Raw genomic sequence first — 109,706 nt, 5'->3', positions numbered from 1 at the left:
CGTTCTGCCATATGCGGATCGTACCGTCTTCGGAGCCCGTGGCGAACGAGTCGCCCGACGGCGAGTACCGCAGACATCTCACGGGTCCGTGGTGTCCCTTGTGAGTCTCCAGCAGCTCCCCTGTCCCAAAGTCAAAGACGCGCACCCACGTGTCGGATCCGCCCGCGACAAACTTGGGCTCGGTCGGATGCAGGGACGCGCCTCCTTCCTCGGCGAACGAAATGGGCATCGGGAACGCATGCAGCAGGGCAAAGTCCTTGGTCACATCGTAGAAATACACCTGAAAACCCACACAAAAATCAGCACTTCGCCGCAAGAAAACCCTCCCAAAACTCCTCTCACCTGTTTGCCAGCGGCAATTGTCAGCACTTGTCCATCTCTGGACGCCTCCATGTCCATCACATCGGCGTCCACCTTGAACTGCCGCGTCTGCGTGTACGTGTCCAGGTCCCAGACCGTGACGGTGCCGTCTACCTCCCCCGTAGCCGCGAGCTTGTCACTGAGCACGACTACCTTGCGGATCTGCTGCGCCGTGAGCATCTCGGCCGCGGGCGGCGGCGGCATGACCACGATCCCCGTGCGGCCCTCAGTCTTGTAGCTCTGCAGCTGCTCCTTGACGGCCAGCACGTCGAACACGCGCAGCAGTTTCTCGTGGCCTGCCGTGAGCAGCCGCGCGCCGTCCCGCGAGAAGGCCACGCTCTTGACCACGTGCTTGTGCTCGAGCGTGGTGACCACGTCGCCCGTGAGCGCGTCCCAGAGCTTGACGCTGAAGTCGGCGCTGCCCGTGGCCGCCAGCTCGGCCTCTGGGTCCAACTTGGCGCTCCAGACCGCGCCCTTGTGGCCCTCGAACGTGCCGATCCAGTCACCCGATGCGCCGCTGCGCAGCATGGGCAGCTTGTCGTGGCACGCCGAGACCAGCAGATTGCCGCGGCTGTAGTGAAGCTCCGCCAGGGGGCGCGAGTGTCCAGGGCACACGATCGGGATCTGGCGCAGCGCCGCCGGCGAGGGAGGAGACGCCGAGGAGCTCATGAGGAGATATATTGGGGTTGGGGCGGGACGCGGACGTTGGCGTAGTGGGAAGATCACACGACATCTTGGTGTATTTGGGACGGTGTAGATGGATGTAGTTGATCAGGGTATTCTGTTAGGGAGGTAAACTTGATAGTCAAGTTTAAACATATGATATCGGATACGTCAGGTAATTAAGGTTTAGGAATTAATGTAGAATACGGTACACTTGAAGGCTCGACCAATCATGATCAAGCCGAGTTGGCGGTGCGAGTGGTTTTCCTTAGGCTTTCTTCATACATTGAAGGCCTATGGAACGCTCAAGACAGGGTGGGCCATGACATCTTCGATCGTGAAACGAGTCGCAGGATCGATTGTTAGCATTCCGGTCATCAGGTCCACCGTCGCGAGGGACACAAGACCGCCCATGTGCCACGACTCGAGAATCCGACCGACACCGAATTTCATGAGCGCGACAAACGCTTCCTCGTCCTTTGACGCGAGCGGCGTGAGCGGTGAACCCGTCAGCATCACAAACAAGATGATACCAAGCGACCACACGTCGGCGGTCAAAGGATCGTAGGGGACCCCCGCGACGACTTCAGGCGCCATGTAGTAGGCCTTTCCCACGCGCTCGTGGCAGACGCGAGCAGCGTTGGTGCTCAACCCGAAGTCGCAGATCTTGGCGGTGCCAAAAGGACGACCACCAGCGCCGCCGTTACGGCTCAGCAGCACGTTTTCAAGAGATAGGTCCCGATGCGCGATGCCGTTGTCGTGCAGCAGGTGCACGCCTCGAACGATCTGCGAGAAGAGCGGTAGAGCCTGGATCTCGGGCAGGTGGCTGTGTGGTAGGCGCTCCAGTGTCTGCCACAGGTCGCCGCCTTCGCAGTACTCCATGACCACAAACCACGAATCGTCCTGCTGGAAATGCTGGTAGGTTTGCAGCACGTTATCGTGCGGCCCCAGCATGAGAAGCGTATCGAGTGTACGGCGTTCGTCCCATGGGTTGTCGAGCACGAGGCCGTGGGCGAGCGCTTGTCTGGCGAGGTCGAGGCGGACTTGTTTCACCGCGACGAGTTGGTTGTCGTTCTGCAGGTCGCGGCAAATCCAGATGTCGCCGAACAGCGTGGCGTGAAGCTGCGCTTGGATCACAAACTGGCTGCGAATCACGATTTGGGCTGCCATGAGTGCCGCGCAGTGGTTGACTGATTATAGGCGTGCGTGCTGCCTTGAAAATAGAGAAGTGAGTGGCAGGAATGAGGCCTCGTTTGCATGGGTCCGCAATGACACTGGCGTTTCTGCGGAGATTGCAGAGAAGAACTAGACCCGCAGTGCGTGGAAGCTACGCCGACGAGGGCACCGCCTTGGATCGTTGAGGCACGACGCATCGTGCGCAACCATCTCCACCAGTATTGCTGGTTGGTTGTCGTCCTGACTAAAACCCACCCGGGCAAATCGAAGCTCGTCGCCCAGCGCGGCTCAGGGCAATTAGCGTCGCCGTCGACAGACTTGCACGACAATGGTGCCGGCGCAACGCATCGTTCGGCGCTGAGTGATCACTTCAGAACCTGAAGTTCAGGTGCGAGTAAGCTTGATGTGATCCCAGCTCCAGCTGCACACTTGAGCATCGGTATATTCCAGATACCAATCGTGCTCATCACTCCAGCGACAACAGTTCCACCCGCATGTTGGCGGAACAAGCCTGCAGACCCGTGCGAGAGCTGGGGGTGACGCGTACCATTCCACATGTAGAGAATGCGCCGAGCCTTTGAGACTACCCGAACACTAAGGGCCGCAAATCTCCGCGCATCATACAGAGCCCACTGCGCCTGCAGCTGTCGGATCTACGCCAGCGCGGTAATCGTTTTAGCCGGAAGTTTCGTATGACAAAAATCAGAGTATTTTACGTAGAATCGGGCACTTGTGGTGATACGTGGAGCGGCCTCAGATAGCCCTCTCACTACCAGACGTGAACTACGGGCCCCAGCGGACCCACGAGGCGTGTATTGCCAGATGCTCCCGCCGCCTTGTGTTCATCCCGCAGAGGACCCGCGTCGAGCCACCTTTCAATTTTGACCAATAGGAGTACTCTTTTTTGCGGGTACTTCCCGCTGGTTGTGGAAGATCCCCTATATTGTTGGCACTCTTGAGAGTCAGAGTGCTAATATATTACCAGTGCACCTTGACAGCCATCGACAGCGCCAGCGTCCCAGTGAGAAAGATCTTCCGCTTCAACGTCACTATTCATGTCACTATTTCCAGTTCCTCCCAAACACATCCGCAGTATCAGTTCCGCCCAGTATGGAGAAGGACCTGCGCGACGCGTACGCGGCGCTCAAGCTGCTGCGCGCGGACCTGGTGAAGACGCGGCGGGACAAGCGCGCGCTGGAGGCCTCTCTCTCCCACCAGCAGACCGACGGGCCGCCGCCAGACGCCGCGCAGACCCGCGAGATGCAGCAGATGCAGCACGAAGACGCCAATTGTCAATTATGGCGAATGGCGGCGAAATACGAGGCCCGACTAGCGGAAATGGAGGATCAATTATTGCACAATAATTGTCAAAAGAAGGAAGAAGGCCCAGAAGTGGACGATAATCAGCTAGAAGAGCTGGACGACGAAGGGCTGGAGAAGTTGGCGCTGCTCAACAAGCTCCACAGCTTAACAGCCACCGTGGAGCAGCAGACGCAAACCATGTTGGCCCAACAAGCAGCTTTTGCATTGCAGAGAGGGGAGCTGGAGAGGAGGCTGGAAGATGCAGAGCATAAACTGCAAGCGGAGATGACGCAGGTAACCGACGCCGTGCTGGGGCAGCAGGCGGCCAAGGAGAAGTACGAGTTTCTGGAGACCCAAGTGGAGATCTTGAAGGACGAGAAGTATCAGCTGGAGACCAAGTTGGCGACTCATGTACAGACTAGCATCATTTTGAAGCAGCAGTTGCAAGAGAGGGAGGAAGAGAGAGTGGGTCGGGAGAGTGAGCTGGAAGAGCTGGAGCTGAAGTTGCAGCTTGAATATGAGCAGAAGATGGACACGTTGATGGAGGAAGCGAACTTGAGAACGCGGAATGAGAGTGAGATGGAGCAAAAGAGGGCTCGGGAGGAATATCAGCGAAAGGTGGAGGAGTTGCAGCAGAAATGTGAACGTCTGGAGTCGAAATTGAGTAGTGAGAAGAAGATTTTGCTGCGAGATCATGAAGAGGTTCAAGAACAATACGCTACGACGCTGCGTAATCTGGAAAACAATTGCGATGAGTTGCGGGTTCGTCTTGCATGTTCGGAGGCCGAACGAACTGCTGAAGCGAAGAAACACGAAGATAAGCTCATGGAGGTCAGTGAACGATACATTTCAAAGCTGCATGCCCAGGGAAGTGAGCTGGAAGATGTAAAGAACCAGCTTGCCACATCAAAGGCCACCCGATCCACCGAAACTATTGAACTTGAGATGAAGCTTACGGAGGCTCTGAAAGAGATGCAGGAGACTCGAGAACAGTATGCGGTGACTCTGCGTAACCACGAACATAATTTGGCAGAAGCGCAGTCTCTGCTTGCGGCATCCAACGTCAAGCTGGAAACAGAGGCAAGGAATCATGAGGAACAGCTCTCTAGGGCATTGCAAAAACTGCATAATAAGCAGGACGAGCTGAAGCACAAAGCTATGTCACTTTGTGATTTGGAGAATAAATTAGAGAAACTCCAGGAGAAGCTTGCAGATACTGAGGCCAAACGACTATCACAAGTGCAAAAACTTGAAGCAATGTGTGGGGAGGCTTCGCAACTTGCTGAACAAAACGAGAAAACCGCTTGCGCTGTGGCTATGGAGAACAAAGCGCTTCGACAGGAAGTATGTGAGGCTCGACAGACATCGAAACTGACGGCAGAAGAATTTCTCAAGTGCCACTCAGTGATGGAGCAGAAGACCCAGGAGCACCTGCAGTACCTCGCCCAAGCTCAAAAGCAATGTGAGTCGCTTGAGACCCAGCTTCTTGCTGCAGAAGACCACAAGGAGCCGCCCCGCGGGACCAAATCTGTTGGTAAACCATTCGCTTTGAAAGCCTTCCATGGCCTCAGCGATAACGAAATTGCAGCTCTGCCTTCGTCTAAATCTTGGGCACTGCTGCGCTCGGGGATCACTGAAGTGGATGGCTTCTTACCGCAGCTTCAGACACTGCTAAGCGTGATACATGATTCGCTTGCACTGTGCGGGGGTCACGCCGACATCCTTCCAACACTGTGGGAGCGTCTTCAAGGCAAAGGCATTAACGAGAAGGGTCAGCTGCCAGTATTAGCGACCGCATTGAATTTGCTGCATTTTACGGTGATACTGAAGGCTCGGATCGCGCAAGAGGAAAGCCCAGTGACTCAAAACGTTGCGCGCACTTTCCGTAGACGCGTTCTGGATGCTCTAGCGCAATGGTGCGAGTGCGACGTTGGTGCGAGTGCCCATGGAGGCAATGAAGAAATGCCCACACCGACATTTACTATCACGTCACGAGAAACAGAACTGATCCTGCAGAATTGGACTCAGAACCGGACAAAGCAGCTCGGAGTGCGGCGGTGGCTTGCCCGAATGGAAGCCTATCCAGGCGTCCCACCATTACGAGGAGCGTCATCCAACAGGGTGCTGGAGTTGCCGCCTGAGGGCTGCACGCTTGAACTGGAAGACATGACACCCGAGGTGAAGGATGCTTTCCGGCTGCTTCTGATTCCTATCCTGAAGCAAAACCGAGCGCTGTATGTACGCGTTTTCACTCGCTACGCCGGTGGTCGTGAAAGCCAAAACAAACAGAGGCATCGTGAACCGAACGGTGACGAAGAGAGCGACGACGGTGCTGAAAAGGTGTGGGCGATGCGGATTCACGTGCAAAGTGCGATTACTGTACGAGCCCGGTCAAATGGAAGCATTCGGCCTGCTCCACTTAGCTTGACGCCGAGCCCCCGTGGCTTCGCGAGTCCACTGGCACCTGCATCACCGGCCTCATCGGTGTCATCATCAGCATCCAGCACTGCAAGCTCGAGGCTGCAGATTATCCAAGAGCGCCTGCAATACTTGCACAACAACGCGTGAACACCAGAATCATCTTCACACGCCTCCAAATAACGCATACATACAGACAAATGGTCATTTTCTTTGACTTTCGTTGCCATTGTGTCAGGTCAGCGACTGCTCTGCCCACGCCAGTTGTGAGATTTTCCATGCTTACTCGGCCTTCTTCTTGGCCTCCGCGAACATGAAGTCGTAGTCCTGGATCTGGGTCTTGAGGGAATCACGTTCCTCCGTGAGCTTGGCAATCTGCTCACGCTGGCGGTTGAGCTGCTCGTCCTGAGCCTTGGACGTCTCCAGCTGTTTGTCCGATTCGTTCTTCTCATCCATAAGCTTCATGAACGCAGAGCTCTGTCCTTCCGCCTGCTTCTTCACAGTAGCCACCTCGTTCTCGGCCTTCAGGAGCTTCTCGGCCGAGCTCTTGACCTTGTTCTCCAGATCAGCATTCTCCTGCACCAGCCTGGCCAGAACGTCCACCTTCTTCTTCTTGTCCGCGTCGTCTTCACCCTGCAGCAGCTCGTGCAGCTTCTCCACCTGCTGCTTGAACGTCTCGTTCTCCGCCAGCAGCGACTTGTAGCCGGCCGCAGCGCCCTCCGCCTGCTTCTTCATCGCCCCAAGACTCTTCTCCAGCCGGAGGTTGGTCGCCAACGCGAGGTACACGAGGCGCAGCAGCAGGAAGAGGAAGAGGCAGAAGCCCGTGATGTACATGTCCCGCTGGGCAGTGAGCAGCCGGATGCGCATGCCATCGCTCAGCACCTCGTCCGACGAGTGGTGCTTGTAAACTGTCGTCACGTCCGCTAGAAATAAGAAATCATTACGAAGAAAAAACAGTTAGAGAGAGTTGGTCTTCCTCATCGGATAGAGAGCCGGTGCCGCCACGGAAAGAAAGCTGCAGAGTTGTAGCGTACACAGGAAGAGCAGCGAGACCACGGCGAGCACCACCGTAGCCACCATGTTGGCCGGCGAGTCCTTGCCGCCCAGGTTCTTCATCAAAAACGAGATGACGGCGTGCGACAGCCACTGGCCGAACGGGAGGCTCAGCACGAGGCAGATGGCGGCCTCCGTCACCATCATCCAGAACATCAAGTGGTTGAGCAGCATCTTGCGCGCCACGAGAGCGAAATAAGCTGCGGTTCTTCTTGTTTCGCTGGAAGCGATAATGATACCTTGGGGGGATTCACACTTGCGATTTGTATGGAAGGAATGTGTTTGACACACAATGTATGTGACGTGTTAGAATATCATGGCATTCTCACACGTCGCATTGATGCTACCATCATCACTGGCGTGGACCTGGCAGGTTGGCATTCTGCGGGGGCAAGCAAAGTAGGATTTCAACCCCACTGGCATGCCTTTACTCGTTTAACAAGAGACCAACGCTCGAACCTTGACGGGGAAGCGCTCGTACAGCGGATGCTCCTGCAAAAGCCACTGCACCGTCTCCAAAATTTCTGCGCCATCAACTCCAATGTCCCCCGCTTCGCCGCGTGAAAAGGACAGTAGCGCTCCACACACATCACCTTTCACTATGTGTGCGATTTGCAAAGATTGGCTTAGTTGGTCAGGAGTTCCACTCACTACCAGCGTGGAGTACACAAATGATACGGGTCCGCTACGGTCCCGTAGCATCCCCAAAATGTTGGCTATTTCTTACACCAAAGCATATGAGGTTCACTATCTATTCACCTATTTTAATAGTGGGGACCTAATTCACGGCTGGTATAATAATGAAAGCGTTAGCCCCACGACCATTTACGACTACCTCGTCCACATCGGACTCTCCCCATTCAACCGTGTTTCCTCGGTTTTCTAATGTGGAGGTCCTGTGGGGTCAAAGCTCAGCAGCAACGTCGTCGTTCCGCTGCAAGATGCGAGAGTGCGCAGCCTTCAAATATGAACAAACATCCACCGAATACCGTCAACATGGCCGCAACGTGCTGCAGGCGTCGCTGCATCCTGGATCTGTGCCGCGTATTTCGCAGCCGGACCGCAGCGAGTCGAACTCGACCATGCTGCAGTATGCACGCCTGTGCTAACGTCATTTCTGTGGAAAACGACCGAAAACATTTCAGTACAATCAATGCAGCAATGCGAGCGAGCGAGCGCGCAAAGAGCAGCGCGAGCTTGAGAATCGGTCACAAAATGAGATCGATCGATTGTTTTGTTTTTGTTTGTTTTTTTTTTTGTTTTTTGGGGGGGGGGGGGGGGGGGGGGGGGGGGGGGGGGGGGGGGGGGGGGGGGGGGGGGGGGGGGGGGGGGGGGGGGGGGGGGGGGGGGGGGGGGGGGGGGGGGGGGGGGGGGGGGGGGGGGGGGGGGGGGGGGGGGGGGGGGGGGGGGGGGGTGGGGGGGGGGGGGGGGGGGGGGGGGGGGGGGGGGGGGGGGGGGGGGGGGGGGGGGGGGGGGGGGGGGGGGGGGGGGTGGGGGGGGGGGGGGGGGGGGGGGGGGGGGGGGGGGGGGGGGGGGGGGGGTGGGGGGGGGGGGGGGGGGGGGGGGGGGGGGGGGGGGGGGGGGGGGGGGGGGGGGGGGGGGGGGGGGGGGGGGGGGGGGGGGGGGGGGGGGGGGGGAGGGGGGGGGGGGGGGGGGGGGGGGGGGGGGGGGGGGGGGGGGGGGGGGGGGGGGGGGGGCGGGGGGGGGGGGGGGGTATGTTGAGTAGTTAGCTCACAGCCAGTAAGGTTGTTTTCAGCGTTTACCCAGCTCGAGTCGCGTGGTTTGTCTTTCACAAGCGGCAGTCAGCATACGTGAGGCCTGTACCTGTGACGACACCCTTGCGCAGCGTGCCGATTTCTGACGCACGCAGCTTGCGTGCGCCAGCAATTGGCAAGTGATACCGCACCGGGTAGGATGAGCAGTACCGTAGGTGAACCTTGCGGGGACAGTTCTATGCGTGCAAGCACTATTTTCACAGCGAGAGTGGCTGCATCAACGACGGGTCGTCACGAAGCGAGACCAAAGCAGCATTGGGAGACTGCCTCGTCGAGCAATACGGAATGTGGCCCAGAAATGCGCCCCAAAGCGACCCAGCGCGAGCGCTACATGTGTCCTCGCGCGCAGCAGCTGCATTGCTGCACTGCTCGAACATTCGATACTGCATAATGTTCGAGCCTCAACGATCCAAGGTCATGCGAACCGCGCGCGGTGCTCAGCAGTGCATGAGTCGCGCACTGCCTCTGCGCCATCTACGCGGAACTCCGGCTGGGGCTCAGCGTCGTTGCGGACACGGTTGTCTCACTCACTTCGACATTTCCGAGGTTGGACTCAAGCGAATAACACAAACACAGATCATGTTCCGCGGCCGGTTTGCGCTTCAAGCGCGGCTTCAGACCACATTGTTCGGCGACATCTGGGTTTGCCGTGATCTACAGGACGATAACCGCCGCGTCGTTGTGAAACAGATCCACTCAGCATCGCCAGACAAGCGCTCGCCCGGCCTCGTGCTCGACAACCCATGGGACGAAAGCCGTACACTCGATACGCTTCTCATGCTGGGACCGCACGATAACGTGCTGCAAACCTACCAGCATTTCCAGCAGGACGACTCGTGGTTTGTGGTCATGGAGTACTGCGAAGGCGGCGACCTGTGGCAGACACTGGAGCGCCTACCACACAGCCGCCTGCCCGAGATCCAGGCTCTACCGCTCTTCTCGCAGATCGTTCGAGGCGTGTACCTGCTGCACGACAACGGCATCGCGCATCGGGACCTATCTCTCGAAAACGTGCTGCTGAGCCGTAATGGCGGCGCTGGTGGTCGTCCTTTTGGCACCGCCAAGATCTGCGACTTCGGGTTGAGCACCAACGCTGCTCGCGTCTGCCACGAGCGCGTGGGAAAGGCCTACTACATGGCGCCTGAAGTCGTCGCGGGGGTCCCCTACGATCCTTTGGCCGCCGACGTGTGGTCGCTTGGTATCATCTTGTTTGTGATGCTGACGGGTTCACCGCTCACGCCGCTCGCGTCAAAGGACGAGGAAGCGTTTGTCGCGCTCATGAAATTCGGTGTCGGTCGGATTCTCGAGTCGTGGCACATGGGCGGTCTTGTGTCCCTCGCGACGGTGCACCTGCTCGTCAGGATGCTAACGGTCAACCCTGCGACTCGTTTCACGATCGAAGAAGTCATGGTCCACCTGTTGAACCTTCCATTCAGCACTGCTGAAGGACTCTGAGCTTGGGAGAGGTGATGTCGTGGGTCTTCGGTGGCTACGCGAGTGTGACTCGAAGACTACTGAAGGGGTGCCGAGGGATCAACACTTCGTTTGACCGAATGTGTAGTAGTTTTATTTGTTGCTGGGCCGTGGAGGCAGTAATGCAATACTTATTGTTTGTCAAAGTTGTATTCACGTCTACCTACGGTAGTCGCTGCTTTTAGTGAATGTTGATTCCTCATGTGTGAACTCTGCCAGTACGAACGGACTCGGATATCACTTGAGTGGTTCGACGCCATCCCACTCTTGATGGTCAATTCGCCACATCCTGGACAACATTTGCTATTGGAAAACTTTTTCGCGAGCTGAAAATGCGATGACCAGGAGATTTAGTTGCCGTATGGACCCGTCAATGGGTTGGATGGACTTCGTGGCATGGCGCTCAAAGTGCTGGACGCGCGAGTGCTCCAGGAGGATGTCCACACGCCGCTTTTTCATTACAGATTGCCCGGCAGGCTTCACCGACAGCGGCTACAGCGACACGACACCTTATCGGGACGGTCTTGAACGAACAAAACGAAGCATTCTTAGCGGTGTTTATATTTGAGTGCGGCGGGAAGAGCGACAATGGATCATGCGCTTCGTCCCAGCGTGGCCTTCGGACTATTCTAGGCGCGTTAATCATAGGTAATGATTCACTGACTCACTTCTCCATCTTGGTGAAGCTTCAGCTACGGAGGCTGGATCTCTCGTGATTTGTGCATATCGTATCGGTAGGCGATGCCCGAAAGTCGTTCAGTGGCGTCAAGTCGACTGGGGTCCTCGATCGCTGAAATCGCTCGAGCAAAATCTACACTTTCGCTGTGGCGCCGATCCGTTCAAGACCTTCTTCAGCGTGGAACTTGGGTACAAGCTATGAGAGTGCAGCGTATGGTCATTCGAAATGCTATTGGCAGTACCGCGTGTGCGTGGGCTGCAAATGCCTGCTATTCGACCGGAAATGCCTTTTCGCTCAAATCTGCGCGCTGTCAAACCAGAGCCGAGCTCATTGTTGCGAATGTGCTTTGGTGCGGGATATTGTACGCAGTGACTATCGTCTTCGCTCACGTCCAGCGATGCTGACACAACGGTTTATCTATCTGCCGAGGCATCGCCCGAGTGTCTTCTACTGCGTCAGAAAACTTCTTCGAGGTTCAGGTCCACGCCTAATTGCCACACTGATGATAATGTTGGGAGTGGGCGTAGCCGTTGCTCGGCTCTCTCGCACCGAAGGCGTCACCAAGTTCAAACTCGAGTTTTACTGCATTATCATCTGCAGTCACATCATGAACACGCGTTACTAACAGCTCGACGGATCTACTTCCAGGAAACACACGAGGGTAAAACTCGCCTTGATCGACGGCGACAAAAGCGAAAAACTCCCGTGATAGCAGCCGGGTTTCTCATGACCTCCAGAGTCTCTCCTATGCCGTCAGATATCGTCCCCATGTACATTTCTCCAAGTTTTTGGCGTGGGTACATCGGTAGTTGTTTTCGTGCTTGCCCGTGTTTTGGCCGGAGGCTACGTGCAGCTCTTGAGTCAGCTAAGAATTGCTGAGCAGAGTTCCATCGTCATCGTGTGCTTCGTGACTCTCAGCACATTAGCCAAGCTGTTGGTGCAGGAAGGGGCGAAGCATTTGGTCGTGAAAAGAAGAATCCGTAGTATCCGCGTCATGTGCATCTTGGTTGGCGTTCCCACCGTTTTGATCGATACACAAGCGCGAATCATCCTTCTGGGGTTGCGAAATACTGGGATGGCAGCTGCTGGAACCTTTGGGATGGCGATTCTCGAGATATGCATTCGTGTTTGTAAGGCCTTCCTCGTCACGAATAAAATTCGTCGTCGACAAGGCTACGTGCAAGACTTGCCAAAGTTACCAGTTCAAGTACGGCCTCAAGGTCATGATGCTAACGATTTGAGAAACTCCGTTCGGAAGTCAGTGGCAGGCGATCGAACAGCTTCGGTCGCAACCAAACAAGTGGGTTTTGAACTCTGGAAGCACCAACGCCAGGCCTACCACACAGCGGAGCTCAATGCAGACATGTACGCCGAGTATATCGCCATCGGTTGCTCAGCATCCATCCTGTCTTCTACAGCAACAACCCACACTATTCATTGCTCAGGCCGCTGGATGCATCCATGACTGACTCGGAGGCGGCAGCTCGGAAAGCAAACCAGCTGAACATGCTTGTGCTGCAGTCGTGGTCGAAATAATCGTGGATTACACGTCCATCGTGCTGGAGATCAGTGCTGGCATCGAATTCGATCACATCAAAGGACTTGGCTCCTTCCTCGCCGCGCTGTTCGGGACGACTGCAGTCATCAACATTATCATTTCGGCGATTATGTTTCTGGATTGACCACTTCTCAAAGAAAATGTACCTGAAGTTGGCTGCAACACAGTTATGATAAATACTGACTACAGTAGAAATGCCACAATATCCAAGATAAAGGCGTCTGAATTTCTTGGTTAACTCTCTTCTCCTTTGCTCGTGAAAACCAGCTCAGCCGTCACCAGACAGCACCCGTCAAAACAATTCAAAGTGGCAAGGCACGCTTGATACCCGTGGTGAGTCGCTGAGCGAGCACAGAGTCACGCATAACCACAAGCAGCCGTCCCTGGCCGGTCTGCAGCTGGACCTCCAGGCCGACGAGAACGTTTTCGGCACTAGCATCTCCACTACGGAAGCGACCAGCGAACTTGCACTTGCCCACAACACCGTTCATGTTGTTGATTTCGTAGACTTGCGCCACGTTGCAGTCTTTCTGAACGGCCTGAACCACAGCGTTCATCTGGACGGGGACTGGGAGGGTAAACTCGCTGGTGTGCAGAGACGCCGAATCGGTCATTGAGATACGGCGCTCGAAGTCATCAAGACTCATCTGCTGAGGCACAAACAGTTCGCCGACCACAGGAGAGAGGTCCACCTCGTACTTGTCTGCACTTGTGACAATTTCAAGTGGAATGTTGTCAAGACGTCCCACGAAATCCACCTGCAGCTGAGCCATGGAAGTTGAGCCGCCAGGGAACAGCACAGGCAGTTCTGGGAACGAAACAACTTGCTGAGGGTTCTTGCCAACCACTTGGACACGTGAGATGGGCTCGCTCGAGGTTTGCCAGCCACAGCTGGATAACATTCATGCCCGGCGAATGAGTTGACGGCTGGCGTAGGAACGCGTAGTGCACATCCAACCCATTACCCGCCAGTGACGACAACAGTTCATGACGTGGAGGAGGCGTCGTAGAGGACGACACGCTCAGACTCATCAAATCACCCAAAAGGTTAGAGGCGGAGCCTGCCGAGGGGGCCATGGGTGCAAACGCGTGCATTGGAGGGTTGGCCGGAGTTACACCCGACGGTGACCCCAATAGATCGAGCGGGTCAAATGCATTTACCGGCTTCGCCTTCTTCGGCTGCGATCGTTTCTGCGACGGCTTTGTTTCCCTCCTTTTTGCCGTCTCTGCGAGCGACTCTCTCCTCTGATGATTCTTCAGATTCACTTTCTTCAGCAGATGAGGCGTCGCTCTCCGATCCAGAACTTGATGAAGCCGATTCGGAGCCAGAGTCGCTAGCTTCACTACTGCCACTTTCAGAGCTATAGTCCGATCCGCTGCCAGACTCGGACTCGGACTCGGACTCCGATTCTGAATCGGACGATTCTGAACCAGAGCTTTCGTCACTGTAGAATCCCTTCGCTCCACCTTCTTTCTTCTTCGCAGTCTTGGAACTCTGGCGTGACGAGCCGCTACGTTTGTTGTCAATAAACGAGGATTCGTCACGCAGGGAACGGTCCGGCTTGGCCGACCGCCACTCGGGCAGCGAGAGTATCCAGGGACACTGTGACGCACAACATTCGACATCGTTCCGAGCGTGAAACGAGTCTTGGTTTCGTCATCGTATCCGATTAACGGGGCGGGCTTCTTGCTCGCAAACAACTTGTGCGGGTTCACGATGCCTGCGTCTCCGGACAATGCAGCACGAACCAAACGAGCACGATCGCGCACATCATAGTCAATGTCGAACTTGCACAGTTCGATCACATATTGGAGAAGCAGCTGAATCGTGCGCTTCTGGGGCTCACGGAGACCAAGCTTCACCGCAAGATTCAAGAGCTGCAGACGCACTTCCGTCGACTCGTCAGAGAAATCCTTGGCAAGCAGGCGCAACGATTCGGCCGCGCACGTCGTTCCGTTGCCATCGTCGTTAAACTCGCCAAGCATCCAGACAATCGAAGCGCGGGCAGACGGGCTAGTCACGCGGCCAGTAACCATCATTGCGGCCAAAGAGCGCACAACAAGGAGGCGGTCCTTCTTGATAGCTTGCTGCTGAAGCAATTGGCGAATCACCACAACGCTCTCAGCAACGACTTGCTCATTTGAAGAGCGAACCAGACGCATGAGACCACTCAAGCAGCGTTCGGCCACGGGCGGCATGGCGTCTGCCACTCGTCCCAGGGCACGAACCGTCATCGTCACGAAAGACTTGTCAACGTGGCGCACGTACGCCTGGAACTCACGCAGGATGGTACTGACGTTGTCGTTCGTCACCACGGACGTCAAAATCTCGAGCTTGAGCTTCCGCGCATACGCAGGGTCCGTCGCGCGAACAAAGAACTCCTGCAGGAACGGTCGGAACATATCGGGCGCGACGTCGACATCGACGAGATCACCGACAGCACGACGTACTGGATCTCGCGCTGGTTGCGCATAATGCGCACCAGCGACTTGCCGATCAGCGTGGACGTCGCCATACTGTGCGTTCCACAGTAGTAGTGCAGCGTGGCGACTGCAAGCACCACAGCGCTGTTTCTCGACTTCAGCAGCGGGATCGACGAGCGCAGCAGCAGTCGGTGGTCCTCGTCCAGCTCCTCTCCGCCTCCAATTCCGCTCGCAAGAGCGTCGCTGCGGAACACCGACCCGATCGAGGGCAGCGTCTCTCCTCTCACACTGCCCGCTCCCAGCATGAACGGCGACTGACTCGACAACTTGTTCTTGTCTTGTGCGTCCTCCGACCCGCTGCCTTCATCATCGGAATAAAAACCCCTCTTGGTTTTTCTGATGGGGAACATCTTCTTTTTTCCTGCTTCATCACTTGAGGAGCCTGGAACTGCTCTCGGCAGTACCTGATAAGCACGTTCAGCATCACCGTCTGCCCCCACTCGTCGATATCCGCCAGCAAGTGGCAGAGCTTGCGGAACGGTCGGTGCAGCAGGTCCAGTCGGTCGGGACACACCTCGTTCAGCGCCTGCACCGCGCTGCCCAGCACCATCGTGCTCGAGTCATTGAGCAGCGTGCCGATGATCTCCGCCAGCACGTCCTTCTGCTCGGGGTCCACGGCAAACACCTTGCTGATCGCGTTGGTCGCGCATTTGCGTACATACGCGGAGTCGTCCGCTGCGCATTTGCGAATCGCAATCAACTGAATTTGCAGAATGTCGCGCACCCTAATGCTCGTCATGACCCTCAGGGCGAGGGCCCTAATGAGCTGGTTCTGGTCCGCCAGGTCCTTCTGGAAGCTGTTGATGCTGAGCAGCGCCAGCTCGCGGCACTGCGAGTTGGCGTCCGCGTAGTGCACCAGGTACATGTACACGAGCTTCTTGACTTCGACGCTGGCCACGATCACGTTCTTGACCACGTCCGCGAAGAAGGCCGACACGTCTTCTCCCTTGGAGATGCTGGCCAGCAGCGCCTTCATGGCCTCCAGCTTCTCGGCGTGGCCCGCGACGCCCAGTTTGTTGTCCAGCAGCTTGCGGATGCGGTCCAGGTTCATGCTCTCCTCGAAGAAGTGCGCGTCCCCCGTGATGCTCTTCATGCCGATCGCCATCGCCATCTTGATTTTGGATCCGAAAATGTCAACAAGGGAGGGGAAAATCATGAATGATGTGGCGCACACAAGTTGAAATTTGAAAATGCACCGAAATACATTATTTTTTAACGAAAACATCTGATCTGATTGTAGTGGTAGAACTCGATCGAATTGGCAACAATAGCGATCCATTTGTCATCATAAGTGTTTGCATCTGTAAAACATTTCTCCATTTTATCCAGCTGTGACTCAGGCATCCGACTGCAGCAGTAAATCGTCGGTTTGGCGGGCGTCAAGAATCCAACTAATCTACTACAGGCGGACATGACAGCCATCGTCACGAAGAAATAAAAGATGGTCCCTCGAACAAGTTTTTTTTCTTCAGACAGAGCCACATGCTCGGACGACGATCAGGTGCATCGATAAATCGTAGTGGTAGCATCAGCGGAACTCGGGCAATCAATATGACGAAGCAAAAAGTAATTGTAGGCCAAATCGAGTTTGCGACGATGAGCTCACGCCTCGACAGATCCACAGAAGGTCTTCCTGCAAAAACGTTCCCTTGAGAATAGCAGGCATTGGTGAGCCAAGCCCACATAATTCTCCCAGTGACGTTCCTCACAGCGATCGTCTTCATTTTTAATGCATTCATCCACGTGGCACGTTTGTAGAAACTCGATGGCAATAAACTCCGGCGAGCGGCGGAAGTTGCAGCCGATTGAAGCCATCGCTTCGGTGTACTGGTGTATGGACCCGTTCCCACTTCGAGGTGCTGCATTCTGGTGGACTCCGTTGAGATGACTGTCGATGGTTGACCTGGAGTTGGATCAATGTGAGACAGCGGCGATATCTGAATAATGCGTCCAACCAACCACCTATCAGTAGAGATGAATCTATGTTGTGCTTATAGTACTTTTTGTCTGTAAATACACGTGAACCGAGATGCTGATTTCCATCGTCGCCGCCATTATGAACAACACTGCAAGAAACGAGCCTCCTTCAGGCTGACATTGTCCAGCGTACTGCGGCAGATAGCACTTGCATCATTTCCAACTGGTATCCGTCGCGGTCCTCGGTCGCGACGTGAGGGGAACTTAAATGAAATATGTAAAATAGGGAAGTGCTATCCTCGTTGGACTACATTCTTTGTCCCCAGTACTGTATACTAAACCAACAGCGGAGGGTCGATCGGCACTTAGGCCGTCATAAAATGTATCGTTGGGTACTATAAAATCACTACGCTCTCAGAAACGAATCCGATGCGCCCGTCTCGATATAGTTGGGGAACGTGGCCTGCGTCTCGGAAAGACGAGGCTTTGAATTGGAGTATTTTGTGACGCGGGGGCGTGATTTTACTTGAGGCATCATTATTGCCATCGTCACGCTCGGCAACGTTTAACAAAACATCTCACGCCACTTCCGCATGTTTGATTTTGCTGGGTTGGTTCAGTTTGCAAGCACCCATCCCAATCTATCGAGATTGTGGTATTCATCACCGCTGTCACCATGAAAAGTGCTGCAAGAAACGATCTCAGGTTTTGAATATGATCAAACTCAATGCCAACCATCATTTCCAAGACGATCGAGATGTAGCCTGCCACGAATTCCACAACCACGTTGAATGCCAGCAGATACAGCTGGTTCACGCATCATGCCACCTCGTCAACAGGAGTCGTGTCATTTCTCGTTTGCCGCAGCAAGGTAGCCACACCCTAGCATAGCAAACACAGCTCCAAAAAATAGATTATTGTCTCGTACACTGTAGGGCGCTGATCACGCGAGGTGAGAAATCGGGCCGAGAGCAATAAACGAAAGGAAGACAACACTGCAAGACGCAACAGCGGTTTGCAACAATCATCTCATCTCGTGACTGGTTGAGATAAGTTCTTACGACTTCCCCGAGAAAATGTTCCGAACGCGTAGAAAGCGTTGGGGATACACGCGCACGCTATGCTCTCCATAACGTTTCGCAAAATGACCGCTTGGATTTTCAGCCATGCTGAGGTCTTGTGTGAGCCAGAGAGAAAGCCATTCCAGCTTTGAACAACTGAAGAATACCGTGACCCGAACCATGGCGTCGTAAAGTAGGAGTGTGTTGGGTTTTGCACAGTATTCATCCCACCCGCCAGTTGAATCGTACGGAGATTGTTACCAGGAACTATCCCCGTGCGGTTCATCAGTGGAATGAAGCCAGTGGACACAGTGACGACTTTGAGCAAATATTTCTGCTAGCAATGGTGCTCATCAGCTACATGTTGCGTAGCAGCTTCACTAAATGTAATGACAGGAGCATATTCAGGAGCTTTGAGTCTGTAGGGATGAAAATCCACTTTACTGTATAGTACTTCAAGGTACATATTTACTGTGGAATTGTTGATATTATTGTTTTATTTATGTGTATGAAAGGCCTGAACTTGTCATTTTTTGAATGCGTGCCAGAACTGGGGAATGTGCCGCGAAGAGAAGATTATACTGTGCCCGCACTGCAGCAAACGTAAGCGTACGAGATTTGCTCGGGTAGTACGACAGCCAGCATTGATGGGATCTTTTCAACAGCCAGCAGAGGATCTGGACTCTGCTCTCAGCTTAAATATATACAAACAGAGATGTTGACATTCATCACCGCAGTGATAATAAACATGGCTGCGAGAAATGAACCTAGGTTCTTGACATGGTCGAACTCAATACCAATCAGTATCTCCAATGCAATGGAAATGTAGTCGACCACAACTTCCACGCCCATCTGCAACACGAGCATACCCAGCAGGCTCATTCGCCACGACATCATATCGATTCCAGTCGTCGCGAAGCTTCCAGTTTGCCGTAATAGAGAGAAGTGGGGATGGTTGCCATAGAAGAACAGGATTGATGCCGAGCATCCGATGGAAATGTACTCTGCGTACATATCCGCATTGACCTCAGCGGTGTGAAAGGCCTGGAGCTGACGACGCCATACCTCAAAATCGCTCGATCCTGATGATGAAGATGTACGGGTTTGGATGGAGCTGCAGGGACGACACTTTTGCTGAATCGTTGTCCAAAAACCTTCACGGATACCTGTTTTCGTAAGGTGGCGGTAGGTTTTCGTGCAAGTAGAGCTCTACGATGCCGGATTTCCCACATTACCAGTGCAGCTTTTCCCGCTCTCAAACCGATTTCAACCACCGCCATACCAAGCGCGCCCATGGCTGCAGTGTGTGTACTATTTCTTCCCAGGACGATAATCCTCGTCTGTGTGTCGATTAAGACAGTGGGGACGCCAACAAGCACACATGACACGGGCACTGCGCACTCGCTTCTTGAAAACGTAGTGCTTGGCAAGTTCTTGGACGCCAAGTTTCAAGGCGACGCCTGCGATAACAAAGGCAGTGAGGGTGGTATTTCCGCGATCTACTAAGCGTTGCTGACTCAAAATGTGGACAAACACGCTCGCCAAAAGAGGAACGGAAGCTAGGGGGATATTTCTCATGTATGCCAACCAGAATTTTGGAGTTTCGTAGTGATTTGGCGCTCTCAGGGAACGGCGTCGTACTTTGGTCGCTGCTGTGTCACTAGCTGGCACTATCTTCGACCGCCTTGGTTTTTGTTGTTGCTTCTGGTTATCCCGCCCTTGCACTGTTTCTTCATAGTAAATTTTCTTCACTGCGCGCGTAATACCCGTGAAGTATCCAGCCAACAATAAATTTACTGCATAGCAGTCAAGTTTGTACTTGAGAATGCCAGCCTCGACGTTGATCAAGTAGACATTAAACCAGCTAAATGCAAAGATGGCCATAGTTACTACGACAAAAAAAAGATTGTGGCTCTGCCCAGTCGTGCAGCGCAAAACAATACCGTCGGTCGGCGATCAGGAGTCTTGATAAAGCGAAATGAAAGTATAATGGGAGAAAGAAACGAACACGACCCCACAGTAAGTGACAGAAGCCCACACCGAGTTCGCAATGATCAACTCGCTTCTTGACTGCTCTGTGTACCATTTTCCGGAGAAAATGTTCCCGAGAGAATAGCATGCGTTAGGGATCCACGCGCACGCGATACTTTCGGCAGCGTTTCGCACTACAAGGCCTTGTATCTTCAAGGCAGTCACCCATACGGAGCTAGTAGGAATTTGACGAAAATGCCTACTCCAGGTTTGAATGACGGCTGAAGAACGGCGGCGGGGAGCGATAAACGAGCTGAACCATGATGCGTCTCCGACAAAGCGAGGGCGATTTTCAGACACACGGCAGCTAGCGTCGTTTTGCTGGATTGCCTGCATATTTGCACGATGAGCTACTTTCTTGCGCTTGCTGGCCATTTCAATGCCCGACAACGTAAAGTTGTCTAGCTCCTCTTATCGCCTATCGATAACTACTTACGAACCGCTAAGTGGCGGCTCCAAAATTGGCATCTTGTCAGTTTTGGATGATGCAGCTGCAGGACGACGCATCATGGCACTTTCTCCAATCGATACTAGTTGTGAGTTGCTGAAAGAAGGCCTGCAGCTTTCGTTTCGAGCGACATGTCTGGGTAGTTCTATACGTCTACAACTTCTGGGGGATTCATCGTGATGTCCCTGTAATTGTGAACAGTGCCGCAAGGAAGGAGCCCAACGTGGTCAAACTCGATGCCGATTATCATCCATCACAATAGACATGTAGTGCCCAACAATTTCCACTCCGACTGTAGAATCAATATGCTCAATTGACTCTTCTCCATGCCATCATGCCGACTACCACCGTATCTGTGCTAGCCGACTGAGAGTAGTGAGGATGATTCCCATAGAAGAACAGGATCGAGGCAGAACAGCCGATGGAAATGTATTCTGCTTACATGACAGCATTTACTTCAGTCATGTGGAACGCCAGGACTTGGCATCGCCAAGCCTCAAATTTATTTTGCCGTGTACACGTCGACAAATCCAATCGACTCGAAGATTTAGGGACAACAGAAGAGGTCTGAATTTTAGACACTTCAATGGTAAGTTTGTTTTTGCATTCCAGACGTCCACGTCAATAGCGCAGCTTTTCCAGCTCGTAAGCATATCTCCATTAGTGCCATGGCAATTTCCCCACCGTCGCTGTCGTTGTGCTTGATCCAAGTAAATATTTCTTGTCTGCGTGTCAATCAACACAGTCGGAATGCCAGCAAGTATAAACACGATGCGAGCGCTGGGCACTCGTTTTTTTTAAGTAAAGAGTTTGACGAGTTTTTGAATTTCAAGTTTGAAACCAATGCTTACGAGTACGAAGGTGGTAAGCACGGAGTGGTGTACTATTCACAATTCGAAGTTGACTTGGTACGAACACAGGCGAGGATTGAGATATACTCTCCAACATGTGAGAGGTTGAAACTTTGGCTCGCCCTTGAATGACAAGCGCCGTACTGGGGTTCGTTTTGAGACTGCTGGGTATATCGTTCCCAGAGAAAATATTCACTCGGATGCAGTGCTCCACGTGCAGGCACAGCTGCCACGCGTGTGGTCCACTGTCCATCTCAATGTGCAACTGCAGCAACTCGGATCCCGCCTACAAATGTGCCCGAGTCATGGAAATGGGTTTATCTTCTTAGGGCAAATGACAGGATCTATGGTGATCAGATTTTTATGTGCCAACTGACGATTTTTGTGTCAGAAGGCGTGGTGAACAACTCCATAGTGCCAACAAACGAACTTAATGACAAAAGACGTGGTTGTGTGTCCAGCCGTAGCTCATGTGTTGTATAGGCTATTGGTGTAAGCTTACTCGCTGGCAGCGAGTTGCTGCAAGTAGTAAGACACAGTGAAGTACGACAGCTTACCAATGAGCTGAAAAGAGGCAAAGGCGTTCGAGACTGCGGGCATTTTCTGCAGTGGTGCTCGCCTGCAAACGTCAGAGAGTGCTAACTATTCGGGTAGCGGTCATCAAACCTAGTGGAGGCTTCGGAACGCAATTGGTTACGGGTATTCATTATGCACCTGTTCACCTACTTCGAGAAATGAAATGCAACGTTGTATTATTCAGCACGAGTGCTGTTGTATACTTGCGTGCCCAGAATGCCGTTGAATAGGAGTCGACATTGATCGATACCCGCCGCCACGAAGAGGTCTGAAGGCTCGCATAGGGGCATACGTTTTTCAGCCCACCCCCAACGATGTAGCAGCTTACGTTTGCAGGTGCCGCTTCGCAGAAGATAGAGAACACCTCCATAACAAGGATACAGTATCAGTGACACAGCGTGCACATTTAGCGAATTTGTGTGCCAGGAAACGTGGTGGACAAATCAACCACGCCACGCTTTCTGCATTTAATTTGAAATCACCACGAATTCTGACATTTGCCCTTTTTCTTATTCAATCAAGATTATTAGTTTTCGAAGCCCCAAAATGAAAGGTTAACTATATCCGTTTACAGAGGTTTTCGTCCTCGGCCAATGAATGGCGCCGGAAGAGACGTGGCTCAATCGGATGGTCGTCATTCCCCAAAGTGCTTCTGATGGTGGTGGCGAGCGACGTGTTCCCGCTAGTGCACGCGCTGCTGGCTGGCGCTGGCCTCAAGAAGGCGGCGGCCGCGTTGGCCAAGGAGGCCAAGCTGCAGCCCAAGGCGTTCAAGAGCGAGCACGACCTGCTGGAGGTCTACAGCTTCTACGTGACGCACAACATCAAGGCGCTCAAGAAGGGGAAGGTGCCAGCCACCTCGGTGGTGGACGCAGCCAAGAAGAAAAAAAAGTCACGTCCAGCAGTGAAGTGAAGAAAGAGGAGACTAAGGTTAAGAAAGAGTCGAGCTCGGATTCGGACTCTGACGATGAGTCGGAAGAGAAGACGGTGAAGAAGACGGTGCAGAAGAAGGAGGAGAGCTCTTCTAGTTCCGACGACTCTTCAGACTCATCGGACGAGGAGAAGCCCAAGAAGAAGAAGGCTCCTGCGGCCAAGAAGAGTGACTCGTCCAGCTCGGACGATCGTCCGACTCTTCGGAGGAGGAAAAGTCTGTCAAGACCAACAAGCGAAAAGCAGAGACCCCTACCACTGTTAAGACCAGCAAGAAGGCGAAGACGGAGGAGTCCTCCAGCTCAGATGACAGCTCGTCGTCAGACGACAGCTCCTCGGATTCTTCAGACTCGTCCGATGAGGAGGAGGCTCAAGCGAAGAAGGAGGCGAAGGCCCCCGCTGCTAAGTCCAGCAAGAAGGCGAAGGCAGAGGAGTCTTCCAGCTCAGATGACAGCTCGTCGGATTCTTCGGACTCGTCGGATTCGTCCGATGAGGAGGAGGCTCCAAAACGAAGAAGGCGGGGGCCCTTGCTGCTAAGGCCAGCAAGAAGGCAAAGACGGAGGAGTCCTCCAGCTCGGATGGCAGCTCCTCGGACTCTTCTGATTCTTCTGATTCTTCGGACTCGGACTCTTCGGACGACGAGGAGGCCCAAAAGAAGGAGACTGCGCGCCGTGAACAGGCTGCGAAGGCCGCTCTGGAATGGCAGCCGAAGAAGATTGAGAAGGTGGTTACCAAGACCAAGGCGGCAGGCACCCCCTTCCAGCGCGTGGACGGTGAGTTCTGGTCGCAGAAGATTGTGGACGACACGCTGCGTGACAACAGCTACGAGGGAACGTTCGGCGTGGACGGCGTCGGTGTCAAGGCCAACAACAAACTGCTGAAGACGCGCGGGAAGGACTTTACTAAGGGTAAGAACAAACTCAAGCGCGCGACGTACATGTGCGGCGCCATCAGCATGGGTTCCAACTCGTTCAAGTTCGAGGACTAGATCACCGCTTCCGACTTGAAAACGCAGAGATGTTGTTCACCTCCTGCTTGCGATAGTACAACCTATAGAATATAATTCTCGTTTACCTATTCTTCTCCGCGCAAAACAATATTCATTATCCGTTTAGCTGTGTCACGAGCGTCTGCAGTTCCTTCAGCCCTCGAGTCGAGGGTTGCCAAGTGTCCAAGCACGGAAAGTCGTCACTAGTCGAAGTCGAAGTTGGGTTTGAGCTCTTCAACAAGTTGAGCGACATCGTGTCCGAGGCACGAAGGCCAGGGACGTACCCGCGTTCCGGTGGTTTGACCTTGTCGCCATTGCCGAACATTGCAGCCGACACCTGCTTCGTGCGCAGCTTGTATGCGAGCATTTTGCTTGCAGCAATTTTTTCTCCTGCACCAAGAGCGGGTCAGCCGCTTGATTTTCTTCTGCTGCCTTCGAGATCTCCATAGCACGAGCAACATCCTTTTGCGCGAGGTCGAACTCGTCCTTGAGTCTGAACGCCTGTGCACGACGATAGAGCGCCTTCACATTGTCCGGATCAATTTCCAATGCTTGGTTGGCATGATGCACTGCGTCGTCCAGATGCATCGTCTTGAGTCGACAGGCTGCAAAATTCAGCAGCAGCTTCAGCTTCAACGCATCGGCCTGAGCTTCCTCCTCATCTGTATCTGTGAAAACATATTCAAAGTACACGAGTGCTTTGTGGTAGTGGAACGCAGCTCTCTGGTACTGGCCATGCTTGAAAAAGAGATTGCCCAGCACTCGGAACTCGTCACAAGCTGCTAGTTTCTCGAGCGTCGTCATGTCCATGAGCTTTTGCTCCTGAAAATGTTCAAAAGCCACAAATAAGCATTAACTGCCACAAATAGACGCCACATTTACCCTTCAATATCTACGGCCGAGTGGTCGTGGCTGCAGCCCATCTGAGCCTTAGCCGCGCGTTCGCTGCGCTCTCTTGCCTCCTGTTCCTGTCTCGCGAGATCCTCCGGGTCTTCCCACGCGTCCCATTTCTCGTAGGTCCTAGTCCAGTCGTAGCCCTTTTCGCCATTTTGGTCCGCCGCTTTTGCCACTTTGGATTTGACGCGTGCCACATTTTGCTCGGTCTCCACCAAGTTCTGCTGTGCCTCGGTCGCGTGGCGCTCCTTCTCCACGGCCATTTGCTCCAGCATACGGGCCAGATCCGGCGTGAATCCGCACGACATGACTGCCAAGTAATACAGTGCGGGGCTGATGAGGCGTCCTCTCGACGGCCCCAGTGCGAAATGTGATAAAGGTATTTGGTTTACACAAGTAATTTATCAGTCAAGCAATTTCTGGAAAAATAAATGCGAACCGCTGTATTTGCTGTTCATTACTATGGATACAGGTACAATGCCGAGGAGCTGCCTCGAGTTAAGCCTTAGATCTAGGGCTGGTCAGCTTGGGCGTCCAAGTACGGGATCTCGCCCTGCGTGGTCACTCGAACCGCGTGTCGGTTGCCTGGCAGGTAGTCGAAAGTTGCGTAGTGGGCAGTGACGCGGTTATCCCAGACGGCCACCGCGTTCTTGGTCCAGCGGAAGCGCACCTGGAACTCGTGGCCTTCCGTGATGTGCTTGTACAGCACCTTGAGGATCGCGTCCGATTCGCGAGAAGAGAGCTGCACAATGCGCGTGGTGAACGCAGGGTTCACGAAGAGCGCCTTGCGACCGGTGGCCGGGTGGGTGCGCACCACCGGGTGCTCGAACTCCACCGGCGGCCGACGAATCGTGTGTCCACGACTGTTTGCTCGCTCAGCTTGGCCCTACAAATGTCAATGCGGTTAGTACACAGCGGAGTAACAAGCCTCAACAACTAAACTTTCATACCTTGCTGCTGTGAATCGCGGTGAGACTTTCGATGAATTTCTTGAAAGGAGGAGTAAGACGCTCGTACGCCTCGTACGCAGACGCCCACAAAGTGTCACCGCCAAGTGGCGGGTTGGTCAGCACCTTGAAACTCGTGTAGGACGGCGGCTGGCGCTCGTTCGACACGTCGCTGTGCCAGACATTGTCCGGGTCGTATTGCTGCCGCTTGAGGATGCGGTCGCTGCCCTCCACGGTGTTCTGCACGACCAGAACTTCCGGGTGTCCTTCGGGATGGCCCAAGTTCTGGTGCACGTGGAGAGGACCAAAGTGGCGTCCGAGCTCCAGCTGCTGCTCCACGTCAATCTCCTGGTCACGGAAGAACACGACGCCGCGGTGCGCCACAAGCAGCGCGAGTTCGTCGCGCTGGGCGTCCGAAAGCTCGTGCAGCTGGATGCCACTCAACTCCGTGCCGATTTTCGGTGCTAGGTGGGTCACTGTGGCGTTCTTGAGCAGGTTCTTGAACGTCGGGTCGGCCTTCAACGCACGGTCTTCGTACGGCAGCACTGGGATCGGGTCGTACTTGGTTTCAGGGTAGACACTGAGTAGCTCTGGGTGCTCGAAGGGGAAGTGCTCCACTTGGTCGTTGAGCGCGTTCTTCACGGGTACCGGCTTGGTCTCAGTTGTGTTGGTCTGGGTCGCCACCACCTTTTGCACGATGGTGGGCGCAGCGTTGGTCGAAGCCGCCGCCTGTGTGTCTTGCTGTTGAGGAGCCATTGTTGTCGTCAGCGAAAGAATTGGAAAGTGAGAGAAGAAAACGGAGCAGTGCCAGCGCGCAGCGACATTCCTTCGCTTTTGCATCGCTTCCTCGCGGAAAAGAGCACCATCTAGGGTTGCAGACGGCGACGATGACATTGGGCTGCTTGGCGCTTTTCATTGGTTTCCGTATTGACACCGAAGTGGGTTAGGAATTGCCGAGGCCACGTCACTCGAGTGCAATTGTCGAGACGTTGCCATGTACTATGCACACCCGAACAGAGCCAATCAAGCGCTGGTTCGCCTGCACGTCCTTCTGCTTCACTTCAACATGCTGTCCTCGTGCTGTGTATTAGGCTCCTTCTGTTGCTTACATCACCAGAATACGCGGCGATCAGTGCGCACCTACCAAGACGCTCTGTGCATGTAGTTTCAAGTTGTTGTTCATTAACATTCAGCTGAGGTCGTCAAAGACCTCCCTATTACGAATCCACACGGACGCGGGCACCTACTCAATCGCGTCTTCCCCGCTCAACACACTACGAGATCGACACGCGCTTACTTGGGCTCCGCCTTGGGGTCAAAGTACGGCACCTCGCCGTGTGGCGTCACGCGGACAGCGTGGCGATTGCCCGGCAGGTAGTCGAACGTTGCGTAGTGGAACGTCGCGCGGTTGTCCCAAATGGCCACCGCGTTCTTGGTCCAGCGGAAGCGCACTTGGAACTCGTGGCCCTCGGTGACGTGCTGGTACAGCAGCTTCAGCACGGCGTCTGCAAACGAAATAGACAACCACGACGGTTAGCAAGCTGCAAACACCACTCACACGCACAACATTCAGCTGCAGCGTACCGGACTCCGCAGTCGAGAGCTGCACAATGCGCGTGGTGAAGGCGGGGTTCACGTAGAGAGCCCTACGGCCGGTCACGGGGTGGGTGCGCACCACCGGGTGCTCGAACTCCACCGGCGGACGACGAATGGTTTGTCCCTTAGCAGCGGCAGCAGCAGCTTGCGGCTACCAACCAGCAAAGAAACAACCGATTAGCTATCTAAAAGACACTAGACCAGAGACGTTGTGCTTTACCTTGCCAGTGTGAATCGCGGTGAGGCCCGAGATGAACTCGCGCATCGGCGGGGTGAGACGCTCGTACGCCTCGTAACCCGATGCCCAAAGCGTGTCACCGCCAACCGGAGGGTTGGTCAGCACCTTGAAGCTCGTGTACGATGGCGGTTGACGCTCATTGGACACGTCGCTGTGCCACGCGTTGAACGGGTCGTACATTTGGCGCTTGAGGAATCCCGCGCTCGTCTCGACCGAGTTCTCTACGACCAGCACCTCGTGGTGGTCCTTCGGGTGGCCCAGGTTCTGGTGCACGTGGAGAGGACCGTAGTAGCGACCCAGGTCCAGCTGCTGCTCGACGTCGATCTCCTGGTCGCGGAAGAACACGACGCCGCGATGGGCGATGAGCAGCGCGAGTTCATCGCGCTGTTCGTTGCTGAGCTCGTGCAGCTGAATGCCACTCAACTCCGTGCCGATCTTGGGCGTCAGGTGGGTCACTGTAGCGTCCTTGAGCAGGTTCTTGAACGTCGGGTCGGCCTTGAGCGCGCGGTCCTCCACGGATAGCTCGGGGATCGGGTCGAACTTGGCGTCGGGGTACACGCTGAGCAGCTCCGGGTGCTCGAACTTGGAGTGCGCCACCTCCTGGTTCAGCGCGTTCTTGACGGCCACGGGCTTGATCGCGTTGGTAGTCGCGACCGTCTTGGTTGAGTCGTTCTGGTGTTGGGGGGGCCATGGCTGGGATGTTCAAAATGCAAAGTGAGCTGGACTCGGAGTATCAAAGAGGCTCGGTCTCGACTGGAATTGTGTGCGTGGACGCGCCGGCCACGCACGCGTCGTGGTTGCATTATTTTGCGGCTGTAGATATGGCTGCGCGATCACAAACGCTGAGCAAGACGGTGGGCCGCAGTTACTCTAGCAACAAGTCGCGCCAGGTCAGCTTGTCTTTACTGGCGAGGCGGATGGGCTCTCGGTGGGACTGCGGGAAGCGTGATGTAGGTGCTAGGGGCGCGCTCGATTGGCCTTCAGGCGATGCATACAGCGACCCATACTGGTGGTCTCCGCTGTTTAACGTCAACGTGGTGATTGGTTTTCCGGCGCGATGACACGGATCTTCAGTGGCGAATCAGCGCCGGAGGACCGTCCACTTCAACCTGGACCGCAGCGAGGATGCGCACTGTAATGCCGTGAGCCTTTCACGTATGCACGCCGGCTTACACGCCCGATCGAGGCGCGGACACGCATAGGAAGATCACCGACAGCGCCGGATCCAGAGAGCGCTCTGACACCGGTTGCGTCCGCTTTCCGCTTCGGTGGAGTGGAATCAGGCTGCTTGCCTGCCGCCGCAGATTCGTAGATGCATGGCTTTCTTACCTTTTGGGAGCGCTTGCAGGTTGCAAGTTGCAGCGCTACTATCGGAATGCATTGCGTGCGACTAGCACATCGGACGGTCGTCTAGCAAAATGCACATGAAACCCCGGTCTCTATGGTCGACGGTGCATGACGAACTGCAAGCGTTCCGTTGTTCGGGCTCAACTTCTTGTCCTGAACAAACGAGCCGCCGGCATCCGGCTTGAGCTACCGTAATAAGCTACAACAGCGTTATTCGAGCCGAGTTTCACTGCAACGTGATGGTACGCTCGGTCCATCAAGCGCATGTCCTCCCAGCTGGCGGGGAGACTTTGTTTCGTCCGGGAGGAGAGACCTGCAAAGCAAGTCGTTTCCGAGCGTGAGGGTTCGATTGGCCGTAGTGGAGACCGACCTGGCCAATGGCAAGGACCAAACTGCCCTACACTTCAACGCGGTGAGCTGGGGTGGGTCTCCTCTGATACTAGCCGGAACCTGTCAAGCGTGGGGTCGAAGGACTTCGCGTATGTCGCTCTTTTATCGCTCTACCGATAGTCGAGTGCACCAATATCGCCACAAGCGTTCAATCAAATCTTCATTTCCGGAATCGCCTCCGTCTGCAAAGATGTCCAAGGTGCTGTCGCCTGTGCTCACGCCAACGCTGACGCCGTCCGTCACGGGCTACGTCAGCACGAAACTCTGGGACGAGCGACCCGTGCGGTATGCCGCCAATGTGCTCAAGCACGTGTGCATCTTCCTCCTCATCCTCACGGCGTGCGAGGAGGTCACGAGCTTCGCCATCGGCCAGTCGCTCAAGAACTTTTTCCAGAAGCTGGGCTGGTCCAACAAGGGCTCGACCTCTATGAAGCTCACGTACGACTCGTTCAGCCAGTTCATGTGCATCGTGGCCGGCTACATCGCCGACGAGCGCCTCGGCAAGTTCAAGACGCTGCTGTCGGCCGCCACGCTCGACTCGTTCGGCCTCCTCTTCCTCGTGATCGCCGCGCTGCCGGTCGTCGTCAACAACCACCTCGGAGTGAGCAAGGCCATCTTCAACGTCGGCCTGTTCCTCGGCGTCGCCGTCTCGCAGATCTGCCTTCGGTCGCTCGTGATCTCGTACGGAGGCGACCAGTTCTCGCCCAACGCGCCGTCCTCGGAGAAGGCCCTCTTCTTCAGCATCCAGTACTGGGTCGCCAACATCGGGGCGTTCATCGGCTATGCCGTGTTCCCGTCCGTGTCAATCCACGGCTTCGGCGCCATCCCTGCCGACTACGGCTACGTCAGTGTCTACCTCGTGGGGTTCGCCATGCTGGTGATCTTTGTCGCTCTGCTCTACGCTACGCGCAAGCGCTACGTGAACGTGCCGCCCACCAAGCAGTCGGTCGCGCTCGTGATCAAGATCGTCATCGACCACGCCAAGAAGAATTTCAGTGCTCAGATGGTCGTGCTCGGCACAGTCCTGTACATCGCTGCCTTCCTGCTCAACATCCTGGCCTCGGTGCTGTCGGACCACGGCGAGGTGGGCCACAACATCTCGTACGCGTGCGGCGTGATGATTGTCATCGCGACGATTCTGTGGGTCTACTTCGGCCAAAGCTCCGAGTTCATGGAGACCGCCAAGGACACGGTCGGCGGCCGATTCGACCCCGAGCTCGTGAACGGCGTCAAGCAGGTGATCCGCATCCTGCCTTTCAACGCCTTCAACGTCTTCTGGTGGGTCTGCCAGAACCAGCGAGGCAACAACCAGTCCATCGTGCAGCAGACCGACACGCGCCTTGGCAGCGGCCCGTTCTCCTCGCAGATGCCGGGACCCACCGTCCAAATGTTCAACCCCATCGGCGTGTTGGTCTTTGTGCCTCTCATGGAGAAGGTCGTCTACCCTCTGTACGAGAAGCACGCTGGGAAACCTGCCAGTCGCTACGGAAAGGTGCTTGCCGGCTACTGCACGGCGGTCGTGGCCATGATCTGGACCGGGTGCTACGAGATCATCCGTCGCAACCAACCCCTGCTCACGTACGTGGATTCGAGCGGCGTGACGCAGCACATGATCAATGACGACGGCAACCAGATGATGAACGACATTCCGTGGTGGACGGCCATCCCGCAGTACCTGCTCGTGGCCCTTGCGGGTGTCATGATCGCCATCCCGTCGTACGACATCAACTACTCGGAGGTGCCGCAGAGCATGCGCAGCACGTCCATCGCCCTCGGATTCTTCGTGAACTCCATGGGCAGCTCGCTGCTCTCGATCATCGTGTTGCTCTTCGGCAAGTACATCCCCACGGACCTCAACGACGGCCACATCGAGTACATGTTCTTCACGCTGGCAGCCATCATGGCCGTCAACATCTTTTTCTACGTTGTGGTGATGAACAGGATGCAGTTGGGAATGATCCCTCGCGTGAAGAAGGGAGGAGAGAAGGACGAGGAGGAAGCTCAGCCAGGCGCTGTGTAAGTGTCGTATAAGAACCGTTGGGGTTGTGCACAATGCAATTGTAGTTTTCAACATTTAGTGTGATTTGGATCGATGATGTAGATCAGAGAACACCGCGTTCTCGTGGCAATTGTCTCCGACGTACGGCGGGTTAGCTGAGGAAGGAGGAATGCTTCCACTGGTACAGCCGCACCGATCGTACTAGAGTTGTCGGTCAGGAACTACATGTATGTTATGTTGCGTTTTTCGGTTCGTGAATTTCGAGAATGAATTCGAAGTTGCAAAGGATTTGATCGACAAACAAGTGATGCGCGTTGAATGAAGTGAGCGGAACAAAGAGCTCATTAGGTTGATGGGGTTAACTAAAAGAGTAAAAAACAACGATCAGAATTACTAAATTGGACGAACTGTAAGCACGAACTTCTTACTCGCTTCTCGATAAGGGACAAGTCATAGTCTGAATGGATGAAGCTGTTACTTATCTATTGTGGATGCCACCGTCGAGGAGGATGTCGTTCTGGCGTTTAGTACTTACGCGATAGTGCACGAACATGACTATGCCGGCCACAGCTGCAATGCCCAGGATGAACATGCTGACCATGCCAAGGGTAGTCATGCTATGGGAGGACGCACCTTCCTGCCCAGTACTAGTCGTCAGCGACTCTGTGGTTTGCTTGGTGGTCGAAGAATCGCCTTCAGACTGGGTCGTTTCCTGTGACGACGGTGTTTTGGCCTCGTTCCTAAAAGTCGAGCCGGTAGCTGAGCTTGCCTTCACTGTACCTGGAGCCTGGTTGCTGTCGTCTTGTGTCATCGGTGCCGCGGAGCTGCCACTGCTACTGGAGTCTGCGGAGCTTGACGTTGAAGTGGTAACTTTTGGAGCCTTCGTCGTGGTTCCCTTGGTGGCAGTAGGCGCCGCTGTGGTCGCGTTGGGTGCCGGTGTCGAGGATAAGGAAGTCAAGTTTTGGGCAGTCGGAGGAACGGACCCTTGGGCGATTTCGCGAGCAGATTCAATCAAGATGGAGTGGATGTCGGACACGAAGGACGGGTACACCTGGTACGTGCTCTCGCCTGCAGGAATGTCTGCGATCTGGTTGTTAGCGTCGTTGCCTTCGTAGATGCATAGACCGCCTGACGCGGTAGTTTTGTCGGGACACTTGGATGCCTGAGCAGCGTGGTTGTACCAGGCGGACTTGCCGTCGTTTCCTGCCGGCGAGTACTCGCACACCACCACGTCTCCACCTGAGCAGCTAGCGGTGGCGCACCCGACACTGTAGGTTGCTGCCCAGACGACCTGCGAGTATGAATTGTAGACACCGACACCGACATCCAGACCGTCGGTGCCGGGCTGGGCCATTGTGTTGACAGTCGACACCGCAGTCTCCACCACCCAGCTCTGAATCGCCTCATCGATAATTGACGACGAGTTGCTCGACGACGACTGGTACGCGTTGATACCTGTTGACGTAGTAGCCGAGCACTTGGCAGCCGTGGAAGCAGCCTTAGTAGCGAGAGCGGAGTCCCAACCCATGCGACGCATGTTACCGGCGGACCATGGCAGGCCCGTTGTGCGGAAGTAGTTGTGGCGGTCAACCCAGATGGCCTGGTCCGGTTCGCTGAAGCTTTCGGCGTTGGCCGTCATGACGGCGGCAGCCGAGAATGATAGCACCGCTGATACCTTCATGTTGCCTGTACAGCTACCGAGATCCAAAGCGAGTTTCGGTGCGATCAACAGCACGGGTTGTGCTAAGCACGATGAAATGAAGAGTGAACCTCGTGGATCAAGACTTAACGGCCTGTCCACACAGTTTGCACTTCCTCGTTTGTTTTCCTGTCCGTTCTTAGGCACCTCAAATCCTGCGACTTTGCCCGGCGGCGAACCGAATCAACGATTCCGGCAAAGTGTTTGGGCTGAAAGGACCGCCGCCGTAGCGGCTGCGAGCTTCAGTCCACCAAGCCAGCGTTCCCAAGATCCGCTCGACGTGACGGTCGCATCCCGTGACGGAGAGATGTCCAAACTGTATTCTCGATTCTCGATTGGCTTGGCTTCCGTCACGAATCGTGAATCACGTACAAAGGTGTCCGATACCCAGTGTAAAAGTTCGAGCATGAAAAGATTTTGCTGTTTTGCAGTCGGATACACTCTTGAGACGATTCACACAATCTAGTGGGCACTTGACCATTGCGAAGGCTAAGCAATCCACCAATGCGTTATTCGTTGCCTTTCATGTTACAGTACCTTTACAGTTTCCGAGAGAATCTTCGCGCTCGTGCTTCAAGCAAGGAAAAAGGGTAGCAATGGCCATGTTAAGCACGTCGAACTCATGTGATTCACTTGTGGGCCGCCTTGTTGAGTACTTCACCAACACACTTCAATTGGCAGAGCCTGGCCTACAGCAACGCAGTAGCAATACATGTATTACTTGCTTACAGCAAACATGAACAAAACTGGATTGACTGCACTAGACTGGACTGCACTAAGCAACATCAGTCTCGACTACAGAATGAAAACCCCTCCACTTCCACCGTAAAGTCGCCGTCGAGACTGATGAGTGCTAACTCGAACTCTTTTACGTTTGTCTCCAACGTGGGTGATCCACTTCTAGCTTAAATGATCCGGATGCCTCCGTCGCGCATGATCTCGCGCTGCCGCTGCTGGTTCCTCTTGTAGCTCATGACCACACCGAATGCGGCAACGCCGACAATGGCCAGCACAATCATACCGGCCATGCCGGCAGCAGAGATACCTCCGGAGCCCTCAGTGCTGGTCTTGTTGCTGATGCTGGTCGCAGTGCCCGAGCTGGCCGTGGTGCTCTCGGTGCTGGCTGTGCTGGGGGCACTGGCAGTCGTCGCGCTGCCCGAGCTCTGGGCTGTTGACGATTCCGTTGTCGTCGACGCCTGGTTCGTGAATGCCGATCCGCTGTCCGAGCTCGCCTTAACCGTGCCGGGAGACGACTCATCCGACGTCTGCTTGGTTGCGGAGTGAGAAGAAGAGTCCGTGGAGGATGACGAGGTCGTGGTCTTTCCCTTCTTAGTGGGGGTGGAAGACCCCGAGCTGGAGTCCGACGAGGTGGTCGTCTTTCCCGTTTTGGTAGCAGAGGAAGACTCCGAGCTCGAGCCGGACGACGTGGTCGTCTTGCTGCTCTTCGTACCAGTAGAGTCCGAGCTTGAGCCGGACGACGAAGTAGCGGTCTGCTTCGTCGACGACGTCTTGGTGTCGCTGCTGCCGGACGAGGTCGTTGGGGCAGTCGGAGGGGCCGTGGTAGCCGTCGGCGCAGCGGTCGTCGCGCTCGGGGCCGTGGTGGCCGTCGTCGTCGATCCCGTCGAGTTCGTCGGTGAACCGCTGGCGATGGCACGCGCCGCCTCAATCAGCACAGTCTGCATGTCGGGCACATAGGCCGGGTACACCTCGTAGGTGAGTTTGCCCGCCGGAATGGCCGTGATCTGATCATTGGCCGAGTCCCCTTCCACGATGCACAGTCCCAATGAGGCTGTGGTACCCGACGGACAGTCGGACGCCGTGTTGCCGTGGACGAACCAGGGCGAGGAGCCGTCGTTGCCTGCGGGCGAGTAGTTGCACACCACCAAGTCTCCTCCTGAGCAGCTCGCGGTGGCACAACCGACGCTGGTCGTCGAGTCCCACAGCACCTGAGAGTACGAATTGTACACGCCTGTGCCCACGTCCACCCCCACAGCTCCCGGCTGGGGCAGCGTCTTGAGCGTCGTCATGGACGTCTCCACCACCCAGCTCTGAATAGCCTCGTCAATGACGGACGACGAGTTGCTGGACGTCGACTGGAACACGTTCACACCTGCTGCTGTGGTGGCCGAGCACGCTGCGGCCGTGGAGGCGGCGGTCGTGGCCAGGTCCGAGCTCCATCCGATGCGACGCATGTCCCCGGCCGACCAGGGCAAGCCCGTGGTGCGGAAGTAGTTGTGGCGGTCGATCCAGATCGCCTGGTCCTCTGCGCTGAAGCTGTCAGCGTGGACGGAGGCGACGGCCGCCGCTAGGAATACAAACGGCACCGATACCTTCATGCTGCGAGCTGTTGCCGTACTGCCAAGTCCAACTGGGGCGAATTCGAGTGTGGCGATGGAGAAGCTCGGCCCACACTGACTCCCGTAGTGGAGACCTGGTCTCCCAGACATCTGCTTCTGTGGTGCCAGATGCCCCGGCCTTTACAGTGGCATTGTGCAATTTGCAGACGAGAGATCACATACCCTGTGAAGACGATAGTCAGAAGTCGACTTTGTAGTCGATTTAGGCTTTGTAAATGAATACTATACCCGATGCATGGCTGTAGATTGTGTTGCAGGTTTTTGCTTGTAACTGTCCATGGAACCAGCTTGGCCGTTTTGTTGTGCCGGCGACTATATCGACAGGCCAAGAATCAAACTCCCCACCGATATTCCATGGCGCTGGAAAGCTCCTACGCCTCGCAGCCAAACGCTCGGTTTCGCCGCGAGCCATCGCCCGGCTGAATTGAAGGCCAGTATCGGATTGACATCTCATCCGTCCAGTTTATCGTTGGCGTCGTCTTGGCCTCCGTCTCGCCTCGCCATCGGGACTTGCGTGTTATAATAGCAAGTGCCATGGGTATCCACCCAACTTGCCAATCGAAAGTCTCCGTTGGCGCCGACTTGAACAGCAGCAGGTCGAGAGTGCCACTGATCCATTCCTCGCCATTGCCTGTTGGCGCTGCGCCGCATCTTGCACTGCATCATGAGCGGGGCTCTGCGCTGTGCGAAACCCAGAGGATCAGAAAAACTAAACCGGATTCGATTGACTTTATGCTCACTGCACGTGCACTGGGTGGTGGCCTCGCCGCTATTGTATCTCCCTCTCTCACTCTTCAATTCTCTCCGTTGTGCGTGCGAGGTCACCGCGTACGCTTTCATCACGTTGGGGCTCGGACTTCGTGGACCCGAGTTCTTGAAATTAAATGACTTGGATGCCGCCGTCGCGCATGATGTCGCGCTGCCGCTGCTGGTTCTTGCGGTAGCTCACGAACACGGCTATAGCCGCCACGGCCACGACGCCGAGCACGATGAGGCCGGCGAGAGCTGGAGCGGAGAGCACGGCACTGCTCGGGCTGGCAGAAGCCTCGTTGCTGGCCGAGACTGCAGTCTTCGAGCCCGAGTCGGGGTTGATCACCGGAGTCGTGGGTTTGGTGGTTTCCTGCTCCGTCGAGCCCTGCTTGCTCGAGGAGCTGCCCGAGCTGGTGGTCGTCGCCGATCCCGATGACGGCGACGAAGCCTGATTCGCGAAGGACGAGCCGCTGGCCGAGCTGGGTCTCACCTTTCCGGGGAGCTCGCTGTCTTCTGAGGACGACGAAGCAGTCGACGAGCTCGTCTCGGTGGAGGAACCAGTGCTAGATCCCAGTTCGGACGACAACAAGCTCGTTTCCTGCGAAGACGCAGTTTCGGCGCTCGAGGAGCTCAACGAGGACGTAGCCGACTCCGTAGACGAAGCTGAGGTCGTCGATGAAGAGCTGGTCTCGGCGGACGACCCAGGGGAAGACGCCGCTGCAACCGACGAGCCCGAGGTGGAAGAAACGCCCAAGCCTTCCGTCGACGAAGAACTGGTTTCCGCCGATGATTCCGTTGTCGACCCCGAGGCAGCAGTCGTAGCGGACGACCCAGAAGTCGAGGTAACGTCCCAGCCTCCACCAAGCGCCGAAGAGCTTGTCTCGGCACTCGAGGAAGCCTCAGTCGTAGCGGATGAACCAGAGGTGGAAGCAATATCCAAACTACCGAGCGAAGACGAGCTGGTCTCGGCAGACGACTCGGTGGTGGAGCCCGAGGTGGAAGCCACACCCCAGCTTCCGCCTAGAGAAGATGAACCAGTCTCAGCAGATGAATCGGTCGCTAAGCTTGAGGCCGTCTCTGTTTCGGACGAGCTCGACTCCCCCGAGCTAGTTGGTGATGACTCGAAGTTCGACGATGCAGTCGTGGTCGCGGACTCCTCGCTGCTCTCAGTTGCGGAGGATGCCCCAGCCGCATCTCTCGCCTTTGCTGCCTCCAGGATCGTTGACATGATCTCCGCGACGTACGTCGAGTACACCTGGAACGACCATCGGCCGTCTGGGATCGGAGCGATGAGGTCATTTGCCGGGTCTCCTTCAACTACGCAGAGCCCGAGGCTGGGCGTGGTTCCGGTCGGACACTGAGTGGCTTGCGCAGCGTGGACGTACCACGCAGACTTGCCGTCATTCCCTGCCGGCGAGTACTCACATGCGACCATCGATCCGTCCGAGCAACTGGCCATGGCACATCCGACGCTAGTCGTCGAGGCCCACACCACCTGCGTGTACGAGTCGTACAGACCCGCTCCTACGGCGTCGCCTTCCGTCGCTGGCGGAGTGACTGAGCCAATGTTCTTGAGCGAGGGGTCAACGACCCAGTCCTTAATCGCTTCCTCCATCACCGTCGACGGGTCTGTTGACGTGGACTGGTAGACATTCAGACCGGTAGTTGTGCTGGCGGCGCAACTGGCGGCTGCCGACGCAGCGTCCTTCGCTAGGTCGTCGTCCCAGCCCATTCGCTGCATGTTGCCCGCAGACCAAGGCAGAGCGGCCACACGGAAGTAGTTGTGGCGCTCAATCCAGATCGACTTCTGCTCGTCGGAGAAGCTGCCACCCGAAGTGGTCTGCTCCGTCGTAGAGTCCGACGAACTAGTTCCGGCGGATGACTCGGTGGTCCCAGACCCCGCAGAGGATTCCGTGGTGGAGCCCGAGGGAGTCTCAGTCGTAGCTGACGAACCCGAAGTCGAGGGGACGCCAAGCGAGGACGAGCTGGTCGCGGCTGATGAGTCGGTTGTGGCGCTCGAAGAAGTCTCCGTAGCGGACGAGGTGGAGCTGGCGGGGGCGTCCCAGCTCTCGAAAGAGGACGAACCTGAAGTCTCCGTTGCTGAGCCTGAGGTGGAAGAAGCGTCCCAGCCTTCAAGCGACGAAGAACTCGTTTCTGCGGACGATGCAGTGTATTCCGAACCGGACGAGGACGCGAGCGTCTGCTCCGTGCTGGGGTCGGACGATCCCGACGCCAAACTAGACGAACTCGCCGACTGGGCGTTGACGCCGGCGCCCAACGTGGCCAAAGCTGCCACGATGAGACTTGTTGGTACCTTCATCCTGGTGCTTCCTACCTAGAATTCTTGACAGTGAGGGAGGCAATGCCGAGAATTTTATTCCTCGTTGATGCACGACAACGAACTGTCGAGAGGTTTCGTTTATACGGACAAGCAGATCCTTTGATGTGCCCGCAGGAACGGACACAAGCCGAGTGTTTCCCCTGCAAAAGTGTGAAAGCATGGCCTGTCCGTGGAGCTGCAGCCGGTGAACGGGAAGCTACATGTAATGGTGCGGAAAGGGGACATGTTGACAGAGTCATCGATGGCTCGGCAGCAGGCACATTAGGGGAACGAAAGCAGAGCGCAAGCTGTACAATGGCCAGTAAATTGCCGAACAACCCTGGCTCTTGATGACACTTGGCCTCACTGTGCTGAGTCAGAAGTACAGCACGTACATGTAAACGGGTAAGTATCCTCGATGTCCAGTCGTGTGTGTGGGGGGGGGGGGCTCATTCCGAGACAAGAGTCGGAGTCCATGTGTGGAGTGCGGCTCGGTCGCAGCACAGCAGGCGGACTGGGAAATCCTGTGATGGGGTTTGGCCAGCAACGGTTGCTGCGACGGAGCTTTGGGGTCACAGATGTGACTCAGAGGCTTGAGAAGCGGACACTCGGGTGGTCGGAGCAACGTTCGAACGACCCAAACGATGCATTGTTGTTGACTCTGCTCGCTGGAACGGACAGCACAATCCACCAGCAGCCAAGATGAACAATGCTCCAACATCAACTGTTCTAGGAACCAAAGATCAAGGTGGGTTTCATTCATGTCAAAATAACAACAGCAAGAGCAACGCAACGCGCCGTACTCTCAGGTTGTGTGAGTCTGACTCACTGAGTCAACCTTTTGGCCAAGCATACGGAGCTTGTAGATGCAGTTTCTCGCTGGCGGGTGCTATCCTTGACCACTTTCTCGTCGCTACGCTTCCTGCCACCTTCGGTAAATATGATATCTTGAAATGGCGAGCAGCTTCTAAGTTAGGACGAGATAATCCGCCTTGTCATTTCAATAGTGATCTCATTCCTGTCGTCCTGCACGGCGGAGCATGACGATGCGGCCTCATTTCATCTACCAGCTCCTCCAAAAGACCCCATTTTTCACAGGGTACCCGCTATCATTAGCCACCCGTGGCAGCGTCAGTTGTTCTCCATCGTGTTTCACTATACGCTGTCGATGAAGGTCACAGCCAATCTGTATTCGCATAACGACATACTCAACGTTAATGTTTGCAACCCACACGACAAACTTGGTCATGAAGGAACGCATCCGAAGTATTCGCGCCACGTCTTTAGTGGTTGGAGTGCCAACTGTCATAATCGACACGCAAGGGTATTCAGTCCAGATGCATTACAGCTATTCATCTACACCCGCATGCAAGTCTATTGAAACCAAGAAGCCTGTACGTCAATAAGACAGGAACTCTACAAAACTGGAGACGCCTTAGCCTCCTGTCGAATGGGCCCTGTCTTGATGAACTTGGCGCAAAAGAAGCCCATGGTGTCCAGCTCCGTATTAGCCGGGTCGAAACGCTGGACGAGAGACGCTTCGTGCTCGTTCAGACCTTGGCCAGGCAATCCGCGGTCGCCAAGGTGAGCTTCACCCTGCGCGACCAGCTTCAGCGGGTAGTTCTGCAGCGCATGGTGCACCATCTGCTCGTTCTCCTTCGGATTGATCGTGCATGTGGAGTACACGAGCGTGCCGCCAGGCTTGAGCAAAAATGCTGCAACCCACAGGAAGTTGCGCTGCATGTTGGTGTACTCCGCTAGGTTGTCGGTGTCGCCCGCGTGCAGCAGGCGTGGACGCAGTCCAAGCGCCGAGCAGGGCGGGTCCAGCAGGATACGGTCGAAGGTCTCCGGAAAGAAGCCCTCCACCTGCAGCAGACGTGCCTGGCTCGGTGTGTTTCCCTTCGCTCGTGCCAAAACCTGCGCCACGCTGGTAAAGTCTCTGTCGCTCTGTGCGATTGCCAGCCCTGCATCCACCTGGTCCTTCGGCAACAACGCATGGGTGGAGTCCATCTTAAGCGGCACGACGCATTCGAGCTGCAACTCATCACAAAGTGTACGCAGTTCCAGCGCCTTCCGTTTCGATCGATCGCACGCCACCAGTGTGCCCTTGTTGCGCATCAACGTAGCCACATGGGACGTCTTCCCTCCGGGCGCGGCGCACATGTCCAGAATCACATCTCCTTCCTGCGGATCCAGCGCGTGCGCCACCACCGAGCACGGCAAGTTCTGCACGTAAATCTGTCCACGCAGGACGCCATTCATCGGCGGCGCATCGGGGCAAACTCGCACCAACTGCGTCACTGCGAGGCCTCTCACAGCTCGGAAAATCTCGGTGCGAGCCATTTTGGTCACCCCTCGAGCAATCAGCAGCTTCCGTCCATTGTGTGAGGCAAAGTCACTGCCTCGCGTGTGGTTGTGGTCCAAGTCCACGAACACGTTCACTGGGTCCTCTGCGTTGATGCCGCTGCTGGCACTCATGACCCCTCGAGCGAAAATGTCACTGCCACGTAGCACCGCTTCTCCACAGAGTCGGTCCACCACGATACTCTTGAGTTCCGGATTAAACGCTACTGTAGTGTCTCCATTGGGTGACGACGGGATCATGAGCACGTCGGGCAGCGAAGCGTGGGCGAATGCCTCGATGGGCTGGCGACTGGCATCCAGAGCTGCCAATTGGGCGTTAAACTCGTTCAAATGAGGCTGCAAAGCCTGCAAAGCTTCATCTCGAGAGAGCTTCAATGTGTTCACACGAACAGCAGTGAACGCAGGGCTGTATCATTGCAATTGGACCAGTTCGTACAGATATTAGGCGTTACATAAACACTTTTTGTCTTATTTGAGCACAGCGGGACGTACGGTCGCGCGAGTGCGCGTTTGATATTCGTCCAGTGGGGTTCACCGTACGCGGCCCCGAGTTCCTGCTCCACTTGGTCGGGGAACGTCACGGAGAACGCGTCCAACGTGGTGGCGCTGGGCACAGCGGACGAACCTTCGAGCGGCGCCATGCTATGCTGGACAATGAATGGTGGAGTCTATGTAATAAAACGGAGTGATTGGATTGGTTGAAAATAGTCTTTCAGCTCGAATAGGTGAGTGAGGGTTGCCAAGTTGAAGTTTGGACAGAGTGATGGTTAAGTATCATCGACACAACAAGTAGACCATTTGCGGATTTACCAGAAACGCAGCACTGCCCCCCCCCCCCCTCCCCCCAATCACCCATCATGGCCCCACGCGCTCGTGTATCGTCGTATTCGCCGCAGCGCATTGTCACGCCGCACGCTCGACACGCCAAAAAGTCTGGCAAGGCAGCTTTCGTCAAGACGCAGATGGCTGTGATGAACTGGGAGAATGTGCTCGTGCCCATGGACTGGATGATCCACAACCTGTCGCTCGGTACACCTATTGCGACGATCGAACACGCTGTTGTGCGGTGCCGCAACGTGCCGCAACTGCTTCAAGCCATGGCGGCAATTGAAGATCGAGTCGTGGAGCTGCTGGCGGAGACCGTGCGGTCCGTCGACGGACCTGTATTCATTGTCAGCGAGTATACTACCGCCTACATCGAGCTGGTGAGCGGCCTGTTCTTTCCGCGGCTCACAGCGGCTCTGCGCAATGCCACGACGGGGATCTACGTCGTAGGGACTCCTGACACGCAGCTCTCGGCGCTGGAGATGAAGCAGTGGAAGGCCAATGTGTTGCGCACTGCGATCGTTGAGAAATTGTGTCAAGTGAGTGGGGATACCGCGGAGCAGTTACTCGCGCGCTACACGCTCGGGAGAATCGGTGTGGTGGCCCTTTGCGCCAATGAGACTGACATCGCCGCGACGTCGGCAATTCATTCCCTCGCTCCACACGCCGTAGTTAAGCGTGTCAAGGTTCAAGCGGCCATCTACAGACAAGATTACAACGGGTCTCCACCAACACCACTCGAGCAATTCCACTCGCGGCTCGAAACGTTGACAAAGTTTGTCAAGCACGCTGCAGCAGTAAATCAACCCATCAATGTCGCGTTGTAGACTGGGTACAACTCCGATGACTGTACATGGAGCATGTACACCATTTCAGGTGAACTAGCGAAAAGTTAGGAATAAACCTGTATTCACTTGTTGCTGTGGCTGCCTCCAAAACTTAGTGACGAACCCCGTAGAAGATAACTTGTACGCAAGTTAATGTAGACCTGTCGATAGTAGAAGTGCGTGATGCGAACTCCTGGTCGGAGCTGGCTAAAAAAGGATGTCAACTTGACATGGTCAAGAACGCGCCTTTCGATTAACAAGAGCCATTCTGCAGCTTGAATCTAAGTGAAAGTGCAGGGAGTGATGCATCAAACTGCAATCCTATGGGCTGCAAACGCATTTTATTCTCTTGGATCCGTTCTCGCTCAAATCTTTAGGCGATGAATCTACCGAGCAATTGATCGCGGCAAATGTTGTCCTGCCGATAATACGTGCAGCTTTGAGAATTGCTAAGCAGAACTCCTTCATCCTTCAAGCATTCGGGTCAGCACACACCGTAATGATCGACACGCAATCTCGGATCACCCTGCTTGGTATTACAAGTATTCATGTAGTACTGACGATTCTCGTTTTTGATCGGGTAAGTTGTCCACTGGTGCCAAAGCTTCGGATTCAACAATCGGGGCAACCTGGGCAGGAACAACATCAACGGTGTTGAATGAAATGAGTTTATGCTCTGGCCAGGCCCTTCCCACTGTTGAGATCAACGCAGACATGTACGCAGAGTATCGCCATCGGTTGTGCAGCCTCTATCCTCATCTTCTGCGGCAACCCGAGTTTGTTGTCATTCGAAGGAAAGTCTTGCATTTGCCTTAGCTAGCTGTTTTCTCTGTACCTTTCAACGGTATTTTACTTGGTTTCCTCGTCGGGAGCTTCCAGCGACTTGGCAGCCATCTCGAGGGCGCCTTCGTATGAGCGGTTGCCTCCGATGAAGCCGGCGTTGTGCACGAAAGTGCAGCCGTCGATGCCGGCCACGCGCGAAAGCTCCTCGTTGCGCAGACTGCGCCAAGCAGGGAGAAGTCCCTTGCGCAGCGCGAAGGAGCCGGGCTCGACGTTCAGCGCCTGCACGCGCGTCATGTTGCCCGTGGGGTCGTTGTAAAGCACGAACTTGATCTGGCCGGGGATCAGGAGCTTCTCCTCCAAATCGTGCAGGTGCGACTTCCACGGACAGTACTCGGGGAAGTGCACGATCTCACCGGACTTGTGCGTCTGGAACCGCTTAGCCACAGCTTTCTCCACGATCTCGCGGGCAGGCAGCCACGAGTGCACGAGGTCTTGGATGGCGTCCGTGAACTCGGTGATGGTCATGTACATGGCCTGCTGGAACTGCTGGTTGACGCGTGACTCGCTCTGGTCCTCGTTCCAGCGGGGGTTGAGGTAGCCCACGCGGCTGCTGAGACTGGTAGAGACCTGGTAGTTGTACGTGAGCTTGGCGTCACCTGCACTGGCCACCTCCACGCCGTTGTCAATCCCATCAATGTGTTCGATGAAGTTCTTGTAGGCCTTTTGGTGCAGAATGTCCAGCGTGGCTTCGTCTAGTGTGGCGGGGGCGGCCAGCGCCTGGATGATCTCGCGGCCAAAGTGTTTGTACACGAGGCCGGCGCTCGAGAGCTTCGTGTCGCGCGTGTCGAAGGTGCCGGTGAAGCTGCGCTGGTGATGGTCGAAGTGCAGCGTCTGCGGATCGTAGAGGCCGCCCACATCCACCACCGCCTCGCACTGGGCCAGTTTGGCCTCGTCACGGGTGCGCAACACGTCGTGGGCCGCGAATTTCGGCAGTAGCTTGAGCATCGACACGGCCAGTGCCTCGTCGCAGTGAAACGTGCCGTTGTGCGTGCCGATGTACTTCTTGTCGGCCAGAGAGGACGTTACCTGCGCGCCGCGGAAGGCCGCGAAGCACGGGGACGACGCCACGAAGGCAGCAGCTTTGGTCGGGACGGCCATGACGGTTTGATACTAGGTGGATGGATGGCACCACTGGAATCGGGTCACTTGGAGTTTGTATAGAGGATGACTTCAACAGCCTAGTTGTTTTCACTTGAATGACATTTAAGTATCTCGGAACAGTGACCAATAATAGAGAAAAAGCAGGCATTTTGAGAATTTCGGCGCGAAGAACGTGAACGCGCTGGCAGTGATGGCGGACGAGGAGATCGCGCCGGCCAGCACCGGTACGATTCTATATACCTTACAAATAGAGCGGGGCCATAAGCCAGGTAGGCTGTGTGGGGCTGCGTGTGCGTGGGTGTGATGGCGTCGGGGGTATACACCGTAGCCTCGTTCATTCCTCAAACTTACTGTTCTAGTTATAGAGCGGTCACATGTAAGGTGGATATTTTACTAAATAAGAAATTGACGTATTTATTTATATTTTGCAGAGCGAGTGCAGACGACGACCCAAAAGCCCGCGGTGCGGGGCCGATACGCCAAGTTCAACGGCGCTATGGACGTGCTGCTGCTGGAGGCGCTGCAGGTCAACAACCCGTTCACGGCCAAGCACGGCACGAGGCTACAGATGTGGCACAACGTGGCCGAGTCGGTCGGCGTTTCGGTGTTCAAGAACCCGGCAGCTTACTCTTGGCACACGTGCCGGTGAGAAGATCGGGTCTCGAGTTTTTATTTTTTCATGGTCTCATTTATTTTTTATTATATTTTTCTTAAATCGTAGTGATCGAGTGACGGCCCTCATGAAGATGTATACAGACGGCAAGCACGACAAGTTATTTAAGCACGGGACGATGGAGGAGAATGCTCGGAAGGAGGCCATTTTACGGGAGATCAATGATACTCTGATTCGGAAGAACCACAAGATGGCTGGCCAGACGGAGGTGGACGGGAACGGCAAGGAGAGAGTCGTTGTGACGAAAAGTGAAGATGCAGGCTTCAATCCTCCTGATTCGGCGTCCGTGACGCAGCCGCAGAAGCGACGAAAACTCGAGACGTCGGTGGCTGTGGTGACGGATAAGGCCTCAGACGTCCACGACGCTAGTAGCAGCGAAAACTTCCGTGCGCGGATTCTGGAGCTGATTGAGAGCAAGATCCAGTTCGATATGGACCAGCGGCAGAAGGAGACGGAGCTTCGGGAGCAGGAGTTCGAACTGCAGAAGCGGTTTCTGGAGTATTTACAATCAAAGTAGGTGTGCGTGGTTGCTGCCGTAGCATGCTGGCGATGGATAAAACGGTGGCAGTGTGCAGCCAAGAAGAGTGCCTATCTCGCAGCAGGCCTCCGTACTGGAAGGGAGACACAGAGGAAGAACGATGATAGCTTTGTTCAATGAATAGCCGCTTCATTTGTGTCATCTTCCTTGTCTGCTCGCTCACTCGCAGAAGCTATCGTTGCGCGCTGTCTTCTTGTTACGTCTTGCAGTCTGCCTGGTTGTTCTCAAGCGCCTTGGCCTCCTCTTGCATGCTCTGCAGCAGCTTGGCGATATTCTGCTTGAGCTCGCAGAGCTCCTCCTTCTCTTCCTGGGAGTCCCATTCCTCTTGGTCTCGTCCGCCTTTTGCCTCCGGCCGATCTTCCTCGTCACTATCAAGCTCGTCGTAGTCTTCATCGTCGTCATGCTGCGGCTTGACCAACTTGAATTCGCTCGGTCTCCTCCGCCTACTCCCTTTACGCTTCGGTGACGCCGAGTCCGAGTCCAGTTGGTGTCTGCCATAGCAGCTCGAGCCTCCCTCTTCCTCAAAATCGTCGATGTCTTCCGTGATCTCCTCCTCGTCCTCCTCGTCGTCCGGGGCCTGTCTAAACCGGCCTTGCATATTGGCCTCGAACGTTTTCACGCGCAATGCCAAGTCGTGCAGAGCGCAGGATAATTCCAGCTCAGCGTCTTCATCCACGCTGCCCGTGCTGCTGTTGTAGCCATCTTCCTCCAAGTCCATCGTTGCAACCGACACGTCGAAAGCTCAAGTCCCGCGTCCTTTCATGACGATCACTAATGTGGTGCACATTTGGGGATAATTGGCCGTGCTTTGACAGTTTTGCAGCAATAGAAGACAGACCATGGCGGAGCTGCCGGAGATTGACATGGCGTACGACTGCGACGTGTACGAGCCGGCGGAAGACACGTTCCTGTTCGTGGATGCGTTGCAGGACGAACTGCCGCAGTTGGCGGCTCTGGACCCAGCGATCTGCGTCGAGATCGGGTGCGTCAGGAGCAGAAAATCAATTCGTGGTTGGCATTCAACGTGACGAGGTCTGTGGCAGGTGTGGAAGTGGCGCGGTGTTCGTGTATCTGGCCACGCAGTTGCAGACATTGGGGACGAGAGCCATGTTCCTAGCGACGGACATTAACCCATTGGCGGCAGGAGTGGCGCAGCAGACGGCCAAGAACAATGGAGCCGAAGCGTTCGACATTGTGCGCACAGATTTGCTGCAGTGTTATGAACCGCGGATACAGGTATTATGTAGACTGTAGAGAGCTGGTAGTGGTGATGCAGATCTAACGTTGAGTATTTCTCTATTGCAGGGCCACGTCGATGTGTTGTTGTTCAATCCGCCGTATGTACCGACTCCGTCAGAAGAAGTTGGATCCTCGTACGTGGTTGTGTGACGGATTGGACTGGTTGCGAACATGTACTGACTTCCTGTTGGCTCTACAGAGGCATCGAAGCTGCGTGGGCTGGTGGACTCCATGGACGGGAAGTGATTGATCGATTGCTGCCAAAAATCAAGGATCTTCTGTCACCTCGCGGAGTGTTTTACATGGTCGTGGTCGTTGAGAACAAACCGGAAGAGATTGCGGCTATTCTCGCCGAAGACGGCTTCGAAATGACAGTGCGTTACCAAATCTGCTCAATGAGCGCAAGGATTGTGTTGCTCATAGCTGCCGTTTTGTGCTTCTCAGGTTGTTCGCTCTACTAAAGCTAAGAATGAGCGATTGTCCATTCTCAAGTTCACCAGGAAGTCTCCGTAAATCTGAACGATGAACAACGAAATCAAGATGCCGTTAGATGCCGTCGCTGGCATTTTTGTGATGGTGGAATATTATACCACAGCTCGCGGATGGAATGCCTATCTACACGTGGTTGCTTGGTGGATACTGGCTGGTGGTGCAACATATTTTCGACACTCCGACACACAGCACCTCGGCGACCCTGCAGTGCATTTATGAATCTCGAACGCTTCTTGGTATTTACTTGAAGATGAGAACACCGTCTTCAACACGTCAAAACCTCTACACTCGCGCCGATGGAGTTATTAGAAAATGCGCTTTCAAAATTGGGCTCGGGTGCGAGTGATACGCTGTGCATACCCAGACCAAAGGACGACAATATGTGGAATTATAGCTGTCATTTTCATTACTGCGGCTCGCGCCACGCCAAATGCTAGCACAGGTCACTAACGACTTTGCTTCGATGGCACCAAAGTACGCCAGCCACCTTGTGCATCACACGAAGATACACTCGGCTGAGACTCGGTCTCGAGCAAAACCTCAACTCAAAGGTGGCCGGTTTTCAGATCCAGGTGTCGGTGGATCAAACATCGGAGGTCAAGCAAGACCACAGAACACGACTGCGCTAGGCATAACAATGCAATCCGCTACGAAGCTGACCACTCGCTGGTAGTGCCTGCCATCGCGATTAGATCAGCGTTCACCGAATGAATATTACTACGCTTATCAATGTACTTGAAGCTGATTGCAGCTACACCTGGGTGTTTATGGTCTAGAAACTTCAGTTTCTTACAAGGAATGCATACGAGGATCATAGGCAGGACCTTGGGGGTTGGTAGCTAAAATGGTAACGCCGACCCCGCTTGCGTCGGTGCGTGAAGTTACCAGCGTCGCCTTCGTCCTGCTGCGTTGCTTGCCTTTGCAAACCTTCCCTATGGTCTTGTACCCGACTGATGACAGACTCATCCTAGTCATGACACGCAACAAAACCTGAAAGTAGCGCTGCGCGTGTTATTCATGCTCAGTCCTGAGGACGCCCAACGGATTTCTTAGTCAGGGTGGCGTGTTTTATTGCGAGCTTTCGCTTCAAAGCAATGAGTGGCTTGTTTCAAGCCCTGCGTTGTTCGCTCCGAAGACGTTCATTATCCGATTCGCCGTAGCTGAATTAAGTACCAACGACTGTGTAGTCGACCCGCAAGCTTAACGATGTCGCATGCTACGGCAGTGCTGGTGTTCCGCATCCTCGCGGGATGCTCGTATCTCGTAATGCTGAGCAGTCCGTCGCTCAACATCTACCGAGTGCACAAAGCCCGCAGTGTCGGCATTCAATCCATCTTCCCGCTGGTTGCTTTGCTCGCCAATTCCCACCTATGGTAAGCTTCATGTGCTTGGTGTAGCTGGTTCACGAAAACTGACAGCTCTCTGCTGACGAGCAGGATGATGTACGGTTTCCTAGCCAAGATCTACTTTCCAGTCTTCTCGTGCTTCCTCGTCGGTGACTTCGCTGCCATCATCTACCTCACGATCTACTTTCGCAACTCCGACAACCGCAGATATGTGGTCCGCTCGATCGCCACGGTAGTCGTCATCCTATCCATCCTGACGTTCTACGCCATTCTAGGTGGCGCTGGTGTCACGAACCAAACTCGCCATGGCGTCAGCACAGTGTTGGGTTTCTTCGCTGATATTGCCAGCGTTTGTCTGTACTGCGCGCCCATGGAGAAGCTGTTCATGGTGCTCAAGCACAAATCCGCCGCGTTCATCAATCTACCCATGGTGCTCGCAGGCTACGCGAACAACATGATTTGGCTCACGTTCGGCAGCCTGCTCGGCAACTGGTTCATGATCTCCATCAACATTTTCTTCTTCACTATGAACACCTTCACACTTGTCGTGTACCACATCTACGACCCGAAGACACACCCGCTCAAGGAAGGTTGGGACAGGAAGAACGTGGACGAGAGCGAGAATCCCGAGAAGTTCCCTCTCAAGGAAGGCTTCGACCCGAACGAAGACGAGGACGACGAAGAGTTCGTCGTGATCCAGGTGTCCCACGACCCCCGTTCAGACAAGAAGGTCGTTGTTGCGAGCCCTCAGCGAGAAGATTCCCGCTCGCCCGTTCGTGCGTAGGAAACAACTGTACAACCCCACCGACAACCACAGAACATTCATAATTTATTCGCTACTATGGTACAGATCGTGAAATGGTGACTTGTCTGGTAACAACCGTTTAGGAGAAAGCTTCGTCACGATTACCAAGTTTACCACTAGTGCAACACGTAGCAGTCACGCACGACAGTGGTATCCTACGCACTCGTCGACACTGGTCCGTGCCAGCGAGACTGGAAATTTGTGTTTGTGGACTAGCATCAGCGGCACCTTCCAGAAGGTGGAAGGACGACGATTTCAATTGGGTAAGTCGACCGCTAACGAAGTCGGCAGCAGATCGCAGAATAAAAGGTATTTTCGGTGTCGAGTTGCAGACCTGCAACGTCGAAACAGGCATGTTCAATTGAACACTGTTGAAGTCTCCTTACCCAAATCCAGTCACCATATGGTGAACACACGCTATTGGTCCATTTTCATTCGCGCGCTCCCATTGGCCCTCGCAAAGAATCCACGTTACGTGGATACACTCAAAATTTTGAATACACCCTTTTTCTAAACGTCACATTACATACCCTATCATACAGAATGTACTCTACACAGTTTTTCCGTCGGATACTAATCCTACCAACGTATAACCTGTCCAGAAACATATCCCCACACGCTCTTAATCTTGAAGCGCATACTGTAAAATAAGCACAGAGCGCGTTGTGAGGAAGGGGGATAAGGCACAAAGCGAAAGAAGGAACAAGCTGCGCGGTGTTGCTCGGCCTCGTTCGCGGCTCCCTCGGCTCTCTCGCGGCCGCTTCAGCAGCTTTTCGTGGTCCCCGCGCTCTACGTCGCTCTCCGGCGCATCTTCTGACCCGCCTCTCGTCGCACCATGTCCAGCAGCGGCAACGCGCGCAGCCCCAATGCCATCAGCAAGCGCTTCACCAAGGCGCGTCGCCGCGGCAACAGCCAGGGCGAGGCACTGAGCTCCGGCTCGGGCACGTTCGGGGGCATGAGCCCCGTAGGAAGCTTCGGTACCAACGGCAGGAACACGATCAGCTTCGGCAAGTCGACGGTGTCGACGTCGCCGGCCACGCCTTCGAGCGCGGCGCTTAAGGATGACGCGGCGGGCTTCGTGTCCAGCAAGACGGGCTTCCTGACCAAGCGCGCCATGTCGAGCATGGACGCGTTCGCTAACTGGAAGGAGCGCTTCTTCGTGCTGGCCGAGGGTCACTTGTCGTACTACAAACAGGGCGGAGGCTTCTTTAACACGGGCAAAGAGGACATTGTGCACTTGAAGGGCGAACTGGAGCTCACGCCCGACACGATCGTGAGGAAGAGCAACATTGACGATAAAGCCAACTGCTTCGAGGTGGTGACCCCCACCAAGAAGATGTTCTGCCAGGCCAGCACGGCCAGGGAGATGGAGGACTGGGTCAAGTCTGTGCGCGCGCACATCAACGCGCTCAAGAAGACGCAGATCCGCGGCAGTTTCCACGACGCGCCGCCCGTGAACCTCGCGGCGTCTGGCGGTCCTGGAGTCATGGCAGGTATGGGCGCTTTGCTGGCCCAGGCTGGCGAGACGGACTACTCGCGTCCGAGTATGTTGGAGGACCATGAGATTGTTCGTGGAGCAGACAAGAGCTCGGACCCCAAGGACGTCGTCATCAAGCAGCTGCTGGAGGAGAACAGGTCCCTGCGCGAGCAGCTGACGATGAAGGACCAAGTGATCCACGAGCTCGAGACGAATGGAGGACGCTCGGTGGACGCTCCTTCCGTGGGGGCGGGCAAGTTGCGGTCCACTGCGCCGCAGATGATTCTGGACCTGAGAGACGTGAAGAAGAAACAGTTTCAGCTCTTTGATGCCGCGGAGGTGGGCAATTGGCACCTTATTGCGACACTGCTGCGGGACAATGTCGTGGACGTGAACGGCGTGGGCATTAACCAGACGTCGGCGCTGCACCTGGCGGCGCGCAACAACCACCCGAACGCAGTGAAGGAGTTGCTGGCGCGGGGGGCGGACCCGTCCGCGCGCACGGGCGACAGCTACACGGCGCTGCACATCGCTGTCCAGGTTGGCAACGTTGAGTAAGTATTGGCAACTGCTGTTTATTTTTTTTTGCCTTGATACTGACGATGTATGATCGTGAATTCCAGGTGTGTGAAGGAACTTCTGGATGCAGGTGCTGACCCCAATGTTACGGACTATCAGGGCAATGCTGCCATCCACATGGCAGCCGAAACAGGCGACATCCCCACGGCCAAGATGCTGGTGGCAGGCGGCGCGCGTATCGACGCACCCAATGCCAGCGGCAGTCTTCCTGTGCACTTGTCGCCCATTGGCCACCCGATCCGTGTGTTGCTCGGCAGCGGATCGAACTTAGCAGCTACTAACCCGTCTCAACCGCCGAAGCCTCGCAACGAGATGACTGAACGTGAGGGTAACGCTACCCAGGTTAGTCACTTGGCATTCAAGAACAAGTATCAGAAGGACCTGGCTCTGGGCCCGCGTGATTTCGAATTCGTCAAGGTACTTGGCCGCGGCGCATTCGCCAAGGTGTACTTGGTGCGTGGTAAGGGATCGAACCGCGACAAGTGGTATGCACTGAAGGCGTACAACAAGCAGGCCATCGTACAGAAGAACCAGGCGCAGTACATCCACACAGAGAAGGCAGCGCTGCAGGCATGCTCAGACCATCCGTACATTGTAACTCTGTACTTCGCTTTCCAGTCGCAGGACCGCCTGTTCCTGGTCATGGAGTACTGTGGCGGTGGTGATCTGCTCTCGGCACTCACTCGACGGAAGGCTTTTACCGAGAGCGAAGCCGCTTTCTACATCGGCGAGATTGCGCTTGCTCTGTCACACCTTCACTCCAAGAACATTGTGTTCCGCGATCTGAAGCCTGAGAACGTTGTGATGGACCTGGACGGCCACTGTCTGCTGACTGATTTCGGTATTTCAAAGGAGGGTATCAAGGACCACACGTCGGCCAACACATTCTGCGGTTCCCCCATGTACCTTGCGCCAGAAATGCTTTCGCGTTCAGGCCACGGTTTCGCGCTGGATTGGTACTCGGTGGGCGCCCTGCTGTTTGAGCTGCTCACTGGTCTGCCGCCATTCTACACAAACGATAAGAAGCAGCTTTTCCACAACATTCTTCGTGGCCACCTTGTGATCCCGGAGTACCTGTCGCCGAACGCCCGCGACCTTATTCAGAGATTACTGCACCGTGACCCGAAGCAGCGACTCGGCTCCGGGCCCACGGGCGACCGCGAGATCTTTGACCACCCGTTCTTCGCGGGCATTAGCTGGGAGAAGCTTAGGGCGCGCGAATTGCCGCCTCCGTTCCAGCCTAAGATCAGGAAGGACCCGTCCGGCGTGCCCGACACGTCCAACTTCCCGCAGGCATTCACGGACCAGGAGATTTCAGAGATGGAGCGGGGCTTCGACCTTATGGACCCGAATGCTGCCCAGGTGCAGCGCCTCAACCCGAACGGACACAAGGATGACAAGCGCCTGTTCAAGGACTTCGACTTCACGCCGGAGCTGCAGCTCGACAACGAGGCGAAGCAGTTTGAGCAGCTTGCCCTCCAGCAGAACAGTTTTAAGAATCTGCCGCCGCCAGCGCTGCTCGAGACGGACGAGTACAGCATCTAGACGCCACCAGAATTTGTGACGGTCTGCCCAAGGAAGGCAGCTAGTGGATGAAGCCCCGATACACGGCGGGACGACGACAGCACGGCGATCGAGCAAGGGATGGAGGAGGATTGACGAACGAGGAGCAGGGCAGCCAGACAGCTTGATTGCGTTTGCGTGGATGTAGGAGGAACGAGCTGAGCAGGAATCTTCGTGCGTGCCCTTCAACTGGGCAACCAACCAAATGACAAAACAAAGAAAAAGTCTGTATACCTCACGTTGTTGTCAAAGCTGCCTCTCCAGGTCTCGCAAACGGGTGTTCAAGCTGTCCTAGCCGACAGAATCCCAACAACGAGACAGATAACGGGAGACGAACGTCACGATGGAGCCACAGGTCAGCAACGAATAATCTACGCAATAAAGGTGAAGGATGTATTTCTCTAATCCGCGCGAGCGGGTGCAATGGGGGAGCGCATGGCCTCGTACTGGGGGCTCGGCAAGTTGAAGTTGTTCTTGTCCTTGCTGTCCGCGGGGTCCACAGAGATCTGGAGCTGGACGTCGTCCTCCGAGTTCTCGTTCGTGTTGGTATCCCAGCCGTCCTTGAGCGGGTGCGTCTTTGGGTCGTAGATGTGGTACAACACGAGCGTGAACGTGCTCATGGAGAAGAAGAAGATGTTGATGGAGATCATGAACCAGTTCGTGATCAGACTGCCGTACGTGAGCCAAATCATGTTGTTCGCGTAGCCTGCGAGCACCATCGGCAGGTTGATGAACGCGGCGGATTTGTGCTTGAGCACCTGGAACAGCTTCTCCATGGGCGCGCAGTACAGACACAGGCTGGCAATATCGGCGAAGAAACCGAGCACCGTGCTCACTCCGTGGCGCGACTGGTTCGTGTATCCAAGACCACCGACAATCGCGTAGGCGCTCAAGATGGCGATGATGACGAGCGTCGTAGCAATTGAACGGACCACGTAGCTGCGGTTATTCGAGTAGCGGTAGTAGATTGTCAAATAGATGATGGCAGCAAAATCACCGACGAGGAAGCACGAGAAGACGGGGAAGTAGATCTTGGCCAGGTAGCCGTACATCATCCTGTTGGTCCAGAAGCAATAGACCCGTTAGAGATTGCAGCTGAATGTATTGTATTCCAAGTACGCACCAAATGTGAGAGTTTGCGAGCAGCGACACAAGCGGGAAGATCGACTGAACGCCGACGCTCTTGGCCTTGTTGATCCGGTAGATGTTGAGCGACGGACTGGTGAGCATGACCAGATAGGAGCAACCCGCGAGGATGCGGAACACCAGGACTGCGACTGCGTGGGACATCTTGACTGAGGGTGGTGCAGTTGAAGTGATACCGAGGCTGGCGGTACGCTGCGATTCCGGTTGGCTGTTTGGCCTGTGCCGCAAATTGGATAGTGAACTCCCATCGCTTCCATGGCCTTCGAGGCGCAGGACGAATATGGCGGCTGCATAGCGCAGCGGTGACTGATTGAGAAATCGATCGAGTCAAGCGCGACGTCGCATCCTGGTGCATGTGACGAGCGAGCTGCTTGGGCTAGCTTGGGCGCTGCGGCGCCCCCAAAATGCCGCGAGACACACATAGACAAGCTCTTGGGCGCGCACAGGACGGCCGTTTGGGCGTCAAAGCGTCAAACGGCTTGCGTGTCTGGGCCCCGCTGAAGCAACTACGCACGGCGAAGAACAGGCGAGAAACGCAGTGGCGCTATTTGCGACTGTGGGTGAGCAAGCGAGCGAGCACCACTTGCGCCGTTAGAATATCAGCGATAAAGCCGACAGTGCTGCTGGCCGTGGAGTTTATGCAAGACTCGAGTGAAGATGCCACCGCTGCGTTAATCACAACGATGACCTGCAACGGCGGCAAGCCAGCGATGGCCATGACTCGCTTCGTGCCGCTTCACGCGAGTTAAAAATGACGGGCCTCGTCTTTGATGCGACGCTGCTCGGCACCGTTTCTCACTGAAGCTCTTTGGTGTTTTTGCAACGACTGAACAGTGCTCAGTGCCTGGTGCCAGCCCATCGGTCAAGCACTACAGCATTGGCTCGATGCCTCGTACTGTAAGTCGAACGTCCCCACCACCCAGCGCATTCAGCGAGCGCAGCAAATATTCGTGATCAAGCTGCCGGACTGGCCACTGCAAGCGCAAGAGTGACGCTGGATATTGATCGCCTTCAACCTGTCGACCAATCCTCGGCATCGCAATGCTGCAGCGGTCTCAACTTGGAGTGCATGTCTGTCTCCAAAACTGACTTGGACTTGGGGATGGCTGTCCTCAAACAGCCTCCGTGCCAAGTGAAGCCACTCGCAAGCGACGCGAGCAATCGTCAGTGGCATGGCCAGCCGGGCGATATCCGCCCACCCATCATAATTTTGCAAGTGTTTGAGCGACATTGGGAGGAACGCCGTCGAGCTGAGCCCTACTGGAGCAATCCTCGTTCCGAGCGATGCCCGTCATGGATCTCAACGGCTCGACTAGTAGCGCTTAAAACGGCTCGAACCAAGCAGAAACTGAAGCAGCCCATCTCCTGGGTTGGGGCGCAACACACTGCAAAGTGAGACGCCAGCGATGCAACACTCTACATACAGTTATCTGCATTTTGTTTTACCTACGAGGCTTGGGCTTGATTCAATCCCGCTTTATCGACTCTTTAGCGAAGTAAGGTCCATTGTACCCATAAGACAACACATTATGTTGAAGTGAAGTTCACATTGGTTTGACTTGCAGGTCTACTTCACTCTTTGGTAGCGCTATGCAAATCTTCGAGCGGCGACGACAGACACGAATACTGGGGACTGGGCAGCCTTGTGAGCGACTTCTTAGACGCCCTGGCCTCGAGATGCGGCGGCATGTCAACGGTTATGGAGATCCGCTGCTTGTCATCGACGTCGTCCGCGTCCTGCAACGGATGCGTCTTGGGGTCGTACTTGGCATAGAGGCACATCGTGAACGTGTTGACTGTGATGAAGAGGATATTGATGAACATGATGAACCAGTTGGTGATGAGGATGCCGTACGCGAGCCACACGACGTTGTTCACGATGCCGGCATACACCATGTGCACGTTGATAAAGACGGCCGACTTGTGCTTGAGCACCTGGAACAGCTTCTCCATGGGCGCACCGTACAGACTGATACCTGCGCAGTCAGCGAATATGCCGATGATGGTGCTCACACTCTTGGTTGTCTGTCCCGTATAGCCCAGACCGCCCACGATGGCGTAGGTTGTGATGAGGGTGAGGGTCGTGAGGAACACCGCCAGCGTGCGGCTCACGTAGCACTTATCGGAGCAATAGTAGGTATAAACGGTCAGGAATGCAATGGCACAGCACTCGCCATACAGGAAGCAGGAGAAGACCGGGAACCACATGCCCTCGATGTAGCCGTACATCATCCTAAAGTCATCAAGAAAATACGTTAATGAACTGCATCATGCACTACGGGTAGATCAAGAAGGCAGACTCACCAGACGTGTGAGTTGGCGAGGAGTGCAGCAAGAGGAAAGACAGAGGCGACACCGACGTGCTTCTGTTTGTGGATGCGGCGCATTAGGAGCGCTGGACTGGAGACCATGCAGATTGTGGCGATACCGGAGAGGATGCGGAAGATCAGGATTGCTGTGTCCTTGGACATTGTGTGTAGAAGAGGTTGTAGAGTTTAGGAAGCGTGTGGGAGTACCGCCGGGGCGAAGCGAACGCGATGGATGCCAACGACGTGCGCATACGATTGGTCTTTCACGGAAAAAAGAATAATGAGAGCGGATAATGTAGGCGAGCTTGCCTTTGCCGCGGCGTGGAGGTCCTCGCCGCCAGAGCTTGTTCTCGTACTTCGGACTGTTAAGTGTCACAACGACGGAGCACGATGCGGTGTACGTGGCGAGCACCCTTATCGAGAGCCAATCGCACGCTCGTAGAGATCATCGGAACACGACGTTAGTGCCTTGCTGGGTGGAGAGCGTCGACGGAAGCCGATACCAGCCAAGCATTTATTAGTTTCAGTCCGAGTGATCCTCTTGTCCCGTACTTCGTACATCGTCAAAAATGAATGACGCAAAGATTGAGCAGAGACTGTGCGGCACACTGGATTTGTATCGTGTTGTAGGAAAGCGTGACTGACCTACTGTAGGTTGCAGGCGCTCTACAGTCTGCAGCAGCTCTAGTCAAACAGAGCGCCGCGCCTTCTGCCACGACAACGCGTTTGCACCTAAGTAGAGGTGCAAAGGCGAAAAGCATCGGAAGAACCTTGCCAGCAATGTGAAAGTTGCCAATACAGTGTGCCAGCGTTCGCGTCACGAGGTAGCAAAAGACCGCAGACGTAATCAGTTGAGACAGGGTTAAGTCTTTGCGTCACAGTGCCCAGGGCGATGTACATTGCTGGCGTTTCTCGAAAACTTCCTTTCGTTAAGGGTTTTGCGCAGCCAAACCAAAATCACCAAGAAGTGATTTTGGATCACAATTTCGCGTAATTTACGAGCAAATCATATTTTTTTTATTGCGTATGCAATGGAGTTCACCACCGTGACATTGGCGATGCGCTGCCACGACGGTATCAACTCGCCCACCGATGTACTTGCCTCGGTGTCATCGTTTCTGGAACATCCTCGCAATTTGTCGCTGGCTCAGTGAAACGACTAATCCAGCTTTAGGGGAATTGCTGTACGACGAAAACCGACTGGAAGCCTCAATGGACATTGACGAAATGTATCCGATAGGAGGACCATTACGGTAAGTGGGGCTGCAAGAAAAGGAGATATGGAAGTTATGAGCTGGTTGCTCGAGCATTTCCGGCTTTTAGCTTAATGTAGTGGTGGTGGAAGAGGCAGCGAAAACTGGCCATGTCAGTTCTTGTATAAGCACTGCAGGAGACGAGAGATATGACAAGTGCTGCGTTTTGGAGAAGTGGATGAAGAACGGGCCTATGAAAACTACATTGAGTGGCGAGAAACTGGTATTCGCGTCGAAAAACGGTGACTCGGACACTGCGGTGGTTGATAGAGCGGGATATTATGCTTGATGAGGAAGAATATAAGGAGAGCTCTTTAATCTACAACGCAGCTAGGAATGGAGACGTGAACTTGTTGAAACCCGTATTCAGTGCGAAACTAGTGACCGGTGAGGTGCTGGAATGGAGTTTAGCGAGGAGTATTTGCAGCCGAGTTCTCGCAGAGAATACTTGAGATAGAGTGATGCGTTTGAGGTTGGCCTTGGAACAATCCACCAGAAATAGTATCGTACAATTATCGCACAACTGATAAATGACCATTCGCCGCTGCACAGAACATCGTCTCTGCTGCGTGAATGCTTAGACCACATCGAGTTTGAAGGAGCTTCGCAATTTCGAGGTGCCCATTTGCTGCGGTATCATGCATCAGAGTAGGAGCTGTACTGCCCACTTGAAGCCCAATTCCATGATCGACCATCCGCTGCACCACTTCGAGGTGGCCATTTCGACACGCTGCAACCGGAGCTTCTTCTCAAATTCACTGCAATTCTTCCTTGTAATACGTAGAGAATGGAAAAATGGTGCCCGATGGCCGTTTCAACCAGATCCACGCGTCCAGCCTTCGAAGTATCGATCGCAGGGAAGTTTTGCTGGGAAAAGGGACGTGAATGGCAATTCTTTTGAACGACCTGAATCACTTGTGATAAGACCACCGACGGCAATGGCCGCCGCAGCAATATTTGGCTACTTGAGAGTTCTTAAGATGTTTCCACAGCGAAAGGAACCAAAAAAATCACGAGAAAGGTGAACTGATTAGCGTGCCGTGGGCAACTCGCTGAGCGATGCTGCTTTGGGCCTCTAGAAGTGTTCCAACTGACGCTGGTACCTCAACACAACAAGAAACAAGAGCTGACCGTAGTTTATCATGGGGTTATCAGCAAATAACCAATTAGGACGTTTTATTGCTCCTCGACGTCCGCAGACACCTCAGACCGTGCGAGTCACCTACAGGCAGCTCTCACTCTCCCTAACGGAACTCGCCTAGTTCTTGCGGGCAGCAGCCACGGCCTTTTTGACGAGGGTGCTCTTCTGCTTGCGGGCGATCATGGCCTTGAAGCGGTCGAAGTCGTTGAGCTCGGCGCGCGTCTTCTTGTTCTGCAGCTTCTTAGCCCACGTCGAGTTCTCCCACTTGGCGAGCGTGTCGGCCTTGGTCAGCGCCTTCTTGAGCGTCTTCTCGCGCGCCTGGCGGGGGATTTCCACGGTCAGGTCGGTGAGCGACAGACGCTTGAAGTTGATCACGTGACGGTTCACGCCCGTGACGCTGAAGGGGCCGTCCACGAGGGCCTTGTTCTCGTCCACCACGTCGATGATCGTGGCGATCTTGCCGGCGTCAGGGCCGTAGTTGATGAGCGCCACACGGCCGATGGAAACGAAGCGAGTGAAAGTCTACGATAGAGAAACAAGCAGGTGCCCCCATTTGTGGCAGATAGTTTACCCGTCAGCAACTAGTAAAAGTTGATACACAATTGTGGTATCATATACACGAGAGAGGTGCCAGGCCGAGACGCACCATTGCTGCTGGGGAGGAAAAACGCTAAACGAACTAATGCTTGGGCTTCGGCCGAGACGTTTTGGAGCCCTGCGATTGGGAACCAATCATCCCAACCCTAGACTCGGCAGATCATCTCCACCAATCAGTCGCTGCGATGGTCGAATCGCGTCGTGGGATTGGTGGAAATGGTGCCTTGTGTACACCACATTGAAGATAATACAGGCGAACCTTCCCATCGCGCTGCTGTCCGCATGTTGAGCTTTGTAAGCTGGAGGGCCGCGACGGCGTCCAACCAAAACACGATCCGACGCCTTGAGCCCCACCATGTCCCTGTCAGTTTGGAAACTTTCATCGAGGAAGGATGACGTTTGTCAAGGTGATCAAGAACAAGGCGTACTTCAAGCGCTACCAGGTCAAGTATCGTCGTCGCCGTGAGGGCAAGACGGACTACCGCGCGCGTAAGCGTCTCATCACGCAGGACAAGAACAAGTACAACTCGCCCAAGTACCGCCTCGTGGTGCGCATCACGAACAAGCAGGTCATCTGCCAGATCGCGTACGCCGAGATCGATGGCGACAAGATCCTGTGCCAGGCCACGTCAGCGGAGCTGCCCCGCTACGGCCTGACCGTGGGCCTCAAGAACTACGCCGCTGCGTACGCCACGGGCCTGCTTGTTGGCCGCCGTGTGCTGCAGAAGCTCGGCCTGGACGAGGACTACGAGGGCAACACGGAGGTGGACGGTGAGGTCGTCAAGACGGAGAGCAACGGCCGCACGTACTTTGTGGACGAGGTGGCCGACGAGAAGCGCCCCTTCCGCTGCTACCTGGACTGCGGTCTGCGCTCCACCACCACGGGTAACCGTGTGTTCGGAGCCCTGAAGGGTGCTGCCGACGCTGGTCTGGACATCCCGCACAGCGAGAAGCGCTTCCCCGGCTACAGCCGCGACGACAAGAGCTACGACGCTGAGGTCCACCGTGACCGCATCTTCGCTATCCACGTGTCGGAGCACATGAAGGAGCTCGAGGAGGACGACCCCGAGATGCTGGCGTCGCACTACGCCGAGTACGTCAAGGCGGGCATTGACCCTGATGAGATGGAGGACCTGATCACCAAGGTGCACGAGGCTATCCGTGAGGACCCCTCGGCCGCCCCGAAGAAGGAGCACTCTTTCGACAAGAAGTACAAGAGGACGACCAAGCGCTCGCGCCAGCAGCGCCAGGCGCGTGTGGCCCAGAAGAAGGCCCACGCTGCGTCCAAGCAGTAAATCTTGCTGTAGGGCTAGTTCCGGCTGGATGTTAGCAATAACAACTGGCAATGTTCGCGTGCTGTAGACACCCAAGCGTCTGCACACCAACCACAACACGATGAAAGTTCAAACACCTTCCTTCATTTGTATTCTTGTACCTTTATTGGCCGTTCTAGAGAGTCTAGCATTGTGAGTAAAATTCTCAAGAATTGGAGTCTAAAGTAACCCAATCGTACTTATCGACGACCTATCGTACCCTTTCGGTCCATTTCGAGTCGCGATGGCGTTCTCCATGAAGCTGTCGGGCGGCAAGGGCAAGAAGAAGCCGCTGGCTGCACCCTTCATGTCGGGAACCAAGCAGTACGGACTAATTCTCCCTAAAAAAGACTCGAAGAAGAAGGTTTGCATGCAAGTAGGACCCTCCACTGTCGTCTGTGCGCCTAACAATCTCACCCTGAACGTTGGTCTTCCCACCAGGAACTCTCCACCGGTTTCAATGTGTTTGCAAGCGCCGCAGCGGCCCAATCCGCCGAGAAGAGCGACAAATATGCAACAGAAGACGTCGAGACGGACACCAGGCGGCGCGTGGGCGCTGAAGCCGCGCGCAGTCTGCAGCAGAGCCAAGTGGACAAAGTGCGAGCACAGGCGCTGGCCGACGACCCGTCGGTCTTCGACTATGACGCGGTGTACGACGACATGAAGAACGCGAGGGAGAGTGAGGCCTCCACGCGTGCAGTCAAGAGAGAAGCGGAGAAGAAGACGCCCAAATACATCGGCACGCTGCTGCAGCAGGCTAAGATCCGGGAGGTGGAGAACGAGCGTATCCGAGAGCGGCGCCTGCTCAATGAGCGGAAGGCGGACGACGCAATGTTCGGAGACAAGGAGAAGCTGGTCTCGGCCTCGTACAAGAGAAAGCTACAGGAAATGCAGCGCTGGGACGCCGAGGATGCGCGTCTTGCAGCGATGGAGGAACAGGAAGACGTCACCAAGCAAGGCGCGCATGCTATGGCTGGCTTTTACGCCAACCTCAACAAGAACCTGTCAATGGGCGGCTCCACAGCTAACGCGCGTAGTGCGTACACAGCCAAGGAGGAGCCACAAGAGGAGAAAATTCGCGACGAACCGACCAGACGAGAACACGAGCGTGAAAGTGCGGGCGCGATTCGAGACGAACCTGCGACCAAGAAGTCGCGAAGCGGTGAGCAACTTGACGAACAACAGCGTTCACCTGTTCGTGACGCCCCACTGGAGCGGAAAGAGGTTAACGCCGATGCTTCATCTCCAGAGGAAGAAGAACAACACGAGGAGCCGAAACCCAGCAAGGAAGACGCGATCGCGGCCGCCAGGGCTCGGTTCTTGGCTCGGAAAGCACAGCGAAAGACTCCAGCAAATTAGAGAAATGACAAGCATGGTTGGGGTTGGGATACATGTGAATGGTTGGCATATTGAAGATACTTTTTTTCTAGCTGTACTTCGACTTCAACTGCCTTCATAAGAGTAAATAAATATCACGAAGGAGGTGCTTGGCACTCTCGCGCTCAATGCACCGACTGGGTCTGGTGCTGCAGCCCGAGTAGTGACGTGGCAGCCAGCAGCTCAAGGTCCTGAAGTTGCGGCATCTGCTCCTGACTCCTGTCGTTGGTCTTGGAGCGCTTGCGGCTCACCGAGTTCTTCCTGGGCTTGTTCTCGTCCGGAGAAGTGACCGACGAAGGCGGCGAGTTCACTTGCATGGCTGACCAGGAACGCTTGCGAGGCGAGGTAGACGGACTGGGAACCGGCGACGGCGACACGAGCTGGTGGAGGTTGGCTGGCACGTCGAGCTTGTTGCCTCGCGGACCGCCGCGTCCCGTTGACAGGAAGTTCTTGACCTCGACGCCAGATTGGCGAAGCACAGGCTGCCACAGACGCTTGCGGGCGTTCGTGAACCAGTTGGAGAGCTGCTTGACTTCAATTCCGGCCTCATTGGCCAGCTCCTCCTTCTCCTCTTCACTCGGGTACGGGTGGGCAAAGTGCTCGGGCGAGAACATCCAGGCCTTGAGCACGTTCTTGGCCTCCGGGTGGAGCGTACCGCGGCGCGTGCCCTTCTTGCGGTGCTGTGCAGCAGCCTTGTCGGGGTTCTGTTGGGCCTCTTCTTCTTCGTCTGCGCTGCTGGCGGCCGTGGCGCCGCTCTCCAGCTCGAACGAGGTGCTGGAGAAGGACGGCAGCCGCAGCTCGCGCTGCGCCGAGATGGCGAACTGCAGCCCCGGCAGCGGCGTCTTGGCCGGGTTGGGCGATGTCACGGGCGCCGCCTTGCCCGTGAGCACGGGCGAGGCCAGCGCGGGGTCCTCGCTGGGGTCTGTGGGGGACAGACAGAGCTGCGCCGCCTTCTTGGCCGCGTGGTGTCGCTCGGGCGTGTTGGAGGCGCTCAGCAGGCGCATGGCCACAAGGCGCGCGTGGCTCGGCGGCTCCATGGCTCGGTGGATTGGTACAGTGGGGCGACTTGCGGGTGACGTGGCAGCTTGGGGAATGAACGGGTGCGTCACAAGTTGCCTTTTATTTGTATGGGTTGCAGTATTGACGAGACTCGAGTGCGACGCGGCGTTAAATTGCGGGACAGGGGTATTGATGTCGCCCCGCCTGCGTGTCGTCCGTCTGCTGAACGTGAGTGCTGGGTGGCGCTGGGTTCAAATCGCCGACACGGGAGGGATGACCTGTGCGAATAAGCCAGTCGTGCGGTCGCGGATACTTTTTCGGATAATTTGAAATGGATGCGCTCTCGCTTGATGCGCGTCGGTCTCGGGGCTTGGGGCTCGGAGTTGCGGATTGCAAAGTGACAGCCACCTCATGAGGCCCTCGACTCGTAAAGAGGTGTCGGTTTCTCTCCTGGCGCCAGCTCTGAAAGGCGAAGGCGACCACCTGGGCAGATCTGCACGTCTGTTGGCTCAACGCCGCGACAAGACGTGCCTCTTTGCACTGGCCTTTTTTATTCGCGTAACGGTCGCCTCGAGATCCCCCAATAAGGGGTGCATTCCTCCGATTAGCAGGATGCGAGTCTCTATTGTGGGTGCGAGCCGTGATGGCCATCAAAAATCTGCGGCGAGCCTTTCAACCTGGCGTCGTGTGTTTCTCAGCGAGAGCGGCGCGCGGTGCTTTGCAGAGTCCGAGTCAGCGCACGACACCGCGAAGACGGAATCTTTCTAGACGCATGGCGCCGCAGCGTGGGGCTCGTTGACTAGCAACTCGCCTGTCATTTGCCGGCCGTTACGGCAATGAGACGCCCCTCCAAGCGGAAAACGGACGTGCGGTGAAAGGCCGCAGGCGACTAGCCGACTACCGATCCAGGCCTTCAACGTGAGAACCATATCTTTTTCTCCTGCTGGGTGCGTGAAAGGCAAAGCCATCGAATCGGGAAACGCCCGGACGAAGGCAATCAACCGGAAACCACCGTGACGGATGGAACTAGACCAGCAAGCAAAGCCTGACGGCACACCCGTCGAGTGACATGTCCCGACGGTATCCTGCTCGCCGTTCTCGACGAACGCGCTGCGCCTTCTCCGTCGGCGAACACTGCAACGTGATTCTCCACCTAAACGTGCTGCAGCTCTCGTCGTAGTGTGGCTGGTGGTGAGCCCTACTTGGCAAACGTGCCACGGCCGTTCCGGCTCACTATTTATCCTGCCAAAGGACGGCACCTTTACCATTAGACATGCATCCGTGACAGCAGACTGTGCCTCAACGCACAGCGCATGATCCAGCACCGGCACTTCAACGATCAAATATTGCCAGTCTCGATGAAAGGCGTGCATGGGTCATTATTTGTTGAGATGTTTTGTTGTTGTGAAGACACACTAGTCTATTGGGTGCATGGCTCATTGCCAATCCGGCCAAGTTGTGGCGAGTCATATCTTAACGGATTTTTGTAGGTTCATGTATCACTACTGCCTCGCAGATACAGCGGGAATATTACAACCGTTAACGAGCTCCATGCAACTTGGGTATCTCGGACCGTGCTTTTGTGGCAACAACCCGCAACGCTGCAAGCGAGCGATGGCTGTGGCTATTGAGATTGTGCTCGTCGCATGAGCAGTCGTATCATTGGTGAAGGCTTAGGCTTCATGAATCCGTATGCAATGCATGGTCCAACACGAACCGGAAGAGCTATGGCTTGGCACCGTCGAAGCAGACGGATACGGAAGCTGTCCCAAGCTTTACAAAGTCAAGGCAAATAGTATTGGCATATTATTCCTCTAAATGCTGAAATATCATTAATAAAAGGTGGTTAATATGCGACGACGTCGAACGAAAAGGTGCTTGTACTCGTCTCCTCTTTCGAATGGTGCCTTCAGACTATTGAAAAGTGAAATACTCACCAGGCCTCGGTCCTCTAAAAATGTTGTCTCCCTGTAAATACAATTTTCTAGATTTTTTTATGGCTCCATTAGCATAGTTTTTCCTGCTGAAGCGATTGCAACTATTCCCAGATTCCATTTTGGATTCCTTCAGGTCCAAATTGACGTATTTATGAGTGATCTAGGGGTAATTTTTTATAATTTTGGGTATGAAGGATCCATTTTTGATAATTTGGGTATTGGACGAAAGCATCATTTGATTAACTGCCATCATTCAAGTTGTACTTACCATTCTTGGTACGCTTCCGAGATTGTTTTCTTGTCTTCGGTTGGGCTGAACTGGGCCCCGCTACGTTCATGAGGTCTTTGCTTTCAGTCGCTTGTTCTTTTGTGGACTCCGTGTGTCATGGTTACACACGACCTATCCTACATTCAATATTAAAACCGTCCCTCAACCCTCAACGAGCACGAATCGGATCTGCAATCCACCAGCAGACTCCTACGACAAGGTCAACTACTTACTTTAGGATTTGCGTTTACTCTCAGATTGCAACTGGATTCATTTCAAGTTCAATCAGCCGATCCACGGCCGACGAGTAGCTAGCTGTATTTGCTCGTGTCTAATTCATTCTCAATTTTATTTCCTAGCAACCAATTCGAGTCTCAACAACTCGTGTATCACGTGACACCGTGGGGACATCTTCGGCTCTAGCGGAAGTAGTGGAGGCTGTCTTCTTCTGGGGACTCGCCTTACGACGAGCCTGCTTGGTTTCGTTTGCGAGCCGCTCCTCTTTATCGCTGGGCGTATCGTATATTGGGTCCGAATCGTACTCCCCGGGGACATACTGCCGGACTTTGTTGTGCATCTGCAGCTTCTTCTCGTAATTTGGGGCAGGGGTTTGTAGAGACTCAAGATGGTTCTCGAGGGTGTGGCAGCGTCGGTGTGGATACCATCGAAACACGTCGTAAATCTTGACTAACAATCTCGTCAGCCGGTCCAACACAGCAACACACAACTCATGGTTTGCACTCGCTCATTACAAAAATCTGGTAGCGCTGATGGTTAGCAAGATCCTTGTAGGCCTCTTTGACTACACTCCGAAATGTTTTCATCACCGTGTTGGCTTTGGGAATGTGCACGAGTACCGAGCTCGTTGAAGACGCGTTTATCACCTCCAGCAACCGCTCGGTAGCCTACACGTCCTCTTTCGCAAACTTCTTCCTCGTGTAATCGAAGCCACGGTCGACGGCATTCTTTGTGTGACCCTTCACAAAAGCTTGAATTTAACAATCTCGAGTCGTGTTCATGTTTGCCACAGCAATGATATCTAGCTAAGGAAGGTCGTACTCGTTGGCCTTGTACGTACAATCCATTATCAAACCTTCCGAGTTCCAAACGTAAAACATCTCCATGAGTACCTCAATCTTGAATTGTCACTGTTAAATTCGACTGTGTAGAAAAAGTCGTGTTCTCTCAGTTCTTTTAGAACAGTCGGAGTGTCGCCTGCCAATTCTTGTTGCCACTCAAAATTGTTCCGATTCGATATGTCTTTCGCCTTGATTTACGTGTTAGGATCGGCACGCTTAAGCGTGGTCACCACAATTTCAGGAGATACACCAACCGCGCTTTGCGACACAATCAAATCTGATATGGAAAGATTTCAAGACGTCAATCGTTGTATATCGAAACGCCGGTGACCTAGATGAGTGCTTGCGTCTTGGGGGGGGGGTTGTTGTGGTGAGGCGAGTCATCATCCAAATGGACAACCTTCCACGGGCCAGAACAAACCTCAGGATCTACGGCATCGAGTCCAATTCTCATACCACAGCCGAATTTGCCGGTGGTGCGCTATGAGTGAACACTATTCGCGTCACGCAGGCCGCAGGTTGTTCAGCGTAAGTCCATATTTGTCATACTTGAAATCGCGCTGCCAAATATCCTTAAACTTTTTTTCTTGTTATGAGCCTTTGTCATGTCGATTATCTGCTTGCGGTTCCAGTTGTGTTGGGCTACTCGGCATCTTCGTAGCTGGAATACACTTTTTGCGGCAGCGGTGGTGTTGCGAAGACAGGTACTTGGTACCATTTTGTACAATGGTGCAGAGTAGATGCCCTCGCTACCAGAAATCTCCTCGATTATTTTTAGACAAATTCAGCTTGCAGCAAGTTCTTGGAGTATTTAAAGTAACTTTAACTTTGGAGTTTATATTTACTTGTGCTGAATGAAGCAGAGTGTCTTCACTGTCACAAAGCGCATGTATTATTTTAAGACTCCGTCAGTTGCAGGAAAATCTCGGTCTATTTTAAGTAACTTTAACTTTGTAATCTATATTTATTGATTGCAACGACATGTAGAGTAGTTGGCATTGCTCCCCCTTCAGTCTGCAGCAATTTTCTTAGGTCAAATTCATGTTGTGCAGTAGTAATAAATTTATTTTTAACCGCTAAAACTATATTCTCAAATCGGACTTGGATTTTTTAATACTAGGTTTTATTATGTGTCCTATTTTCTAGTCAACAATGTTTTTGACGTGCATTTCGTACGACAACTCGTCGTACGATAGACCGGTACATTGGCAAGAATCGCTCAGAGCACCTCATATAGTCTTCAGTTCCCAGCCCTCAGCCCACAGCATTTCCCCCTGCCCCCATCCCGTTCTGCGCGACCGTCCTCTCCCGAAGACCCCATCATTATTGCGAGAAGCAACAATGCTACTCCGAGCTCCTCAATGCCACCCACCGAGTCTCTCAATGCGGAGAACGGTCGCCGCGCATGTACAACCTCCAGGACTCAAACGGCTTACTGCAGCTATCGCCGCGGCATTGCTGCATGGATTCATGCGACTGAGACAGATTCTCCGAGGTACTTTGACTCTAACGGTGAAATTGACGTCAATGTATTTACGCCGAAAGATGTTGAGGCCTTTTTGCTAGCTAAGATGAACGACACTGAAAACACTCTCAAGGTTACAACCCTCAGCGGCTATCGAAGTGCTTTTAAAGACATCTTCCGACAGAAGAAACTCCCACTCGCTGTCGCCTACATTGATGGCATGAAAACATTTTTCTCCGGTCTGAAGCGCATCGAAGCTGAGCGCAACCAGGGAGGAGCAGGCACAGATGATCTATCTACGAGGAGGAAGCGGCAAACCTATTCAAAGTGGCGAATTATGATGCAGCACATTTCTGCAGCAATTAAACGCGAGACTGGAGCGCAACCACCTACCTCAATGACTGTACAGCAGGCAGCGATGCTGTGCATTACTGGGGTGAGCGGTCTGCCGATTAGCTCTTCTCGTCGCTCTCGTTGATTAACACAACTCAAGATCACTACAATGCTTCATCTAGTTAGAGAGATAGAACACGAACAGAGCAACAACGCTCGCAATTTAGCATTTAGGCAGAGGAAGAGAAGACGCCAAGCATAAATGCACTTACTTGAACGATCTGGTGCAGTTTTGTCGCGCTTGCCGGATACTTTTAATGATATCACTTAGTTAGCACTGTCGTCAAACTGTCGTACGAATGCTCGACACAAGTGATTGACAATCTTGGCTATCTCACAATCAAGTTTTCCTCCACAGCTTGGAATGCTGTAAACATTCTCTACAGCCATCGCACAACTGGTAATCGTCCGTTGCAAAGCTCCACCGCGTGAACAGTACCAGTAGTCTTCATCCTCCATCGCTCCGACTCCAGCTCGTATGATCGATAGCGCCAAACGATTCGGCGGACTGCCGCCGAGAGCAAAGCCAAACTGAAGTTCCCACGTGAGACGCGTCATGCGTGTTAAACCGTGCGACCAGCTGAAAAGTAGTATCGTGACGTCGAAGTTGCAGCTCGGGCATACTCAGCGCAAGTCACCACACGATGCGCCCGCGTTCATCCAATCCAGCGTTTACCTGCACCTCCAACACCTCCATATACAAAGTCCAAGTGGACTGGTCGTCACCCAAACGTGCACCTCTCAAGCGCATATTTTGTGCGTCCCTCACGTAATTTATGCGCTTAATGGGTTCGCGGTCGACCGCCCCACATCACCCTCCAATTTCCAATCAGAACCGCCGGCAGCAAGACACTTCTTGCACTATGCACGGCTCCGGACGCATCTTACTCCGCGCCGCCACGCGTGCGAACGGTGCCGCGCGACGCTCGATCACGTCACTCAGCAACAGCGCCGGCGTCCTGGCCGTGCGCTCGTCCAAGTCTGGCGCCATGAACCTGCGTGTGGCCTGCGCGGTGCCCGCGCGCGTGAACGCCGTCTCCAGGCTGCAGATCCGCGCCTTCTCGGCCGCCGGAGAGGCCACCGATGTACCTGTGCCATCCATGGGTGACTCCATCTCAGAAGGAACCGTTGTGGAGTGGCTCAAGCAGCCAGGAGACGCCGTGGCTGAGGACGAGGTGGTCGTGGTACTCGAGACCGACAAGGTGAGCGTGGACGTGCGCGCGCCCTTCGCTGGCGCTCTGGGCCAGCAGCTCGCAGCCATCGACGACAACGTTCTGGTGGGCGCGCCGCTGTTCCAGATCGTCAAGGGCGCCGCGGGAGCGGAAACGAAGCAGGAGGTCAAGGAGGTGGCGCCTGCTGCTGCCGCTCCGATCGGAGAGGAGACTACGGTCCCTGTGCCATCCATGGGCGACTCCATCTCGGAGGGAACCGTCGTGGAGTGGCTCAAGAAGGCCGGAGACTACGTGGCTGAGGATGAAGTCGTCGTCGTGCTCGAGACCGACAAGGTAAGCGTCGACGTGCGTGCCCCCAAGGCCGGCACCATTACCGGCACCCTCGCGGACGTGGATCAGACCGTGGAGATTGGCGTGCCGCTCTTCTCGATGGTGCAGGGTGGAGACGCTCCCGCAGCCGCAGCCCCCGCCGCTGCTGCTTCGACGCCCGCTCCCGTGTCGACGCCGGCTCCTGCGGCGGCGGTCCCGACGTCCGTTGCCACCCCGGAGCCTGCCGTCGCGGGTTCCAACCCACTGCTCGCTACACCCGAGCGTGCGTCTCGTCGCGAGAAGATGAGCCGCATGCGCCTGCGCACGGCCGAGCGCCTGAAAGAGTCGCAGAACACGGCGGCCAGCCTCACGACGTTCCAGGAGGTTGACATGTCCAAGCTCATGGGCATGCGCAAGCAGTACAAGGACGCGTTCGAGGCCAAGCACGGTGTCAAGCTCGGCTTCATGTCGGCCTTCGTCAAGGCTAGCGCCTCGGCTCTGCTGGAGGTCCCCGGCGTGAACGCCATGATCGACGACGAGCACCAAGAGATCGTCTACCGTGACTACGTGGACATGAGCGTGGCTGTGTCGACCCCCAAGGGTCTGGTGACGCCCGTGCTGAAGAACACGGAGTCCATGAGCTTTGCTGATGTGGAGAAGGGGCTCGCCGAGCTTGCAGCCCGCGCACGTGACGGTAAGCTGACGCTCGAGGAGATGACCGGCGGTAACTTCACGATTTCGAACGGCGGTGTGTTCGGCTCGCTCATGGGCACGCCTATCATCAACTTGCCGCAGTCGGGTATCCTCGGTATGCACGGCACCAAGATGCGCCCCGTGGTTGTGGACGGCCAGGTGGTTGCGCGTCCTATGATGTACCTGGCGCTCACGTACGACCACCGTCTCATCGATGGTCGTGAGGGTGTCACGTGCCTCAAGGCTATTGCTGACAAGATCGAGAACCCGGAGCGACTGCTTCTGGACATTTAAGTTGTCTCGAGGGCCCGGTCATTCCTTGCAACAAGCGTGGCGGTGTCCTGCGTGATGAATGGGAGTTGAAGTCATCGAAGAGTGAAAACCCAGGCGTACCAATACAGAAAGGAATAACTCTTTTTTTTTCTTGCAACTTAGTGCCAGTATCAGACTGCTCTTAGGCCTCGTCCTGCCTGAAGAAGCGCTCGACGATGTGTGGAATAGACTGGTACCCGCTGCAACTACTCTTGTCACCGAGGGTGTTCTCGATGAAGGCGTTGCAGAACCTCCCTAGCAACTTCTTGCGTGCGTCCACGCTCGTCGCCAGCTTGACGAATAACCGCGGCTGCGACATCGAGTGCACGATGTAGCTCATGAAGTCGCCACAGTACTCGCATCGATTGCCATCCTCGTGTTTTCGTTGGGCGTGGAACCACACGTCGTGGCGTAGGCTAGCAAAGTCGCTGAAGCGCTTATCAAGCTGATAGTCGGGTTGCTCGCCGCATGTGGTAACCTTGACCGTCGGAATGTGCGAATCGTTGTGCTTGAGATACACGCCAAGCTGGTAGTAAACGACGCCAGCGTGCTCTGTGGTGGTGTTGATCTCGACGTGGTGGATCTTCTCCAGAAATGCCAACGGCGCCGAGATGTTTGAGAATCGCGTTGGCATGACCGCCACCTTCGAGAGCTGCTGCAGCGACGGCATGCTGGAGTCACTTGGTATGAGTGTGAGCTTGATCGATTCGCTGACTTACGCGACTCGTTGGTTGCAAATTGGTAAATGATTCGCTCGACGAGATCCTCCGGATGCAACCCCAACTACCTTGGGCTATCTCGGTGGCGCTGGCAGTTCCATTACAGCACGAAGAAATACTTTATGCGAGTTAACCTGCTTCGTTTGCAAGTACCATGCGTCCTATCAAAGCGTTCTTGGTGAGAATCGGTCGTGTTTAACGTGGTCGGTGGTTCAAATCGCGAGGCCTGGCTCACGAAGAGAAGCCTTGTGTGTCCTCCGATGACGAAGACCGCCGAGGTGTGATCGACTCGCTTGGACGACGACGTGTAGAAACCATGGCCTCACCCTGCACTCCACAGGATTGTTCCGATGATCTCGCTGACTCTGTGAGACAAGGACGTACTCTGCGTGGACTTGGGGGAACTCTGCGGCACCTGCAGCTGCCGACTTGTGGGCAAAAAAGGTATGAACTTCACGAGGAGACACAGCTCCCTGTCGTACCGAAGCGAGTTCCCCCCGGTTGTCCACGAAGGAGCTGTCGGTCCATTGTCATTATTCGTTTGGCCGTGAGGGACAAGCGCAACCGTCTACCGTCACCTTGCCTCACCAAGAACCTACAAACAACCATGTCCAGCCCGGCAGTCATGATGTTCCGGGTCCTCGCTGGATTGGCCACGATCTGCATGGTCTCCAGTCCGTCGCTGCTCATGTACCGCATCCACAAGCAGAAGCATGTCGGCGTTGCGTCCGTCTTCCCTCTCGCTGCATTGCTCGCAAATTCGCACGTGTGGTAAGTTAGCGTCTTCAAGGTCCCGCCTTGTCAAGTGACTCGCTAACGCTCTCGTGACCTCAGGATGATGTACGGCTACATTGAGGGCATGTGGTTCCCGGTCTTCGCCTGCTTCCTGTATGGAGAGTGCTGTGCGATTGTTTTCTTGTCCGTCTATACCTACTACAGCTCGGACAAGCGCTACGTGACTCGCACGCTGGCAGTGTTCCTTGCAGTCCTGGTCCTCATCACAGTCTACACTGTCGTGGGCGGTCTGGGCCACACCGGCCAATCGACCAAGAGTGTCGGCACGATCGTCGGCATCCTCGCTGACTGCGCTGGTATCTGCCTGTACGGCGCACCCATGGAGAAGCTGTTCCAGGTTCTCAAGCACAAGTCGGCTGCCTTCATCAACGTGCACATGGTGATCGCCGGGCTTGTGAACAACTCGATATGGCTTGTGTACGGCATCCTCATCACCAATTGGTTCATCATATCCATCAACGTCCTCTTCGTGTCCGCCAACACGTTCACGCTCTGCCTCTATCGCGTGTACGACCCGAGGACGCACCCACTGCAGGACGCGGACGGCGTCGATGACGAGCAGGGCGACATTTCGGTGTGCATCGATATGACCACCCACATGGACAACAAGAAGTCGCTAACGAGTCTGCCCAGCCCCGAGTATTCGTACATGTCGTCGCCCAAGCTCGAGCTCGACAGTAGGCGCGAGTCAATCATTTCCCAAACTGTAAATACCGGTATGGACGCTTAAGCAGCTGTACATAAAATAAACCGTTTTTTCGGTGATCGCACCTCAAGTGATCTGTACTACTAGTATTATACATTATATATTGTGATCGGCGACTGTTTTGTCCTTTCCAAATGTCCTTTTAATTGGACCTTCGAGGGCGAGGGTAACGCATTAATTTAAGGCAATCCGTGATTGCAATCGGGGTATAGCTCGGAGTTGTCAATATTAAATAAGGTCGGTTATGTTGTGTGGTTTTGCGGTAGAGATGGAGCCACCAGTCATTGTTCAGAATCCCCTAGGTGTACTCGGCAGATTTTCGCTAGAGAGCAATAACGCTACACTAAGCTTAATTGCCACCAGCTGTACCTGCTTTGCGTATTCATGAAGAGTTTCATGTCGGGCCAAGTCGTCTTCGTAGAGTACCTATTCAGAGCCGAGATCACCTTCGCCTCAGCTATTGACTAGACCTTCTCAAAGCTATCATGCTCTTCGTTAATCCTAGTTCTGCTAGTCTGTCAAAACTCCCAATCCTTACTTCGACTCTGCGTTTATATATGTTGTGGACGCTCCGAATGCCCAGCCAAGCATGGGCATTCTGAGGGAGTTACTTATAAATCGGCTGGAGAGGACGCTGATAAAACAGACTTCAAATCTAAGAATTAACATCTATTAATAACATTAAGTTGAGCCCCGTTTATATATAGCAAGTCGGGGGTTGCGTTTCTTAATAGCGCTGTAAATCGGTTGATTTGCAAATTTATAGGACATCCTGCATGGCTTTCACAATAGTAACTACCGGTATTATAAATACATGTACAGTCACACCTCCCTAACTACCTGACTACGCGTTCTTTATCTGGTTTGTCGTCTCTGTGTGCAAAAGAGTTTATATGACTTTCACTATAGAAGTTCTCTAACTGACTAACCCCCTCCTTATTCTCTAACTGACAGCCCCGGACGGTGGGGGAACTCCCTAAATGGACGCCAAATGCAGGTAAGCTTTCTGACATATTTGGCTAATGCTTGGTGAACTTACTGATTGACATTATATTTGTAGGCATTATCCGATCGTTTAAGACACGCTACCGTCGTCGATTTGTCCGCTGGTGCCTTGACGCAATGGAAGGCGATATAAAGCGGAAACTGAACCTTCTCGAGGCAATCCAGTTCAGCATCGATAGTTGGGGCGATGTGACGGCCGATTGAATACGCAACTGCTGAGTGAAGTCAAGGATCGTAGACTCCGCCAGGCAGGGGAGTATGCGTTGGCTGCTGAAGAACATGTGGTAAAGATATTGTGCGCATGCTGGAGGGGGTTAGCGCCCACGATAGTGTTGCCCATTACTTGGAGATTGATTCTGACGTTGAAGTTCACGAGCTCCCAGAAGGCGATGCCGAGGACGATGATGCTGAAGAGGTGGATGGTGACGTGGACGACAAGAACGACAAACCCCCTGTGTCAGCATCGACAGCACTCGCCTATTGTATGGAGCTTTCTTCGTTTCTATTACAGATACAAAGCGGGAACAGGAAATAATACAGACCTTGACAATGGTAGCTAGACCAAGTAGTGAAGCGGCGGCGGCAGACATCACTGGAAACCTTTCTTTTACACGAATGTGAATGTAGCCATTTCCATATCTGACACATTCTCTCAATGAAACAACGTCTCGGATCAATATAGAGGTGTGACTGTATAATAATAATACGCTCACATAATCAGCAAAGCCATGGTGGTGTTAGCTGCGTTAACCGAGATGCAAGAACGGCATTGTAATGCATGTAGGCGGCGTCTGTACCAGATCCCGATGGCTATTGATAGGCTGGGAGTATTTTGTTAAGGTTTTCAATAGTGCACGAGAAACGATGTTACGAGTCGATTGCATCTTGCGTCGCCTATTTAAAATTTATTGGTGGTAAGGTGGCCTTCTATTTGATGTTTATGACCTATTTAACATTTATTGGGTGTCTTTTGGCGCGTCGTTCGAATGTTACTGGAGTCGGCTTCACCCGTTGAGCTTCCAGCAACCAGCCGTGACGGTGAGATAATAATCCCGCGAAGGCGTGGGATCTGCAAAAGCACAGAGCGTAGTACTGTGCGAGCTCCACTAAATACCTCACAGTAATATGGACATTTAGCTTGTATTGCATGAAGTAGAAATACTATCATAATAGTATACTGCGTTATACTGTAATATAATATAATATAATATACTAATTATACTAGCTTTTACTATATTATATTATTATATTATATTATAAAGATAGTACTTAGAAGCGGTGTGTTCAAAGTAGGGGCCACGTTTTTGTTATATAAACACAGAGAATATTATTCTCTCTTCCTCCCGCTGTGAGACTTCAACGTCTTTCGTGCCGCAGTCTGCCGGCGGATTCCTAACCACCGACGGGGCACAACGGAGCGGGTATCGCGGAACTGAAGATCAAATTCGGGGTGTCTGACGCTCGAGGCAGCTCAAACACCGAACTCGCCACCGCACTGACTATCAGCGAGCGTCGCGGCCACCACAGATTGTAGCTTCGTAGGTTCGGGCCTCGACGGCTAGGCTATGAGTCACGATGACATCGTGCTTCGAGGGAGGGAACTGTGCCAGGACGCCTCTGCCTTGGCCGCATTGGACTCAAAGCGTCACGCCGTTGCTGAGGGTTCTGTGAATCACGCCGCGCTTGCGCCGCCCTTCGCGCACGCGATGAAGAGCTATCCTTCCAAGGGGAGATCCATAGCCAACTCAAGACCTCTCGCGCAGTAAACGGTGACTGGGGGTTGGCCGACCGATCAGTAAAAGCCTTTGCATCCTTCACACGAGAGGCCTTCTAGGAGCCGCCAGAGGGACTTCGGTGGCCAAGTAGGCCCCCTACCTCCTCGCCCCCGACCTAAATGGCTCCGCGCAGGACCCCGCTCGGAAGGTGGAAGCCAGTTCTTGATCCCAGGTCTTACCTCTAGTGCGAACTGACTCAGGATACTATAGAAGCGGAGTGAATTACAATTCAGATTATGTACATATCCTGCATTACATACATACATGGGTCGTAATCATGAATTGTGCTTGGAGTACCAGTCGGTGAGTGGGAAGCTGTGGAATTTTCAACGTCTCCCAGATGTCAGCCTTGACGTGGCAATGCTACAGCGTATTTGAGAGTTTACACTACCTGTACTGGTATTTGCCCATGAGCAGGGGACACCTCCACGGAGAGTGCTCTTGTCACTAGCCGCGGTTTAAATCTGAACGTAAGCGTGGACTTTTAACACCTGTACCAGACTTGAATGGCGGAGTCGCAAGAGAGATCGCCACTTTGCTGCTGCTGTTGTCACGGCTTGAAGAGCTTTACAGTATCGGTGTGTACTGTATCTTCGAAATTCCCTCAAATATGGCCATAACTGTGAAAGTCATCGCATCCGTAACCATTTGGAAGCCCCGTCACGGCAATTAACCCGGTTCTATACACATATAGACTCAGACAAGTCTCTATACAAAATCTTTGTAAAATACTGTTGTTGAATCGAGCAAATCTGAGGATACACTTTAGGATTGGCTTAGGTAGGCATTCGCAACGCTCATGCGAGAGAAACGGTTATAAACTCGGGGCAAGGCAGTGCTCGCTTTGCTGGAATACTCGTCGCTGCGCTCGCCCCCGCAAATACCGTGCGGTCTTGCTGCTATCTAGCCTCCGGTTCATTGCTCTCCTCACTGAGAAGCCCTCAGTAGGATAATAACACCTACCCCTTCGTATGTTTACTCCTGTGTACAATAAACAACTTGGCGCCGAAGAGCCCTTTGAAGTGCCGGCCACCAGTTGTGGCCTGGAGAACGGATATCATGAGCCTTCGGATCGTCAAATAATTAACATGAAGTCTACTAGTATCGCGCAAGCCATACACACACACACACAAAATCCTCAGGACGTGTTTGGTCCTGGGTTTAAGTCCGCATATTTCGCACACGGATCTTAAGCCCGCTGGTTTGAATTCACCCCCTCCTGACATTTCTACTAGAAAGAGCCACATACCAAACCAAGTAAATTAAGATTGTGGCAATGGTAACTCTCTCAGGACAAGGCTTACAATCGGACGGTACCTTGCACTTGTATATGATGTCTATGTATTGTTGCGCACCCAAGCCACTTCAGTCTCGGGCTTCGTCCTCTGTAGCGGGGCTACCATTCGGTTCACCTCCTACCTAGTGCAACATGCACTAAGGCACACTTCAGGTGACCACCACAGGGTGGTCCACATTCATAGCAAAAGGCATGACTGGTAGAAAGTAACACCTTTCTACCAATGAGAGTCATTCAATAGATAGGGGTTCTGTCAGCCATCCAATGGCAGAACCTCTCATTAGAAATATCAGTTTTAGGAGGAAACCCCATTTACAATCAATACAGTTCTCATTTACCACCAAGCTTTCGTTTGGTTCTTTATCTAGGTTTAAGTATACTCGTGGATACAAGTATCTGAACTTAAGTAATTACTCCTACGCTTCCTCCTACACGTGCGCACACGTGTAAGCTTAAGTAGTGGGTCTAAGCAGACCCATTACACCTGGTAGCACTTTGTAGTCCGTCCAACGACCGACTAACACGTTCGTATGGAATACGAACGCGGGGCTGAGAACCTGCCCTCGGACAGTAACATGTCCGTGGGTAGCCCAAACACTCTGCAACGCATGTTGCGCGTGCAGACTGCCCCCCCTGTCGGAACCAGAGTGGGAGGCCCCAACGACTGTCAACAGTCATTGGGGAAGCGGCGGTAGCAACGATGTTGCGAACGCTATCACCGACAGCAACACGGTGTTGCTCTGGGTTTCATCGTGAAGGAACAGCGTGAAACCGCTGCTCGAACTTCGGTGTCGCCATCGGCCACACCGCGCGTGGAGTCATTGAAACTCCACGTAAGCAGCTACGTTGGAAGAGAGGGAGAACCTCTCCTCCGTTGGCTTGTCGAGGTCGACACTGCCATTACGGCTCGACGTATCGTCGACCCGTTGTCGAAGGTTGCGTTCGCCATGTCATGTCTTGGCGGACGAGCAGGAGTTGGGCGTACGGACGCCGACTCACAGACCCTACGTGCTTTAGCACGTACGAGGATTTCAAGGAGGAGCTCAAACAGCGTTTGAGCCCCCGCAGAACGAGTTCCGATCGAGGGCGGAGTTCCTCGATCTGCAACAGGGCAAGCATGACGTGCTGCTTACGCCCAAAGAGCACGGTACTTGGTCTCGAACATCGTGACCCCCCGATTGACGAGGCGACAAAGGTCGTCACGTTCATGAAGGGCCTTAGAGATGGGCCTGTGAAGACCTATCTCTTCCGAGAGTATCCAAATACTCTCGAGGCTGCAATTGCGCTTGCAATGCAAGAAGAGTTTAGCCTGCGGCAGGCTAAACTGCATGTGAACGCCCCGCGGCTGATGCCACGACCGGTGGCAAGGCCGTCGGGAGGTCCCGAACCAATGGACCTCTCGAGTGCGACGCTGCTGGTTCCCAGCAGCGTCGTGGATCAACGAATGTGCGTTGTTTCCGCTGCGGAAACATCGTCACTATGCCCGCGAGTGCACAGCACCTGTGCACGCGGCGAGGAGCCGTCGTGGCGATACTGGGTATCGTCACGGGCAAACAAAACTAAAGACCAGCAGGCGCGGGGCGCCCTGCTGGTGATGCGATCGAGCGTGTCGACATCGGACACGCTGCAATGAAGATCGCTGCCCCAGTGAGAGTCAATCTCACTGCAAGAAGCAAGATGACAAGCCGAACCTTGTCATCCTGAAGGTAAGCTCGAAGAGAGAGAAGTCTCTTCGTGCTCTAGTGGACTGTGGAGCGTCGAACAACTTTGTTCGACTGCAGAGCCTTCCAAGGCTTGACTTCGAGGAGGTGGAAACACCTCGAAGTCTATTGGAAGTGAGGCTAGCAACGGGTGTCGTTGTTAGAACCGAGAAGCGTATCGTACGCGTACGCTTCTCTATCAAGAGAAGGAGTTCGTCGACGAGCTTATCGTCCTGGAACTGGACATAAGTTCGATATGGTGTTGGGCATGCCGTGGCTTGCACGGCATGATCCGGTGATCGACTGAAGCGCACGATCGTGCGCTTCGGGAGCAGCAGCGCGACAGAGAGCGATGGCCCTGTCGGCGCAGCACATGCACCACGTGGTGCATGCGGCCCTCCACTAGAGACAGCGCGGAATGCGGCTGTCTCCGGTCACCCCAAGCGAACGCCAACGACTGCGAGAGTCGTTGGAGAAGATGTGAACCGAATCAGCAGGGCCTGGTTCAATCCGATTCGAGAGGGTCTCGAAGCGTCCGGCGACGCGGTAGTGTCGACAGGTAATGTCGACACACAATTGGTCGAAAGACACTCCGCCGTTAGGCGTAGAGGTAAAGAAGACGCGTCGGCTCTGGGAGCCGACGCTGCAAGCAGTGCGGACGGTTGCAAACGTCCCGCACCGGAAATGCTTGCGAGCTCGCGTGCAGCCGGCTGCACGACGAAGCGGTGCGCGATCAAGCCGGGCTTGAACGCGTGCGCCCGCGGGTAAAACCCGCCGGCGAATACAAGGAACACTGTCCACGGCCGGGCCTGGACAAGAAGAAACTCGCGGAGCCGGGCTCCGCACGAGAAGTGAACGGCGCAAGCAGAAAAGCTGCGCAAGTCTCGGTCAGGGACCGAGACGCTACAAGCAGTGTCTGCCGGGCAGACACAGGAGTTGGAGACGACCGTCGAGACATTGAATGTCTTGACGCGTACGAGTATTGGTCTCCAATACAAGAAGATGAGGCTGAATAATCCTCCGACGTTAGCGTCGGAGTTGATGTCGCTCCCAGTCACAAGCTGGAAGCGTTTCGCTCGCGAACTGCACGATGGACGCATCGAGCAGATCTGCATCCTCTCGGACGTCGAGAGAGACGTGTGAAGCAGAAGAGCTGAATCAGCTCATCTCTGAGGGCGCGGACGCCCTCAGCGCGAAGTCGAAGAAGGAACGCTTCGACGAGCAAGGCTGGGACTCGCTCAAGGCGAGCCCCTTTTACAAGGTCTTGCGTGAGTACAAGGATGTACTCCCGGACGACATTCCTGCGGAGTTACCGCAGGATAAGGGTGTTCAGCACGAGATTGATCTCGTGCCGGGAACGAAGTACTGCGTCACGCGACAGTGGCCACTGCCGCGTGAGCAAGTCAAGGCAATCGACGACTTCTTTGAAAGTCGTCGCAATGCAGGACAAGTGCGGGAATCGAAGTCCCCGCACAGCGCGCCTACGTTCTGTGTGAAGAACCACAGGGCGGGTGGCGCATCGTTCATGCGTACAACAAGCTGAACGATGCGACGGTACCGGCGCAGACGCCGATACCTCGAAAGATGTGATCATCGATTCGATGACCTCGAGTACTATCTTCAGTACTCTGGATCTGAGAGACGGGTTCTATCAGATCCTCGTGAGAGTGATATCCCTCTCACGGCGGTAAGCACTCCGAGCGGCATGCTCTGGGAGTGGCTCGTGATGCCGCAGGGGCTGAAGAACGCCCCAGCGACGTTCAACAGGTGCGTCACGCACTTGTTGCGCTCGGTGCGCGACTTCGCACCGAGTATTTCGACGACGTGTTCATTCACAGCCGGGCTGTGAACGGGAAATCGGATGTGGAGATGCATACAGAACATCTCCGCAAGTTGCTTGAGCTCATGCGAAAGCACACTCTACGCGAACCTGAAGAAGTGTATCTTCGGGCGACCGAGATACCCGTACTTGGGTGTCTCGTGGGGAGAACGGCGTACGCCCTGACCCAGGAAAGGTCAGAGTGATCAATGAATGGCCTACGCCTTCAAACGTAAAGGAACTGCGGCAGTTCCTTGGACTCGCCACGTACTTGTGCAAGTACGTGAGCAACTACGCGGGCAAGATTCGCCCGCTGTCGCAGCTCTTAAAGAAAGAGGCTGCATGGGAATGGACTGCTGATTGTCAGCAGGCCTTCGAAGCAGTCAAGCAGGGCTTGACTGAGGCGCCGATCTTGGCGGTGGCCGACCAAGATCGCCCATTCCACGTTTGTGCGATGCATCCGATTTCGCGATCGGATGCGCACTGATGCAACTCGATCACGAAGGTCGTGATCGTGTGGTTTACTACCAATCGCGTCAGCTGAAGCCAGCTGAGCGCAATTACCCGGTACATGACAAGGAACTCCTTGCCATGAAGTATGCACTCGCAAAGTTTCGAGTGTATCTACTTGGGAGTAGACCATTCGTGGTCTACACCGACCACGCATCGTTGCGTACGGCGATCAAGTCGCCGCACATATCACAAAGAATGGCACGGTGGCTGTCATTCTTTGCTGAATACAACTTCCAGGTTGAGTACAAACCTGGAAGGTTGAATGTCGTGGCCGACGCGCTTTCGCGTCGACCAGATTATGCGGTGCAAGAGGCCGACGCCAACGCAGTTGGCGTCGTCAGGACGACTACACCCTCGTCGTCCTTGCTGGACGAAGTGAAGGCCGCATACGCACATGATGCGGATGCGAAGCAATTGGTGGAGTACTTCTCCACACCTTCTGACAAGTCTCGTCAGAAGCTGGCCAAACCCTTCGTGCCCGTGTACACCGTTATCGTGTACACAATGGTCTGCTGCTTTACAGCGCAGTCGACGACAACGCAGATCGCATTGTCGTGCCGGATGATCATGACTGAAGCTCAAGATCACGTACGAGTACCACGATGCCCCGACATCGGGACATCCTGGCCGTGAGAAGACATATTTGCTTCTCACGCGTGACTTCTATTGGAGTCACCAGTACAAGTGGGTACGCAAGTACGTTCGTGCTTGCGAGGTATGCCAGCGCGTGAAGCCTGCGCCCAACTCGCAGGCTCCGCTTCAATCACTACCGACCCCGGAGTGCTGGCAGTCCATTTCAATGGACTTTGTTTTTGGTCTTCCGCAAGACAACAAGCGGAGGACTGGTATTGTGGTCTTTGTTGACCGCTTCAGCAAGATGGTGCATCTTGCTGCAGTACCAGCCGAGGTGACAGCCAAACAGACGGCATGTCTGTTTGTCGACATGGTGTTTAGACACCATGGTATGCCACTCGACATCGTGTCGGATCGGGATCCGCGCTTTACAGCGCGATTCTGGCAAGAAGTGTTTACACTTCTTGGGACGCAGTTGTCCATGTCGACTGCGGATCACCCGCAGACCGACGGACAAACAGAGCGTGTCAACCGCGTGCTGGTTGACACCATGAAGAGCTACGCGCACTCGTTCCATCAATGGAGCGACTGCTTGCCGATGGCGGAGTTCGCCATCAACAACTCGGTGCATGTCTCGACAGGACACACACCGTTCTACGTGAATGCCATGAGGCACCCACGCGTACCGAGCGTACTCGGTGCGGTAGCTCCTTCCTTAAGTGGGGGAGGATATCCGGTTAATTCAAAACACCGGATAAGCACGCTGATACAAGCAATGTATCAGCTGTGACGACTCGCGCACGTACTGCGCGCAGTCATGGCGACGACAACAGTGTCTACGACGGGCGTAGACACTTTAAACCAACGACATCACGCGCAGGCCGGGCCTGCTGCGAACAAGGAGCACGAACTGAACCAGGGGTTCAGCTCGGATGCAATGGACTTTGTCCAGCGTCGACAAGCCGTAATTCGGTTTGTCCAAGATGCAATAGCACTTCTGTCGATCGACAGAAGCTGAATGCCGATAACATCGGCAGGGAAACACAAATGAATTCAAAGTTGGTTCATTAGTTCTGTTAGCTACTCAGAACCTAGCTAAACATGCAGTTTCCGATTTCGGAGCAAGCAAGCTTGCTCCGCGCTTCATTGGGCCATTCACCGTGTTGGCGAAGCATGGCAACGCGTACACACTGGACATACCGTCCAGCATGCGCTTGCACCCAACGTTTTACGTTGGCGACTGAAGCCGTACGTGCAGCACGAGTCACCTACGTTGGTGACTCGCCAAAGCGCTCTCGAGCGCGGCGACGCGCTTCGAGACGCCAGAGAGTCTCGTCCCGACCTCGACCTTTACGTTCGAGGTCGTCTGCGCAACCTCCGCGAGCTGAGCCTTTAACAAGCTCAGCTCCTGACGCAGAGCAGCGAACTGCGACGCTTGGAGACGCTCAACAGCCTCCAAGCGAGACTCAAGGTTTGGTTGACCAAACCCGGGGCGTCTACCCGCCCCCCCCCCCCCTTGCGAGACGCACGCGGGGCAACTCGCTGGATCGTCCAGCGAATTGTTGGTCATCGGAACCAGACCCGAGGTCCGGTTCATTTTCGTATTCGTTGGAGAGGATTTCCTCCCCAACACGATACGTGGGAATCACGGAATGTCCTGATGGAGGACATTCCGGAAATGGTGACGGCGTACGAAGGCCGCCACCGCCACCTCCGCCGAAGGGCGTAAAACTTGGGCGAGCGCTGTAGTCGCCTACAGCACTCGGATAAGTGCTGCGATTATCCGCAGCACTAGAAGACGCCTGCGCCTGAAAACTGGCGCGCAGGGTCTTGAGGTCGTCAGGTACACACATGGACGTGTACCCGTTGACGTCCCGCTCGGTGATGCGTACTGCTCCAGGTAGCAGTACTCACAAGCAGTGTCATAAGGCACTGCGCAAGGAAGTCCAATACCGACTGCACCATGGTGCAGTCGTTCAAGTTTACCACGCTTCGAGAACTTCTCGTAGCGCTCCCGCGCCTGGCTAATCCGGTCGCGATAGCCAGCGGGGTTCTTGTTGAAGTTTTCAACAAAGGCACTCCAACTTTGACAAAGTGCCTGCCACTCGGGCACTTTGCTTCTGCGAGAAGTCTTCTTGCTCGCAACCATCGGAGCTCATGGAAGAGCCCGATGTAGTAGTCGCGCCTTTGATTCGTTAACGGATCAAAGTGTACTCGCTTCGCGACGTCATCGTCAACGATGGCGTTGCACGAATACAGCGCGTACAGATTCGGTGGCGCGGTCGCACCGAATCGGCTGCCGATCTCAGACTGAGACGGCATCCACGGCTCACGCACTGGTTCAGTGCGCGAGACCGCAACAGCAGCGGATGGAGTGGAGTCATCTCCATCCCGCGGATCGACAAGGCTCCAGCGGCAGCGAGCGGTGTTCCACTGCCGCTGCGCGAACGCTTCGAGCTCGAAGCGTTCGGGTCGTCCTCGCGTGGACGACGCAGACCCACATTGGGGTCAGTGTGGCCCGGAGACAGATGTCCTTGTCTCCTTCGAGTTCCCCCTCCTCGACTTCGCTTCCGTAGTCGAGGGGAACTCCCTCTCCACCCGGAGATAGATACCCACTCCGGTTTCGACAGCAATGATCTTGCCTGTCTTGTTTCGGATGGCATGTTTCTCATGCCATCTCGAGTGGTACCCAGCAACAGAGAGGCGACTCTCTGTTGCCGCGCTTGTCGGCATCGCCATCGAGGCGATGCCAGTAGCGGTCGTGGCTGAGGCAGTGGCCGTCGTCGCCTTGGAGGCGACGACAGCACTTGCTGTTGCCGAAGCGGCCGGCGTCTTGGACGAAGACGTCGTTGGCGTGCTCATTGGGAATGAGCACGTGTTCTCCCGAAGAAAATACGGATTGACGTGTCGAGACCGGCACGTCAAATCCTAACGGGGGATGGTGTAGCGGGGCTACACATTCGGTTCACCTCCTACCTTAGTGCAACATGCACTAAGGCACACATTCAGTGACCACCACAGGGTGGTCCACATTCATAGCAAAAGGCATATGACTGGTAGAAAGTAACACCTTTCTACCAATGAGAGTCATTCAATAGATAGGGTTCTGTCAGCCATCCAATGGCAGAACCTCTCATTAGAAATATCAGTTTTAGGAGGAAACCCCATTTACAATCAATACAGTTCTCATTTACCACCAAAGCTTTCGTTTGGTTCTTTTATCTAGGTTTAAGTATACTCGTGGATACAAGTATACTGAACTTAAGTAAATTACTCCTACGCTTCCTCCTACACGTGCGCACACGTGTAAGCTTAAGTAGTGGTCTAAGCAGACCCATTACAAAGATCAAGCGCAAAGCGGACGGCTCGATCGAGAAGTACAAGGCGCGCCTCGTCTAAGGCTTCAAGCAAGTACGGCATCGACTACACGGAGACGTTCTCGCCCGTGGTCAAGTACGTGACGCTGCGCATGATCATCGCGATCGCCAAGTACTTCGGCTGGCCCCTCGACCAACTCGACGTCGTGACAGCGTTCCTGTACGGGGTCATGAAGGAGGTGGTGTTCTGCGTGGTTCCCGAAGGCGTCGAACTGGATGGTGGCTTCGACTGCCTGGAACTGGTGAAGGCCATCTACGGTCTCAAGCAAGCTTCGCGCGTGTGGAACGAGACCTTCGACGAGTTCATGTGCTCTATCGGCTTCCAAGTGTCGGCCTTCGATCCGTGCCTCTACATCAAGGTGGTGGACGGTCAGTGCGTGCTCGTGCTGGTGTACGTGGACGACGTGCTGATTACCGGGAGTTCGCCGAGCTGATCGCACGCACGAAGACGGACCTGAAGACGCGCTTCGAGATGACCGACAGCGGCAAGTGCGCGTTTGTTCTTGGGATCGAGCTGGTGGACGGCCCGGACGGCAGCGTGACCATGTGCCAGCGTCGCTACGTGGACGACATCCTGAAACGCTTCGCCATGGACGAGTGCAAGGCTGTGGTGAGTCCGGTGGACATGAGCACTCGACTGGTTCCAAGCGACGCGGCGACCAAGGTGAACGCTCCGTTTCGCGAAGCTGTTGGTGCGCTGATGCACCTGATGACCGCCACGCGCCCGGACATCGCGTACGCCGTTGGCTATGTGTCGCGCTTCATGGAGAACCCCCAAGAGGAACACTGGGTTGCGGTCAAGCGCATCTTTCGCTACCTGCAAGGCACCAAGACGCATGGCATCTGCTTCAAGCCGGGCGACAAGATCGACTTTCGTGGCTACTCGGACGCGGACTGGGCCGGCGACCTCGCGGACCGCAAGTCCACTTCAGGCTACGCGTTCATGCTGATGAGTGCGCCTGTGAGCTGGGGAAGCAAGAAGCAGTCAAGCGTGTCGCTGTCTACGAGCGAAGCGGAGTACATCGCGCTCAGTCTGGCTATCCAAGAGGGCAAGTGGATCCATCGCCTGCTGTGCGAGATTCTGGCGGCTGCCAACGAGACGGGACCCGAGCTCATGATCCGCGAAGACAACCAGTCGTGCATCAAGATGACCAAGAACCCGGTGAACCACGGCCGCGCCAAGCACATCGACATCAAGTACCACCACATCCGCGACGAAGTGAAACGCGGTGAAGTGAAGCTCGAGTATTGCGAGACTTCTGTGATGCTGGCGGACATCATAACGAAGGCGCTTGCGGGACCACGCCACACGGAGCTGACGGCGGCTCTCGGCATTCATGGGACTTCGCATTGAGGGGGCATATTGAGGGTATGGAGGGTTACCGGTTTGGTATCGGTTGTTGACCGTGAACCGTTAACCCGACCGGTCCAATCCGAACCCACGCCGATTACGCCACCCGATTACGCCACTGTCGATTACCCACCTGTGGGTACAAGATTGTAGGTACAAGATGGGCTTCGACGTGGCGCTCTCTCATTGGCTGAAGTAACTCAGTATCCAGTAAAGAATCAAGTAGTGTGATCCAGTAGGTCTAGAGTAGCGAGAAGGCTAGCGAGCTAAACCTCAATCAATCACTTTCGAATCTTCGTTCTACCCCTCAAGTGGTTTCCAGTCTCCGCTCCGGTCTCGCCCAGAGTGCTGCCCTCCCTCCGCTCCGTCAAGCTTCACGGTGTCCAAGATCCATACCTTCCATCATAAACGTAAAAATATTGCGCACGCGTAAAAACTCCCACGAACACCGATGTGACCTCGGTGCAAAACACCATCTTAGATATCGTCCCGGAGCGATAAGGCAAGCACTTTAGATTATTGGTTGTCCTAAAACAAAAACAATACAACAGATTTTTAGAATGATATCCACAGCGCTCATATAAATTCAAGCTAACTGATTCTCTCTATCGAGTGTCGTAGCGAAGTGCATAACAGCAGTCTCAAGTTGAATCTCAGCGCGTGGGATGTAGTTGCATCCGTCACGCTGATGCTGGTGACGGAAGTTGCAAGTAGAAGCACGGGTGACGGGAGACGTACGCGCACACACATTCGCGTTCAGGTTTCGGCCAACGCGAATACCTATTTTTTGTTTTTTCGCTCAATACATTCCCTGTACGCTTAAAATCTAGATGCGAGCGGTTTGCCGAGAAGTGTAGACACGAGATGTCACTGTTATAGGCGTATATTAGAACAATTCTTCTCCATTTGATAACAAAGGAATTCATTTGATAATCTTCGTTTGTCTGATTCCGCTATGACTAGGTTGCCTGTTTTACAGCAAACGTCTGAATGGCAGAGAAATCACCGCTATTTCAGACTTAAGTTCGTCAACATATAGTTTTGCTGCCTGCAAACGCTTCGATTTTAGTGCACGCTCTTCTTTTACACAGCGCATCCTGATTGGTTAGCTCTAGTACTATTCCCTACCATGAGGCGACTGATCCTTCGCAAGTGCAACCTACCCCTCCAATTTAACCATAGATTTTTGGACTATTTAGCCAAATTAACTTTAAAACAAAAAATAGCTACTGTAGCCATATTATTTTCTCGTCCAAGTTTGCCGTTGTTGGGCCATTTGCCAGACAGCCATCAAATCGCCGGACCGATCTGATTAGACAAAATCTTTCGTCGACGTTGCCTCGAGCTCATTCCGCACCCAACCAAGGCAATGTACAAGCGATGTCATCGCCAAGATAGCAGTCTGTGTTCTTATCGTGTCTGCATTGACTGGAACCAGCATAACATAGTTTTTCTAATGATTAGAAAGTGCGGGTATGCGCTGAGAGGAGACACAGTAGCTATTCGTGAGGCTTTTCGGCGCATACCAAGGGTATCAGTATTGGTATTAATTGGCGTGAACGGCGTGCTGGGCTTCTATGAGTCGGACGGCACGTTCGACCGAGTGAACTTTGTAAGTGCTGCAAGGGTTTTGCGTACGCAAACAAGGGAGGTGTTCGTCAATACCCGGGCTCTCATTCCGTTTGGATTTTGGATGGCGCATCGATCCACAGACACCACGAGATCGTGCATTTGTGTTCTGGCAGAGTTGGGGTCATGACTCACCAAGCTCTGCCAGAAGCTGAGTGCCGGTTAGCCTCGATGGCTCGCACCAATTGCTTCAGGGTGCGTGCGTCCATGGCACGGCGCACCTAAGCGGATGCCGTACGTGTCCACGACCACGAACAGCTCGCAGCTGTTCAGGTATGAGAACCCGACAGCAAGGTCTATGAAGACCATTGCCTATGCTCTCCCACAGAGAGTTGGCAATCGCTCCGGCGGCGTACGAAATCATTCGACGCCCCTGAACTAAACGTTTCTAGGGATATGAACATTCCCGTACACTCACGTCAACCTAGCGTTGCCAGCACCGATTCGAGACATAAAGTCTCTGGTAGTGAGGCGGCGGGTGAACGCCTTTATCGTCCAGGGTGTATAGCGCACGCGCGCCAGAAGACTCGGCCGATCAGGAAGCTTAAACTTCGCCTTTCGGAAAGCCCAATGGGGTCAGACTACCTCCAAAAGTACGGGACCTCCGGAAGTAGCTTGGCGTGTGACCTTGTGTAATCCCTATAGGTGTCGTTTGGCTTCGGAAGACCGGACTCCACCGATGAGTTTTCCTACACAATCAAAATGAATACAAGAATCAGAGTGCGTACGTTCACTTCCCGACGCAATTAGTACAGCTGGGGTTAGACCCAGCAAAGCCTTCCCATGACCAAATAATACAGAGTTATACACAATAACAGCTGCTACTTATCTTTTGGACCCTTGAGCAGTGGGTCCGTACACCAGTCTACTTGTGTTTCACCTGGAAGATTGGTCACTTCCAGATGCACCCTTGTTGCGCACCACTCCAGAAGGAGGATTTATAACTCCTTCCAGAAGATAACTTTCAGATATACCAAAAGGAACTACTTCCGGATCACTCAATATACAGTCCTATCACACAGCAGTCTATTCGATCAAATTCCGGGGACTACTAATAACCTCCTGAAACGGCAATTACTATGAAATGGGGGCTAGAGGACACACTCCCAACTGAATATGAATAGGACAGATCACGTACGAATGCGCGGTCACCGCCTAATTTGGTCTTGAGCCTTTCGGAGAGTTCCACGGCAGTCTTCGCGATCACGACGCGTCCAAACGCAGGCTGGGTAACCCGGGTCCCCGGAAACACGGCGGCTTGTCCGGCGTTATCCCAGCGTGCTTCCAGGCCAACTGATAAGGGCCCTGGAAAACACTTGTGCCCTTGGTGGCAAACCGAACTCTCTGTTATTTTTAGTCTCTGCTAGAAGTCTTCTGTCAAAGTCTCTGCTGGAAGTCTTCCACATGCACATTTGTCTTGGTTTCACTATAGGGTTCTTTGGCGTAATCAGCATCCGGGAGGCTGACACATCCTGGTCGCAAGCCGGCTTTCGTGCATAACATATCCGGCTGGTCGTCTTGGTCGCGCTAATATCTTGGGCTTTGTATACTGTAAAATTGGAAAGGTCTTGGTGGGTACAAATCAGGAGCGTCTGGTCGGCCTCCGCACCCAGAACATCTGGGTCATCTGCGAGTCACATCAAAGGAACTTTCGGAAGGCACACGTGACTTCCGGAAGTAACTCGATATTGGGAGGACTTCTGGAAGTCACTTGGTCTCAGTATGCTGTGGGAACTTGTACCAGTTCTCCGTTCATCCTTGTTCTTCCCCTGTCGCGCGCACTTCTGGACCAATCATCACTGCGAGTACTTCCATGGGAAATGGGAAACGACGCTCGGACATTTTACGTCCAGTCGCCACGTGTCAACCGTCCCTCTCGTCATAAGCTTTCATAGAGGAATTTGCTTTCCCCCCGAGCTGACAAGTTGTGATGAGATCACACATGCCCAAATTGACCAGGGTATCCGGTCGGAAATCACATCCGGACGACGGATTGGTCCTTCAACTGGCGGAGGTCGCTTCCTTTCTTCCCTGTCCGGATCGTCCAATCACATCACTTCTTGACAGTCGGAAATCAACGTCGTCGAAGCGCGATCAAATCGCAATCTCCGCCTGGTGAGCAACAGCATGGCTCCCACTGGCACTTCAGGCCTCCTGCAAGCTCCGCGCAGACGCCTTCGGCGTCTGGCGACGGCAGCCCCAGTGGGGGTGATGTCGTTGGCGAGTCTCCAAGCGTCCCTTCCCCAACTCTGCCGCCCGTCGACGACGAGGAGGAGAGGTGGAAGAGGAACTTCCGGAAGAAGAGGAAGCTCTCGATGACGCGGCGGATGAGTCGATGGATGCACCTTCGGGACGATCGTCGGCTCAGACCCCCTCTCGGTTGCTGCTTTTGGATCGAGCACTTGCTCTCCAAGACGAGAGCACACTTCCTTCCGGACGTGACATCCCGCACGACTGTCAGTTGCCGGCACCGGCGCGTTATGAAGTCCCTCCGGAGCCACACTTCCGGTAGGCAGGTCCGTCTCGTTGGAGTTCCGGCGACCGAAACCCACAACGATGGGAAACGTTCACCCAGAACGGCTACGGTGGTCTGGAGGCGCTGATGCAGATGAATGAGTTGACCATCGGTTCTCTGGCGCAGCTATATGATTTCTTCGACGAAAATGTGGACATTCACGATTACGTCTTGACACCCCGCAAGAAACACTTTCGGAAGATGACATGGAGCACCAGTTGAGTCACGTTGGTCTGAAGCGCGAGATCGCGAGCATTCTGACCGAATTTGGTCCGGAAAATTTGGCTCAGCGGGTCTGTGGGGCAGTGGACGTCCTTCAGAAGGTGATGGGTCGTTATCGTCGGATGAGAGAGCAAGTGGACGATTCCAGTTCGGCTGTCCACGACGCCGTCGAAGCTCGTGATGGACTTCTGGTGGTACAGCAGGATTTCCAGTTCCAGACGGACTATTGGAGTCGGAAGGTGGCCGAGGTCTTGGCGGAAAAGGACGAGGTCGTCCGAGATTCCCGTGAAGATATCACCCAGCTCCTGAAAGAGCATGCTGATGACAAGCTTCATCTCAAGGAACAAGTGGCCACGCTCACCCGACGTTTGGACGACTCTTGGAAGCGCATCGCAAGGTGTTGAGCGACCGTCTTCGACAGACGCGTCTGGAAGTTGCTGATGTGATGAACTTCCTGAGTGACCATTCACAGCTCTACCTGAACTGGCCTCGCCTTCGAGATCTCTTGGTTCACTTTCGGAACGGCACGCGTGTTCCATCTGGGTGGAACACCATGATCACGGTTGTCGCAAATGACGACCCAAACTTCGCGCCGACGCCTTACACTCGGATGAACCGTCCTCACGGCGACGATGACGGGGAGTTCAAAGACAGTGGTCCCCCTTCAGAGGCTCTGACCGTCGACCTGACTCAAGACTCGTCTTCAAGTGTGCCAGGTGGCAGTTCATCCAAGCGCAAGCGGTCATCTGGAGGCAAGTCACGTGGTTCGGTTCCGGACGCCATCCAAGATTTCCCGTCCGAATGGGACCGGACCTCCGATGAGCAGTGTCTTCAAGACACTAGCAACATCTCGTCGGAGCAAGATGCCCACAAGATGTTGGCTGACTTCCCGGTGGTCTGGGACCAACTTCGTTTGGACGTCCAGATGTTGATGCGGTCTGGCATCGGATACTCAGGAGCGGTTGAGTTGCTCGACCAAGATCAGCTCCTTCACACCAAGTTCCCTCTCGACCCGCTTCTGGAAATGCTGGTCAGGATGATGTTCTGGAACAAGCTGGATGAGGCACCGTGGACCAAGCACGTCCCGAGACGCTACTTCCGGGCGGCTCGTGCGAAGCTGGACGACCTTCTGGAAGATGACGTTCAGCCTCCCGTCTGGGACACTCTGATGGTGCTGGACCAGGAAGAGGAGGACCTCATCCCGGAAGTCTTCGAGCCGGAGGTCGATGACAAGACCAAGGATTGTGACTTCGTCCCGGGTGAGGAGTTTGAACTTCCGGAAGATGAGGTCATCCCGGTCGACGAGTCTCCTCCCAAGCGTACCCGTCAGAAGTCCAAGCGTCGTCGCACAAGTTCGTCGACATCTGGATCTACTCCTTCCAAGAAGCCCAAGCGTTCCAAGCGCCGGAATGACTTGTCTGCTACTGACTTGGCCCGGAAGGATTTCGAATCTCTGACGTCCTTGGAAAAGACGATCATTGAGACGCCTGGTCCGAGCATTACTTCCTGGATGCACTTGGGCATCCGGGTGAAAAGAGGTGATCCGACCACGCTCTCTGCCCTCCAGACGCCGGGCTTTCCAGACTACGCTCCGAACCGGTTTGACTTGGACCTCCTGAAAGAGCGTTGCGACGGGCAAGAACTGGGTGCCTTTCTGAAAACCATGCCTTGGCGCAAGATGTTCGATGAACGTCCGCGTGAATTGTACTTCCACAAGCGCGAGGATCTGGATGACGAAGTGCTAAATGCTCTTGACGACTGGATGGACTTCGTGTGTGGAAACTTCCGGGCGATCTGGGACATCCTGCATTGGCTCACGCTGGATCGCTCTTCAGATGCGCCGCCGGGTATTCTCAAGATTCAGACCAAGCGCGCTCGTCGTCATGAAGGTTTCCGAAAGAAGGCCTTGGCACTCCAGAAGAAGTTGTCCACCAAGTTGCCGTCTACCATCTGGAACGAGCCTGGTGTGTGGAAGTTCCCGAACAAGATTTGCCACTGGATCCTGATGGACAAGCAGCACTTCAAACCAGGGACTTCCGAATGTTACTCGCTGTAGGAGCAGATGGAACTTCTGGACCGCCGCGAGCCTGCTCGCGCTCAATGGAGCTTCTGTTCCACGGATGCAGAGCGCATCGCCCACCTTCCGGAGGACGTTCGTCGCGGTCTGATTCCTGCTGATGAGCGGGATCCAGTCACTGACATCTTCTCTTAGTCTTCCATTGGCAATCCATCCGGACGTCGTCACACATCTGCACGTTTTTCTCTTCCAGTAGTCTCAAGGTTAATCGTCCGAAATATACTCACTTCACTTTTCAAATGTTTCCAAATCACAACTTCCCATGGTATCCACTTCTCGAAATTCGCCACTTACAATACACACTCGATACTCACTCCAATTTCACAGCAATATAATCACACATTTCCAAAAGTCCGTTCGTCTGATCCATCCAAAAGGATGATATCTCGAAGGCCTAAACTCTTGGATGGTCATCACCTGCTTGCATTGTTTGGAAGCGAGCTCTCGCACGTGCACCTTGGTTGAATTCATAGAGTAAGGCACCACAGCTCAGTTGTGTCACGGGTAACCATCGTAGCCTTTCCACTTGATGAGGTACTCTCGGCGCCGTCTGGAAGTACGAGTACGTTTGGACCAACGTAAGTCCAAAATCTTTTCAACTTCGTACTCTCCCTTCCAGCATCCGGTTCCCAACTGTCTTCTGGAAGTAGTGCAGCATCAAAGTCGTCATCTTCATTCACGTTCACCTCCATATTCGGGCGTTTTGGAAACAGAGCCCGGGGCTTCAGACGACTGATGTGCACCCAAGGGTTGACGCGATATCTGGTGTCCTCAATCTTGAGCTTCACCCTGAAGTCATCATGCACTTCTTCAATCCGGAAGGGGCCATGCCACATGTGGGCCAACTTTCTACTCAATCCAGGTTAGACCTTCGGAATGTACAACCACACCAGGTCACCCACTTCAAATCCAGACTTCAGTCTTTCGGAAAGTTCTTTCCACTTCTGCGTTTGCGCATCCGAACGGTGACGCTTAGCTTTCTTCTGAAGATCTTCTGCACATGCTTTCGCATAGCTGTAGTCTCGTTGAAGCTTTCGTCGCCACTCATAAGCGGTTCTCTCCTGAAGACTTGATGGCTTCGGACCCAACATTGCGGATAACGTCCCTTGGGCGTCCCATCCGTGAACAAGGTAGAATGGCGTGTCCAGACGGGTTGCGTCGAATGACGTATTCAGAGCGAACATGAGTCTTTCTGAATGATCGTCCCAATCGCTCTGATCCGCTTCCAAATGTACGCTCGGATGCTCCTGACCACCGTCTGGACGGATCGCTCCTGTTGGCCATTTGCCTGGGGACGATATGCCAGTGTGGCGCGCTGTCGACTTCCTAAAAGTTCTCGGAAGCGGGTGAACACCTCGCTCATAAACCTTGGGTCTTGATCGTGACGTAACATCGAACTTGCTCCAAACCTTCGGAAGACGCACTCTTCATAAGCTTCCGCTACGTCCTGAGCTGTCGTCGAACTCATGGGTTTGCACATGACGAATCCGGAAAACGTATCTTGGAAAAAAAGTAAAAAGGTGTTCCCACGCTCGGACTTCGGCATGTGCGTCACAAAGTCCATTGATACAACTTCGAAAGGTCTTCTGGGTTCGATGTTTCCAGGCGACGGACCAGCATTCGGAGGTCGTCCCTTGCCGCTGGCACAATCAACACATTCCTTCACATAGCGTTCCACATCCGCATACACCTCAGGCCAATAGAATTCCGAACGCAATTTTTCGTGCGTCCTGGTGATGCCTTGATGTCCGCCCTGATAATCCTCGTGCGCATAGTGCAGCATATCCGGACGGAGTGACTTTGGGACGACCAGCCTTGGCTCATCCATGAAGTCCCTCGGGCGATCTCGGGTAGATCGTGCAAGTCGGTACAGTACATCGCGAGTGTCGAGCGCAAACAAGTCAGCAACCTTGGCAATCTTGCGGAGGCGTCTGGGTGAGAATCTGTCAACTTCACCCTTCAGGAAGTCTTTGATCTCAGACAAGTACTCGTCTTCTTCCTGATGAGCCTTGATGCGACGCCATCTCTCCGCTTGGAATTCCAGAGGTCCCATTGGTGGTCCATCCAGAGATTCGGTGGTTTGAAGGCCCGACCTCGTTATGACTGCCATCACTCTGGCGGCTGCCGACAACGGGGCAGAATCAGCATCAGTAAGCACTGTTCCTTCCTGAGCGTCCCTCGCATCAGAACTTCCGGGTTCCACTGGACTGGAACTCTCATCGTCATTTGGAGTGTCAGTCTTCGTGACCTTTTCAGATATTTTAGACACTACTCCCAGGTGTCGGAGCTCATTTTCATCTTTGACTTCCCATGACTCACCCAGTAGCAACGTTTTGGACGTCAAGTAATCAGCGGCTTGATTGTACTCCCTCTTGAGGTGTGCCAGCCTTACCGTCCGGAACTTGGTCTTCAGAACATTAGCCTCTGCGAGATGCTTTTGCAGGTGGGGCTGATTGTAATTGATCAGTCCTTGCACTTGCTGGATAACAATCCGGGAGTCACCGACCACGAATAGATCTTCGACTTGACGTTCGGAAGCCATCGCCATACCTTCCAGAAGTCCATAGTACTCAGCGTCATTCACAGTAACATCTTTCAGAATATAACCGTGTGCTTCTAGAACGGTCCAACCGGGCACCTTCCAAAGGATGCACCCGCAGCTTCCTTGACGAGTCGATGTCTTGGCAGCTCCATCGAAACTAAGGACGATCCCATCGTAATCCGCATCCAACATCTCAACACTCACCACAGGCGGCTGCCGGATCTCCCCTTTCGCTGGAATCAGTGATTCAGCAACTTTGTCTAAGTGTTCGCGGGGAGTGATCCCAGCGCCCATGATAGCAGCCAGACCGTCCTCGTCCCGTTGAACCTTCCGGATTTCCATGTTCCACCCGGATAACTCAAGTCCCCATGGGACGCATCTTCCGTCGGCGGATTTGGAAGTGATGACCCACTTCAGAACGGAGTACCTTGTGTAGACAATCAGTGGGCAATGTTCAACGATCGTCCGGAACACCTGAAGTACCCTCATGATAGCGATCACTTCTTCCTCAGCGACATAATACCTCACTTCGGAGTCGTTCAGGACGCGGCCGGTATACCTGACTGGGTGTATCTTCCCATCATATTCCTGCCCGAGGACTGCACATGCGGCCCACTGATTGGCATGCGGGATGATGACGAACGGTCGGGAGCGATCCGGATGGCGTAGCAACGGAGTCGAGACAATCTTCCGCTTCAGGATTCAAGGCCTCCTTAGCTCTTGATAGATTACGTCCTGAGCGCACTTGGTCATCCGAGAGTTCGTACAGAACCGCAGCTACCACTGGAAAGTCCTCAATAAACTTGTGATAGTAATTGAGACTTCCGAGGAATGATTGTACCCCTTTCAGTGTGCTTGGAAACGGCAAGTCCTGAACGCCTTTCGCGATCTTAGGTGTCGCCCGGATGCCTTCAGCACTGATCTCATGCGACAGATACGGGATCGACTTCTTTCCGAACTCACTTTTAGGGAGGCTCACGGAAATATTCCAGTACCTCAACCTGAAAAGGAGTGCGTTCAGATCATCTCAAAGTTGGTCCCAGGTTTCAGCTCCATGTGCAATGTCGTCGATATAGGAACTGCGTCCCAAGACAGGATCCATCTGAGATGGCGCAGGGATATTCCTCTTGAACACAGTCATGTACTCAGTCAGCGTCGGGACTTCGGGATTAGTGTCCACATCCAGAAGATTGGCTTCCGGAGGGGGCAACTTCAGGAAATCCAAGACGTCTTGGTCGACTTCAGACTCTTCCTCTGGCGGCAGCCGGACGAATCCTCACAGGCAGTTATTAATTACTGCCTGATACACCAAAGGCGCGTTTTTGAGTCCAAACGGCATTCGCACCCATTGGAAGTACACACAAAAGCCGAAATCAACTTGGCACGCTCTGACATCCGAACCGCCCAGAATCCACTAGCCATATCCAAGCTCATGAACCACAGTGCGTTCTCAAATCCGATCAGTAAGTCGTCAATCAGCGGTAACGGGTAGTTCGAAAGTTCAGTGAACCCATTGACGATCCGGTAATCAATACACATCCGGATGTCCACACCGTTCTTCTTCAGGACGATTACAATCGGAGAGGACCATGGTGATTCGGAAGATTCGATCAATCCGGTTTCCAAGCGTTTCTTGAGTAACTCATAGACCTTGATAGCCAAATGGGGTGCAATGGATCGGGCGCGTTGTGCGACCGGCTTGGCCGTCCCAACGTCCAAATCACAAATCACTCCTCTTGCTGGAGCAGGAGCAGCATTTCCGTCACCCAGAAAAATAGAGCGGTGATACTTCAGGATGGACCGAAGCTTCGGCTCTTCCAGAGGTGATGTCATTTCCGGATCACCCACATCAGCCGCATCAATATCACATGTCGGGCTTAACTCTTGGAGTTCCGGTAGCATTGCCAGCTGATCACGCAATTGGGCTAACAAGTCACTTCCTTCATGGATGTACACAGCGGGTTCCAAATCCAGCTCTTCTGCATTCAGACGCATGCACCTCTCATACTCGACTTCCAACTTTTGGATTGGGGTACAGAGCATGGCTTGGGTTTGCTGATCCCGGAGTTCGTCCAATCCTGACAAGTCATCCAGACAATCGTTCACATCGTCAGCACCTTCATCCGGAAACTCTTCATTCAGGCTAATCGAGTCAAAGAATTCATCTCCGTCCGAATCCACGTCGTCTGCCAGAAGCTCTGCGTCTTCCAAACGTTCTTCAACCCTTGGTATGACTTCCGACTCCCTTGGATGACATCCGTCGCCAGTATCTTCCGGGCGTGGCACTTCCTCAACTTCAGGATCCTTGTTGAGCTTTACCGTGTTTTCTGCGATGACTTCATCTGGAAGCGTTTCCTCCACTTTTGGACGTAAGGCACGAGGCAGCTCCTGAAGTTGCACCATGTGAACTTGGTCGCTTCCAGGAAGTGGTCGAACCAATAGCTTAGTCGGCCATGAGTATTCGGACTTCTGGACGCAAGGTGGTTCAGCGTCCCTCATCATCTGCTCAAATCGTTCAGAACGTAAACGCATCTGATTGGATTCGGTATTCTCGTAGATGAGAGTGATACCTTCGGAGACCCGGGCGGACAAAACGTCCTGCCCTCGGGAAGAAACCAAACTCGATGATTCGAGCGACCGGCGTCCGAGTGTCAATGCTAAGACACCTTCCGGAAATATTCACCACTTTGATGGCCACAGCCCACGATCTGGCAGCATAGATGATCTGGGTTACCCATCGGTCTCCCCGACCAGCCCACACCATGGATTGCTCTGTCCGTAATGTATCCGGACGATAGCATGTTCACCTGGACGCACGAAAAGCTCTTCACGCAGTCTCACCGGAAGGTCCAAACCTCTGTGGTAATGATCCGCACCACGTCCTGATAGCAACACAGTTTCTTCATCCGGAAGTTGCACCAATCCTTCTCGTGCGCACAGTCGCACTCCAGCGGAATACAAGAAATTCATTCCAAGCAACACGTCGACACCTTCACCAATGTTCGCGACCCAGAGCTCCAAGACATACACAATTCTTGGACCCAAAGCGATTTTCACTTCAGCACTCGCGGTGATGATGGTCGGAACGCCACCCAGTCCAGATACCCGGAGCTGTTTGCAGAAGCTTAGTTTGAGTTTGAGTCTACGCGCAAGATCCAAACTCACCCTGCTTACTGACGCTCCTGAATCCAAAAGGATGTCTGTCCGGCAATTGTTTACCGCTCCGTGAACCATCGCAATCCGTTTCGTGTCATCCGAACAGTGATCTTCCCACCAGCCATATCGTTCGCCTGGCCCCAGTCGGAATTCAACAGGTACATCCGGATTTTGTATTTCCGGCCGTACACCTTCCGATTGAACTTCTTCAGGACGAAGTTCATCTGAAAGAGGGTCACCGCTTTCCGGAGTCACGGTCATGCATTGATGTTTATCCTGTTTTTGGCGTCTCAACTCCGGACCAACATACACTAGAAGACACATATTGGGGGGGGGTTCTTCAGCCCGTCGCGTTCTGGATCCCCATCCAGCGGGCTTACTAGTTTAACGGTTGTTCCCCTAGATCCACCTTCCCTTCCAGAAGTTGCTTCCGGATAGGAGACGGTAGATCTTTCAGTGCTCCTTGGCGTGCAAGATTCTTGATCGCTTGGAAAGCTTTCCATTCTTCACACTTGCCTTCGTGAAATTGGTTACAAATCGCACACGGACGAGTCCTGCAGAGGTGTGTCGGATGTCCCACCCGATGGCATCAATCACATTCGATGTCCGACCAACAGTTCTCCGTTAGATGTCCAAACTCCTTGCACTTGTCACAGAACTTGGACGCGTTCGGACTTCCAAAACGTTGCTGCCGGCGATCCGAACGGAAATCAGCAGTCGGTGGCCGCCATCCGGGATTCTCCATCGCACGAAATACTGCTTCGGAAAGGTTATCCATGCTCGAACAGGACACGTTCGTGGCATCCGCAGTTGGAGTAGTCAGCGCACTCGGAACACGTTCTCGACTTGTCTCTTCTTCCACATCTTCCAAAAAATGGACTTGTCTGTCATGCTCGCCATCCCTCCCGGTTATCGTCATCGTGAAGGACGTAGGCTCTTCCAGAACGTTTCGGTCTGAATCGATCACGAGGGACATTGTCCGCTCGGAAGTCTCTCTTCGGAGGTGGAGTATTGTTGTCGTCGTCTTGATTCATTTCTTCATACTGCTTCAGGACATATTCCAGGTCCTTCAGACGACGCAGACGTTGTCCTTGCAAAGTCGTTCGGAGGCGAGAGTCCAGAAGTTTCTTCTTGAATACTTTCAGATGGCGCTCACGTTGCGTCGAAGTCGATCCCAGCTTTGTCGGCCACCTTATTCAGGCGGTAGTAAAATTCCAGTGGGGATTCTGACTTCTTTTGGATCATTGTATAGTAACGTTCCGAGTCCGAGGTCTTGGCCTTGCAATACATATTTCGGAACTCCTTCAGGAACTTCTTCCATTTCCGGCGCACGTTGGGATTCAAGTTCGAACGCCAATTCCGAACGGCAGCAGGTAACTTCAGCTTCATTTCATAGATCTTGACCTTATCCGACCAACCGCCTTGAACAGCAAAGCTCTGGAATCGTTCCAACCACCGGATACGGGTAGCTAGTGACGCCTTCTCATTGAAATCTTCCAACGTGCTGGCATTCACGTACGGTCTGAACGTAAACAGAGATCCGCCTGGGCCCAGTGTCGTATGGACATTCGGAACGACATCTTCGAAAGAGCTGCTGTTTGAACTGTCATAGTCCGAGTCACTCTTACTGGAGTCAGAACTTGGGTCAGAATCCGAAGGATCACTTGACTTTCCAGATGACTTCTTCGTCCTCTTTCCTTTTCCAGATGTCGAACTTTTCTTGGACGAACCAGATTTTTCGGACATGTGCCGTTTGACGGACTTTCCAGGTGCAGTTGACTTGGTTCCAGAGGACAACTCGGCCTTTCCAGTTGCAGATGTTTTACCTCCAGACATGGGTTCCGCTTTCACGTTCACAACCGGCTCAGAAATCTTCACGGCTTTTCCCATCGGGTTCTTCGAAACTCTGTCACCAGCAAATGCCTGCAACGTAGCTTGCAACTGTGCCGCGAAGATCTTATCAGAGCTTCTCACATCTGGCTTCTGATGTGTCGCATCGGCCGCATTTCCGGAAACACTACTGCGGTCGGAACGGGCGGCTGTGCGACCGGAATCTGGGCGTACCATCGGAGCCGAACCAACTTCTTGAGCCAAAACACTTCCAGAAGGCTGCTGGGCAGATGCCGTTCGGAGTTCCCGCACTTGGCCTGCTAGAAACTTCTGCAGGTTCTTCGCAGTTTCTCGCTCTTGCTCCCGGCCAACCCGTAGAGGTTGGAGTTCCTGTTGGAGCGTGGCAACCATGGCTGCAGTCCTCTGTGCTTCATCCGTCTGATATGCTTCCGCTTGAGTCTGGTATTGCATAAACAGTGCTTCTGCACGTTCGCGTTCCAGACGTACTGCTTCCAAATGTGCTGCATCAGGATCACCTTCGACTTCGTGACTTCGACAAGCTTCCACCGGAGGTTGGACCGGTTCCTGTTTCGGAATGACGTCCCTGAACTTCTGTTCGACAATGTGGTCCAATTTGACTTCCAGACCGGCAGACATCTTCTCGTAGAGAGACCCCTGCTGAAGTTCCATTCGCGCCATCGCTTCCTGAACTTGGTTCATTGTGTTAAGCGCGACTTGTGTAGATCCGGAAATTACTGACTGACGCGATCTTCCGGAATGACTCGAACGAGAGGATCTTTCGGAGGGTGACCGACATTTGGATCGTGCTGTTGGAACGTCCACGCCGACGACGGGCATCTGCATCAGAGTCTTCTGACGACGACTCGTCTCGGTATCGGGAGGTCCTTCGGGAGGAAACCTTGGACTTCTGTGTTCGAGAACCCTTTGCTTTGTCTTCTGACATGACAATGTCTTCCTGAATCACTGGTACTGGGTTCCGTGGAATCACTTCGTGAGTGATGTACATACCTACACCAGTCTCCGCCGGAACGGCTCCTCCCAGATTCTGAGCTGTCATTGCCCGTGGTTCAAACTCTGAGAACGGCACATGCATTCCTGCACCTTGGCCAACACTCCATCCAGAAGATCCGGACGAACTATCTCTAGACGTCCGCGAACTGGATGTAGCACTAGCCATCGACTCGCTTGATCCTCCGGAAGTTTCAAACATACTGGGCGTGGAATCTGAGCCAATTCGTTTGGATACATTCGGCGCAGAGGACAAACTGCTTCTCGATGACAACACTTCCAGGTTCTGGACAACCAAAGATGGCACTGACTGGAGCGATGACGGCGACGGGATCGATGAAGGAGGCGGTCGGGCAGCCACACGTTGAACACGTTTAGACGCAGCTTCCTCATTCGCAACCCCTCTTGGACTTCGCACCTTCCGGAAACCGGCAGCTTTCAAATGCCACACATACTCCGATCCCAACAGATTGATCTCGTGATCCGTCGCGACTACTATTCCAGGTGGAAATTGAGCGGCAACTTCCAGACGCAGTCGATCAGCGTCTCCAGGGGCAGCTTGACTCAGCACTTTCAGAAGTTCTTGAGCCTGATTCACCACCTGTCGCCACTCGATCAACTCCACCACAAGTAGTTGCAGCATTTTGCCCACCACTCGTCGGACGAGATCTGGATGCACTTTATAGACTCGCGTCCGGAACCATCCAGGCACCAAATTGACAAACTCGAAACCAGCCTCGAAAAGGATAGCTTGCAAGATAGCAACACAATCCCGGGGTGTGAACATTACGGGAGGAATCAGAGCGACGGTCAGATCTCGGGCCATTCCGAACGTGCGACGTCGTAACTGCATCTCCGCGATCCAGGCGTCCGCTTGAGTCGGCATCGACAACCGTCATCTCAGGTAATCCGAAGTAGTCAGAATAGCAACCATAAACGATTCGGAATCCAAACGCACTTGCGGTCAATCATACTTGACATCCGGAGGGGCATTATTTTCAGATACATCACGTTCCCAACGTCGAACTTGATCTGCCACATACGTTGTTGCCTGGGCCTCCGTCATTTGAACGTCGGCCGTCCCAGTCTCCACTCCTTGAACTTCAGGATGGTAATCCTTTTGCATAGCGGTTGGAGGGGGCTGCATCGACACGACATCTGGAAGCTCCATCTGCAATTGGACATCCGACCGCACAGGCAAAGACATCTCCACATCTTCTAGCACAGCATCTTCTTGAACAGTCGACAATGGCCGCTCTTCTTTGATCGTTTGCGCTCGTTCGGAAGTCTTGATGTCATCCAGAATTTCAACTTCTTCTTCCGGCTGAAGAGAGTCCGAAACTCGATCTTCTGCCGGGGGATCAACCTTCACGACGTCTCCCTCAGACGCCTCATCAGACTCTTGCGAGCTGGAATCATTTTCGTCATCCGAACCGGATTCCGATCCAGACCACTCCGAGTCTTCTCCCCCATCTGAAAACACCTCCACATCGCCGTCCTGATTCGCTTGGTGCGCTTCCTGAACGGCGGATCCAGAAGTGTCTTCTTCTTGGGCCGTCGACTACTTCGCTTCTTGGGCAGTCTTGCGCTTCGCAGCGTTTGCCTTTCGAGCATTCCTGACGACCTCATCCAAAGTCGCCTGCTCCTCCGGAGGCAGCCCTTGTACTCGATGTGATGACCGGGACGCATCGCCTCGTTCAGATCCCTCACGTCCACCTTCGCATGTGCTTTCACTTCCAGCCATAATAACCACGGTTAGAAGATTAGTTAGCACCCAGTCCCTAGAACTCAATCAATAATATAAGAACAACTCGGTGAAATCACTAGACGTCCAAATCCGGGCACGCGCACCAGCTGAGGCGAGGCGGGTGAACGCCTTTATCGTCCAGGGTGTATAGCGCACGCGCGCCAGAAGACTCGGCCGATCAGGAAGCTTAAACTTCGCCTTTCGGAAAGCCCAATGGGGTCAGACTACCTCCAAAAGTACGGGACCTCCGGAAGTAGCTTGGCGTGTGACCTTGTGTAATCCCTATAGGTGTCGTTTGGCTTCGGAAGACCGGACTCCACCTGATGAGTTGTTCCTACACAATCAAAATGAATACAAGAATACAGAGTGCGTACGTTCACTTCCCGACGCAATTAGTACAGCTGGGGTTAGACCACTAGCAAAGCCTTCCCAGATGACCAAATAATACAGAGAGTTATACACAATATACAGCTGCTACTTATTCTTTTGGACCCTTGAGCAGTGGGTCCGTACACCAGTCTACTTGTGTTTCACCTGGAAGATTGGTCACTTCCAGATGCACCCTTGTTGCGCACCACTCCCAGAAGGAGGATTTATAACTCCTTCCAGAAGATAACTTTCAGATATATCCAAAAGGAACTACTTCCGGATCACTCAATATACAGTCCTATCACACAGCAGTCTATTCGATCAAATTCCGGGGGATGACTACTAATAACCTCCTGAAACGGCAATTACTATGAAATGGGGGGTCTAGAGGACACACTCCCAACTGAAATATGAAATAGGACAGATCACGTACGAATGCGCGGTCACCGCCTAATTTGGTCTTGAGCCTTTCGGAGAGTTCCACGGCAGTCTTCGCGATCACGACGCGTCCAAACGCAGGCTGGGTAAACCCGGGTCCCCGGAAAACACGGCGGCTTGTCCGGCGTTATCCCAGCGTGCTTCCAGGCCAACTGATAAGGGCCCTGGAAAACACTTGTGCCCTTGGTGGCAAACCGAACTCTCTGTTATTTTTAGTCTCTGCTAGAAGTCTTCTGTCAAAGTCTCTGCTGGAAGTCTTCCACATGCACATTTGTCTTGGTTTCACTATAGGGTTCTTTGGCGTAATCAGCATCCGGGAGGCTGACACATCCTGGTCGCAAGCCGGCTTTTCGTGCATAACATATCCGGCTGGTCGTCTTGGTCGGTCGCTAATATCTTGGGCTTTGTATACTGTAAAATTGGAAAGGTCTTGGTGGGTACAAATCAGGAGCGTCTGGTCGGCCTCCGCACCCAGAACATCTGGGTCATCTGCGAGTCACATCCGAAAGGAACTTTCGGAAGGCACACGTGACTTCCGGAAGTAACTCGATATTGGGAGGACTTCTGGAAGTCACTTGGTCTCAGTATGCTGTGGGAACTTGTACCAGTTCTCCGTTCATCCTTGTTCTTCCCTGTCGCGCGCACTTCTGGACCAATCATCACTGCGAGTACTTCCATGGGAAATGGGAAACGACGCTCGGACATTTTACGTCCAGTCGCCACGTGTCAGAAGCCTGCGACCGAGTACGAAGCACTAGATAGACACAAACAGCGCGTGAGTTCATTGGTGGCAGTCACGTCATCGCAAAATTCGTACAATTCGCGCAATACTCGAGAACAGCTTGCTCCCCCCGTAAGAAGTCCATTCCTTCAACTCCGTCGGACCTGCACCCGGGCCGAATATACTGATACCGATCGTCCAGGCTGCGGCTTGGTGGGTGCTTGTTTGTCCATCCTTGCGCTTTCAGCTCCCTCCACACTGAACGAAACGACAGGTCTTGCGCCCTGACGTCGCAGTCGCGGACCACCTTTCCTCTCGGCCGCATCATCTTGTTCCAGCTCCAGCTTGTGCGCTTCGCGCGAAAATTCTCGAGTGAGGGGTTTTTACGTTTGTCGGCGAATGCCTGGCAGCGGCTCCCTGCCAAATCTGTTGCCTCAATTTTAGAAAAATCAACAGCCTATCTCTTGCGGATAGACTGATCAGGTTTAGGTACCGCAACAGAAAAAGAGCCAATTCTCAAATTCGTTTCTCTTAATGTTTGTATACCCACCGGCAAGGGAAAATACGCTAAATACAAACTTCAAGTCAAAAAGGGCCTTATGTAGCATAATGCAGTTTAAGAAAAATATTTAAACCGCTTTATGCAGTACGTCGGGCTGGAAGGGTTAAACCACAACGGACGTCACGCACAGGCCGGGCCTGCTGCGAACAAGGAGCACGAACTGACCCAAGGGTTCAGATCGGATGCAATGGACTTTGTCCAGCGTCGACAAGCCGTAATTCGGTTTGTCCAAGATGCAATAGCAACTTCTGTCGATCGACAGAAGCTGAATGCCGATAACACCGGCAAGGGAAACACAAATGAATTCAAAGTTGGTTCGTTAGTTCTGTTAGCTACGCAGAACCTAGCTAAACATGCAGTTTCCGATTTCGGAGCAAGCAAGCTTGCTCCGCGCTTCATTGGGCCATTCACCGTGTTGACGAAGCATGGCAACGCGTACACACTGGACATACCGTCCAGCATGCGCTTGCACCCAACGTTTTACGTTGGGCGACTGAAGCCGTACGTGCAGCACGAGTCACCTACGTCTGGTGACTCGCCAAAGCGCTCTCGAGCGCGGCGACGCGCTTCAAGGCGGCCGAGAGCCTCGTCCCGACCTCGACCTTTACGTTCGAGGTCGTCTGCGCAACCTCCGCGAGCTGAGCCTTCAACAAGCTCAGCTCCTGACGCAGAGCAGCGAACTGCGACGCTTGGAGACGCTCAACAGCCTCCAAGCGAGACTCAAGATTTGGTTGACCAAACCCGGGGCGTCTTTCCGCCCCTCACCCCACCCCACCCCCGTTGCGAGACGCACGCGGGGCAACTCGCTGGATCATCCAGCGAATTGTTGATCATCGGAACCAGACCCGAGGTCCGGTTCATTTTCGTATTCGTTGGAGAGGGTTTCCTCCCCAACACGATACGTGAGACACGGAATGTCCTGATGGAGGACATTCCGGAAATGGTGACGGCGTACGAAGGCCGCCACCTCCGCCGAAGGGCATAAAACTTGGGCGAGCGCTGTAGTCGCCTGCAGCACTCGGATAAGTGCTGCGATTATCCGCAGCACTAGAAGACGCCTGCGCCTGAAATCTGGCGCGCAGGGTCTTCAGGTCGTCAGGTACACACATGGACGTGTACCCGTTGACGTCCCGCTCGATAATGCGTACTGCTCCGGGGTAGCAGTACTCACAAGCAGTGTCATAAGGCACTGCGCAAGGAAGTCCAATACCGACTGCACCATGGTGCAGTCGTTCAAGTTTACCACGCTTCGAGAACTTCTCGTAGCGCTCCCGCGCCTGGCTAATCCGGTCGCGATAGCCAGCGGGGTTCTTGTTGAAGTTTTCAACAAAGGCACTCCAACTTTGACAAAGTGCATGCCACTCGGGCACTTTGCTTCTGCGAGAAGTCTTCTTGCTCGCAAACCATCGGAGCTCATGGAAGAGCCCGATGTAGTAGTCGCGCCTTTGATTCGTTAACGGATCAAAGTGTACTCGCTTCGCGACGTCATCGTCAACGATGGCGTTGCACGAATACAGCGCGTATAGATTCGGTGGCGCGGTCGCACCGAATCGGCTGCCGATCTCAGACTGAGACGGCATCCACGGCTCGCGCACTGGCTCAGTGCGCGAGGCCGCAACAACAGCGGGTGGAGCGGAGTCATCTCCATCCCGCGGAGTCGTCAAGGCTCCAGCGGCAGCGAGCGGTGTTCCACTGCCGCTGCGCGAACGCTTCGAGCTCGAAGCGTTCGAGTCGTCCTCGCGTGGACGACGTAGACCCACATTGGGGTCAGTGTGGCCCAGGGACAAGGTATCCTTGTCCCCTTCGAGTTCCCCCTCCTCGACTTCGCTTCCGTAGTCGAGGGGAACTCCCTCTCCACCCGGAGAGTAAATACCCACTCCGGTTTCGACAGCAATGATCTTGCCTGTCTTGTTTCGGATGGCATGAGAAGCATGCCATCTCGAGTGGTACCCAGCAACAGAGAGGCGACTCTCTGTTGCCGCGCTTGTCGACATCGCCGTCGAGGCGATGTCAGTAGCGGTCGTGGCTGAGGCAGCGGCCGTCGTCGCCTTGGAGGCGACGACAGCACTTGCTGTTGCCGAAGCGGCCGGCGTCTTGGACGAAGACGTCGTTGGCGTGCTCATTGGGAATGAGCACGTGTTCTCCCGAAGAAAATACGGATTGACGTGTCGAGACCGGCACGTCAAATCCTAACGGGGGAATGGTGTAGCGGGGCTACACATTCGGTTCACCTCCTACCTTAGTGCAACATGCACTAAGGCATACATTCAGGTGACCACTCCACAGGGTGGTCCACATTCATAGCAAAAGGCATATGACTGGTAGAAAGTAACAACTTTCTACCAATGAGAGTCATTCAATAGATAGGGGTTCTGCCAGCCATCCAATGGCAGAACCTCTCATTAGAAATATCAGTTTTAGGAGGAAACCCCATTTACAATCAATACAGTTCTCATTTGGCACCAAAGCTATCGTTCGGTTCCTTTATCTAGGTTTCAGTATACTTGCGGATACAAGTATACTGAACTTAAGTTAAATACTCCTACGCTTCCTCCTACACGTGCGCACACGTGTAAGCTTGAGTAGTGGGTCTAAGCAGACCCACTACACCTGGTAGCACTTTGTAGTCCGTCCAACGACCGACTAACACGTTCGTATGGAATACGAACGCGGGGCTGAGAACCTGCCCTCGGACAGTAACATGTCCGTGGGTAGCCCAAACACGTCTGCAACGCATGTTGCGCGTGCAGACTGCCCCCACCTGTCGGAACCAGAGTGGGAGGCCCTCCAACGACTGTCAACAGTCATTGGGGAAGCGGCGGTAGCAACGATGTTGCGAACGCTATCGCCGACGGAGCAACACGGTGTTGCTCTGGGTTTCATCGTGACGGAACAGCGTGAAACCGCTGCTCGAACTTCGGTGTCGCCATCGGCCACACCGCGCGTGGAGTCATTGAAACTCCACGTAAGCAGCTACGTTGGAAGAGAGGGCGAACCTCTCCTCCGTTGGCTTGTCGAGGTCGACACTGCCATTACGGCTCGACGTGTCGTCGACCCGTTGTCGAAGGTTGCGTTCGCCATGTCATGTCTTGGCGGATGAGCAAGGAGTTGGGCGTACGGACGCCGACTCACGGATCCTACGTGCTTCAGCACGTACGAAGAGTTCAAGGAGGAGCTCAAACTTGCGTTTGAGCCCCCGCAGAACGAGTTCCGATCGAGGGCGGAGTTCCTCGATCTGCAACAGGGCAAACATGACGTGCATGCTTACGCCCAAAGGGCTCGGTACTTGGTCTCGAACATCGTGACCAACCCGATTGACGAGGCGACAAAGGTCGTCACGTTCATGAAGGGCCTTAGAGATGGGCCCGTGAAGACCTATCTCTTCCGAGAGTATCCAAATACTCTCGAGGCTGCAATTGCGCTCGCAATGCAAGAAGAGTTTAGCCTGCGGCAGGCTAAACTGCATGTGAACGCCCCGCGGCTGATGCCACGACCGGTGGTGAGGCCGTCGGGAGGTCCCGAACCAATGGACCTCTCGAGTGCGACCGCTGCTGGTTCCCAGCAGCGTCGTGGATCAACGAATGTGCGTTGTTTCCGCTGCGGAAACATCGGTCACTATGCCCGCGAGTGCACAGCACCTGTGCACGCGGCGAGGAGCCGTCGTGGCGATACTGGGTATCGTCACGGGCAAACAAAAAACTAGAAAGACCAGCAGGCGCGGGGCGCCCTGCTGGTGATGCGATCGAGCGTGTCGACATCGGACACGCTGCAATGAAGGTCGCTGCCTCCAGTGAGAGTCAATCTCACTGCAAGAAGCAAGATGACAAGCCGAACCTTGTCATCCTGAAGGTAAGCTCGAAGAGAGAGAAGTCTCTTCGTACTCTAGTGGACTGTAGTGTGTCGAACAACTTTGTTCGACTGCAGAGCCTTCCAAGGCTTGACTTCGAGGAGGTGAAAACACCTCGAAGTCTATTGGAAGTGAGGCTAGCAACGGGTGTCGTTGTTAGAACCGAGAAGCGTATCGTACGCGTACGCTTCTCTTATCAAGAGAAGGAGTTCGTCGACGAGCTTATCGTCCTGGAACTGGACGATAAGTTCGATATGGTGTTGGGCATGCCGTGGCTTGCACGGCATGATCCGGTGGTCGACTGGATGAAGCGCACGATCGTGCGCTTTGGGAGCAGCAGCGCGACAGAGAGCGATGGCCCTGTTGGCGCAGCACATGCACCACGTGGTGCATGCGGCCCTCCATCAGAGACAGCGCGGAATGCGGCTGTCTCCGGTCACCCCAAGCGAACGCCAACGACTGCGAGAGTCGTTGGGAGAAGATGTAAACCGAATCAGCAGGACGTGGTTCAATCCGATTCGAGAGGGTCTCGAAGCGTCCGGAGCGACGCGGTCGTGTCGACAGATAATGTCGACACACAATTTGTCGAAAGACACTCCGCCGTTAGACGTCGAGGTAAAGAAGACGCGGCTCTGGGAGCCGACGCTGTAAGCAGTGCGGGCGGTTGCAAACGTCCCGCA

The 109,706-nt window shown here is 54.3% G+C and overlaps 30 protein-coding genes across 32 annotated transcripts in view; 13 read left to right on the top strand and 17 right to left on the bottom strand.

Annotated features, from left to right (window-relative positions):
* The window catches only part of KRP23_4396 (Serine-threonine kinase receptor-associated protein), a gene marked incomplete at both ends in the record, with an annotated part of 1,085 nt that extends 56 nt beyond the window's left edge, over positions 1 to 1,029 (bottom strand). Inside the window, 2 exons of the mRNA XM_067889349.1 lie at positions 1 to 280; positions 343 to 1,029. The exon at positions 1 to 280 is cut by the window's left edge and continues 56 nt beyond it. Of these exons, the coding sequence (XP_067748516.1) occupies positions 1 to 280; positions 343 to 1,029 (967 nt within the window). The remainder of the gene's footprint in view (positions 281 to 342) is intronic.
* Positions 1,030 to 3,309: 2,280 nt separating this feature from the next.
* Positions 3,310 to 6,069, top strand: KRP23_4395 (uncharacterized protein; the record flags this gene model as incomplete). The annotated part of the gene is made up of 1 exon (XM_067889348.1): positions 3,310 to 6,069. One exon carries the CDS (start codon positions 3,310 to 3,312, stop codon positions 6,067 to 6,069), a length of 2,760 nt encoding a protein of 919 aa, XP_067748515.1.
* Positions 6,070 to 6,201: 132 nt separating this feature from the next.
* On the bottom strand, positions 6,202 to 7,146 carry KRP23_4394 (B-cell receptor-associated protein 29; the record flags this gene model as incomplete). The annotated part of the gene is made up of 2 exons (XM_067889347.1): positions 6,202 to 6,842; positions 6,954 to 7,146. The coding sequence occupies 2 exons, from the start codon at positions 7,144 to 7,146 to the stop codon at positions 6,202 to 6,204; spliced, it is 834 nt and encodes a 277-aa protein (XP_067748514.1).
* Positions 7,147 to 12,759: 5,613 nt separating this feature from the next.
* KRP23_4393 lies at positions 12,760 to 16,052 on the bottom strand (the record flags this gene model as incomplete). 2 transcript variants are annotated; one of them, XM_067889345.1, is made up of 5 exons in its annotated part: positions 12,760 to 13,265; positions 13,619 to 14,060; positions 14,207 to 14,839; positions 14,893 to 15,238; positions 15,346 to 16,052. In XM_067889345.1, 5 exons carry the CDS (start codon positions 16,050 to 16,052, stop codon positions 12,760 to 12,762), a joined length of 2,634 nt encoding a protein of 877 aa, XP_067748512.1. The 2 variants fall into 2 exon arrangements, with proteins under 2 accessions (XP_067748512.1, XP_067748513.1); XM_067889346.1 differs by lacking the exons at positions 13,619 to 14,060; positions 14,207 to 14,839; positions 14,893 to 15,238; positions 15,346 to 16,052 and having other exon boundaries at positions 12,760 to 13,359.
* A 6,428-nt stretch (positions 16,053 to 22,480) lies between these two features.
* KRP23_4392 (uncharacterized protein) lies at positions 22,481 to 23,740 on the top strand (the record flags this gene model as incomplete). Its single annotated transcript, XM_067889344.1, has 4 exons — positions 22,481 to 22,718; positions 22,802 to 22,921; positions 22,999 to 23,236; positions 23,296 to 23,740. 4 exons carry the CDS (start codon positions 22,481 to 22,483, stop codon positions 23,738 to 23,740), a joined length of 1,041 nt encoding a protein of 346 aa, XP_067748511.1.
* A 115-nt stretch (positions 23,741 to 23,855) lies between these two features.
* On the bottom strand, positions 23,856 to 24,942 carry KRP23_4391 (Peptidyl-prolyl cis-trans isomerase FKBP62; the record flags this gene model as incomplete). Its single annotated transcript, XM_067889341.1, has 3 exons — positions 23,856 to 24,077; positions 24,137 to 24,562; positions 24,637 to 24,942. 3 exons carry the CDS (start codon positions 24,940 to 24,942, stop codon positions 23,856 to 23,858), a joined length of 954 nt encoding a protein of 317 aa, XP_067748510.1.
* A 203-nt stretch (positions 24,943 to 25,145) lies between these two features.
* Positions 25,146 to 26,337, bottom strand: KRP23_4390 (putative alpha-ketoglutarate-dependent sulfonate dioxygenase; the record flags this gene model as incomplete). The annotated part of the gene is made up of 2 exons (XM_067889340.1): positions 25,146 to 25,520; positions 25,585 to 26,337. 2 exons carry the CDS (start codon positions 26,335 to 26,337, stop codon positions 25,146 to 25,148), a joined length of 1,128 nt encoding a protein of 375 aa, XP_067748509.1.
* A 537-nt stretch (positions 26,338 to 26,874) lies between these two features.
* Positions 26,875 to 28,218, bottom strand: KRP23_4389 (putative alpha-ketoglutarate-dependent sulfonate dioxygenase; the record flags this gene model as incomplete). The annotated part of the gene is made up of 4 exons (XM_067889339.1): positions 26,875 to 27,086; positions 27,166 to 27,328; positions 27,398 to 28,108; positions 28,204 to 28,218. 4 exons carry the CDS (start codon positions 28,216 to 28,218, stop codon positions 26,875 to 26,877), a joined length of 1,101 nt encoding a protein of 366 aa, XP_067748508.1.
* Positions 28,219 to 29,342: 1,124 nt separating this feature from the next.
* KRP23_4388 (Solute carrier family 15 member 1) lies at positions 29,343 to 31,356 on the top strand (the record flags this gene model as incomplete). Its single annotated transcript, XM_067889338.1, has 2 exons — positions 29,343 to 30,292; positions 31,254 to 31,356. The coding sequence occupies 2 exons, from the start codon at positions 29,343 to 29,345 to the stop codon at positions 31,354 to 31,356; spliced, it is 1,053 nt and encodes a 350-aa protein (XP_067748507.1).
* Positions 31,357 to 31,629: 273 nt separating this feature from the next.
* KRP23_4387 (Cysteine-rich secretory protein 2) lies at positions 31,630 to 32,790 on the bottom strand (the record flags this gene model as incomplete). Its single annotated transcript, XM_067889337.1, has 1 exon — positions 31,630 to 32,790. One exon carries the CDS (start codon positions 32,788 to 32,790, stop codon positions 31,630 to 31,632), a length of 1,161 nt encoding a protein of 386 aa, XP_067748506.1.
* Positions 32,791 to 33,755: 965 nt separating this feature from the next.
* KRP23_4386 (Peptidase inhibitor 16) lies at positions 33,756 to 35,297 on the bottom strand (the record flags this gene model as incomplete). The annotated part of the gene is made up of 1 exon (XM_067889336.1): positions 33,756 to 35,297. The coding sequence occupies one exon, from the start codon at positions 35,295 to 35,297 to the stop codon at positions 33,756 to 33,758; it is 1,542 nt and encodes a 513-aa protein (XP_067748505.1).
* Positions 35,298 to 36,087: 790 nt separating this feature from the next.
* On the bottom strand, positions 36,088 to 38,277 carry KRP23_4385 (Peptidase inhibitor 16; the record flags this gene model as incomplete). The annotated part of the gene is made up of 1 exon (XM_067889335.1): positions 36,088 to 38,277. The coding sequence occupies one exon, from the start codon at positions 38,275 to 38,277 to the stop codon at positions 36,088 to 36,090; it is 2,190 nt and encodes a 729-aa protein (XP_067748504.1).
* KRP23_4384 (uncharacterized protein) lies at positions 37,836 to 38,296 on the top strand (the record flags this gene model as incomplete). Its single annotated transcript, XM_067889334.1, has 2 exons — positions 37,836 to 37,873; positions 37,933 to 38,296. 2 exons carry the CDS (start codon positions 37,836 to 37,838, stop codon positions 38,294 to 38,296), a joined length of 402 nt encoding a protein of 133 aa, XP_067748503.1.
* A 1,397-nt stretch (positions 38,297 to 39,693) lies between these two features.
* Positions 39,694 to 41,282, bottom strand: KRP23_4383 (rRNA (cytosine-C(5))-methyltransferase NOP2C; the record flags this gene model as incomplete). The annotated part of the gene is made up of 2 exons (XM_067889333.1): positions 39,694 to 41,047; positions 41,134 to 41,282. 2 exons carry the CDS (start codon positions 41,280 to 41,282, stop codon positions 39,694 to 39,696), a joined length of 1,503 nt encoding a protein of 500 aa, XP_067748502.1.
* A 216-nt stretch (positions 41,283 to 41,498) lies between these two features.
* On the top strand, positions 41,499 to 42,293 carry KRP23_4382 (uncharacterized protein; the record flags this gene model as incomplete). Its single annotated transcript, XM_067889332.1, has 1 exon — positions 41,499 to 42,293. One exon carries the CDS (start codon positions 41,499 to 41,501, stop codon positions 42,291 to 42,293), a length of 795 nt encoding a protein of 264 aa, XP_067748501.1.
* An 849-nt stretch (positions 42,294 to 43,142) lies between these two features.
* KRP23_4381 (MYG1 protein) lies at positions 43,143 to 44,234 on the bottom strand (the record flags this gene model as incomplete). Its single annotated transcript, XM_067889330.1, has 1 exon — positions 43,143 to 44,234. The coding sequence occupies one exon, from the start codon at positions 44,232 to 44,234 to the stop codon at positions 43,143 to 43,145; it is 1,092 nt and encodes a 363-aa protein (XP_067748500.1).
* A 193-nt stretch (positions 44,235 to 44,427) lies between these two features.
* KRP23_4380 (uncharacterized protein) lies at positions 44,428 to 45,427 on the top strand (the record flags this gene model as incomplete). Of its 2 annotated transcripts, none has more annotated exons than XM_067889329.1 (3): positions 44,428 to 44,461; positions 44,669 to 44,882; positions 44,959 to 45,427. In XM_067889329.1, the coding sequence occupies 3 exons, from the start codon at positions 44,428 to 44,430 to the stop codon at positions 45,425 to 45,427; spliced, it is 717 nt and encodes a 238-aa protein (XP_067748499.1). The 2 variants fall into 2 exon arrangements, with proteins under 2 accessions (XP_067748499.1, XP_067748498.1); XM_067889328.1 differs by having other exon boundaries at positions 44,428 to 44,506.
* Positions 45,428 to 45,644: 217 nt separating this feature from the next.
* On the bottom strand, positions 45,645 to 46,166 carry KRP23_4379 (uncharacterized protein; the record flags this gene model as incomplete). The annotated part of the gene is made up of 1 exon (XM_067889327.1): positions 45,645 to 46,166. One exon carries the CDS (start codon positions 46,164 to 46,166, stop codon positions 45,645 to 45,647), a length of 522 nt encoding a protein of 173 aa, XP_067748497.1.
* A 121-nt stretch (positions 46,167 to 46,287) lies between these two features.
* KRP23_4378 (Methyltransferase N6AMT1) lies at positions 46,288 to 47,200 on the top strand (the record flags this gene model as incomplete). Its single annotated transcript, XM_067889326.1, has 5 exons — positions 46,288 to 46,430; positions 46,492 to 46,684; positions 46,754 to 46,821; positions 46,887 to 47,061; positions 47,132 to 47,200. 5 exons carry the CDS (start codon positions 46,288 to 46,290, stop codon positions 47,198 to 47,200), a joined length of 648 nt encoding a protein of 215 aa, XP_067748496.1.
* Positions 47,201 to 48,385: 1,185 nt separating this feature from the next.
* Positions 48,386 to 49,309, top strand: KRP23_4377 (Bidirectional sugar transporter SWEET3b; the record flags this gene model as incomplete). The annotated part of the gene is made up of 2 exons (XM_067889325.1): positions 48,386 to 48,552; positions 48,616 to 49,309. The coding sequence occupies 2 exons, from the start codon at positions 48,386 to 48,388 to the stop codon at positions 49,307 to 49,309; spliced, it is 861 nt and encodes a 286-aa protein (XP_067748495.1).
* Positions 49,310 to 50,165: 856 nt separating this feature from the next.
* Positions 50,166 to 52,931, top strand: KRP23_4376 (Ankyrin repeat domain-containing protein 54; the record flags this gene model as incomplete). Its single annotated transcript, XM_067889324.1, has 3 exons — positions 50,166 to 51,361; positions 51,431 to 51,728; positions 52,680 to 52,931. The coding sequence occupies 3 exons, from the start codon at positions 50,166 to 50,168 to the stop codon at positions 52,929 to 52,931; spliced, it is 1,746 nt and encodes a 581-aa protein (XP_067748494.1).
* Positions 52,932 to 53,350: 419 nt separating this feature from the next.
* KRP23_4375 (Sugar transporter SWEET1) lies at positions 53,351 to 54,239 on the bottom strand (the record flags this gene model as incomplete). Its single annotated transcript, XM_067889323.1, has 2 exons — positions 53,351 to 54,005; positions 54,073 to 54,239. The coding sequence occupies 2 exons, from the start codon at positions 54,237 to 54,239 to the stop codon at positions 53,351 to 53,353; spliced, it is 822 nt and encodes a 273-aa protein (XP_067748493.1).
* A 1,428-nt stretch (positions 54,240 to 55,667) lies between these two features.
* Positions 55,668 to 56,566, bottom strand: KRP23_4374 (Bidirectional sugar transporter SWEET3; the record flags this gene model as incomplete). Its single annotated transcript, XM_067889322.1, has 2 exons — positions 55,668 to 56,328; positions 56,400 to 56,566. 2 exons carry the CDS (start codon positions 56,564 to 56,566, stop codon positions 55,668 to 55,670), a joined length of 828 nt encoding a protein of 275 aa, XP_067748492.1.
* Positions 56,567 to 58,915: 2,349 nt separating this feature from the next.
* KRP23_4373 (60S ribosomal protein L14-2) lies at positions 58,916 to 59,447 on the bottom strand (the record flags this gene model as incomplete). Its single annotated transcript, XM_067889321.1, has 2 exons — positions 58,916 to 59,320; positions 59,445 to 59,447. 2 exons carry the CDS (start codon positions 59,445 to 59,447, stop codon positions 58,916 to 58,918), a joined length of 408 nt encoding a protein of 135 aa, XP_067748491.1.
* Positions 59,448 to 59,787: 340 nt separating this feature from the next.
* Positions 59,788 to 60,690, top strand: KRP23_4372 (60S ribosomal protein L5; the record flags this gene model as incomplete). Its single annotated transcript, XM_067889320.1, has 1 exon — positions 59,788 to 60,690. One exon carries the CDS (start codon positions 59,788 to 59,790, stop codon positions 60,688 to 60,690), a length of 903 nt encoding a protein of 300 aa, XP_067748490.1.
* A 262-nt stretch (positions 60,691 to 60,952) lies between these two features.
* Positions 60,953 to 62,067, top strand: KRP23_4371 (Nuclear speckle splicing regulatory protein 1; the record flags this gene model as incomplete). Its single annotated transcript, XM_067889318.1, has 2 exons — positions 60,953 to 61,072; positions 61,150 to 62,067. 2 exons carry the CDS (start codon positions 60,953 to 60,955, stop codon positions 62,065 to 62,067), a joined length of 1,038 nt encoding a protein of 345 aa, XP_067748489.1.
* A 143-nt stretch (positions 62,068 to 62,210) lies between these two features.
* On the bottom strand, positions 62,211 to 63,122 carry KRP23_4370 (Homeobox protein Meis3; the record flags this gene model as incomplete). The annotated part of the gene is made up of 1 exon (XM_067889317.1): positions 62,211 to 63,122. The coding sequence occupies one exon, from the start codon at positions 63,120 to 63,122 to the stop codon at positions 62,211 to 62,213; it is 912 nt and encodes a 303-aa protein (XP_067748488.1).
* Positions 63,123 to 69,089: 5,967 nt separating this feature from the next.
* KRP23_4369 (Dihydrolipoyllysine-residue succinyltransferase component of 2-oxoglutarate dehydrogenase complex, mitochondrial) lies at positions 69,090 to 70,694 on the top strand (the record flags this gene model as incomplete). Its single annotated transcript, XM_067889316.1, has 1 exon — positions 69,090 to 70,694. The coding sequence occupies one exon, from the start codon at positions 69,090 to 69,092 to the stop codon at positions 70,692 to 70,694; it is 1,605 nt and encodes a 534-aa protein (XP_067748487.1).
* A 160-nt stretch (positions 70,695 to 70,854) lies between these two features.
* KRP23_4368 (uncharacterized protein) lies at positions 70,855 to 71,382 on the bottom strand (the record flags this gene model as incomplete). Its single annotated transcript, XM_067889315.1, has 1 exon — positions 70,855 to 71,382. The coding sequence occupies one exon, from the start codon at positions 71,380 to 71,382 to the stop codon at positions 70,855 to 70,857; it is 528 nt and encodes a 175-aa protein (XP_067748486.1).
* Positions 71,383 to 72,038: 656 nt separating this feature from the next.
* Positions 72,039 to 72,956, top strand: KRP23_4367 (Bidirectional sugar transporter SWEET3b; the record flags this gene model as incomplete). The annotated part of the gene is made up of 2 exons (XM_067889314.1): positions 72,039 to 72,202; positions 72,266 to 72,956. The coding sequence occupies 2 exons, from the start codon at positions 72,039 to 72,041 to the stop codon at positions 72,954 to 72,956; spliced, it is 855 nt and encodes a 284-aa protein (XP_067748485.1).
* Positions 72,957 to 109,706: the final 36,750 nt, after the last annotated feature.

Source organism: Phytophthora ramorum (assembly GCF_020800215.1).
Source record: "Phytophthora ramorum isolate Pr-102 chromosome Unknown Phyram_PR-102_s0003, whole genome shotgun sequence".
NCBI classification, from domain to species: domain Eukaryota; phylum Oomycota; class Peronosporomycetes; order Peronosporales; family Peronosporaceae; genus Phytophthora; species Phytophthora ramorum.
This window is presented reverse-complemented; position numbering and strand designations above follow the sequence as displayed.